Source organism: Ursus americanus, chromosome 29 (genome assembly GCF_024610735.1).
Source record: "Ursus americanus isolate L20-20 chromosome 29, mUrsAme1.1.p, whole genome shotgun sequence".
NCBI classification, from domain to species: domain Eukaryota; kingdom Metazoa; phylum Chordata; class Mammalia; order Carnivora; family Ursidae; genus Ursus; species Ursus americanus.
In genome coordinates this window covers 22345335-22489513 of record NC_142155.1, presented here as the reverse complement: position 1 = coordinate 22489513, position 144179 = coordinate 22345335, and the positions used below count along the sequence as shown (strand labels likewise).

The 144179-nt window shown below is 36.1% G+C and overlaps 1 protein-coding gene and 1 non-coding gene across 2 annotated transcripts; both read left to right on the top strand.

The window, feature by feature from the left end:
* Window positions 1–15488: 15488 nt before the first annotated feature.
* LOC123797616 (U6 spliceosomal RNA) lies at window positions 15489–15591 on the top strand. The gene has a single exon (XR_006780999.2). It is a non-coding gene; the product is annotated as a U6 spliceosomal RNA (small nuclear RNA).
* Window positions 15592–41267: 25676 nt separating this feature from the next.
* Window positions 41268–140798, top strand: HCRTR2 (hypocretin receptor 2). The gene is made up of 7 exons (XM_045805275.2): window positions 41268–41724; window positions 105929–106107; window positions 112202–112445; window positions 120065–120180; window positions 135284–135504; window positions 138206–138327; window positions 140464–140798. Exons 1-7 carry the CDS (start codon window positions 41502–41504, stop codon window positions 140691–140693), a joined length of 1335 nt encoding a protein of 444 aa, XP_045661231.2. The 5' UTR covers window positions 41268–41501; the 3' UTR covers window positions 140694–140798.
* The last annotated feature ends 3381 nt before the right edge of the window (window positions 140799–144179 follow it).

The following is a 144179-nucleotide window of genomic DNA, read 5'->3' as shown; positions in this document are numbered from 1 at the left end:
CTACAATTTTTTTTTTTTTTAACTATCAATTCAGGTTTGTCCCATGAGAATCACCTCCCTGAAGTTTGCATTTTAAGACTTGGCTTTGGGACCCTAGGGAAGACCAGGTAGAAAATCTACATCTCAGGACCAGAGAGAAAGGATTTAAGTTTCCCCGGAAGGACTCTCTTTCCCAAATCCAGGTCTTTTACAACATCTGCATACCTTTTGAGATGAATAGGGGAGGTCTGGGGATTGGCAGAAAGGAAAGGTGGGCTTTGAATTGTTTCTAGAGCCATGTTTCCGTTCTTGCAAAGACTATTTGTAAGACAAATACAGTTGTTTTATTTCCTCAAAGAATTCAGTTGCAACCCGAATAATAAGGAGACTGACCAAGCCATTCAACTACAGGATTCCTAGTTTGTTTCTTAGTATTAGGGATAGGAATTTAAGTTAAGATGGAAATCAAGAGATCCCTGTGTTCTGGATTTAGAGCTGTGTGTCTTTGACATATTTTAGTAAATTCTTCCACAATGGCTTCAGAATGTGTTTTCTTTCCATCTGGGTACACAGTTTTATTTTAGCTTAGAGGAGAAGACCTAAAAAAAAAAAAAAGTTTCTATCGGGCTCTGAATATCAGCCTCTAATTTAGCCAACTTCTAACCATAGAGCTGCTTAAGAAAAATCCTTTTACAGGTTTTACTAGGACAAATTTTTAGGTTGTACTAGGACAAATAGTAAATATCCCTTGCATCACTGAACAACCCCATGGGCATAAGGGGAGTCCTCAAAGAGGGTGCAAAAGATGCCACACTTCCAAGATCCAGAGCAACTCCCAAAGATAAGCAAAAGAAAGAAAGACCTAGACAATTCCCCGGAGAGCTGGACGCTAGCTCTAAATGGAGTGGAACCCACAATCCCATCTAGCTATATCTGGCCATAAATGGGAGGCAACCCACAGTTCTGTTGAAGGGACAGGACATTTTTTCCCATTCTTCCCTTCTACGTTTTTTGGCTGGTCTAATAGTTAAATTGATACAGATTAACAGAAGTTAAATTTTGTAGATAGGAGGCCCATAAAAATATGAGGACCCAAAGGGCAGCCGGGTAACATGGCTTATGTAATATCTAGAGCTAAGGAAAGGTGTAGAAGTCTAGGGATACAAAGGGAAGAAATGCCATTCACAGGAACGCAAGAGATGTTGAGAAAATCTTAAGCAGATAAAATTTTGCATACAAATCTATCCCTGGTAATAGCTCCCTTTCTGGTGAGGCCCCTTTCTGGCGTAAACTGCGGTCTTTGAAGGTGAGGGAAAGCGCTTCTCCTGAATCTGCTGGGTTTTGACTGTTTTTAGCTCAAAGTAATCCTTATGCTAACAAGACCTATTTTGGGGTGGCAAAGTCTGCTCCCCTTCGTTGTCTGGCCATATTTGAGGGCCCACAACCCTGACAGTTGCCAAGCCAAGTCCTCAAGGCACAAGTGAGACAAACAAAAAGGCATAGCTATTCCTAGGAGAGAAAAAAAGTCAATAACCAATGTTTTTTCTTGTCAGTCTGAATTTGGAAAGGGGCGTTGTAAAATTCTGCCTTTCTCTATCAACTAGGCACGGTATGTAGAGATCTGGGAGAGCTGACTTTGTTAAGAATTCTTACTCTTCCCTGGCTTTTCCCAGGGTACTGTCTGCAGGCTCCACAGTGAGTGGGGTGTCCCAGAGGGTCTCACCCTGGTCACTAGAAACTGTATAGGAGGAAAAATAATTGTCCCTTTACCCTTTGCTGTGAGTATCTGACTGAGAGGCTTTTTTCCCCAGCGCACTTTGTTAAGTGTATAAGCTTATCTAAGGTGGTTAAAAGTTCTCTACTGTGGCCACAGAAATTCAAGGTTATCCTTGCGAAGGCTAAGGGTAACCTACTTGTTTAGCCTTAAAATTGTATTTACCTGATGCCTCACACTAGCCCCAGTCCAGTTTCTATGTTGGACCCAGTCTGACACAGATATGGTTTGGTTTCTAGGTCAGACCCAGGACCTCCTGGACACTGGCTGGTTTCTGGATTCAGTCTGGGGAAAAAAATGTTCAAATGAAGTCTGAAAGTTCCTAACACAAAAGCTGGGGAGCGAGGATCCAGGATCCTACAGGGACTTAGCCACCACCTCCAGAGATGGCGGGGAAACAGCGAGCCTAAAGGGCCGGTGAGTGATGTCTGGCTGCTTTGTTGCTCTTGGGGGTTGCCAGGGGCAGGGGCAAGAGGTGGGAAGGTCTCCTTTGGTTCTCTCGTCCGGCAGGAGAACTTTGAAAAGATAAACTGAGGCATATTTAACATTTTCCAATTTTTTTGAGCAGAAATCAATTCCAGTTAGCGCCAAGCCCGAAGGGGCCAGCGATGCCCCCAAGGACTCCTTTATTAACAAATTATTGTCTTACATTATTTACCATCGGAGTAAAAGCGTGTCCTATCCATCAGGGGTTTACAGAGTTTCAGGGTTTATAGTGCTTAGAATAGGTAGTGAAATTTCCTGGGTTCCAATTCAGCTTTATCACCTACCATCTTAGGCAAGTCCCTTACACGATTGGGGATTAAATGCTATGTGCTACATGGGATTGCTTTTGCTTATGAAATTGGGAGGGAAAGAGCATTTACTACATAGTATGTGTTGCTCTGCAGTTTTAATGGAATGCCATACGCAGAATACCTAGCACCCTGCCTAGCACATTCTTGAACCCTCTTAGGAACAAGCAATAGTTCAGAGGCAGTCACTGAGCCTTCATCACATGTCATATGCTGCCTCTTGCAAATTCCTGGTACCTGTCTTGGTGACATAGTATTTTAAGTATTCCGATGCACGTGTATGGATTCAAATTATATTTTCCGCTGATCGATGAGTATATCATAGCAATCGCTGCGGAGAAGCACTCAGAATGGTACGTACCAAAGAATGGGGGAAAGCAATATTTTTAGTCAATTGTTGAAAATGTCATTAAAAATATGCTTCTGTTGAGAATAGAATTGCATGTATGTAGCAGTAAAGTGGTGTTGGAGCAGCCAGTTAGTCTTTTCTGTTGGCACAGAGAACTCTCAGTCCAAGCATTTTTCTCAGCTAAGTCACCTTACTAATTCTGCTATTTTTTAGTGTGTGAATTAACACAAATTCCTTATAGCACCACAAAGAGCACTCTAGATCTAAATCTAAAGTTTCATTTCATTAGTGTGATCTTGTTAAGTGTAGATTAAAAAGAAGAAAAGAGTAAAAAAAATGATTATAGTGCCTTGTAATGTTGACGGAAATTTAGTACTAAAAACAAATCTGCTGAGTTTGTCAACCCTGGGCCACTCTTCATTCTTAAAATGCACGGAGTTACTAACCCTATATAGCTCTCATCCCCTTTTCACTGATTATTTTCCTCCAGGGAGACAGATAATTCAACCTTGAGTTGAAAACTCTTACCATCACCTTCCCCCCGGGAAGACACAGCAAAGTGAGATTTCAAGGTTACTACTATTCACGTAATTACAAAAGAGGTCATTAAATATAACAAAAGTTACTGTCTAACCATTCCTTTTGACTTATGGGGGAAAAAAAAGTAGGGGAACACATTGAAGTATTCTTAGGAAATGGTACACTATGAACATTCAGGAAATAGATTTATTTTAATTCATTTACTGTAAGCTTGTTAAAAAGTCAATTCACCAAATAATTGTTGAACAACTGCTATGTTCTAGAAATTGTTCTGGGGGATGTTTGATTTCTGGAAGATAACTTATTCACTGTTTTTATTTCAAATTACTTGTAATTACTTAAATTGTTATTAGCTGCCACACGTTTTACAAGTTTTTTCTCCGCTATCATCACGGTAAATGGACCAAGCAAGGTCCAGTAAGACACTAGGCTCAAGTCAGCCAATCTACTGTGCACACGTGTCTTGCCCGTGGCCAGAGGCCCCTTCTGCTAACATCGTTCACTCAGGCCAGAAGAGTACCTGTGGGGGCGCCTGGGTGGCGCAGTCGTTGGGGCGTCTGCCTTCGGCTCGGGGCGTGGTCCCGGCGTTCCGGGATCGGGTCCCGCGTCGGGCTCCTCCGCTGGGAGCCTGCTTCTTCCTCTCCCACTCCCCCTGCTGTGTTCCCTCTCTCGCTGGCTGTCTCTCTGTCACATAAATAAATAGAATCTAAAAAAAAAAAAAAAAAAAGAAGAAGAGTACCTGTGTTCAGGCTGGCTGTTAAAAAGATAACTGATTTTTCCCCCCATCCAAAACAGATTTGACCCTTTCCCACAGCTCAGAGAGTCATAGAAGAAGCACCTTTTACAGTTCTCATTCTTCCTTCCAAGGTGATTCTGCAACTGACTGAAAAGGGCACTTAACATTATTGATTGCCGGCTGACTTCATTTGTCATTCTCTTGCTGTCAGTATAGATGCCTTGATTGTAGATACCAAAATATTTCAGGTGATTTTTCTTCAAGAGTTGGTGATTTTTTTGTTTATGTGCGTGGTTTTGTTTATTATCATTATTGAAATGGAAATTAGCATGTTTGCTAGAACATTTGAACAGTGTAGAAGGATATAAGTATGATGCAGGCTCTCCTTCCCACGTGACTCGCCTGACAGTTTTCTCTCGAAAGCAACTACTGTTACAGCTTCCTGATTTTTGTTTCAGAGGTGATCTATACATTTATGAACATATACATTTCTCTCTGTCTTGTTACTCTCTTTCCATACATAAGAGGGATAGACATAGATAGATACATATGTAGATACATACATATACAAGCTGCCTGAATGTATTTATTGCTTTTCTTTTTCAAGAGGTACCCTAGCATATGTAATATATGCTGTTTCCCTTTTCACTTTTTTCGCTAGAAATATATCTTAAAAGACCTAATTAAAAAAATAAATTTATATACTAGTATTGAAGAGGGATAGTAAAATTTTTGCTTTGTTTCAGGCTTCTCTTTTAAGATATTACATTTTATGTTCATTTGAAATTCACAGCAATGAAACCAGTATTTCAAATATTCATTTTGGTATGTCCTTGACTTGCTAAATTTACTGTTGATTTTTAACAACCACCTACTCATTGTGGTTAGAAGAATACTTCCATCTTTCTATTATGCACATGGTCGGCCTCTGGAAAAATACCATAGCTGTCGCAACACTCCATGGGTTTCTGACTATCCCTCATGAATTTTGTACATTTCCATTTATTTCAAGTCTATGCTTAAAATTTCCTATTTTAAACCACCTATCCATATTTTCAGTTGAAAATATAATTTTAAATAATTTTGCCTAAAACATAAATACTAAGGAACACTAAAATCAAAAATGAAAAAAAATAGATTGATGTTAGCATTTGTATTATTATCATCAAGAAATCCATGATGGTGAGAAGTGAAACTGAATTTTTAAATTTAGTTTTTTAAAACTAAGATTTGAACAAAATTGCTATATGAAATCAAACCGCTTTATAGCAGTCAGTAGTTTTATTCTGAGGGCAGCATTTTTTTTAATCACTTCACGAAATGATAAACTTATTTTTTTAAGTGTTTTTTTTTTTTTTTAGAGATTTATCTGAGAGAGAGAGTGAGTGAGCAAGCCCAAGTCAGAGAAGGGGCAGAGGGAGAGGACAGAGAGAATCCTCAAGCAGACTCCCCACGGAGTGTGGAGCCTGACACGGGACTCGATCCCAGGACACTGAGATCATGACCTGAGCTGAAATCAAGAGCCAGACACTTAACCAACTGAGCCATCTGGGCGCCCCTTTAAGTTTTTACATTTTAATTCCAGTATAGTCAACAAACAGCGTTATATTAGTTTCAGGCAAAGAATATAGCGATTCAACAAGTCTATACGTTGATCAGTGCTCGTCATGAGGAGTGCACACTTTAACCTCCATCGCCTATTTCTCCCATCTCTCCCACCCACCTCCCCTCTGGTAACCATCAGTTCTCTATAGTTGAAAGTCTGTTTTTTGGTTTCTCTCTCTCTCTCTCTCTCTCTCTCTCATTTTTCTTTGTTCATTAGTTTTGTTTCTTAAATTCCACAGATGAAGGAAATCATATGGTTTTTGTCTTTCTCTGACTTAATTCACTTAGCTTTGTACTCTAGCTCCTTCCATGTTGTCGTAAATGCTAAGATTTCATTCATTTTTATGGCTGAATAATATTCTATTGTATATGTACACCACAACTTTTTATCCATTCATCTACCCATGGACACTTGGGCCACTTCCATAATTTGACTATTGTAAAATAATGCTGTTATAAATATAGCAGTGCCTATATCCTTTTGAATTAGTGTTTTTGTATTTTGGGGTTAAATACCCAGTAGTGTGATTACTGGATCATAGGGTAGTTCTATTTTTAACTTTTTGAGGAACCTGCATGCTGTTTTCCACAGTAGCTGCTTCAGTCTGCATTCCCACCAACAGTGCAAGAGGGTTCCTGTTTCTCCACATCCTCGCCAACACTCGTTTCTTGTATTTTTAATTTGAGCCACTCTGACAGGTGTGAGGTGATGTCCCATTGTAGTTTTGATGTGCATTTCCCTGATGATGACTGATGTGGAGCATCTTTTCATGTGTCTCTCGGCCATCGGGATGTCTTCTTTGGAGAAATGTCTGTTCATGTGTTCTGCCCATTGTTTAATTATTTGTTTTTTGGATGTTGAATTGTATTAGTTCTTTGTTCGTATTTTGGCTACTAACCCTTCATCGGATGTCAACTGGAAATACCTTCTCCCATTCAGTAGGTTGCCTCTTAGTCTTGTTGACTGTTTCCTTCACTGTGCAGAAGCTTTTTATTTTGATGTAGAATAAACATTTCTTTAATGCAAATCATGCCAAGATAACCAACTATCTATGTGCACTGCAGGGAGTCGCTCACACACTTATAAATCCCTCTCCTCCCTCAGTGACCTCACGTTAGTTATGCTTTTAGGCACGTTAGCAGCACTCCCTCCTCAGTAGTGCTCCTGTTCACTGTGACTTGACTACTGCTCAGATGACAATGCTTCCACCAATCTCCAACTTATCCACACATTCAGAACCAACCTAACTTTTTTCTTTCCTTTATTTACAACATCCCATGCACAGACAAAAAGAATTGATATGGAAAAGGAAAATGCTACTGGTTTTATCGTGCATAAAATAAAATCTTTAAAATAGCTTATAATCTATTTTCCTACATCTGCAAATGATGATGGCAAAGTGGTGATGTTATGAGGAACACTCCACATTCCGACAAGGGAGAATTGCTCCCTTCACACTTTGACCCGTAGGAGAGTTTCATATGGGCTGGTGGTCCATATGAAACACAGGACCTGCTCTTCAGAGAGTGGGAGATACCTATCCCACTCAGAGTAGAGCGCGCGGGGATCAACTCCAAGCTGACTATCAATGAGTGAGTGGGTGGGGAGCACTAAGCCTTTCCCAACCAAAAGGTCCATCCTTTCCAATGACAGTGCTGTGTTTTCAGAGGCAGAAGCCTTACAAATCAGAAATGTGCACGTCACAGTCTTTGAGCTGTAGCCAAGTGGCGGAAGGCAGAGCTCTGGGTGAGAATTCTCCACTACTGTCTGCAGAAGTAAGGTTTACTCTATCAGTATACTGCCTTTTCCCTTCTAGCTCTACACCTTATCATGTAAATATCTCTCCATTGCATTTATCTATATATTCTTTATTGATTTTAGTGGCTTATGAATCTGTCACCTACCTGCTCAATTTGGACTGTGAAGGGCTTGAGCACAGGGTCTAGTTGTTCATCACTTCCGTATTCTCAGCTCCTAGTACCAAGTAGGGACTTTCTTTGGTTTAAAAGAATAATCAGGCCAGTGTTCGAATCCCACTACTGCTGCAGTAGTTATTTAAAATTGAGTAATACAATCAGTTTTCTAACGTTAGCTTAGTTACCTGTAGCAAAAAGATCATTGTGTTGATGAAATTGAGTGTGTGTGTGTGTGTGTGTGTGTGTGTGTGTGGAGGGTGGTGGGAATTGCTTGGCATCATGCCAGGCATACTCTAAAATGGTAGCTATCATTTCTGTTAGTGTTATTATTATTCAGTAATCTTTATTAAATTAGATGCAAAGTAATTGACATGTCAATCTAGTTTATATGTAAATTTTAGTAGATTTATAGATACTTCAGCTGTTGCTTAATCTGAAAAAGATAACAGCTGAACCAAGAGAGGATAAAACATATATAATAAATAGATATTGATTACAAATATTACTCTAGCTTTGAATAAATATTTATATTTTCATTTTCATTTTAGGCCAATATTGATTATTTCTATGCAGTGGGTGTGCGTGTGTGTGTGTGTGTGTGTGTGTGTGGTGTATTAAATTATCTATGTCTGTGTTTCCATAGACCTTCAAAATGTCTCAAGAATTTTTAACTGAAAATAATATTCTAATTTAAAGTGGCATGTATTTTTGTCTCAAGATGTATTTCCATTTTTTTTAACTTTTAGAAAATATTGACAACATGTTTGTGTTGTGATGATAGAAATATACCAATTTTGAAGAGAAATGGAGTACTGTGTGAAGCTTGAGACTTTTTCCTCTTCCAGCATCTATTGTTCAAATGGCAGAGGTTCTTCTATTTATGTGACATGGTCAGTGAAACAGATAGAATAGAATATGTGGTTCATTGGTACGAATGGGACTTGGATTATTTTGTTAATGCAAATCATTGTCCTTTGAAATCTGACTGATTTTAAGTCTGCATAATCTTGGAAGTGCTTTGATATGTTTTAATTTAATTACAGAGAATAAATATTTTTTAATGGTTTATGCTTTATTTAAAAAAGATAAAAGGGGCTAAAGAACCAAAAAATAAAAGGTAGGGGCTAATGTACCCTTAAAGGGAGAGAGAAAAGAAAAGAAAGAGTGGGGGTGGGGAAAGAGGAAAAAAGAAAGAGGAAGAAAAAGAGGAGAAGCCTGAGGAAGAGAAGAGAAAAAGACAAAGAGAAAGGAAACAGGAGAGGAGAGAAAGGGAAGGGAATATGTGGTTACAATTGAAATTATTTCTTTTTGAAATACACAGAATACAATTGATCCAAAAGGAATTCACAGGGCTGTATTCAGTCAGATCTGGACATCTGCTTCCAAATGATTATATCCAAAACAGTAATTATTCCAAATACCACTATAAAGAGAAAAAAAAATCAAGCTCTTCTTCCAGTGGCACTGGTTCAAAAACTCAAAGGTCACAATTACAGAAGGTACAGACGATCTAAATGATATGAGTTCCAAGTGATTAAGTTGGTTCACAAACCTCTCAGAACCACAATTATCTGGAAAAAAGAAAGTGTGAAGAAGTCACAGGCCATAAAGAGCAGATTCCCATCATTGCTAAATGGGTTTTCCTCGCTCATGAGATATGGAGCTTTAAATAAAACATCTGACAGACAAAGACTAGGACACTTCATCTACAATTGCCTATAAAGGATAGAAACAAGGAAAAAGACAGCATTTACAGTATGATGTCAGCTGATCAAATAACAATCGCATTAAATGTACTGAGATAAGCTAAGTCATAATAATTATTTGAACTTTAACTCTGGATGATGTCTGGAATATGGACCCATATTATAAAAATGCCAGAGACGCTAAACCAACAGAAATATAAATCTGCTCAATAACATATTTAAATATAAATTTATGATCTTTCAAAGCACTTTTGAGTACATTGCTATAATATTTACCACAGTTATGAGACATTAAACAGAAAAGTGTCATGTTACTCTTTTTTTTTTTTCACAGAATAACATAATTGCTTAAAGGAGTTGAATCAAACAGAACTAAATTAGTGAACCACAGATTAGAATTGGGTCTCCTGAATCCCAGATAAGTGCTCTTTTTGATGATGGAACAATTGAACCTTCATAATCGTTCTCTGCACAGTGTCATTTCCTGGTTCCTCTTGTAGAAACTGGAGTTTCTTTTGGGGTTTAGCCACCATATTGCTGTGCCACTCTGTGACTAGTGCCTGCCCAGTGGGATAAAGCCTGAAAAGAAAATGGAAAAGTCACTCCCTTGTCATTTGCTTCTCCAAATGTTGACTCCCTCTCACAATCTGCCTGTTTTTATTGTTAAAGTACCAAGGTAGTACGTGTTTTGATTTTTTTTTTTTAACAGGTTCTCTAGTTGTAATCTACAGGCGGGGTAGGATGTGGCGGGTTTACACCAGGATAGCGTACTAGAACTCCGTATCATTGATTTAACAGAATAACATCACCATAAAGACATTTGGAAACATCTAAAAAAGACAAGATATATGCAGGTGTCCCACACACATGCTTTCAAGTCCAATGCTTCTCTTCTGCATCTGACCTCACATTCCTGAAAACTTTTTTTTTTCATGGTTCTCAACAGCTCTGATTTTTGTTTCATTTTGTTTTTATTTTATCATCTCTTTGTCAGCCTAACCCTTAAAATCCCTGTTCCCTAATACATTAACTTTGATTTCATGCTTTGTTGATACTAGTTATGCAATTCTGGCTTCAACTTTCTTGCTTTTGAAAACTGCTCATATGCTAATGACTCATAAATATTTCTCTCCTGCCCACACCATGTCCTGGGTTTTCTCACTCAGGTATCACGGTGTTGGCTAATCATCACCCCTCAATTATCCCATACTCATCTCAAAATCACCACGTCCAAAATCGAAACACCTCCCCACATGGCCAAACTCTGTAAAGGGTGCTCTAATCTGCTTATTGTCAAAACTAAAGCCCGCAAGTCATGCCACAGTGTCTTCCTTTCACTCTCCATGCAGTATCATGTTTTATAAATGTTTTTTCAGTTTGTTTTCTCTCTATTCCAGTTGTCGCTTCTTTTAGTACTTTGTCTAGATGAATTCAGTAGACACTTCTCAGGTTTTCCTCGTACCACTCTCTTTTGCTCTTACATTCATCCTCTAGGTTCCAGTCAGTGTCATGCATCTTTCTCAGCCAATATTCTTCAGTTGTTCCGCTTCTCCTGCAAGATGGTGTTCAATCTCCCATGGAAGTTGTCTTTGTGGGCAAGTTCTCTTTGACTCATTAATCTACTTATCCACGTCTAGTTTTACTCCTCTTCCCTCACTTTGAATTTTCAGAACACCAATCCACATATATTTTCCTGGATCCATCATGGGGCTTCATGCCCAATGTCTTCATTTGATTGACTCTTACTAATTTTTCAGAACCATTTTAAATGTCAAGCAGAGTTAGACTCAAGTAGGGTTTAATTGTAGCCATCCGGATTTAACAAAGTCTAGGTCCTGAAGGAGGAATGGGAAAGGACTAGTGTTGTGTCAATTTTAAAATGCAAACTAAAATTCCAAGTGGTGAGTTTAAGCTGAGGATTCAGAAGGAGTGGGGTTACTCGAAGAAACTAGCACCATGCGTTAATCAAGAAGGTTTAAAGGATAGTTTCAAATATTTCTAATGGTATGTCAGCATTTTCTGCATTTAAAAATCTCCACTTTGATACGGTCATGAAATCAACACCTTTAAGGGTGGTCTGTAAGTTATTTTACATATATTATTATTATTATTACCATTATTATTATTATTGAAAATAAATACATAGTAATTCACCTTTTATAAGATTCTGACTTTTCAGATATTTTCTATTGGAATATATTTGAGTCACAAAGAGAAGAATGAATGTAATTTATTTTTTAAAAATATTTATTTAAAAAATTCAGATTCTAAATACTTCTCAGAAGGCCCAAAATGATTCAATTCATTTAAAATTAGTTTTTAATTCCTTCAAAGATACTTTCAAGTTCACATACTTGTGTGAGTATTAAAACCTTTATAGCCTCCTACGTCAATATAATTATATAGTTTTAAGGATTATAGCTATTAAATAATTTTCACAATTTAAACTGATTAGTAACATTAAATCAACTGATTAAAAGAACAAACACAGGTCCGTTTATGTAATATTTTAATGAGCAAAAAAAAAAGGGAATTTTCTTAAGGTGAAATATAAATTTGAAAATAGTCATTGCACAAAATTTCCCTGGGATTAGAAAGTTAAAATGCTTTGTAAATGCAAAGAATAGAATTAATCTCATGACTGCAGAGTAATATAATATATCCAAAACAGTAAAATAAATAAAACAGCTAAAAATATCTTTTTCATTCAATGAGTTATTTATTCTATAAACATTTGCCACACCAGTACTATGTGGAAATACTGTATAGTGTGCTAACTATACAGAGAGAAGTGAGGCTCTCCTTCTTCCAAGGAGCTCGTCAGTGAAACAGGAAAGGAAGCAATTACAAAACAATGTGGCAAGTGTTACAAGCAAGCTGAGTACAATGCGTTCGGGGAATATATATGTGTAGTTAATTTGATAAGGAATACTCATAAAAATAAACTTGAAATCCATCATTATTTCTCCTGAACTCTTATAATACATGTATTTTAAATGAGAATGAGTAACCTAGGAGTAGCAAGTAAGTTTTAGCCATGATTGATGAAGACTATCTGAAGTGCAATGGGGATAAGAATTCTAGAGATGCCTAGACTCAGTGGGAAAGAATGTGGTTATTTATTATATGTGCTGTGGGCACAGGAAAGGGGGAATAGTGATACACTGCGCATGCCATCCTTGGGGTGGGTTAACGACAGACATGTTAAATGGCTGGCATCAGGAACAAGGAAGAAGAGGGAGTGCAGCACATTCCAATTAAATGTTGCTGAGATTACATGTGAACAGTCATTCGAAGATGAGGTACTCCAGTAGGACACCTATTACAGGCTGGAGTCAGCTATCAGGTCTGAGGGAAGGAAGAAATGATTGAGGGACAGTAGGAGGGGGCAGTGGAGCTCTGCTGCAGATCAACTCCAGTTTTTTCTCGTTTGTGTTCGGCCTGCGAATCATGAGGGGAAACAAAAGTGTTTGGAATATATTGTTTGATGTTTGCTTGAGGTTAATTTTCAAGAGTCATCCTTTAGGAAGGAGAAAGTTTTTCACCTGGAAGCAACACATCTATTATGACTATAGTTTTGAAGGTACAGGAGCCTTTGGGCAACAACAAGGGACAAAATAGTGTGTTGTTCAATTACATTCATACAATTCTTTAAAAATTGTCCTGAATGACAATCAGGGATTAAGAGCCTTGAAATGCTGAGTTCCACTGAACAACAAAAGTCTTAGCTTGATAGAATAACAATCTAGAATTAATCGCTGATAGACACAACGTATTTGTGTTGAATATAAAATCAAATTAACACCAGTAGGTTAAATGGTAGGACTTATTTTTAGAGTAAATCTTTTTCCTTGGCATAACCTATCAAGCTTGACATTTCCTGTCTCTTTGCTCCTACGTTTTCAGTCCCTTCTCTCATGCATTTTTATGTATACAAAATTGAAGCTGACAAGCATATTCCTCCCACTTGTTTGCTTTCTGTAAATGTATGTGTGTGTGTACTATGGAGACCCTTACAAAATTTGGAAAAGGTATGCATCAAGTCAACTAACAAACGTCCAAAGTAAAAATATGATATCCATTTCAAAGTTTTCTTCAATATTGCATAGTAATCTGAAAGTTAGGAATTTCTTATTGGATCTGAACTCATGACTAACATCTATTTTCATGCTAGCATGCATATCTATTGGTGAAGAATTATTGCACCTTTTAAGAAGGAAGACATTATAAAATATATATATATACACACATATATGTAAACTTATATATATATAAAGCAATGCCACATTTTATATATATACACGTATATGTATGTATATATGTGTGTATACATGTGCACCTATTCAATCAATTTGTATGTATCATACATAAAATTGGTCATTGCTATTTTAAATTTATATGTGGCTTATCATATTAGGAAAAAAACTACCACTTGGTTACTTTAATGATTTCTTCCTTAAATAATTTAATAATTAGTGGAAGAAGTGAACCCAAGTGGCTATTTTCTCACATCTATATCCTTGGAAAGAAATACAAAAACCAGCTCTTCTATCCACTCTAGCAAGGGGGAGGTGGAGCCTACTGGTAGCAGAAAGTGCAGTGGAAAGCCCAGGGCAGCGAGGCAGGAAAAGATAAGGGTCTGGATTTGTGAAATGGCAATAGAAAAGGAGTGGGAAAGACTCTATGGTGACAATATTTTTTTTATAATATTTATTTTGTTATATTAGTCACCATACAGTACATCCCCAGTTTTTGATGCAATGTTCCATGATTCATTACTTGTGTATAACACCCAGTGCACCATGCAATATGTGCCCTCCTTAATACCCATCACCGGGCTAGCCCAATACCCCACCCTCTGAAGCCCTCTGTTTCCCAGAGTCCACAGTCTCTCATGGTTCATTCCCCCTTCTGTTTACCCCCCCCCCTTTATTCTTCCCTTCCTTCTCCTACTGATCTTCCTATTTCTTATGTTCCATAAATGAGTGAAACCATATGATAATTGTCTTTCTCTGCTAAACTTATTTCACTTAGCATAATCTCCTCCAGTCCCGTCCATGTTGCTGCAAATGTTGTGTAATCGTTCTTTCTGATGGTGACAATATTTGACCAGTTTTGGCTACTGTTTGGGTTTAGACGAGGGAGACACAGGTATAGGATCAAACGAACAAACGAACAAGAAAACAAACCAAAAAAACCAAAAAACCCCAAAATCACCTTGAGTTCTCATGTTTGAGGAACCAGAAGAAAAGTCTTTTATCAGAAATAAGAGATCATTCTGTGGCAGATTACACGTCAGTTTAGATATAAACCAAATTGGTTCACTTAAATGCAGTGTTCCATAGAAAGAAACACAAATTGGGGCCCCCCAAATTGAAGAGATCTATTGACCTCTAGTCAATCATGAGATCATAAAATGTTCATAACACCATGTTTACCACCTTCTGTTGCTTTAGTGTGTTCATTAAAGTTGCTAAAAAACTCAGTTTTCTCTCTTCCCACAAACTACCCCCATCTTTTAGAGCATCCAATTCCTTCAAGTTGTGTTGGAATAGCTTGGAATTTGTTATGAGGAGACAGTATTAAGTAAGCCATACAGTCAGTGTTCACTAGGTCATGGACCTTTTTCTAAACACTACATATATTAGCTCATTAACTTTTAAAACTACTGTGTAAATTATGTACTATTACTCTATCCCCTTTACGGGTTAAAACACTGAGGCATAAAGAAGTTGCATGTTCAAAGTAACTTAGTGAGCAGTGAAGCTGGAATTCGGTCTGGCTTCAGAGAGCCCACTTTTAGTCACCACCTAGAGAGTCTCTCTAATGACTGCACTGTTTTGCTTACTCAGTGGAGAGATTAGGTGATAACTTGAAGAGTCACACCATATCCCATCATTTTTTTATGTGGGGAGGACACGAAACATGGTCAAATTTCATAGCTCAAAATGTAGAAAGTTAATTGTATGTTGGTTTCTCTCCTCTTTTGTGCCCAATCAGTAAAAGAGATGTCCAATAAATGCCTACTGGCTTTGCTGGTCTTTTTGTTTTGTCGGACTGGGCAATCAGATTAAGAATCCAAGAAATAGTGTTCGCTTTGGAAGCATATATTCTAAAATTGGAATTAGAGAAGATTAGCACGGCCCCTTCACAAGGATGACACACAAATTCGTGAAATGTTCCATATTTTTTCTGCTCAATAAATATTTTAAAGCATAAAAAAATCCAAGAAATAATAGAAACTGGTTTGATGCTGTTTGAACACATAATTTACTTTGTACTCTGCATTGCGCTGAAAGAAATGAAAGAGGGTGTCTTAGTTTTCTGATTCTTGAAGCTAAAGGGGGTAAAGACATACACAAATTTGATACAGCTGGATGTCGTGGAAGGGAACTTGAATCTGAATTACCTGAATCTAAGAAATCTCGAATTTAATTACCAGAGCCACAGTATGCCTATAATGATAGATTAAAATAAAAAAAGAATGGCATCCTCTTCACTCCTGCACCCTAACTTTGGTCTTCCTGTCTACTTTTTCTAAGGAAATGGAATGTAGGAGATGAGGAGAAGAATTTCCCTTAATCAGAAAATCACAATATCAAAGAGTAAAAATTATGTCACCACGTTTATGAATATAAATTGTAGAGTGACTCAACCTGCACTATGCAATTTGATCTTCATAATCACTCTTTCAAATAGATAGAGAGGATTTTTATCATCTCTGTCTTAGGAAGAATTTGAAACTCAACAAATTTAAGTGACTTACCCAAGTTGACAAAGCTATTAAGTTGGATGTCATCCAGATCCTCTGAATCCAATTCCATTGCTCTTTTGACTCTTAGGATTTTTAATTAGGATGGGCACTAACAAAACAGCCCCAAATCTCAGGAGCTTACCCCAAAAAGTTTCTCGCTCTTGCTTACATGGCTCACACGGTTTGGCAGGGTGTCCTTCTCCACATGGGAACCCTGGTTGTAAAGTTTCCCTGTCTTGCAGCTACACCATTTGGAAGTTGATGTCTCCTTAGTTGCTGAGGCATGGGAAAGAGGACTGAAGGGTCTCAGACCAGAAATTAAATACTTCATCATTTCTTCTCACAAACCATTATCCAAAAATAGTCATATGATAGGAAGTCTCAGCCTTGCGTGAGCCCAGAAGGAGAAGAAAAATTTGATGTGACTAAGTACTAGAAGTCTTCTGATACGGTGACTTTGGATAAGTAATATTCACAGGTAGGAAAATGAGCATTAAAACAATCACGAGGGATATCTGGGTGGCTCAATCGGTTAAGCGTCTGCCTTCAGCTTAGGTCATGATGCCAGGGTCCTAAGATTGAGTCTGACAACGGTCTCCCTGCTCAGCAGAGAGCCTGGTTCTCCCTTTGCGTGCTTCCCCCTACTCGTGCTCTCTCTCTCTCTTAGAAATAAATAAATTTTAAAAAATTATGAAATAATTTCCCATACTGGGGTTTTCTTTAATTTTTGTTTCTATAAATGACAGAATCAAAAGATAATATCCTTTTTAAATTAAACCCAAAACACATCATATATGCTAGCCACATTTAAAGTGCCAACAGCCTGAAAGGCAGCCAGCTAAAACATTCCTTACGCTCTGTGAAAACATCAGCCTGTATTGTCCTGAGATGACTGTCAATCCTTGTTTAGGAACTGAGATTTTAGGTGGATCCAACTTAATGTCAAACAGAGAGAAGGAATAAATATAGCTGCAGATTTGCTTATTAATTTATTATTTTCCTGGTATCAAGACATTAAAACCTCCCAAGATCTACTGTATTACTTCAGAGATGGAGAGCTGTGATATTTTTTGTAGCTAGAAATCTCTGACAATTATGGGGAAGGATTATCATTCAATATTGCTCTGAACTCAGAAAGCTTGAGAGAATAGCTAGGTAAATGACCAGAGCAATTTTATATCGTAGAAATCAAAGAAAACAGCATGATTTAATGGAAGAATGAGCTGAAGAATCAAATGTCCTTGCTTTGGTTTTTGATTATACCATTCATTGAGCCTCAGGCTTATTGAATGTAAAAAAGGTATAAATATTAACATCTGCCTTACTGGGTAATTGTGAAGAACCAATGGGACAGTTTTTTGTGACAGCAGTCCCTAGACTGTAAAGCACTAAAATCAAACTTAGTTGCTCTTGAAAATTTGTTGGGTTGATATAGAGGAAACAAAAGACCGAATTCTGTGACACATAAGAACCAGGGTCGGACCATTAAAAATATGGTCAGAGGAACTTTTTGCTCTGAAGTTGTCTCCTTTCCTAGTTCTTATTGCTGATGATCTAAGCATGAAAGACTCTATTCTTCCTTCCTCTATGCAGGTACAAGACACTTAGAGCATTTTATGGTTAGAAACAATAATCATTATTAGAACTTTTTTTTTCTAAATCCATTTTACATGATCAGTGAAATAGCATGTGTGTAGGAAAGAAAGAAAAAGAAGCTTTAAGTTTTCATACATGCTGAAAAGATGAAATAATTTTTTCCTAAAGCATTTGCCTAGAAAGATATTCCATGTGTCCAATATAATGAGACATACTCCTCTTTAAGGAAGATTACGTATTTGTCTCCAGCAAGTAACATGTGTTCCTTTAAACAAAATGTATGTGGGCGAAATGCTGCAATTTAAACTTTAGAGGTGAACTTGATCAAATAAATGAATACTTGAAGAAACTGGTAATTAACATTGAATTTCTACTGGATAAAATATGTGGCCAGTGTTGCAAAGCAATATGTCTCTGCTACTGTGGTGCTAGTATTTTAGTTCAAGCTAGCAGGTTGAAGAACAGATGTTGAAAAACTGTGCTTTTTGGTTATAAACACTCCTTTGTATGAACTAATGTCTTCTGAAGTATAATCCTCATCTTTAAACTTTTTATAGAGCCAGAATTTTAATATGTGCCATTTTAAACTGCCTAAATAACCAGAGGATTAGAAATCTCCTGGAAAGAAAGTGCTTCCGAAGTGGGTAGTTACTCACACCTCCAGTACACTTATGAATATTTCCGTACGATTAGCCTACCATGGTCAAAAACCCAACCTTACCATATCTCTTCCCTCTCAACTGGATTCATCCACTTATTTGTTTTTCCTTTAACAGCTATTTGCTGAGATTTACTTTGATAGGCACTCTTCCAGGTGCTGGGAATATAGATGGTAAGGAAATAGGTGAGACTGTGGATATGGGGTGCTCTTTAGAGATATAGGGTCTCTCTGAGGAGTTGAGAGTAAGCAGAGACCTAAATCAACTATACAGAATTGGAGGGGCAAATTTGGAAGCACGGATTGTATTTGTGTCTGGAAGGAGAGTATTGTGTACAAAGCCCAAGATTAGAGTGCCATTGGTGTCTTTGGGAAAGAAGCAAACATGGCTGGCTGCCTTGGCATAAGGAATTAAAAGAAAGGTCCTTGAAGCTAGATCCTGGAGGGCTTCAAAGGTCAGAATGAGAATTGTAGATTCACTTTTAGATATCATGGCAGCAATTGGAGGTTCTGGGGTAGGAGAGAAGGACATGATTAAATTTGTGTTTTAAGGACTTCCCTGGCCACAGTGTACAGACTAGCCCGCAAAGGATTAGTGTGCAAGCAGGGAAGCCACTTGGGACATCTGCAGCAAGGCAGAAGCGCACCTTTACGTACCAAGCACATGTCATGATTCTCATTTAGGGAGCAAATTAATATACTAAGTTAAAGACTGGAAGCCCAAGTCTGATACGGCTGAATTTTGTGACTGTTTGGTTGCTGGTTTAATACTCCTTGACCAAGTTGACAATTCTGAAATCTTTAAAGTCTCAGTTCCACTTATCAGTAAAAAACAATGATACCTGACTTCCCTTCCACATGTAATGGGGGCAGGATCAAAGGAGATAATGTGTATTAAAAGCACTGTGAAAACCAGAAACTTCAAAGCATGGTACTTTACAAATGCTGGGTATTGTTATGCATAATTATCTGTCCTGATTTGATTTTAGCAAAGGACTGTTTTCTCGAAATTGGTCAAAGAGGAAGCAAGCATCATTCTGAATTGCAACTAAATCTAGTTGTACCCCCAGGTAAAGTAAGTGGAATCTAAAGATGATCATTTAAGACTTTTTTTTCTTTCTTTTTTTTCTTTTTTTTTTCTTTTTTTTAGGAAGAGAGCTTTTCTTTGAAATTCAGGTGGCATAAAATTGACCAACTTGAAATACTTAGAGCTGGTGGGGTCACTTTTCAAAAATATCTCTGTAGAATGTCATTGTTGTCACAAAACGGAGCCATCGTGGTTCACTGACTATATTGAACAGGATAGCTGTTTCTCAGGACACTTCGACATCTGTCAATGCCCAGGGAACCTGGCCTCTTGCTTAGACAAACGACAAAGCATAATGAAGTGGTGCTCCTGATTTTTGGAGAATTTAATCTAACTCTTTTTGAGTGGCAGGAGATGTTTCCCCCAAAGTCTCCATCCTTTCATCCATCTTACTTGTCTATTCTCCTTTTTCTTTCTCATTATGCTGAAAATATTGAGACCTATAAACAAGTTGACATGACTGGTTAAGGAGTTCAGACTTGTTTTTGAAGCGTTGTCATCTGTTAGTGTGCCCCCTTGCTCTGTGGTTGACTAATTGCTCCCTCATAATTCGATTCAGTCCTTTCTCCAAGCTCCTCACTCAGATCTTCTTGCCACGGTTTCCTGTGACATGACTTCACAGTCGAAAGCCTTTCTTTTCAGGAAGAGGCAGAGGATAGAGGTGAGGAAGGGAAAACAAAGCCGTTTTTTAAAATGTTGCCTTCCTTCCCATCAGGTCCTTTTTGGATAACATCACAATGCATTATTTGTGATCACGACTCATATTTATAGAGATCTAGATTTGACAAAATGCTTTTTATATATCATGTGTTAAAAAAAATGGACACACGCAGACGCACATACTGTGAGAGAGCTAGCATCGTTTTATGAAGCAGAAACTGAAGCACATATGCAAAAGCACGTTGGGGAACAAGACCTATGTCTTTCAAGTTTAACCTCACTTTTCTCCTCTGGACTCAGAGTTGCCTAGAAAAAGTATGTTAGTATAGTCTTGCAGATGTATACTCACAAGGAATGTGCTCTTTTATTTTTTTTTTAAGATTTTGTTTATTTATTTGCCAAAGAGAGAGAAAGAGCACAAGCAGAGGGAGCTGCAGGCAGAGGGAGAAGCAGACTCCCCCGCTGAGTAGAGAGCCCGATGTGGCGCTCGATCCCAGAATCCTGGGATCATGACCTGAGCTGAAGGCAGATGCTTAACCAAACGAGCTGCACAGGTGTCCTGGAATGTGCTATTTTATTTTATTTTATTTTTTTAGATTTTATTTATTTATTTATTTATTTATTTGAGAGAGAAACAGGCAGAGAGAGAGGGAACACAAGCAGGGGGAGTGGGAGAGGAAGAAGCAGGCTCCCAGTAGCGGAGCCTGATGTGAGGCTTGATCCCAGAACGCCGGGATCATGCCCTGAGCCGAAGGCAGACACTTAATGACTGAGCCACCCAGGTGTCCCAGGAATGCGCTATTTTAAATCACACACCAGTGTATCTGTCCTGACAGGGGTTAGAAGCATAGAGGGAAGGAGAGTATTAGGAGATGGACCCATGTAGGTTGCAATTCTGCCCATTCCATCACTGGCTGCTTAGTTAGTGCCCATTTATTCGGCAAGTGTTTATTGGTCACTTATCAAGTGATGGGCACTGTGAGATATGAGATGGCACAGAAATAGGAGAAAACTAGGAAAGAGAAGCAAATGACCTACATTTACAAAGTGAAAAGGCAGGAGAAGGAAATACTCCTGAATTTAATTCTCTACACATATGTCGTACTGTGCTCCAATTGCTAACACATATACTGATTTTGTTTAAAGAATACGACTTTTGCAAAAACTATTTCTGTAGAAGAGGTTATTCCTCTAAAAGGAGATAAAATGCAAATGGATAAAATAGTTTATGAGATATTTGGATCAAGCTGTTGGATGTTTAAAAATCTCTAACAGCTATTCCTAAGCAACTACTAGTAGACAGAAATTAGAGAAACAAGTCAGGAAATAAAAAAATTGTTCTAACAGATAACATACTAGTGATAAATATTAACTTATATATACCTCTTTACAACGTCGCAAATATGCGATGTGTACAAAGAAACTTGCCAAAAACAGGAGTAAAAGCTATCAAAAACCATATGAAAGACGTACAAGAATTCTTTTCATAACTTAAAGGGAACAAAATAATAAGAAAAGGGAAATATATTGTAAACGTATTGTAAATTATATCAGTGAAATATTTCATATTATAATCATCAAAGAAAGGACAGAAAAATCCAGTGTAGGTAATTAAAGAGTAAATAAATATAAAAATAATACATAAAGGAAAATTGTGAGATTTATTTTCATTAAATCTTAAGTAATTCAACAAAGAATTAAAGGATTTTTTAGAGAAAGTATGGCATGTATTACAGTACATTTCAGTTCACTATTTAATTTTTTTCAGTGACATTAATGGTATGTGTATTTTCTTAAACAAAACTGTGTGTCAAGGACTTTTAAAAACCTCAATACATAAATAGTTGACGGATGGTGAATGCGTCATTTTTCTTATTTTTTGCTTGTTTTATGTCCAGGTGTTTGATTTTGCATTTTTTAAATTAAAGAAGTAGCACTGAGCTAACAAGGAAACACCAAGATTTAATAATTATATTTTTCCCGTTGTGTGTATTACCAGACCTATAATTCTGAGTCATCCATATTGCTCCTGTTCAAGGAAACACCTATGATTTAAGACCATTAAAAGTGGTCAACAGAAAGAATATTTTGAGGTAAGGAGATGACATTTTGAAGTGCACATCTATTCCTATAACATCTCGGAACCTGGGCATAATTTATAAGTAAGTAGAGGCAGGTGACAGATAAATAGATAGGTAGCTAGGTAGATAGGTAGGTAGAGAGATGAATAAAGAGGTCCTTGCATTATATGTAAAACGTTATGTATAAAAACTACAATTTCTAACAATCAGGAGTTTTATTAGGTAAAATGTCCCTCTTTAAAATTACTTACGTCAGTAAAATAGCAGTTTCCAGTATTTATTACTTACCATCAAATTAAAGTATGTGCTAAACAGCTTAGAGGTTCACCTCTCAAATTCTCTTTTAAAGAAACAGCCTTACTGAGGTATCGATACACAAAACTGTGCGTACGTATGTGGTGCGTATCCCTTGATGCGTCTGGGTTTCTTGACTTCTTATAGTACGTTGTAGACATTTGGTTTTTTAGTTTAGATGCTCTGCCATTTTTATCTACCAAGTCTTCTTTGGCATTTTTCCTCAGAAGGCCGAACAAAATTATCTAGTTTCTGTGATTATTTCGGAAGAAACAGACCCACCATTTGGGCCCTGCTATTGACGCTGTCATCCCAAATGTTTCTGCCTCTCCCAATACAAGGTTAAAAACAATAATAATTAGTTCAAAAGGAGGGTTTGCCAGAAACTTATTGACTTGCTTAACAAAGGCTATTTCTTTTTTCTTTCTTTCTTTCTTTCTTTCTTTTTTTTTTTTTTTTTGGTCTTATTCGGAATTGTATGTTCGACTGCTATCACCTTGGGAGATCCTAGCCAAGCTAAAGAACATTTTGTTTATAATAATAGCTAACATTTATTCAATGCGTATACTTGGTGCCAGCTCTTTTTGAATGCTTGGCGTTTAGCATCTCATTTAGTCCACACAATAATGGTCTGGGGATGGGAAACAATGACATCCATTTAACGTGGGAGAAGGCAAGCACGGCGCGCACGGTCACTTCTGCATATTGGGTGGAGCCAGGCTATGAACCCAGGTAGCCTGGTGCCAGTCGTCCTGCCTAACAGCTTCGTGCTAACGATCCTGTGATATGGCTTAAAGCCAAGCTTCAGCAGGACGGAGTCAGACATTGACATTTTTTGTTACATCTAGGCCCTCGTATTGGTTTTATGTAATTATCAGTTCCTTCAGAAAGGAATAAAACTTTGTCATGTACCATGTTTGGGAAAACTAAACAGCAGCAGATCTTGACTGAGCACATTTCCTCTCAGTTCTTTCGTAAAAGTTCACTTGTGACATCGCTCTGTCCTGTCTCTCTCACTTTATCAGAGTTCTTTCTCCACGCGGTCTGCAGAGTCATTTTCTTCCACACATTCTCCAAATATCGACGGTCTACAGGATTCCCAACTCAGATCTCCTTTTTATCAGTTTCTGAGTGATATGAGCCATTCAGCATCAGTGACCACTTGTGTGTGTTAATGAATTCTGAATCCTCTCGGCTAGACCATGTTTTTCTGCAGGCTCTGAACTGGTGCATACTATTGTCTCCTTGAGATCTATGCCAAGATCCTCCAAAGGGATAAAATGCCAGAATTAAACTCATCAATGTCTTTCCTACCCAAATGCCTTTCCCTCCTATTTTTATCTATTGTTAGCCTCATCATTACCGTATAACTCAAGGAGAAGACACTAGTATACTTTGGTTCCTTTCTCACTTCCTCTTCTTTTCATATTTTCCCAATCACTGAGTCTTGTAGATTTTACTTCCCGAATACTGTTTAAATGTACCTCCTCCTTCCCATTCCTTTTATTGTTAATGTACTTTAAATTTTTATATTCATTTATGGTCTGATGTAATAAACCCTTACTTGGTCTTCACTGATTTTTTTTTTTCCATCCTGTTGTATTTTCCACTTTAAAACCCAGTGTTCTTCCCCCAAAACACACTTTCTTGAAGTTGCTTACATGTTACAACCTCTGAAAATTCCACACACTGGTGGAAAATGACCTCTTTAATGTCATATATAAGGTCTCATAACAATCTCGCCCATGTCCTTTCCTACCTCCTTTTCTTCCTCCTTTCACACTATGCTATAGCCACACCGAACGTCTTTTTGCCCCCAGAACATATCTTTTTCTCATTAAAAAATAAACAAACAAACAACTGGTAATCATTCTCTCTAAGCTCTCTCCCTTGTTTACAAAGACCAGAATAATCCTACACATTTCATTCATGATATAAATGGCAAGCCCTTCATAAAAGAACAGCCATTGGTAGGGAATCGATTCCCTCTTCTTTGTTTGATAACACTCTGCTCTTATATCTACTATTGCTGCTGGCATGCTGAATTTTATTTTTTTTAACTTACTGGTTTTCCAACCTAAGTTTTTCTTTTTTTTTCCCCCCCTATATTTATCAGAGATATTGGCCTGTAGTTTTCTTTTCTTATGGTGTTCTTGTCTGGTTTTGGTATCAGGGTAATGTTAACTTCATGAAATGAATTTGGACATGTTCCCTCTTCTTTGATTTTTTGGGGAAATTTGGGGAGAATTGGTATTATTTCTTCTTTAAGTGTTTGGTAGAACTCACCAGCGAAGCCGTCTAGTACTTGTCTTTTGTTTGTTGCGAGATGTTTGATAACTAATTCAATCTTCTTACTAATAATTGGTCTGTTATCAGTAGGTTGCCTGTTTCTAGGAATTGATCTATTTCTTCTTAGGTTGTCCAATTTCTTGGCCTAGAATTGTTCATAAGGTTGTATTTCTTATGATTCTTTGTATTTGTGTGCTGTCAGTTGGCACATCTCTTTTTTCAGTTCTGATTTTATTCGAGTTGTCTGCTTTTTTTAGTGAGTCTGTCTAAAGGTTCCCCTGTTCTGTTTCTTTTTTAAAAAAAATAAATCTTAGTTTCATTAATATATTCTCTTTTAGTCTCTATTTCATTTATTTTTATTCTGATCTTTATTTCTTTCCTTCTACTAACTTTGGGGTTACTTTATTCTTTTTCTAGTTCCTTGAGGGGTAAAGTTAATTTGTTCATTTGAGATCTTTCTTGTTTCTTAATGTAGGCATTTATCACTATGAACTTTCCTCTTAAAACTGCTTTTTCTGCATCCCATAAGTTTTAGTATATTGTATTTCCACTTTCATTTATCTCAAAATACTGTTAAATTTATTTTTTAATTACTTCTTTGACCCGTTAGTTCTTTGGTAGTTGTTCAGGAGTATTTAATCCCCATAATTTGTAAAATTTCAAGTTTTCTTCTTGTAATTGGTTTTTAGTTTCATACCATTGTGGTTGGAAAACATACTTGGTATGATTTCAGTCTTCTCAAATTTAGTAAGACTTGTTTGTGACATAACATATAATCTTACCTTGGAGATACTGTGTGCTTGAGAAGGCTGTGTATTTTGCTGTTTTGCATGGTATGTCTATAAATGCCTGCCAGGTCCATCTGGTCTAACGTGTCACTTAAGTCCAATGTTTCCTTACTGATTTTCTGTCTGGACCACGTATCCATTGATGAAAGTGGGGGGTACTAAAGTTCCCAACTATTATTGCATTGCTGTCTATTTCTGCTTTTTAGGTTTGTTCATATTTGCTTTATATAAACCTAATTTCAAGATGAGTAGCATATGGTATTAATTGTACAGACTTTATAAAAACTTCCCCAGTAAAATGTTTTGGTACACAGTAGACAAACAGCAAATATTGCCGAGCTAATAAATGACTGAAGGATAGAGAATAATTATTAAATTGGTTTGGAATTGACATATATTCACCACTTATCTCAGAAAGCAACAACATACAACATAAAATATCTAGTGTGAATGACATAAAACCTGAAAAAAGGATACTTGCATTAATGTAAAGCAATAATTTATTCATATAACAGCAAAAAGTACCACTTTATTATAAAATTCTTATTACTACACTGAAAAAGACTTGCAGACATTAATTTTCACAATACAGATCTATAACAAAACTGACATTTCAAGGTCAAAAATGCTAATTGAGTCTTAGGGAACTGTAAGATGCCTTATTGGAAAGAAGTTGGAATAATTAATCTTGTAGATAAAGCACCTGACATTTGATTAATAAAATCAGAATATCAGGTTAGTGGGGGAAAAAATGAAGACTTTTCTTTTCTCCTTAACATTACTTTACAATTTTTATACCAATATTTTTGCCCAAACTGTTTTCTGCATATATTATTCTGCTCAGGAATTTTGTTCAATTTATCTTCTAAATTTCAATCAGTATTTTTCTAACTTCAGCATGCGTATGAATGACCTATAGATATTGCTAATAATATAGACTCAGATTAAGTGGGTCTGGGGTAAGGCCCATGTTTCTGCATTTCTAGCAAGCTCCTAGGTGATTTCAGTGCTACTGGTCTGAGAACTACACTTTGAGTAGACAGTATTTAGGACAGTGTCTCAAAATTTTGTTGCTCATTTGTATTACCAGAGGACCACTGATCATCAGGGAAGTACAGATCAAAACTACAGTGAGATCACCTCACATCTGTCAGAATGGCTCAAATTACAACAGGTATTGGTGAGGATGTGGAGAATTTGGAACCCTTTTGCACTGTTGGTGGGAATGCAAACTGGTACAGCCACTCTGGAAAACAGTATGGAGGTTCCTCAAAAACGTAAAAATAGAACTACCCTTGATCCAGCAATTGCACTACTATTTACTGAAAGAATACAAAAACACTAATTCAAAGGGATACATGTACTCTGATGTTTATAGCAGCATTATCTACAATAGCCAAATTATGGAAACCACCCAAGTCTCCATTAACTGATAAGTGGATAAACAAGATGTGGTGCATTTACATAATGGAATATTATTTAGCCATAAAAAAGAATGAAATCTTGCCATCTGCAAGAACGGGGATGGAGCTAGCGAGTATTATGCTAAGCAAAATACATTAGAGGAAGACAAATGCAATGTGATTTCACTCATGTGGAATTTAAGAAACAAAACAAATGAGCAAAGGGAAAAAATAGAGAGGGAGGCAAACCGGAAAACAGACTCTCACTATAGAGAACAAAGTGATGGTTACCAGAGGGGAGGTGGATGGGGGGATGGGTTAAGTTGGGATAGGGATTAAGGTGTGCACTTGTAATGAACACTGAGTGATATTTGAAAGTGTTGAATCACAATATTGTACACATGAAACTAATATTACACTTAATCTAGAATTAAAATAAAAACTTAAAATACTGATGTCTAAACAACAAAAGCAAAGATCAGTAGGACTATATCAAACTCAAAAACTTTGGCACAGCATGAGAAACAATTAGTAAAATAATGGAATGCCTGGGTGGCTCAGTCAGTTAAGCATCTGCCTTCAGCTCAAGTCATGATTCCAGGGCCCTGGGATTGAGCCCCGCATCGGGCTCCCTGCTCAACAGGGAACTTGCTTCTCCCTCTCTCTCTGCTGCTTCCCCTCCTTGTGTTCTCTTGCTTGCTCTCCCTCTCTCGAATAAATAAATCCTTAAAAATAAATAAATAAATAAATAAATAAATAAATTGATAAGACAATCTATAGAATGGAAGAAAAATTTTGAAACAATGTGTCAGTAAGGGGGCTCATATCCAAAATAAATGAGGAACTCCTATAACTTAAAAACAACAACAAAACAATCTGATTAAAAAATGGTCAAAAGAACTAAATAACCAGTTTTTCCAAAGGGAACATCAAAATGACCACGAGGCTCATGAAGGGGGTGCCCAGTATCGCAAATCATAAGGGAAATGCAAATAATAACCTTAATGAGATATCACCTCGTCCCTATTAGAATGGTTATCACAGAGAGGACAAGAGACAATGGTAACTGGTGATGATATGGTGAAAAAGAAACCTTTATACGTAGTTGGTGGAGATGTAAATCAGTCCAAGCAGTACGGAAAATAATAGGAGTTTCCTTAGAAAGTTAAAAATAAATCCACCATACAAACCAGCAATTTCACTGCCAGGCACAGACATACGCTGTTTTATTGGGTTTCACTTTATTGCGCATTGCAGGCAGTGTTGTGTTTACAAATTGAAGGTTTGGGGTGACCCTGAATCTGGCACATCTATCATCACCATTTTTCCAAAAGCATTTGCTCACTTTGTATCTTTGTGTCACTTTTTGGTAATTTTTGCAGTATTTCAAACTTTCTCAGCATTATCATATGTTTTGGTGATCTGTGATCAGTGATCTTTGAAGTTACTATTGTAATCATTTTGGGGGTGCCACAAACCATACCCATATAAATGGTAAACTTAATCCATAAATGTTATGTGTGTTCTGACTGCTCCACCAAAGGCCATTCCCTCATGCCTTTCCATTTCCTCAGGCCTTCCTATTACCTAAGAGAGATAATTAGGCCAATTAATAATTCTACAGTGGACTCTAAGTGTTCAAGTGAAAGGAAAAGTTGTGTGTCTCTCACTTTAAGTGAAAAGCTAGAAATGATTAAGCTTTGTGAGGAAGGCATGTTGAAGCAGAAATAGGCCTGAAAACTAGGCCTCTTGTGCCAAATAGTTAGCCAAGTTGTGAATGATGCAAAGGAAAAGTTCTTGAAGGAAATTAAAAGTGTTACTCCAGTGAACACATGAATGATAAGAAAGTAAATAGTTTTATTGCTAAAATAAAGAAAGTTTTTGTGGTTGGGCCAGAAGATTAAACCAGCCACAACATTCTTTGAAACTAAAGCCTAATTCAGAGCAAGGTCCTAACTCTCTTCAATTCTATGAAGGCTGGGTGAGGAAGCTGCAATATGTTACCCAGAAGATCTAGCTAAGAAGACCTAGACTAAATAGCAAATTTTTAGCGTAGACAAAAACAGCCCTATATTAGAAGGAGATGCCATCTAGGGCTTTCATAGCTACAGAGGAAAAATCAATGCCTGGCCTCAACACTTGCAAGGATAGGCCGACTCTCTTGTTAGGAGCTAATGTAGCTGGTGAGTTTAAATTGAAGCCAATGTTCATTTACCATTTCAAGATTCCTAGGGCCCTTAAGAATTGTGCTAAATCAATTTTGCTTGTGCTCTATAAGTAAAACAACAAAGTCTGGATGACAGCACATCTGTTTACGAAAGGTTTACTGCATATTTTAAGCCCTCTGTTGAGACATACTGCTAAAAAAAAAAAAAATCCTTCAAGATATTACTCCTCATTGACAGTGTACCTGGTCCCCCAAGACCTCTGATGGAGATGGACAAGGTTAATGTTGTTCTCATATCTGCTAACCCAACATCCGTTCTGCAGCCCATGGATCAAGGAGTAATTTTGACTTTTGAGTCTTATTATGTAAGAAATACATTTCCTAAAGCTATGACTGCCATAAATAGTGATTCCTTTGATGGATCTGGATAAAGTAAGTTGAAAACCTTCTGGAAGTATTCACTATTCTAGGTACTATTCCGAATATCTATGATTCATGGGAAGAGGTCAAAATATCACCATTAACAGGAGTTGGAAAAAGTTGAATCCAACCCCCATGGATAATGTTGAGAGGTTCAAGACTTCATGGAGGAATGATGTGGTGGAAATTGTGAGAAAACAAGAGTTAGAAGTGGAGCCTGAAGATATGACTAAAATGCTGCAATCTCATGATCAAAATCAAATGAACAAGGAGTTGCTTCTTATGGATGAGCACAGAAAGTGGTTTCTTGAGATGTAATCTCCTGGTGAAGATGTTGGCAAGGTTGTTGAAATGATAAAAATTTTAGAATATTACATAGCTTAGTTGGGAAAGCAGTGACATGGTTTGAGAGCATTGACTCTATTTTTGAAAGAAGTTCTGTGGGTAAAGTGCTATCAAATAGCATCATATGCTACACATTTTTCATGAAAGATAGAATCAATTGCCATGGCAAACCTCAGTGTTGTCTCACTTATTCTATTCAACATTATACAGGAAATTCTAGCCAATTAGGCAAGGAAAAGAAAAGATATCTAGATTTGAAAGGAAGAAGCAAAACTATCGCTGTCAGATGAAATATTATATAGAGAAAAATGCAAAGATTCCACACATGCAAAACTACCGGAGATAATGAGTTCTGCAAAGTTTTAGAATATAAGTCAATATGGAAAAATCAGTTGTATTTCTATACACCAGCAATGAAGTATCAAAAAACATAATTAAAAATTCCATTTATAATAATATCAGAAAGAATAAAATGCTTAAGAATGAATTTAACCAAGTAATTGCAAGTTTCGTAGACTGGAAATAAAATATTGTTGAAAGTAATCAAATCTAAATAAACTGAAAGACATCCCATGTTTATGGATTAGAAGACAATATTAAAATAGCAATTCTCTGCAAATTGATCTACAAATTCAGTGAAGTCTCTATTAAAATTCCTAAGTTGACTTTTTTTTTCCAGACACAAGTTGATCCCAAAATTCACATGGAACTTAGAGAGATCTCAAGTAGCCAAAATAATCTGAAAAAAGAACAGAATTTATGAATTTACCCTTCTCAATTTCAAAACATATGTCAAAGCTACAGTAATCAAAAACACTTCTATACTGGTATAAGGCTAGATGTTTAGATCAATGCAAGAGAATTCAGAGTCCAAAAATGAACCCATGCATCTATGGCTAATTGATTTTCAAGGGTACCTAGACCGATCAATGGGGAGAAAAGAGAGTTTTTTCAACAAATGGTGCTGGGACAACTAGATATCCACATAAAAACAAATGACTTAGGACCTCCTGCTTACATTGCATATGAAAATTAACTAAAAATAGATTAAAGGCCTAAATGTAAAATGCTAAAACAATAAAAATCTTAAAAGGAAACATGGGTATAAATCTTTGTGACCTTGGATTAGACAACGGCTTCTTAAATATAATACCAAAGCATAAATAACAAAACATAGATAAACTGAACATTAAATTAAAAACTTTTTGCATCAAAGGACACTGTTAAACAAAAAGACTTGTGAATTGTGTCTGATAAAAGTCTAGTAACCAGAATATATTTTTTAAAATACTTACAAGTCAACAAAAATATACCCAAAAATAATAGGTATACAACTTGAATAGCTGTTTCTCTAAAGAGAATACACACCAGCCAAGAAGAATGTGAAAGGATGTTCAGCATCATTAGTCATTAGGGGGATGGAAATTAAACCCACAGTGAGATACCACTGAATATCCATGAGGATACCTACAGTAATAATTTTAAAAAACAGAAATAACAAATACTGGTAAAAATGTGGAGAAGTTGGAAAACTTATATGTTGCTAGTGGTAATGTACAAGAGTATAGCCACAGTGGAACGCAGTTTGGCAATCCCTTAAAAAATAGAGTTACCATATGAAACAGTTATTCTGCTAGGTATATAGTTAATAGAACTGAAAATGTAAGTTCACACCAAAACTTGTACATGGGTGTTTATAACAGCATTATTTACACCAGCCAAAAAGTGGAAACAACCCCAAAGTCCATCAACTTCTGAATGGATAAATAAGAAAATATTATGATAAAGAAAAGAAGCCAGAAACAAAAGCCCACATATTCTATGATTCAATTTATAGGAAATTTTCAGAAGAATTAAATCCTTATGGATTTAATTCTTCCTCCTGCGTATGGGAGGATAAATGAATGAGAAAATACTGTTTCTAAGGGTAATGGAAACATTCTGGAATTAGGTAGTGGTGATGGTTACACCTTATAAATATATTTAAAACCACTAACTTGTGTACCACAAAATTATTAAAATGGGGACCTTATGTGAATTTTATCTCAATTAGAAAATAAATAATAACAACAAAAGGAGATTCTCACTCAATGCAAGTTTTCACAGTGACACTATACCATTCAATGACTGCATTTTTACCTGAGTAAAAGCTTGAAGAGTTGCTTTTAACATTAGAATTCAATACATGAATATCTTTCACCATAATATAGAGTGCATACCATGTATATTTATTGAAATAGCATTTTCTGCAATCTCTTTCAGAGAATAAAAGCACAGAGAATACTTTCAAACTCATTTTATGAGGCTAGCATTACCCAAATGCAAAAGAATCAACAAAAACTCCTGGAATTGATAAACAATTACAGCACAGTTGCAGTGTATGAGTTTAATATACAAAAGTAATTTCTTTCCTTTTTCATGCCAGCAATGAACAAATGGTATTTGAAATTAAAAACATAATAACATTTACCTTAGCCCTCAAAAAATGAAATACTTAAATATTATATAAATCTAAGAAAATATATACAAGATTTATATAAGGAAAATTACAAAACTCTGATAAATGGAATAAAAAAAAACTAAATAGATATTCCATGTTCATGGATAGGAAAATCCAATATTGTCAAGATGTCAGTTCTGCCCGACTTGATCTATAGATTCCAATTAAATTCCTAGCAAATTCCAATTAAAATCCTAGCAAATTATTTTATAGATATCAAAATATTCTAAAGTTTAAATGGAGAGGCATAAGGGAAAGTATAGCCAACTCAATATTGAATAAAGAACAAAGTTGGAGGACTGACACTACCTGACTTCAAGAATCACTGTAAAGCTACAGTAATCAAGACTGTGATATTATTGAAATAATAAACAGGTAGAGGAATGGAACAAAATAGCCCAGAAACACCTTTTTAAATATAGTCAGCTGATCTTTGACAAAGAAGCAAAGGTGAAATAATGAAGCAAAGATAGTCTTTTCAACAAATGATGCTGGAACAACTGGCCATTCACACATTAAAAAAATGTATCTAGACACATGCCTTATACCCTTCACTAAAATTAACTCAGAAATCTATCACAGACTTAAATATAAAATTTAGAACCATAAAACTTCTGGAAGATAGCATAGCAGAAAACCTAGATGACCCTGAGCATGTCTATGATTTTTTAGATACAGTACCGAAGGCATGATCCATGAAAGAAATAATTGATAGGCTGGATTTTGTTAAAATCAATTACTTCTACTCTGTGAAAGACAGTACCAAAAGAATGAGAAGACAGGCCACAGACTGGAAAAAAAATTTGCAAAAGACACATCTGATAAAGGACTGTTATCCAAAATATACAAAGAATTCCTAAAACTGAACAAGATGTAATAACGTTGTATGATGACAGATGGTAACTACATTTATTGTGGTGAGCAGAGTAATGTATAGAATTGTCAAATTACTAAGTTTTACACCTAAAACTAATATAATATTATATGCCAACTATACTTCAATAATACAATTTTAAAAGTGAACACATCAACCTGGTGGGAGCTGGGGGTGTGGTTTGCAGGAAAGAAAAACGAAACTCAACAAAACAATATACAACCTGATTTAAAAATGGGCCAAACACATTAGCAGACACCACACCAAAGAAATATGCAGATGGCAAAAAAATCATATGAAAGGATGGTCCACATCATGTTATGAGTGAAATGTATATTAAAATAATGAAATACCACTATATACGCATTAGAATGGCCAAATTCTAGAACACTAATAACTCCTAATGCTGGTGAGGGTGTGGAACAACAGGAATTCTCATTCTTGCTGGTGGGAATACAAAATGGTACAGCCACTTTGGAAAACAGTTTAATGATTTCTTATAAAACTAAACATAGTCCTACTATATGATCCATCAATTTTGCTGCTTGGTTCTTACCCAAAGCAATTGAAAACTTATGTTCACAGAAACACCTGCACATCGATCTTTCTAGCAACTTTAATCAAAATTGTCCAAACTTGAAAGGCAACCAAGATGTCCTTCAGTAGGCAAATGTGTAAATAAACTGTGATATATTCAGATAATTAATATCATTCAGTGCTAAAAAGAGAAATAAGTTATCAAGACATTAAAAGATATGGAAGAACCTTAAATGCATATCCCTAAATGAAAAAAGCAAATTTGAAAAGGCTACATAGTATATGATTCCAACTATATGGAATTCTGGAAACCACAAAACTATGAAGAAAGAAATTATGAATTAAAGATCAGTGGTTTCCAGGAATCAGGGGAGAGGGAAGGATGAATAGGTAAAGCACAGAGGATTTTCAGGGCATTGAAAATACTCTATATGATAGTATAATGATTGATACATGTCCTTATACATTTGTCCAAACCCATAGAATTTTAGAGCAAACCCTAATGTAAACTATGGATTTTGAGTGATTATGATGTATCAATGTAGGTTTCTCTATTATAACTAATATACCATTCTGGTGGGGGATATTGATAATGGGACGGGCTGTGTGTGTGTGAGGGCAGGGAGTATATGGGAAAGTTCTGTACCTTCTTTTCAATTTTGCTATGAAGCTAAAACAACCCTCAAAAAAATGAAGTCTTTAAAAATATATAATCAAATTAATTTTTGTGACATAGTAAAATGGCTAATGTATTTTATATGGAAAATCAGGTCATGTGCCTTAACAGTCACATGCCAAATCCACTGCTTACCTAAGAGTAAATTTTTACCATCTCAGCCAAGTATTATTATTTTCAAGGCAAAGAAGCCCAGTCAAATAAGCTCAAGAAAAGAATAATATTCATTGAAAAAGTGTAGGGGTATCTCAATGAACTGAAGCCCAAGAGTATAGCAGGATTTCATGCACCCAGGGACCGACGTTTGGAAAGGCAGGTCTTGCTCTAGTACTGTCCTTCTTGGGAGGCCATCTTTCAGAGTGGCTGAGAGTAATAGGTAGTTCTCAATGAAGGGTACCTAGAATGGGTAATTATGCACCCCAAAAGTTATAGCCTGGTCTTTACTGTAGGATTGCATTGAAACTCATTATCTTTCTCTACTCCCTATTTTTATTCTTCCATTTTAACCATTTGGCATTGTAAAAAGGAGAAAGAACCTTTACGTTATGGAAAGAAGTGAATTAATAGAGTAGGACAGTGGACAAAAAGATCAAGTCCTTTCTAAGCTAAAGATTTAGTAGTAATAGGCAACAATATATTTACATATTCAAGAATTTCCATGGTTTCCCGTAAACCATCGTGACACGTGTATAATTTTTCATAAAAATCACTTTTTGTAAAGGAATCTCTTCTTCAGTTCAGTCCTGATCAACAAGTAGTGATTAACTATTAGCTACATTCAAAGCGCTGTGCTTGGTCTGGGTGCAAAAAGATGAATTAGACAACATTTATGCCCAAAAGTGTATAGTATGAACAAAAACATTTATACCTAAGAGCGCATAGAAGGATACTGATTTGCTCTGGGGACACAGCACCTTGAAGGGCATAACAATTTCTCCTGAAATTCTGCTCTTCAACATTACTTAAAATATAACCAGAAATTTTAAAATATATGAAATGTATATAATTTTACAAATGTGTTTTTTAAGAATCAAAATTTTATAGTGTTATTACTAATAAAGAAAACAGCTCACAATACTGAAAAGTTTTTGGTTCTTTACTGTGGGAACAGAATAGAGTAATGGCAAAAAAAAAAAAAAAAAAAAAAAAAAAAAAAACACCTTTCTGGAATTGGATCATGACCACTCTGGTCAAGGACTCTGCCATTTTCTAGCTGTGTGATCTTGAGAAAGTTACTTAACTTTTCCATGTCTCGCTTGCTTCATCTATGAAATTGGTGTGATTAACTAATAAGACCTACCTCATAGAGTTGTGAAGATCAATTGAGTTAATACGTGTAATGTGCTTGGCATAGGGCTTAGCCCATGTAAGCACTCACCGGAATGCTGACTGTTCATGTTGTCTCACAAATGAGTTACTTGCTTCCATTCTGTTACCAACTCTCTCCCAACCCTCCCACTGGAGGCCACCACTCTCCATTCTTCAGTTCTGAACTTAGATAACATCTCCTCCAATAGTCATCTTGGCCCCACTCTGACAGAGTAGATGTCTCTCCCTTCACTTTCAGAGCTCTTCAAATGTACACATAAGGGCATTTGGATTACTGAATTAAACTACTTGCTTCTGTTTGCTTTTCATGAAACAAAAATTGAATAAGAGCAGAACAGTGTTTGTGCTCAACATAGGATAGGAATAGAGCACGACTTTCATAGATTGTTGAATAAAAGAACCATGAAAAGAACACGTCAGATCTGATCATGCAGGGTAGGAAGCAAGAAGAAACAGAGAGAACCTAGTCTGAAATAAGACACAAGTACATAAGGGAGGGAATAAAAGAAGGATGGGAAGAAAAAGAGAGCAACGTTTTTGTAGTAATTTGCAACATGCAATTTTGATTATTAATGTCTCATTCTTCTGGGGAGTGAGGTTATTTTGTTCTCAGTAACTCAATCAAGAGTTTCTCCTAGGAGGAACAAGTTGTCAGAGATCCCTTTCCCCCCTTTTTCCTGAAAAACAGATTGCTAGGCCTTCCCATGAACGAGGGACTTTTCCAGAAAGATTTAACAAGGCTGTATTACAAGAAAATGTGGTGTTTGGAGCCTAGAGATGTCAGATAACTTCCTGCAAAACAAACGCACTTTTTTTGGGTATAATATGCAAGCTCAGTACAGTCATTATGGAGAGTGCTCAGCCTTGATTTTATTTTCATTCCAACAGAAAAGAAGGAAGGAAAACAACTTCTTTTCAAATACCTGAAAGTCAACCGGGGGACACCTCTCTATTCTTTCTTCAATTTATTCTTCAAAATACAGAGCAAAACAGAAATAAACTTCAAACATTACCATGTAGTGAGCCTTCTTCAAGAAAGTAAAACAAGATTGCTGTGTCCTCAATGATTTCTATTCAGTTCTTTAGAACACCCATCTCTTCTCAATCCCCAGAACCCCTGTCTCCCTTGTGACAGCAGGATCATTGTACTAGTCTCCTATCTAGTACCCTGTCTTCAGTCCTACTGTTCTGTAATCCATTTTCCACATCATCGCCAGAGATGCTGAGAAAGCCTCACTTTGTTCACTTCAAATTGCTTTTGTCTATACACTCCATGTTTTCTCCTGCTTCTAAGTCTTCTCGAAATGCTGCCCTTCCTACCTGAACACCTTCCATCCCTAACCAACTAGTAATATCTTTCTCCTCAAGGAGTCGGCTCAAGAGTGACTTTCCCTGTGGGGGAGCCATCCATTTTGGTTTTCTCCAGGCTGAATTAGGTGTTCTTTCATGTTCTCATGACACTCTGTGTGTCCTTCTACCCTAGAAACTCGCAGAGTGGTTCTGTAATCATAACACTTCTAATTCTCTGGTGCACTGTAAGATCATTGAGGCTAGACTATGTCTGATTGATCTTTATGCCTCCAGCTCTTAACTAAACTCCCGGGCACATAGGGAATACTCAGAAATATTTCATGAAATGGATTCATAAAGTTATTATAGGTTGCAAAAAGTATAGGTGTAGTCTGGCATCAGGAGTAAGAGTGAAAAATCTGGGACAGCCCCTGTAATCTGAGATCTCTGAGCAACCTAACTATAACCACTGAAGAAAAAAAAAAATCTGGTTTTGAGTGTTATTTTCTTTTTCTTTCTCATTTTTAATGTATTCAGGTTAGTCAGTTAAAAGCGACAGAAAATATGTAAGATAGGTAGTTAAACAAGATTACTCAGACTATTGTGAGCTAGCTACATTTCTTTTTTTTAAAAATATAAACACTTAGAGGAGTTGCTATGTGTAGCATATAATATTCACACCATTAGATCACATACTTTTTAATTTTATTCAACAAACATTTCAGATCCCTTCTATATACCAGACACTATTCTAAAAATATCAATTCATTTAATTCTGATAACAACCTTAAGAGGTCATCTCTAGACAAATTAGGAAGTTTTTTTATTGTCATGCAATATTGGGCAGACTCCTTTTCCATACATCCAACAAAAATATTTTGAATTGAAGAAAACAACACCTACAGAACTAAAAATGATTTTCAAATGCCCTAAAAGATATCAAGAGATCTAAAGAAGGATATCACGTCAAAATGGGTGCTGTAATATTTATCATCTCTAATGTGTTTACAAAACATAAAATAATAATTTGAAGATTTGAGTGAATTTTTGTGTGGTAATAAAGTATCATGTATTTAAAATAAAGCACCCAATAAATTATGGACAGAAAGAAATGGAATACTTTTCAGCCTAAATCCAGGCTTGTCACATCATAAAGCGGATATCAGAACAAAACCTTGAAACTATTCTTTCTCTTTATTTATGCTTTTAGTAAAGAGTGATGATGAACTGCAGGGACAAGACTTAAAAAGAACAGGTAAGTGCCACACACACGAAAACCCTAATGGCACTGAATACTTAGAAAACAGTATTCTGGATCCATATTTGTGGATTGTCAATGACAAGAAATTTGAAGATGTTAACGAATATAGATTGCAACTAAAGTAACCACAATCTTTCCCATTTTTAAAAGAATCGTACATGGAAGAGGAAAAAACAGACATTAATAAATCAGAGGGTCACATTATACCACAGGATAAAGTTAGCAGATTTGTATCAGTGAACTTGAACGAAGCCACAGAAGGCCTGCTTGTCAAATTTACTGATGACAAGAGGTCTGGTGAAATGGCTAATGCTTTGGATGATAGGAACAGCGTTTAAGATCTGGTTAAACCCTAAATTAACAAAATTAAATTAATATATGCATACATCATGTGGGTATCCTACTTCTCTGTCACCTCTTCACACAAGCCTTTTTGACCATCTGTTTCTTTTTTTTTTTTTTTTTAAGATTTTATTTTTATTTATTTATTCGACAGAGATAGAGACAGCCAGCGAGAGAGGGAACACAAGCAGGGGGAGTGGGAGAGGAAGAAGCAGGCTCATAGCAGAAGAGCCTGATGTGGGGCTCGATTCCATAACGCCGGGATCATGCCCTGAGCCGAAGGCAGTCGCTTAACGGCTGTGCCACCCAGGCGCCCCTGACCATCTGTTTCTAACATGGCCTTTGGGATTCTCCACTCACGATCACTTCACCCTATTTTGTTTTCATCATAACATTTATCCCTTCCTATTATTTTCTTATGTATTTATTAGTTGATTTGTTCCCTTTCTAACTTCCCTAGAAAGTACATGAAAGCGGTAACCTTGTTTAATTTGTATCACTGAGAGTGGAATAGAAATACTAAGTAAATATTTGTCGAAGAAATCAAATGCCTACTTATTTTCTTTTCTTAAAAAATGACTAACACTTGGGACACCTGGGTGGCTTAGTTGGTTAAGTGTCTGCATTCCCCTCAGGTCATGATCTCGGGGTCCTGGGATGGAGTCCCTGCTTAGTGGGGAGCCTGCTTCCCCCTCTCCCTGGCCCCCTCCCCCCCATTCATGCTCTCTTTCTCTCTTGCTCACTCTCTCAAATAAATAAATAAAATCTTTAAAAAAATGACTAATGCAGATGGGAAAAATACAACAGTAGTATTTCTTGTGAAATATGACATCAGTAGAATAATATATACCCCAAGCTGGGATCAGAAGAACTGGATGGTCTTGCCACAGATTAGTCACTTGACCTTTGGTAAATCATTTAATTTCTCCAGAACAGTTTCCTCCTCTGTAAAACAGGGCTAATCATGTCAACCCCTCAGTGGTTTTAAAATAATGTGTATGAAAAAATTTTCCAACTATAAAGTACAAAACAACCATAAAGAATTATGACTAGGGTAAGGCTAGGGGGATTGACTTAACACTCAGTATGAACCAACAGTGTCCTGTGACATTTGAAAAAAAGTGATTAGATACAGACATTGGTTGCAGCTACATGATAATACACATTTTGTACCAGCAAGACCCAAACCGAATTACTGTATCTCCTCCTAGTTTCGTATTATTCAAGATATTGAGAATTGTCTAAAGGAAGGCCGAATGAGTGGAGGCTTGGGAAAAGTGTCATGTGAAAAACAGTAGAATTAATTAGGGAAAAAGTGGAGGAAAGGGAAGGTGACTGTGATACTTATTTTAAATATGTGAAGGGTTGTCATGTGGAAGATTTATTTCATGTAGCACCATGAGGTAAACTAGGTATTGAGAGTAGAAGACTAAGAAAATTGTATGTTGGTTTAAGACCTTATTTTAATGTAAGAAACAGTTCTCTAACCTTCAGAGCAGCCCCATAATGGTGGAAGTCATAAATGGAGGTGGTCCATCCAAACTAGTTGGGGAACATCAGCAATGTTATTAGAAGGCTTCTAATATTAACCGAAGTTCAGGCTAGGTGATTTTGAAGGCCCTTCCATGTCCAGAATTATAACCAAATACAATATTCCTATCGTGGATATTGAGAATGAAAGGATCCTGAACTCACACTGTGATGAATCCCAAAATATTCTTCTTAGAGATGAAATCAATTTCATTAGAGAGTGGCAGGTGACATCAGTCCTGAGTCAATAAGACCACGGGGGTGTGGTATTCACCAGAGAGCCCTTCTGCTTACACCACTACATCCTCTTAAGAATCTGTTTAACATGTGAATGTCTCCTTTGCTTGATAACATTAACTATTAGCACATTTATGACCCTCGAGTCCTTCAAGCTTTTGCTGTTGTGTTTCTTATGACACTTGGTGTTACAAATACAAATTCCAGCTAAATATATCCTTCCATTCAAAAATGGTCTGGTTCCCCAGTTTGGAGAAGGGGGAGTGGAAGCGATATCTTCGAGATTTAGAGAGTGCTAAGTTGGCAAAGCCAAACAAATGTGACAATGTTTGCCTGAAATGACTTTTGCATAGTCCTGCTTGAGGAACACAGTGGCTCCTCTTCATTACTTTAATGTTGACATTAAAAAGACAAATGCATCAACAAATCCTATATTAACCATGGGTGGACAAGCCTGTCCTGTCTGTAGACCTGCACATGTCTGTGTATGGGTTATGGATATTGCACGTGAGAAATGGAGGAGAAAAGTAGAAAAGCGGGAGATTTAACCCACGGAGAAATAGGTTAAAATAATTTTAATGACTCCCCCTCCCCCACCCCCTTCAGCTTCAGCTCTCCCTCAGCGCGGGGCGGAGGCTGTGAGCTGCGGACTCAGTGCTGGAATGAGGAGTAATTGAGCCCCAGCAGAGCCCGAGGTAGCTTTCTCCTCCCGGTGTCATTGCTGCAGCTTCCAGCGCCAGGTCCCTAGTTCCTCAGCCGCCTCTCTTCGCGGTGCAAAACCGTCTGCAAAGACAGGGAAGCCGCCGCAGAAGTTGCCCGGCACAAGACTCCGGAGACATTGGCTCAGTAACTTTTCACGTCATTTTCTGCTCTGGAGCCCCTTCTCGCGTCTCCGCGCCGCCTTTCGCACCGCAAATCACAGTGCTCATGGGGCAGGCGAAGAGCGGCTTGCGGCACTGAGCGGAACCGGACTCGAGCCCGTGATGTCCGGTACCAAATTGGAGGACTCCCCCCCTTGTCGCAACTGGTCATCTGCTTCGGAGCTGAATGAAACTCAAGAGCCCTTTTTAAACCCCACCGACTATGACGACGAGGAATTCCTGCGGTACCTGTGGAGGGAATACCTACACCCGAAAGAATATGAGTGGGTCCTGATCGCTGGGTACATCATCGTGTTCGTGGTGGCTCTTATTGGGAACGTCCTGGGTGAGTCTGGTCCCGGGCAGCCCTCCAGAGGGCTGTCACGTCCCCTGCGCCCCGGGCTGCAAAGGCTCTGAAGACCCCTCCCTCCCCCTGGGATGCAAACAAAGAGGTCGCTGCTCTCGGGTGGGGTTTTCTATTTAAAAAAAAAAAAAAAGTTTTCTGATTTTCGGAACCAGGACCGAGCCCTGGAATGGTAATTCCTCTTTCTGCAGGGAGAAGCAGGGAAGCGCGTTTCTTTTGCGATCACCTCGGTTACAGGCGCCGAGAGGGGGCAACGACAGGGTCTCCAGGTGGATTTTGTTGAGTGGGGGAAATTAGTCATCCTTTTGTGTAACGTACCGGGTGTTTCGGGCGCTTTCCGGAGAGGTAAAGCTGGTAGAGGACAAAGCTGTGCTCCTAAGGAGCAAGCTCTCTGTGGCCATTGAAGTCACAAAGGATTTGTGAGCTAGGTAGAATGCCCTTTGGTGAGGAGGTTAGGCGCTGTCTAGAGGTGGTAATGAAATGGCAGGGAGTGGAGACAGAGGCGAAGCACGGAGGTGCACTCACGCACTGAAGCTGAATTAAACAGGAACCATGCCAGGAGCCAGCAAGAAGGAGGGGCATCTGAGAAAAGTACCAAAGAGATCTCAGTCATTCATCCGCCTATCCATTCATTCATTCATCCACTCAAAAAAAAAAAAAAATATATATATATATATATATATATATATATATATATATATATATATATATATATATATATATATATATAATTTTTATTTTTTTCCAGAGCATGCTTGTTGCCAGGCTTGGGGAAATTTTGTAATGGATTTTTTCCCCCCAAAGACAAGACCAAGCTAAAGGCTAGGCTCCCTATTTGTCCCTGAGTTCATACGCAAAGAGATTTCCCCAACTGTTTCCCAGTTCCGCACAATTTCTAAGTATCGGGGAGGGGATACAGTGCGGTATGGGGCTGTGGTGATGGAGTTTATTAGGGCAGCTGGGGAATCCACTTAAAGAAAAGGAGCTTTGGAAGGGAGGGACGACTTAACATGAATTGTGAATGGAAGGAGCGTGTACCTTGATGAATGGAGAGTGGGAGGCGTTTCAAATGCAGAGGGCAGTGTGGAGGCAATCTCTGTTGAAAATGACAGGAGGAGATGGGGGAGGCTAGGAGAAGATGCTCTTGATTTTCAGTTATAAGAAAGGGAAGATGAGTGAAATGAGATAGACTGAGTGGCTTTGAAGTCCGCAATGGAGGATGATAAGGAACTTATCCGGTTTCAGCACTAATCTGATTTTTACCTTCTTTCTGCAAGTGTGTCAGTCTGGGTAGGAAGCATTCAAAGTTGTCTCTCACCAAATCAGTAGGCAGAGTAGTTGGTAGTATGTGACTGAGAAGCATTCTGGAGAGAGTTGGTAGAATATTATTTTTTAAGAGAGATAAAACCCTTTGAAAACTTTTAAAAAAAATAATACTGTATTATTTTCAAGCTGCTTTTGTTGATGTTTTAAAGGTAAACATATAGGGAATCTTTGGGTGGTGCAAACAAGGTGGATGAAGGTGAAAATAGACATGCTTAGGGTCCTTTGCTCTAAGGATAAGTCTGTTCATAGTAATGTCTCTCGTTTCCCTCCCTGGCATCCGTTCTTAGAGTTACAACTATTAAAACACATGGCTGCAAACATAGAAACATATCACTCTATTATGCTAACACTTAATGATCAGTAAGCAATCTAAACTGAACATCCATTGAGTACCTACCATGTGCCAGACCCCTTGACATACACCCTCACTTAAACCTCAAAGTAACCCACATTTGACAGAAGAAGTAACCAGACTTAGAGAAATGAAATGGCTTATTAAAGAACATGATTCAGATTCAACTCCATTTCTTCTGACCTCAGATTCAGAATTCTCCATTGATATTCCACTCTAGAGCTAGAAAGCATAGAAGGAATTCTTTGCTCCTTGTTGTCTGCAAGCCTATTAAATGTACTTCCTAGTCTGTCTAGCATCTATGTCCACTGTTAATAAATTACCATGAAGGGTTAACGGCTCTGTCATTGTCTCCAACAAAATCCTATCCAAAGAGGATGTTATTGCATTGCAGTAAAAATGTGACCTGTTTTGCAGGAATAGCTGCAAATCATAACTATTTCCCTTCCCTAATTTTTCAGACTTAATCTCTGTGATAAAATTTGTTTCCCTTTGCTGTTCCTTTATTCTGGCCTTACACAGAATGTTGATGCATAATCTTCATACTCTAATTGCACAGTTTAGGGGTACGTGTTTGCAAGCCTGGGGAGTGTTTTAGTCTCAAGAAGGACACACCTCTACAGTAAGACTACGTATTTCATAATGTCAAGGAAAAGAGCACTGTCCACAGCTCCAAGTGCTGAAATGGCCAATTCCATTCAGTTTAAAAAGAAAAATTTACTCAAAGCACTGTGCTCTCAAGATACTGACGGCTATTTTCTTCAGGACTAAATGACACTGAAATCCTCTCTGGCTGAACTGAAACCCATTCTTTACTGACATATTCCCTGAAAGTTGATGAAGTTTACGTTTGACATTTAAACAAATGATCAGTGTGTCATTACTCAAAGACAACTTCCTGCTCTTTGATATCACTGTCAAATTTGCAAAGCGGATTAGATTGAGAATTGCTTTTTTGCCCCTTTGGTAAAAGTAATTTTATGCATAGAGTGGCAGGACAAGGAATCACATTATTCATGCAAGATAAAGAGGCAACCATTAGGTATGAAGGTGAAAGACCACAGTGTAGGCAGCAAATGTAATCCCTGACCCTTCAGGTCCGCTCACCATTTGCACTTTCATGTAGTTGACTACTTGGAAAATTTCAACCCTGTTGAACTTTTAGATATAATGCGATCAGTTAGAAGTCATTTCCCCCACAATGTCCTTTTGTGAAGTGATGTAACAGGATATGCCCTGAGCAGAATGACAAAGTCTTGATCATCTCCACCTCTTTTTATTCTCTCCAGGTTCCTCTCTCTCATTGTGTCCCTTCTCGCATCTGTATCATATGTTTCTTCCCATTGATAGAAAGCAGTTTTCTGGGAAAAAAAATGCAACACGTCATTCCAAATAAAACTAAAGTTTCTCTACATTAAATTTCATGAGTATATGCATTCTAATAAAAGACATATGCATGTCTACTTATAGAATTTTAGGTCATAGGAAAGAAGATAGGACAGAGTTCTTTTTGGACACTGTGTTTTTCCAGTATCTTCAAAATTACGCCACATATAACCTACTCCTAAGTATGTCTTGTACTATAGCCAAATAGATGCATTCAATTATTTGACCAGTACATTTTGAGCAATATTATGTTTTTAAAATTAATGTGTGTTGGGGGAGGGCTCTTGGGGACACTCAGAGGAATATATTTGATATTATTCCTATTTCTTTGTCCTTGAGTTGAAACTGGATGGAGTGATGGGTTCTAGTCAATTCAAACATAAACAGCTAGAGGAAATGAGTAAGTCTCTGCCTGTCTTATTTCTGGATTCAAAGATATCATGATTTTTTTTTAACCTGGAATGTTTCTATCTTTCCTGTTGTTGTCTCCATATGAAAAATGAGGAGAACATTCAAAAAGGACATCAGTCTAGCTGTGCTTCTTGCTTCTTGTGTGACTATTAGTAGGTTATTGAACTCTCCAAGTCTGTTTTTTCTATTTGAAAATTAAGGTTGATAATGCCGGCCTTATAGAAATCTTATATATAATATAATATATACAGGAGTACACGCACCCACCCACACACGTGTATTTTTCTTGACACGTAGTAGACACTAAATGCCAATTTCTATCCCTTCATTCCCACTTATTGAAATCTCTCCCTGATGTAATTTGTAGCCATCTTCTGCCTCCATGGCCAGTCTGCAGCTCTGTAGTTTTTTATGACCTCTGTTCTGCCTTTTTCTCAATTGAGAGGTTTCCTAAAAGCTATTAGTAAAATGGAGTTGGCACATGTTGCTCTCCTTTTCCATACCAGCTCCACCCACTCATCCCCTAACAGGTGTTTAGTGCCTTCATTCTAACTACTTAACATTGCTTCCCAGCTCTCAGTGAAAGTCATTAACTACCAGGATAATGTTCTCTTTCAGCTTAAATTTGCCTGCACAGGGTCCCATTCACTCAGAGAGTTATGGGTTGTTGTTGGGTTGTTGTTTGGTCTATCACTATTAATGTTTTAAACAGCATGTTTAACACACACATGCACAGGTAATACTCAGTTGAAGCACACTGCCTATTAAGGCATTTACCCACTAACATTTAAACTAACTTGGATAGATGAGATGGGAGGAATATCTGTAATGGGTTGCTTCTTACAGAGCTAATCATATGTCCCAAATATGGAACTTGCAGAGTTATAAGTTCCTACTACTTCTAAGCCTAAGAAACATTTATTTCTTGCTTCTCCTAATGACCAATTCATATCTGTGGGTGTTTCTAAACCCACCCTTTTCTACACAGGAGACAGAAAGAGGTTAGAGATAATACATTACTCATTTTTTTTTTTAAAGATTTTATTTATTTATTTGACAGAGATAGAGACAGCCAGCGAGAGAGGGACACAAGCAGGGGGAGTGGGAGAGGAAGAAGCAGGCTCATAACGGAGGAGCCTGATGTGGGACTAGATCCCAGAACGCCGGGATCACGCCCTGAGCCGAAGGCAGGTGCTTAACCGCTGTGCCACCCAGGCGCCCCACATTACTCATTTCTGCCAAGACCTGATAGAAGTCATGAATGATGACTTTAAAAGGTAGTATTAGCCATTGAGCTCTAAACTTGTGTTTTTTTAGTTACAGAATGTAAAATATGCTTACCTGAATAAGAAACTGATTCCACCACACTTTGACTAAAAGCATAACCACCTAGTTTTACTGGGTAAAATAAATCATGTTTTTGATTTTAACAGAATCTCAGTGATAACTTTTTAAATGGCTATCTCATAGATACCAGCAACATTTATCATTTACAGACAATAATGAAATAATAAGTGCTACAGATAATTTAAATGTAATGGATTCTTCCTATATTAGGAAAAAATGAGGACAATGAAATAATGAAAATAATACCAATTTTCAAAAAAGGCCAAATTCAACACTCAAATACAAATACAGCATTCCAGGCTTTAAAAGTTTTTATTGGTTTCATTAGGACATAAATATATATTTACATTGATTTTCATCATTTTATATTCTAGAATATATTTGCAAATCTTCACATATTACAGCTATGTTAGCATTCCAAAGCTCCTGAATTCTCACTCAGCTCCCCATATTTCAGGAGTATCCACTGCTTGTGTTATTTTACAAGTGAAAAAAGATTTTTCTATCTTTCTTCTTGTAGCATTATGACGTAGCCCAAAACTGTAGGGATGCAGGTTCTGTGAAGTACTGGCTCACTAATAGGAGTCAGTCAGTGACCTGTGTTGGGGGAAGCCGAGGACTCATCTCTAGTTCCCCTTCTCACTGCAAAGGAAAATGAAGAATATTTATTGAGTACCAAATGCTAAGTCCTGAATGCTAAACTCCACAATCATATATGTATTTTATTGATGCCTCATAACAAACTTATAAGGAGGAGATTAATAGCTTTGTTTTACAAATGAGGAAAATGAAATTCAAAAGCTATTTTAACTTGTTCCAAAGTTTAGTCAGACAGTAAGGAGCAGAACTAAGTTTCAAAAATGGATTGATCAAGTCCCATGGCCCAGCCTTGTTCCATTACTTCATCCTGTCTCCCTTGATTCTCATCTTGACTAAGAAACACAGAAGAAAAAAGAGTGGAAATGATGCTTAGATGTGCCCTCTAGACGATTTACAGAGTTGTTTCTGGCATGTTGCCATGCTGTATCTCTGATAGACTACAGTTCTTCAGCTATAAGGATGAGCTCATTTGATAAGCTAATCAAGGTCAGGCTAGGGTTACTTTACAAGAGAAAATTTCAAGGTAAAATAGGTGCTGCCAAAAATGCTTTTGCCTGTTCAGGATGGGGGTGGGGTGACTCATTGGATAAATGTTAGATAATTGTGGCCAAGGATTATTTTGTTATTGAATGTGCTATCTTTAGACACAACTTAAGACCGAGAACCTAAACATTTAATATATCAAATAATCCAAATATATATTTTTTCCTTTTTTTTTTTTTTTTTGGTTTTCAAACCTACTCATGTATGTTATTTTTTCTTTTTCTGGTATAATGACTGTTAACTTTTTAAAAAATCAGAAGTTTCCATTGATTTGATTGAATAGGTCAGTCTTTATATCACATAATGGTGTTCTTGGAGCATAATGGTGTCTTGTATGTCCAAAGAGCATTGCCCATCACACCAGACATGAAATGACCTTTAAATGCAGACAATGGAACACTCTGAGGTGCTATTGGATGAAATACATGACATATATGACCAGTCTTTTGAATTGCTGACTCTTTGGGCTGAACTTATTCATTTTACTTTTGTTCCCAATGAGGGATTATCTTTTAACCAAGTAAATGGATATAGGATATATATTTTAAATAGCATTAAATTTGTTTCCAACAGAATCATTTTCTTATAAACAAAAAACAAACTTTCAGGATAAATATGTACTTAATTCTCAAAAAATATTTTGGGATTATCATCACCGAGCCTTTTCCAGTAATTTTCTTTCAATATTAAATACATATGAAGAATGTTTAATAATTATGTAGTATTTTACTCTTCAGAAGACATTGTTACATATATATTATCTCACTTATTCTTCACAATATTATAAGGTAGGTCTCATTTAATGAATCAAGTACTTGAAGTGATTTAAAATTACTTTAAAAGTTTGAGTAACTGGAAATATCAAGGGGTTGTATGTCAGCTTGGGAAAAGCTTGCCAGTTTCTTGTATTCCTAGAGACCAGGGTTAGGGATGCAAACCACCTTTGGCCTTCAGCTATGATGTCTTTGATACCTGATTTTGTCAACGTTCTGAGTACATACAGATGCACATAAATCAAATTCACAAACCTGGCAAAAAAAGGAAAAGAAGGAAAGAATTCCAGTGTTTTGATTTAAAATAAGAAGTCACTTTTATGAATCTTAGAATAATACTTGAAGTCTCTTCAATCATAGTCTCCTCTGATAGTCATATCTACATGAAGAGCTTAATTGGTTTGAATAGCTAGGCTATGCCATAGTAGCAAATAAACCCTGAATTTTCATTGGTTTTATTTCACAGAAGTTTGTTTCTTGTCTGTTTAACATTTAATGTGGGTTGGCTAGTCTGTTTCATACAATGACTCTAGGTTTAGGAGTCCCTCATGTTTTATGTAGCACCTTAACATGTGGCCTCCATTGTAACCAGCCTCCAAACTGGTTCTCAATGTTCTCACATCAACTGACAGTCATACCCTGTGTAGTTCCTTTCACACTGTGTCAGAATTGGTCTGGGTGACCAATAACGTACAGCAGAAGTGATAGTATGTCACTTTCAAGATTACATTATAAAAGGTTACAGCTTCTGCCTTGAGTTCCCACTCTCTCTCTTGCTCTTGGATTTCTTGCTCTGGAGAACATAAGCTGCCTTGTGAGTAACCCACATGGTAAGGAATTGAAATATCCAGCCAACAACCATGTAGGAAATGTGGCCTGCTAACAACCACATGTATGATCTTGGAAACAAATATTTTGTCCAGTCTAATATAGCATCATCCTCCCCTTACCCCATAGCTTGACTGAAACTTAATGATACACTCTGAGACAGAACTATGTTATCATATTTTTCATAAACACTTTTGAAGCTGTGAGATAAAAATTTGTTTTAAATTTTTTAATTCAGGGATAAGATGTTAGGCAGCCTATAAAGTATCAAGCAGCGTCATGGTAGAAGAGTGAACTGAAAATAAATACTGGCTCTAAACTACCTTTGCCAAATGTCAACACATGTCAGTCATGCCCATAATCATTTGGTCAAAAACAGTCATATTTTATCAACTTAACTGCAGGCAGGACTGGAAAGTATAAGGGAACACTGTCTTTGTTAGAGGAAGTATAAGGGAACACTGTCTCTGTTTACGCAATAGTTAAAAGTATTTTTAACATGCATGGACTCAGAACAAGGGGAGTTAGAAGAATTAAGTACCTAACGGCATAAGCCTAAGAAAAGCTAATTAGATATATCCACTTCACATTTTGGATCTCTGCCAATGGAAATAACATAAATATTGGGAGACTTTGTGCCAGTTACTGTGCTAAGAATCTAGGGTACAAAAATAATAGAAACCAAGGAACCTACACTTCAGTTGAAGAGACAGACATATTAACAGATAATCTCAGTATAATGTAACAAGTGCTCTTGATAGATGGGTTACACGATGCAGTGGAAGCATGTAAGAAGGACACTTAGTTCCATTTGGGGGATTAGAGAAAGTTTCGGGAGGAGGTGACACCCACGCTGAGTATTAATGCACAAATTCAAGTTACACAGGTGAAAAAAATTGGGTAAGGATGTTCTAAGCCGAGGAAACAACATGAGCAAAATCGAAGAGGCGTGAAATAGCATGGGCTATGAAGAGAATGCTAAGCAATTGGGTAAATCCAGTGTAAGTAAGTGCAGATGAGGAGAGTGAAGGGATGAAGCTGGAGCAGTAGATGAGGATTGGGTTACATAAGGGCTTGTGTACCATACTGGAGATCTTGGCTAGCTTTGACACTGCAGTATAAAGGGGACCCTTTGAAGACTTAAGGAGAGTGCCATCATTAGTTTGGGTTTTTCATGAAAGCATTGTAGGGATAATGTAAAGAATAAATCTAAAGGGATAAGTATTTGTGAAGGTTTTCACACCGGGATTTGTGTCCTGTTTGGAGCTCATTTAATCAAGTTTCTTTTAATGAAAATGAAATTTGATAATAAAAGACATAATCAATATTTTCTAGGTAATTATCTCTAGGAGGCTAGAAATGTCACTTTCAAGATCACATTACAAAACATTACAGCTTCTGCCTTGAGTTCCCACTCCCCCTCTTACTCTTGGATTTCTTGCTATTATGTTGCATAAGGAAGGAAAAGAGAAAGGCAGAAAGTGAGAAATGGAGAGGAAACAAATAAAGGAAGAGAAGAGGAAGATGACTAAAATATAGGAAAAACTGTTGCTATGTCTGCTTTGTGGACTATTTCAATTTGAGAAGTAACTTCTCATTTTTAATGCTTTTTTTAAAGATTTATTTATTTTAGGAGGGGGGGTAGGGCCAGAGGGAGAGGGGGGATCTCAAGTAGACTCCACACTGAGCGTGGAGCCCAACGTGGGCCTCAACCTCACAACCCTGAATCATGGCCTGAGCCCAAACCAAGTCGGACACTCAACCAACTACACCACCCAGGTACGCCAAGAAGTAATTTCTCTTTAAAATAATTTTTCATATGTCTTTCCTGAAAGAGATACTTAGGACTCTTACATGCCATAGCTCTATTAACATTTTCCAGTATTCTATATAATTTTTTGCTAAAATAATTTTTGTAATGACTTATTTTTGAGGTTTTGATGGGTCACTATGCTCCTATCCATCTTTTTGGCTTTTAAATCATTTTTTTACCTCATACTGAGATGCAAAAGATAAAAATTTGAGACCTGATGAACATTTTTCATATTTTCCAACTAAAGCTCCAAATTTTTACTCCAAATTATTTGTAACTTTCTAAATATGTTCATTTGCAATTTTATCTTCAATGGGAATGTCATCACTCAAATAATCAATGATATTATATTGACCCCAGGACAGCCCTTAGGGAATTATAGGGAGCATTTCCCCACAAGTTGACATGGAACACTTCAAAATTTCTTAAACTGTGGTTAATTTAAAATCCTTTATTTGCTATTCCTTGCTCACAGTGGGAATACAGCAGTGATTAAAAATTGCAACATTCTTTTCTAGGTTTTCAGTGAGTTTTTATTCCTACTCAGTGACTATAAAATGAATTGATAAAACACATGGTTTACAACCATGTAGGGCTTTGATTTTATCACTACATTGCTAGAAATGGGGTCAGAAAGCCATTGTCTATAATAATTTATTTTATCAATTTAGAATGAATTTGATGAGTCATCCACTTTGGTAGAGAACCATATTCCTTATAAATACCATTTTGAAGCCAATTTGTCTTTCTTAAAATGTGCAGATTGTGCTGGTCTTTCAAAGACAGAATTAGAGAGGTATGGTTAAGTGCTTATCAAACAATTTTGCCATTGGGTAAAACTGAGTCACCTTTTGGTTATAAAAGAATGGCTAAAAACTTAAATCTCTCCGATGAAAATCCTTGCTATAAAAGTTCCCCAATCTTAGAAAGCTCAAAAAGAAATATATTAACAAATTTCCTGCTGGTTCAGGAAAAAGTCTTCATAATTATTGGGACATTTATGTGCTTGGACTTGTTTTATATTTTAGACACAGGAAAGCCTAGAAAGACCTTGTTCTTTGAAGTCATCAGAGATGATGAGGGTGACTCATAGATTCCTGAAAGTCAATAAGATTACCTCGTTTATAAATCTGTGTTTTCCCCCAGGCATGGTGAATTTTGCAACTGGTCAGATGGGAAGCACAACTGTCTCAGTAGAAAAGGGGAAAATAAGAATTTAAGAACTTAAAAACACATGTGTACACACACAGGTATTTGTGTTATATGACTAATATGATTTTAATGCACCCTAGTTGTTTTTATTTTTTCATGCAGGATTAAGAATCTACCTTACAAACTTGAAAAATTCTAAAAACTCTATATAACCCCTTGACTTTGACAAACTTAAGAGATATTTTCAACTATCCTCTGAGTAAATGAACTAGCCTTTAGGGATGCAAAAGAATATATACACCAGAGATGAGTAAGTCCCTGAATGAATGTCCACGTAAGAAGGAATATTCTTCGGGTGATCCATCATTGTAGCATCATTTCTTTTCCTTGAACTGACTCAATGTATTCTTGCTTTAGAGTCTTCATAATTTATAACCTCCTCTGACCCTCTCACAGCTGACTCCTGCTCAGCTCACCTGTCACATCTTCAGAAAAGGTCTCTAAGAAGGCCCACTCTGGATTACCCTGAATCCCTCTTCATGTATTATGATACCATCCCTTTTTATTTTTCTCATAAAACTTATTACTATTTGAAATTATACTGTTGGTTTGTGAATTTTTCTATTGTCTCCCTCAAGTAACATGTAAGTTCCATGAGAGCAGTTTCTTAATTTTTTTTTTCAGGTACATCCTTAATGTCTAGAAAAATGTCAGGCATACAACAATATTATTAGCTGCCAAATAAAATACTGGACTTCTACCAGGAGGAATTCCTTAGGAATAGTGTGTGTGTATGTGTGTGTGTGTGTATTTTAAACATTGCAGTCTTTAAATTACTTTTACATAAAAATTCAAAATAAAACCTTGATAATTTGAGTTTTCAAATATCATAAGGAATATGCACATTAAAATAAATATGTAATTATAAGAGCAATGATTAAGAGAGACCAGTTGTAAAATTTCTCCCAGCACTGAGATCCCCTTGATATTACCATGAAACTATTTTGCTCTTCCCATGAAAAGAAATGGGATTTATAAACTGTGGCAGCTTTCTTCATTTTTTCTCAAGGAAGTTACACCAAGATCCTTCCAAATAAAATGCCATATTTCTGCAATAACTGAGAAGAACATATAATATACAAAATCTTTACTTAAGCTGTGTTTGTTTCAAAGTAACTTTTAGATTCTGCACTTCCTGCAATTAAAAGGACCAAACATATCCCCTCTGAGCCCAGGATGTTTCAGAAATGTCCACAAAGTCTCAGGTTTAGGAATTCTTTGTCATTCTTCCCCATTGCCAGTGATTTATGCCAATTCTGATACACCAGACTGTTCAGATAATTGAAAAAAAAATCTACTTTCAGGTAGAGTGCAAGAGCGATGTTGGTAATAACTGGATACTTCTAGACATTTCATTTAATGAGGGATAAGGGGACAATAATCCCTTTTGACTAACATCAGTCTTCAGTTTCCTGAAATATCTATCAAATTATAAATTTTAAAAAATTGAAGTACAGTCTTGGGGCACCTGGGTGGCTCAGTCTGTGAAGTGTCTGACTCTGGATTTGGCTCAGCTCATGATCTTGGGGTCCTGAGATGAAGCCCCACATCTGGCTCAATGCTCAGTGGGGAGTCTGATTGAGAGCCTCTTTCTCCCTTTCCTTCTGCCCCTCCCCCCACTCATATACATCCTCTCTCTCAAATAAATCTTTAGGAAAAAATTGATATGCAGTCTTGCACAGGGATGAGAGGTATTGCTAATTCTAGCCGATCTTTGACCTGTTGAACCGATTGTATTAATATTTCTTATATTATGAATCACGTGAATTACAGAAATATTAGGTTTTTTGGAATTGCCCTAATTACATAAGTCTTCAACAAAAATATTTGCCACCCATTGTCTTAGTTAATCCTACAACAACCTGTGTGATAGAGCTATTAATTTTCTCCTTTTTCCCGGGTAGCGACATTTAGTATTAGAGAGCTGCTATCATGTTAGTTGTTTGAATAGCTTGACATATTATCACTTAGCTTCCCCATTTCTGACCAGTAGGTAAATACAGATCTCTGTTCTCCATTTCCATCCCTCCTTTGATAGCACAGCTATGCTAGTACACAGAGCAAGTTGAAAAAAGTGATGTGCATACTATAAGGAAAATACAAATTCTTATGCACACATTTTTGTAAACTCAACTGAAGTTTCATTGTCTAATCACCACTGCCTTAGTAATCTATAAGTCATCGTCAGTACCCGGCCCCAGAGACTAGAGGGGAAGAAGAGTAGTAACAAGTCAAGCCTAACATAGATTTCATTAAGCCTTTTAGTTCTGAGTCACCATCAGCAACAATGGCAGTATCTACAGATTATTAGTTTGAAATCATGCAAATATATCTTTATGATCCTAATGGAGGTAAAAGCAACATAGAGAATCAGTGGTCTCAGTCCAACTGTAGCAGCAAAAGGCACATACACCAAAAAATAAAGCAGCCTGCACCAACACACTGATTTTCTAGGGCTTATCTAATTTGAAGCTATTTCCTTTTCTTATTTCATTCAGCAAATATTTATTGAACACCCACAACGTGTAATCTGTTCTATTACATTCTGTGGAGGAAATACAGAAGTGAATGAGGCATGGTCCTTACCTACAAGGAATTTCTAATCTTGTAGGAGAGACTAACATGTAAGCAATAGACTATAGTATGAAGGTTATTGAAGAGGCATATGTTAAATGTAAGAACACAGAAACATAAAAGTTGGGTATGACTTGGGGTAGGAGGTACTCCTTCCCTGAGGAGGTACCATTTGAGATATTTTTTACATGAGAGCATGAGACTTTTGAAAAGTTCCAAAAGTTGGAAAGAACTGACACCTATATTGATGAAGTAGTAAGAATAAATTTATGATTGCTTACAGATATATAAACAGCTATGCTGAAATATCATCCAAGGAATTCTGTTAAAACACAGGATTTCATGAACTTTTCTGGATGGTTTCAAAAAATAGAGACTAAGTCATCTCCCTTAATGTTTTGCTTTACTTCCATGGTCTTCTTTATTTGATGAGTATCTGCCCCAGTCTTACCTGTAATATCATATCATACATATGTTGGATTGGTTTTTAAAAGTTTGACATCTCTGTAGTTATTTGGAAATGATAATATATATTATAATCTAATGTATCAGAGCTTCTCAGAGGAAAATTAATCTGGGGCAATGGTAAGAATGGGTTGAAGTGGGGCGCCTGGGTAGCGCAGTCGTTAAAGCGTCTGCCTTCGGCTCAGGGCGTGATCCCGGCATACGGGGATCGAGTCCCACATCAGGCTCCTCCGCTGTGAGCCTGCTTCTTCCTCTCCCACTCCCCCTGCTGTGTTCCCTCTCTCTCTGGCTGTCTCTCTGTCACAGAAATAAATAAAATCTTTAAAAAAAAAAAAAGAATGGGTTGAAGTTATGAGAGACCAGATACTGAGAAGATAGTTATAAGTCTGTTGAGACTCTTCAGGAAAGTGATTATGAGGGTAAAACCGAGACAGTAGAATTCAATATGGGAAAAAAGGGAAACAAGTATGAAAGACATTCTGGAATAGAAATTAGCAACTCATCAGATGTAGGGATTGATATCAACAGAAAAGAATCTTCTGATTAACAGAGGTTTTTAGTAAAAGTACAGTGATTATCTTATTTGTCTTTTTCTTAATGTAGAACACATAGAAAGAAAATCAAGTGTCATTAGTAGAGTGGTCATGATGAATTTGGCCAAGGAAGGTCTGAGTTTGAATTGCTAGAGGAATATACATGTACAGCTGTTCAATAGGAAGGAGGGCTTGCCCCCCACATGCCACTCACAATTAGTTTGTTACTCTGAGTGATGTTTTCCTTTGTGGCTATGCAAGCAATGTATACAGTCTATGTGAGAATTACTTAGACAATGTCTTCTGGAATAATTGAAAGCATACACAGAATATAAATTTCTTGATGGGTATATCAAGTGGCAAGACATTTTTTGCAGCACTAATTGAATTCAGTGGTTCAAAAAACATTTATTGTGTGCCTATAGCAGCAAACAAAATAGACAAAGCTTCTTCTCTTTGGAAACTTATATTCTAGTGGTGATATTTAGGGTATAGACTGACAATAGAACCAACAGGATTTGCTGAGGAATTGCATATGGGTGTGAGAGAAAGAGAGGAGTCAACTTGCATATCAGGATCAGTGGTGCTACTATTTATTGAGATATGAGACCCTGGAGAAAGGGGCAGATTGGAAACAGGGAAGGAGAATCAAAAGTTTGGTGCCACATTCTAAATTTGAGATAGTAAAGCTAAGTGGATGATGAGCATTTGAATGTGGAGTCAGGAGGGTAAGTAAAAAGTCAAGCCAGGGCATGAAGGCGCTTGATGTAATGAGCTCTGGGTGGTATATGCAACTGATGAATCACTAAATTCTACCCCTGAAACTAATAATACATGATATGTTAACTAAATTGAACTTAAATAAAAATTTAATAAATAGGGTTGTAGTACAGTGAATATGAAAATCTTCGCCATAGGAAAAAATGAAAGTAAACCTCCTATTATTTGAGACCCCCTATTTTTGGAAGCCAACTTGAAAGTCAGGTGGTTGTACATTTGACACAATTTCAACTGTGTCAATAAAGAGATATCAGAGGAGAGAAGATGAAAAGATCTGATTTGAAATGGGATTAGGCAGAAAAAAACAAGAAAATGTAACATGATGGCCAGTAGGAGAAGTTAGAGGAGAAAAAGGAAGAGCTAAATGTGCCAGAGCTCTCAATTCTTTCAGTGATTACTTTGAAGTTGTAGGGGTGGAAAAATTTCCCTTATTTCTTTCTAAGTTCTTCAGGTGGTCTAATAATTAAATTCACATAAAACAGATTAATAAGAGAAAAACAAATTTAATTTCATAGGCATGAGATCCCGAAAGATATGTGACCCAAGGTCAAGTTGGTCAATTGATGCTTATATGCTATCCTGAACTAAGGAATGGGATAGGAGCTGGGATCTTCAAAGGGGAAGAGGATGACTCACAGGACAATAAGAAGAGAAGATGTTTGGTAATTAGATGCTTGTGCTGCCGTATAGATAAGCCTTTCAAATAAAAATTTATTTCTAGTGATAGATCTTTCTGGTCCAGGCCCCCTCCAAATTCCTTTAAGTAGTTTAGGAAAAGATAAAAGTTTTTTTTCTTGGGGCACCTGGGTGGCTCAGTTGGTTAAGTGACTGCCTTTGGCTCAGGTCATGGATCATGATCCCAGGGTCATGATCCCAGGGTCCTGGGATCGAGCCCCACATCAGGCTCCCTGCTCCATGGGGAGCCTGCTTCTCCCTCTCTCTCTCTGCCTGCTCCTTCCTCTGTCTACTTCTCCCTCCCCCACTGCCTGCCACTCCCCCTGTTTGTGCTCTCTCTCTCTCTCCCTGTCAAATAAATGAAATCTTTTAAAAAAAGAAAAAGTTTTTTCTTAAGTCTTCTGCAGGTTGATTGTCTTTCGCTCAAAATAATCTGCATGCTAAGTGGTATATTTTGGGGTCATATATTTTGCTGCCCTTCAAAGTAATATTTAGTTATGTAACATTTTAAGCAGATATCAGTGTTCACATTGGCTCAGTTTTTTATTATAGTAGTCAGTACACAATTTTTGTTACATGGCTTTTCCAAAAAAGACATTTCAGAAGTCCAGCATAATAAGCAGAATTCATTGCATGTAGAATTCATAATGCAAAGTTTTAGAAAAAATCTAGAGAAAAATAAAATTAGTAATCCAAAGATTTTTTCCGTACTTTCCAATTTATGATTTTCTTTGTGAAGTCATTGCTTCAGGATTAAAATGAAATTTATTTTCTTTTGCTGTGTGCGTCCTTGAACCATTAAAATCTATACAAGTACTGCTAACTATAATAAATGTTGTTAATTAATTATGTCATGGAAAGGACTGGAGTGTTGTTATGAGAATCAAAGGTGTTTGACCACAAAAAGGCATGTGAAGAACTCTCTCTGATTTAGATCTAGTGGTGCTAATTTATTAAACAATAAATATCAGGAACTGCTGGTCACAGAAGAGATAGTAGGATTATGTGAAATTCTCAAAACATCAAGACTTTTTAGCAATAATATTGAAGGTATAGGAATACTGGGTAGATATGGATTAAGACAGGGAATAAAACTCACCTCCAAGGACTTGTCCACACTGTGATTTTAGAAATGCAATTTTTCACTGAGATATCCTTAATCCTCTGTATGGAGACAAGGAGGAAACATAAGACTCTAGCAAGCTCTATGTAATCCACTGCAGACAGATGGTTACCTACCTTTTTCTTCAATATATTGGAGTTTACAAATATTCCACCTCCAAAGAGTAGGTGTTACAAGATTATTGTAAAAAATTTATAAGGCTTGCGATATATTTGGCTATAGTAGGTTAGAGAAGGGACGTTTTTATTTTGGACTATATTAACTGAGATTTGGATTATGTAAGTCTAAATTTTTTCATGTACATAGTATATCTATCTATCTATCTATCTATCTATCTATCTTTATATATGTATATGTTGTATATATACATAAGAACTTATGTATACTAATATGTACTTTAAAGAGTTATTAGTGTCATTAGTTACAGATAATTTGATTTTCCTTTATATTAAGCTCAAGTGACACAAATTTAAAGCTTCTGTTTTCTAGAAAAATATTTAAGATCTTTTTTTTTTTTTAACTATCTTGGCTTTTATTAAGAATGGCATTTAAAAAAAGAAGAAAAGAAAGGAACAGAAAGGAAATAAAGCCATTATCTTCAACTTCCCTGCAACTGGATTCCAAATTGTCATTCTGTGTTTACTTAGAGTATTGATAAGTAAGATAAGTATAGATTGATAAAACAGTTTAAATTCATTCTTTACAAAATCTAGATGTCCTCTTCTGCGGGCAATGTCTAAGTATTATATATTAATCTATATACCCTGACTATAACACAGGAACAGGATATATGTTGTAGTTTTTATGCTCATTTTTCTATTCAACATTATAATTAAATGCTTAAATTTCTATTTTTAGCATTGTGTGAGTATAAGAAAACATGATCTGTGCTCATATTTAAGAAGCGAAGAAATTCACTGAAGGTCTCTGGATAATAATTGCAAGTTCATAGGGACTGATTCCTTTGGAAGGTCATGGAATACCATTTTCTCAAGAGAAAATGTTAGTATCCTGCAGCCTGGATATTGATGTTCTCCAGAAATCTAGTCTGAGTAGTATGCTATTGTTGAATGGGTATAATTAAAGATGAATAATGAGAGAACATGCATTCATTCATTCATGAAATAATTACTGAACATCTTTTTATTGCCAGTCATTCTTCTTGACACTAGAACAAACAAAGATCAAAGAGATATCATTATTTTCCTCAAAGAGTTAATGATCTCCTAGAAAGGACAGAAATGCAATATATTACATAAAAACACAATGTGCTATCTACCATTTAAAAGATATGAACAGTATACTGAAGTATAGGAGCGTATGTACAAAATTAGCTTAATGGATGGGAAGGAAAACAGTAACACAAAAGATGGGGCATCAGGAAGTGAATGACAGGAGGGACAAAAGATGAAGCAAAAGATTTTTAGAGACACAGCACAAGCAAGGTAAATTTTCACAACCTCCAGCTTTTCATATCCTCAAAAACGTCTTTGTCTTTGCGAATTTTTTTCTCCCTTCCACTCTAAGTGGTACATCTTGGGTTTTAATCACCTCTCTGGCAAACCACAGTTTATGGAGGAATTCCCACTGCTCCTATCCTCTCTTCCTGTTTACCTGTGAGACTTGATTGAAATATTATTATCTCCAAATGTCTCATCAAATGTAATAGTTTGGTTATCTTATTATTACCTTTTTTAAAAAATCGATTTTTAAAAAGAAGTCATTCAGAGCTAACATCACTCATTTCATCGTTGTAGGACTACAATACTACAAAGTTAATTCCTTTAATGGATACGTTAATACCATTTGCTTTCTGACCTTTGCATGTCCTTTCCTTCTCTGTTGCTGTCTTAATACTGGCTCTCAGCTTGTTATCACCTCAGCAACGGAACAGAAATGAATAAATCTCAAATTCGTTGTCTGCCCCTGTAATGCTGGGTAAAGTTTTACTTTTTTTCATAACAATTTAAAATAGTGTCTTAAATAAGGTTTTATTCATTTGTCTAAATTCCCTTTATTTTTCATGGTCCTAGAGAGTTGAGATAAAAGGACAGTATCTTCTACATTTGTATTAGTGACTTAACATTAGGAAAGGGAAGTAAAATCTCACATATCTTAAAATGGGAGTCTCTACAGCTAGTTTAAATGCTTGGTTTTCCTTACTTGCAGTAATTTTAGGAATTGTATAATATTGTTGGAGATATTGGTCATTTACAAATTCATTTAATTAAAGTTCTAATAGGAGAAGATGATTTATGTTGCTGTTTTAAGTGATTATATGACTTTTCTTTATAAGAAAACAATGCTTTATTTTTGAACAACAGTAATAAAAGAAGTAGAATTTATTTTAAACATTATACTTTTATATTCTAACCCATTCTGTTCAAAAAATAATGAGTATGTCATATGGAGACCCTACTCATGTGGTGGAATTTTGAAAATAATTCAGTATATAATTAAATATAGATATTCATATTCATGTTTCAAATTAGAAAATATATCTGAGATGCTCACTCTAATTATGTGTTATTCCTGCTTTACTATCAACACTATGAATCTTAAAATATTAATATTACAACCTAATTTTATAATAAGCATGATAAACAAAGTCATAGAAATAAACTTGAGATTTACTTTGGGAGATTCTATTTTGTTCAACTCCCTAATATTCAGTTTCTGCAAGTTTGGTATTTAATTATGTGTCTTTGTCACTGAGTGGGCTGGAAATATGACTATTGGGACACCAAAACAATGAGATATTAATGACAATTATTTATCATTGAATCTGGGGCTTTTTTAATGAAAGAGGTGTTGGCCTCTTGAATTTCTATAAAACTAAAAATTTTATTGCTTTTAATGAAAATATCATTTGGGAAGACAAAATTAGATTAAAAACAAGCATGAAGTGATTCATATAAGATATTTAAAAATTTAATAATGTAGACAGAGACGCATTGTTCCTTCCAGTTTTGTTTTCCAGTAAAATTATCACCAAAAGCACTGTTAAAATAATTTTGAAGTCACTAACTTTCAGAATAAAAGACAGGAAGAGAAAAGAATGAATGAAGAAGATACCCAGTAACAGTATAGAACAGAAAGGGTAAATGAAGAGAAAACAAAAAAATCAATAGGAGATTGACTTTTTTTTTTTTAAAGACAGAAACATGACAATAAAAAACACCTCAGGGAGGGAAATACACACACACACGTGCACACACACACACACACACACAATAATAAAATGAATGGGAAAATGTACCAAAATGACTTAAAGCCTAGCTTAAAACTTTTAAAATGTATTTAGGTAAAGGTATCTTGAGGAAAATGTTGTATCAAGTCATTCTAGGTACCCACTGAAGATGAAACCAGAGGAAATGGCTTAAATTAAAATCCGAATGAGAATAGTGGAAACAGGCATAGAAAGAGTACAGAAGTTAAAAAGGAAAGCAATCCATATATGTCAACAATTCCTAAAATGGCAACAATTTTAAACGTCACCATAGCATAGGGATCTGTAGTAGATGCCTGCTTTTTGTCTTTCCAATAACCACATTTGCCCTTTTTTGGCATATCAGTATTACCACTTCCTTTCAGAAACTGTCATTTCAGGTAAATGTGGTGGGAGAGAGAGGAAACTGTCAATAAAAGTACAACCCTACCCTCAAAATCAGAGACAGAAAGGGCTAATCATTTCCCATCCCCCAACCACAGTGTTTGGCAAAGGGATGATAATTTGGTCCAAATGGAAATATCAGAGTTTGTCTGCTGGATTTTACATATGACTTACGGGAGATAAATTAACTTTTTGTTGTTGTTGTTACCTAAGATTTTGTTACTTAGCATGATTAGACCTAGAGAGGCTAAGATCTTTCCTCTTGCCACATAGAAGAAAATCATCTACAGTGGGAAAGTTAGGCCCGCTTCCAGAGATACAGACCAAGAGATGGAGGGAACCTTAATGATGTTGGAATTCCTAGATCTAGTGAGACTATTCCTTCCCAGGTATGTGAACTTTATTTTATTTATATTCATTAGGTTTGGATAATCAGTACTGAAAAGTACTGATTAAAATAGGAATCAAGGGGCGCCTGGGTGGCTCAGCTGGTTGGGCGTCTGCCTTCCGCTGCGGTCACGTCCCAGGACCCTGGGATCTAGCCCTATGTTGGGCTCCCTGCAGGGAGGGGTCTGCTCCTCCCTCTGCCCCTCCCCCTCCACTAGTGCTCTCTCTCTTTCTCTCTCTCTCAAGTAAATAAAATCTTTAAAAAAAAATAAAACAGGAACCAACCTGCATTATACAGGTGAGAAGAAAAAAACAAAGGAAAAAAATGAAAAAGGAAAATGAGAAGCTGTGATAACCTTTATTCTCTGACATAGTTTATGGTCCTCAGAGATTGTCCTTCTCTAAGTTTCTGTAGAAGGACGAAGATGATACTTGTGCTTTCAGCCTGGGTGGTCCTCCAAGGATCCCTGATAGAATGTGTCAAGGAGTATGTTGTTTCCTCAGGAAACTCAAATCTACCTTTAAGCCTAACCATACTGTGACACTAACAACCTGATCCTTCCTATATACCTACCTATACCCTAACGTTAACAATCCTGCCTCTAAAGCACAACCTAACACTAACCCCAAAACTAACTCTGGTTTTTGCCTGTAGCCATAACCCCATCCTGTGACCCAAAAACCACCTGTTAAAACTGAACCCAACCCTACCTCAAAACCTAAACCTAACAATTCTCTCTGTACCCAAACATAAAACTCATCCTAACCATATCTCTCACCCAAACCCTAAAATTAACCCCATATCTATCTCTAATCCTACCGCTAACTGTAACCCTAATATTAACCCCAAACCTACCTAACACAAGCTCTAACCCGAACCACAATCCTAACCTCAAATGTATATGTAATTCTAATTATAACCCAAACACTAACCTTACTTATTGGCTCAAACAACTGTAAAATCCAGGACTGCATTTTACAGACAGCTGGATTCAGAGGTCCCGATACTGCCATCGGGATCCGGTCTGTCTCCAACTCCAGACTCTTCTCACTTCTCTTTTGGCTTAGTTTTCAAGTTCCGAATGACAAGATGGTTGCCAACAACTCCAGGCCTATAACGTACTAGGTTCAACTACAGTGGAAAAAAAGTCTTCCTCTTCTGGTTGCTCAAGCCTAAATTCCAGGATTGGTTTAGATTCAATCAGTTGACTTTGCTTGGGTCAAGGTACCATCCTCAACTAATGAAGGTTAAATTGAAACGATGCTCTGATTGGCCAGCTCTAAATCATATGTCCACTCCCTGAGAGAGGAACAGAGAAGAGCAAGGTCACTGGAGGCGCTTATATAAAGAGTGAGAAGCTTGAGGGCTTCCCCCAAAAGAAAAATCAGGTCACTGCTCCCAGGAGAAAGGGAAATGGATGCTGGATGGCAGAAAGCATAAATATCCACTACAAATTTTGAGAAATAATTTCCCTTCATTATCATGCAGCCTAACTTCCTAATTTTGGGAATGAGGATATTGTGTTTTTTTACCATTTTTTAATGCCATATGTCACAAAGTTAGGAATGGGCCAGCATCCTGAAAATGTAAAGACTATTAACTAAAGATGTTTAGAAAGGGAGACACTGAATACTTTCAGGAATGTGAACAGTGACCTTCTTTCTTGGGCAGTGTAGGTACTTGCTATGAAAAACTGAGTCATGACTGTTTTCTTTCTAACTCTTCGATACTAGTCATTTTTAAAAAAAATTCTGTAAAGTTACCTCCTTTCTCCTCCTAATATATCTACCTCAGGTACGCATATCCAAATTAATGTATTAGATTGATTTTTCTAGCAATATATCCGTAAAAAAAAAAAAGCCAACAGGAAGAATACTACAAAATATAGTTAAGCATTTAAGGATAATAGTGTTAAATATCTCTTATGTGCACTTTAAAATAATTACATTTGTTTTATTTTGAAAAAAATTAGCAAGAACATGTAATTTGGGTATAATTTAAAGCTAGGGAAAAAAATTCACTATAATTGATGATGTGAGAGAAATATTATATTAAAATTCCAGGTTTCTCCCGTTTGTGTAAATGAAATGAAAAATTCATAAGGGAAGGATTTAATCAGTCAGTCAAAATCTAAAACCATCAAAACATTATTTACTGCATACTCTCAATGTGCTCAGTACTTGAATGAATACATTTAAAAAATCTACATCCTGTGTCATGAATGTAAATGAGTACAGCATAGTGGTTAAGGTTGGTCTTTGGTGCCTGACAAACCTGGGCTCTTCCACTTACTGCTCCAGGTGAATATTTCCATCCATCTGATTTTTCCACCTGGAAGATCCACTTTGATTGCAGCAATCAAGATGAAAATGCATATAATTTAAGATACTTTTGTAAAGAATTTTATCTTAATCTAGGTGTTTTTTTAAAGCAGTTTTTAAAGATTTATTTGCGAGAGAGAGAGAAAGAGAGAAGAGCTGGCGGGGTGGGGGTGCAGAGGGAGAGGAAGAGAATCTCAAGCAGACTCCCTGCTGAGTGAAGAGCCCTGGGCCCATCTCACAATCCTGAGATCATGACCTGAGACAAACCCAAGAGTCAGATGCTTAACCAACTGAGCCACCCAGGCACTCCTAGGTGTTTTTTACTATATATTTTCTCTATACTTAAAAATGTCCCCCCCCCATTTTACTATATATATTTTCATGCTTATTCATTTTGTTATTTGTTTTTTTAAAAAAAATTTAGTGATTTTGTAAGTGGGTCTCACTAGCTTGATTCTATATGGTTGTTTTTAAGTCTATCAGTTGTTTCATTAGTAAAGACATTACCTGCTTTTCCTCCCTCGTCCCTGCTTTTACTTTTTCATGATACCATGGACTTTTTTACAATTTCCTTGATCCTATTCTCAAAATTAAAACCTAGAGAATAAGTTCTGATTTTTTCCATTCATGAAAAGACATTACATACAATTTTAACACTTCTTGTCTGCAATATATTGACCCTTCCTGTCTGCTCACCATATTTTATATATTATTATATATTCCATAAATCTTATTTTGTACAGTAGCTTTCAGTTTCCTTTGAATTCTGTATACATTTTCAAATTATTTGTTATTCTATGATATTATTGGTTTCAGTATTCAGCTATAGTTATTCATACTTTGTTTTTTCAGTGTTGATATCTTGATTTTGATACATGTATCAGTTTTGTGAATACAAATTCTCCTTTCCCTGCAAAGAGTATAATTTCACTAGCTTTGCAAATGAACTTAAGATTGACCAGACATAAAATTCTTCAGTAATGAAATTTTAAAATCTAGTTGTACATACATTTTTTCAAAGGTCTTTGCATGTTAGTGCTGTGAAGAAATAATTTTAGTCAAACCTAATCATTTTGCATTTTGAGATGTAATTTTTTCCTCTCTCCCTGGTAATCACTTATACTTAATATGGTATGAACATATTTCATCTCTTTGAATTTTATATATAGAAAACATTTGTATTATTTCATATATTCTATATGCTTTTCCTGAATTTTCTTCAATAGCTCATATAATTCTTAAACTGTATGTATATCTGTTCTGTTCGTTATCTACTCTTACATAGCCTTTCTTTTTCCTCTGAATTCTGGGATGTTTCTCTGCACAGTATTGGTTCTAGTTTCCAGTACCTCTAGATTTTAAATTCTTCCATTGAATTTCAAGTCTCATTGTACTGTTTTATTTTTAATTCATCTACTTTTTGTTCACTCTGCTTTATTCATGAGTCCTTACTCTTCTTCCAAAGATAGAATAATTTTTAACTATACCCTGTTTTGAGTCTTCAGTCCAAATTCTTTCTTTCTTTATTCATATATTTTTCACCCCCCGCACCATTATCATTCGTTTTTAAATTCAAGGAGTGAAATCCAATTCCCCCAGTTTTGAGCTCCAGAGGAGTGCCACCTCCCCTTCCTGCCCACTTGAGTGTTGGCAGATTTTCTTTCTCAGGTTCAATCTACAATGTCAAGTTTATGAGCACAGTACCTGTCTAAATTTATGAAATAGGTAAGACAGACTTTGGGGGCTAGTATGGAAGTCTTTTCTCTACAATCTTTGACATAGTGGAACTCAACTAGAATGAGCTACAGTTTTTAATTCTTGAGATAAAGTTGAGCCTTACAAGAGACTAAATTACCAAGTAAATATTGATTCTACCTCACTCTTCTTTGCTCCATACCTATTTGCAATTTTTTTGCTTGCATAAATAAGACTCTTATCTTCCTTCTGCTTGCTTCCGTGTTTCATGCTTGCATGGGTATAGAAAGAGTGAGCTGATGAGAGTAGCAATTAAGATAGATATTTGGTAAGTTTTCCCAAATTTTAGAGGATAGCCATCTTCTTTTCCTTCTTCGTCATTGAAGCTCCTTGTATCTTGGAATTAGGTGCTGGCAGAGCAGATGTATCAGACTTTCTCTGTCTTCCTAGGTGCCATTTGTCCTATTCTGCTTTAGGGAGAGAAGTACAAGCCCAAGAATTTCCATCCAACTGCATCAATGATGCAATTAGTAAAATTCTGTTCAGACTTAGACCTTTACTGTTCATTTTTCTTTGTTTCTGTTTAGGTTATGCTAATTATTCTGGAACTCCTGAACAGAAAGCTTAGAGAAACTGCACTAATATACACATATGTTCATTTCCAAAACACGTGTGTGAAATTCTAAAAGTAAAGTGGTACAATTCTAATTTACAAAGGAAAAAATGAGATGGTTTTTGTGCATTTATGAATATATTATTAAATAATAGACATAATGCATGAATTATTCTTTTTCTTTTTCAGCTACACCAATTTATTAGTAGCTTAAAAAAGCCATGCAAAATGAATTTTTCAAGACAATGAATGAACACGTATATAACACATACAGTGCTTAGGAGGAATTTACATATATCTAAGAGGTACATTCTACCTTCTACCTAACTAGAGGTTAATTGAATATTCTATACTTCAGGAAAATTTGGGGCAGACGTAGTTTTTTCCAGACTATTTAGGTCCACATGCCACATGCAAATTTTATAATAAGTATTAGAAAATTAAGTCAGAAATGTCTACTAACGTTTACTTATATTTGTTCAAATTTATATGATTACTGTTTTATTGGTTTCAAAATGTTTCTTGAGCATAATCTAAATAATAAATTTATTCAAGAAGCAATTTTAAAAATCTAATATTAGAAAAGAACTTGAGATAAACCAACATTAAAAAATTAAAGAAATGTCCCTCTACTCGCAGTAGGGGTAAGTTCAAGGTTATATGAAAGTCCATAGGCTCTCAAATTTGTGAAGAAGAGTAGAGAAAACTTTCCAAATCAAATAATATATTAATTAAATTTTAAAGGAAACTTTGATAATCAGGATAATTTCTTTTTCATTTCTATCTTTGCTTTTCAGGCAAGAAATGATATCTACTAGATACATAGATCTGTTCATTTTCTTTCTACCATGTATTCTTGTTCATTTCTTTTTTCCCATTCACAAAATTTAATATCACTGGAAATATGTATTGAATATTCATAAGCAAGGTACCTCCTTTCTGTGGAGGTGATAGACCTCATTAAAGGAACAAACTGAATCCTAGACTTGGTGATCTTTGCCTTATAAATGCCTAACTTCAGGAGCTGATCTCTCTTCATAGAATGACTTTTTTCTGAATATGGCCCTGTCAAAAGCATGGCAGGGACAAATAGTATGGGGGAGCGGCAACACCCTTATACACACACACATATATATACCATTTGAGCTTAGCAGTTCTCATTTTATCTATGTAGTATTTGGTTCAACATCAAAGTTGTAAAATATATTTGAATTGCTTTAAAATGTGAAAACAACTGCTTTAGAAGGAATAGTTAGCTTTTATTATTCAGAGTTCTCCAGGTTTTATTGATATGTCAAAATCAGAACTGAGAATAACAGCATAATTAAATCCCCTTCTAAAATTGCCACTATAAAGAGATACACTATGTGCCCTAAGCTTTATAAAGAGAATATCTATATATGATAAAATAAAATTTTTCTCGAGTGGATTTTTTTTCATTTGTCCCATATATAAAAACTCATTTGACAAATAATCTGCAAAGCTCAAGCTTGAGAAATATTTTATTTTTCTTGATTATTGGCTATCTCTCTTATTAAACGATGATATTCAGTGGCATTCAATATTGTAGTCATTGTTTAGTTTGTTCTTGTTTTTGTTTATTTCCTAGTGGACTTATGTGCTCAATTGTGTTAAAAATACGGGGAGTAGAGAAATGAACTAGACAGAAATAGTCACTGACTTTTTGGAGCTTATTTCTACTGAGAGTTGAGACAATCAACAAAAGTGATAAGTAAAATATGTACATTAAAATTTAAGATGAAGTTAGGTGCTATGGAAAAAAACAAAATGGAAGAGGGGTTAGGGAATGCCTAGGGAGTTATGGGCTTCCCTTAATATTGGATGGCCATAGAAGTTCTCCCCAAAAAGTAACCTTTGAGCAAAGATTTTTTTGGAAGGGAGTGAGAACCCATGAAGATATCCTAGGAAAGAACATTCCCAACAAAGGAAATAGCAGGTGTAAAAGCCCTGATGTAGAATCATATATGCGTTCTATGAGGAAGAGTAAGGAATCAATGGCAGGGAAAAGAGATGTAGTTGAGGAACAGATGGAATATCTGATAAGAACTTGGAAGTCTTGTAAAGACCTAAGATTTTTTTTCCCTCTCTGGGTGAAATGGGAATCCACTAGGAGGATTTGAGCAGAAAAGTGGACGTAAACACATTTCACAGAATCATTCTGTGGCTGGGTTGAAAATATGCTGTGAGGACATATCAGATGCTTTATCGAGTCTACTTTTATCTGCTGAATGCTTAACTCCGCAACCTGACTTTCACTTCCTGTGACATTTCGCATAAAGACTTTCTCTATGATCTCTTATAAGTGCTGTTAGGAGCCTAATCTGCCCATATACCCAGCTGATTGAAAGTGTCGTGGAGCACAGACCAGAAGAGCTTCAACCTATGAGTCTGGGTAGTTAGTAGATGAATACCACTGGTCTCTCTCACTCCTTGGATGGGATAACTCTAAGTTGTGTGTTCTACAGTATTACCATGAGGGCCTCTCTCTTAAGTAAGCTCAGGTTACTGGTGTCTTGCTACATGACATAATTTTTATTAGTCTTCCTCCTTCTGATCCCACTTCTCTATTTCTCAACAGTGTTTCTGGGGAACACTTTCCAAAAAAACTACACTTGCTTGAATTCTTTTCTTAGAATCTTCTTCTAGGGGAACCTGAGCTATTACTGGGGCCAAGAGTGGAAGCCGAGAGTTACCCCATAGGCTCTTGCAATGATTTAGAAAAGAACATGCTAGCTTAGATGAAGGTGGGAGCAATGGAGGTGGGGATAGTAAGAACTATCATACTTTGAACATATTTTGAAAGTAGAGCCAACAATATTTATTGACAAATGAATTGTGGAAAGTGATTTAAAAAGAAAGAGAAAAAACTTAAGGATGTTACCAAAGTTGTTGTCCTAAAGAAGTGGAAGCTTGGATTTGGAAGATTTCAAATAAAAAATACCAAAATTTTATTTTCAGGTATTTGAGTTGGAGACGTCTATTAGCTTCCAAGTGGAGAAGCCAAGTGGGCATTTAAATATATGGGAATGGGGTTTGGTAGAGAAGCACAAGTTGAAGATATTTTTAGGGAAATATCAGCAGGTACTTGGTGGTATTTAAAGTGGTGAGACCGGAAGAGATCATTAAGTAGGTGAATATATAGAAAAGAAAACACCTAAGGATTGAGATGTGATGTACTCCAAAAAACGTTGGGAAAACAATGCAACATGAGAGGAGACTGAGAAAAATGGTCAGTGAAGAAGAAATCTAAAGGAGCCAAGATATTTGTTTTAAGGAGAGAGTAATCAGCTGTGTCAAGTGCTACTGATAAATCAAGCGAGTTGGGAGAGGAGACTGGGCCGTGAGATTTAGGACTGTGAGCATCATTGATGACCTCAGGGAGAATGTTTCTGGTGCATTACGGGGTAGGAAGAGGACAAGTAGAGTGGATTCAAGAGAGAATAGAAGAGAAATTAGAGACATTGATATAGAAAATTCCTTCAATGAGTTTTACAATTAAAGAAAATAAAATAAGAAATAGGAAGTGCTTGGAGGGCAGAATACCCTCAAGAGTGATTTCTTGAGTTTTTTTGTTTGTTGGTTAGCTCATATGTTTGATTTTTAGGTAAGAGAAATATCATTGTTTGTATTATTTTTTTAAAAGATTTTATTTATTTATTTGACACAGAGAGAGAGAGAGAGCACAAGCAGGGGAAGCAGCAGGCAGAGGGAGAAGCAGGATCCCCAGTGAGCTGGGAGCCTGATGTGGGGTTCTAGCCCAGGACCCTGAGATAGTGACCTGAGCCCAAGGCAAACACTTAACTGACTGAGCCACACAGGTACCCTCATCATTTGTATTCTTATCCATGTTTTTAATCCTTACTCTTGCTACCTGGTATAACACATCTCTATCATTTATTATAGTTTACTTAGCCTGAATTTTCTCATACACTTATTATATTTGCATTTGCATTTTTTAAAAAAAATTATGACTTTTTTTTACATTGTTAAATAATGTTTACAAACTTTTTCTTATTGAAAGCATTTTCTCATTTTTTTGAGATTGGGGCCTAAATATTTATTAAAACTTTGAAAACCATTTAATAAGACTAACAGAAGGCCAGGTATTGGTTGAAGAAAATTTCAGATATTTGGTAGTAGAAAGGAAGGACTAAGTTATGGCTCAAATGGTTTTAATATAAGTGTGGGTGTAGTTATACATATGAACAATTTTTATAAAAATTAAAAATTTTGTTTGAATTCAAATATTTGAAACAATTAAAAATTAGAGAATCACTATGATTATAAAAATATGAAGTTGCAAGATAATTATACACAAGAAATGATCTCATGACTGAGGTTATACCTGGAAATTTTATTCATCTTCTTTGAAAGAAAAATATTTAATCTACTATTTATATTTATTTTATGAAACTAGCCATGTGTTCAAAGATGAGCTAAGGTAAAGTGCAAGAAAACATACAGATATTCTTTCTCTTTTGTTCTTTCGAAAAGATAGATTTTCCAATAGAAACTGGAGGTAGTGGAAACTGTGTGAGGCTTCTAAGAATTTAATAAGCATTTGGTTTATTTTAAAGGAGAAATGAGTGCAAGGAATATGGTGAAAAAATAACATCTACCTATCAGGATTTGCAAAAGCCACAGATGCTTTAAAAAATAGCAACAAAATGAGAATTAAGTTTTTGTCCTTGGCTCATCCTAATTATATCAAAATAATGGCTGCAAAAATAAGATATGTAACATTTATTGAAAATATGAAAGGTTTTATATGCGTTATTATACATCAGAAAGATTTTATCTTTTAATTAATTTCAGAAACTTTTAACATGACCTGTTCCTCTTAAAAAGATCACATCAGAAAAGGCAAAAATAATTGATGATTATTATAGAATAAATTTTGTATGTGTAAGAATTATCATTGACTTAAAGTAATTTTTCAAGTTCAAGATTTATCATGCAGTAAGAAAAAAAAATTGTTGAAAAGGCAGGGGACTTCATTATATTCCTATGTCTACACCTGATGGGTGTGTGATCATATGAAATATGCTTAACCTTCTTGGCCTTGTTTTGCTTTTCTATAAAATGGGAGAAGTGAAGCTATATTCCAAAATATCTCATAAGTCAAATAACCCTTGCATTTAAATACAGAAATTTGTAGACTTGAGATCATGTCCTCTTACCATACTTTATAGCAGGGTTGAAAATTAGTTTTGAATTCTCACCGATTTATATTCATCAGTAAATATAGTGAAATGCACTAATAAGGTAAGGACAGCTTATTTTACAGGTGTGTGTTCCTTGCTTGTAAAATAAAAACAATTATCAAAGCATTTGTTGGCCTTCTAAATGAGTATATAATATATAAAACAAAACATTTTCTTTTCCTTGGACTCATTTAAATGTAGAAATTAATAAGTTAAAAATTTGAATGTTCCATGAATTTAATGAGTGTCAAGTCTGAAAAATATTCATGTGATTTCTTTTAAACTTGCCATTTGAAATAAACCTAAAAGTCCTATTAGATTATGAGATATAGGAAACAAGGACCAAATTCGTACATTTGTGGAGTTGTATTAGGAAAAAAGGGTAGAAACAACAGGGAGAAAACTGTAGCTTACAATAGAGAAGAACGCATAAGAATTAAGTGATAGAATAGGCTAAAATGATGACATCAGCTCCTAAACACTTTAAATGTTTAAACAATTCACTGTAATAGGGCTATTGTACCAAAGATTTTTGCCTTGAGTGGGAGGTCAGACCAGATAACCTGTAAAGTTTCTTCTAACAGTAAACTAGAATAACTCTCTTTGTTTTTCTATCCTTTAAAAGTGTCTAGTATCAAGAGAAGGCATGCAATAAACTCTTGCTGAATGTCTGTATTCATTTAAAAAAATATGCTACAACTCCAGGTATTAAAAGAAATGGTTTGTAGTCTGTGTGATCCTAGAACAAATTTACCTTTTAAAATCATGCCAACCTTTCTCGTTTTAATATATCTTCCTTGGGTCGAGCTGAGATTTAACGGCATCATCATAGGATATGGCTTGAGATTTATATATGGAAAGCCTGTGAACAACTATGGATTGCTACCTTAGTGAGGTGACATTTAATCTTTTTAACAAGGGCTATGTTTTATTTAACAAAAGAAGCAGAATTCTGAATTTTACCTGGAAACCCCCATTTAAGAATGTATTACTCATAAATTTGCCTCATTGCTGATTAGATCTAATCCTGCAGAGACGTATATTCTTATGGGAACAGGAAGGTAATTCCAGGGGGTTAGCCATGCCATCTACTGATTTCTACTCTGATTCATATGGATGAAGTTGCACCTCACATTTTAAGCTGGTCTCCTTCTTGCCATTTTCTGCTGTGAAGTGCAGTTCAGAACCTCCAGATTAAATCCGTAATGGAATTCAGTCATAATAAATATGTATAGGTATATTTAGATGGACTCAATGATGAGCTATGTTTTAATCAACATCAGGCTTAGATGAACTATGTAAATGAAAGAATCATGCATTAAATTGTCATTTGTGCAAGAGCATTTCTTACTAGTGTTCTCAGTGAGCTAAGCAGAGTACCTAGAACACAAGGACTAGGTAGAATCGCGTTGTCATTTTCATCATGTCTTTTGGGCCTTAACTCAAGGCCCAAATATGGATACTGCTGCTGAAGCATCTCTCAGAAAGAAAATGTGAAGTACTGAAAAATGTTTGAAATAATTGAAAAATTATTTTTATTTTACTTGCCGTGATTATTTTATTATAGACGTTTTTTCAAAGCTAACTCTTTGCATATTAAGTTTTGTGCTATGTTAACAGAATAGTGATGGATATCAGACTGTTTTCTAAACCCATTAAAGTAGAACTCCCTAAGGGAGTTCTGAACAATTATATTCTTCCATATGTTATTGGCATGCTTCTTGAGATAATGATTTAGTCTCTAGGCTACCTGAATCCATGTACTAATGAGTCAGATAAGAAAGGAGTCTTAATCATGCTATTTAAGTGTTAGTGAAAAAGGTTCATTAATCAAGAAAGATGGCTTGGAGAAAGATGATAGAATACCTCATTGAATGGAACAGTTCTCCCACAAATGTCCTTTGGTTTATCTTTCAGCGTGACACCATTCAAAACTACCTAACTCAGCATAGCTTCTTTTCTTTTTTTTTTTTCTTTTTTAAGATTTTATTTATTTATTTGAGAGAGCGAGAGAGAGACAGCACATGAGCACGGGGAAGGGGCAGAGGGAGAGGAAGAAGCAGACTCCCAGCTGAGCAGGGAGCACAATGTGGGGCTCTACCCCAAGACCCCAGGATCATGACCTGATCCAAAAGCAGCTGCTTCATCGACTGAGCCACCCAGGTGCCCCAGCATAGCTTCTCTTATTTTAACAACAACAACAAAAAATACATAGATACAGAGGATTAATTAGAAATGTGTTATTTCTTAGGCTTATATAATCATAGAGATAGTATGCCTACATAATTTGAATGATTAATATCATTAATAACACAATTATTAGAATAGGAGAAGTACTTAGTTTGTTAGTGCTGTAATAGAATTCTGGGTTTTGTCCTAGCTCAAAAGGACATATTTTGGGGGGAACCTGTTCTCCAAAACTGTACGACTGGATGGCTAGCAGATACCAACTCTGTAGCCCTGTAGTTCTGATCTTCACTGAATAGACAAAGCGTGGACATCTGCCCCCGGGGTCACTCAGATGTTTTCTTCTTAAAATTTATGTATGAACTGAGACACTGTAGTTCATCTCTGACATCACTTATATTAGAGTGAGACAGGTACTCCTATTCCACTGTTGCAGGGGGGATCTGAGAAACCCAGTCCACAGAGAGAACAAAGAGAAGACTGAAATAGTTAAGCAAGGACAAGACAGAGAACAAGACAAAGATATGGCCCTTATGGTTTTCCATTTCCTGATCATAGTCCCTTTCAATGGCCAGATATGAACATCTCTGGGCTCTGTAAGACATGCTTGCATCCTTACAACACATTTCTACTTCTTTCCATATGCTAGAGTTGTTTTCTTTAGCTTGCAACAGAAAGACCTTGACCAATACAACCTGAATTTGCCATGTTCTTCTGGATTTAAGAGCCCTTTTGGACATCAATTGACATTGTCTTTACTTCTTAAGAGTATTAGCAAGTCTATTTTATTTTATAGAATTTGATTGCTTCTCTGCCTTTTGCCCAAGATCAAGTGTATTTTATAGAATTTGATCATGAAGTCGTAAAAATAAAAATTATAAAGGTACAGTAAATTTCAAACTATGAATGTCCTGGACTTTCAACCTTACAAGTATCTTACAAATGATTAAAATTCATCTCGCTAGGGGTGCCTGGGTGGCTCAGTTGGTCAAGCATCTACCTTCAGCTCAGGTCATGATCCCAGGGTCCTGGGTTTGAGCCCCATGTCATTGGGTTCCTTGCTCAGTGGGGAGCCTGCTTCTCCCTCTCCCTCTGCCTGCCACTCCCACTGCTTGTGCTCTCATGCTGTCTCTCTGCCAAATAAATAAATAAAATCTTTTAAAAAAAATTATTCATCTTGCTGCCAAAATGTCTGCAAGTAATACTCTGGTTCTGGAAAAGACATATTGCCTAAATATTGGTAGGAAAAGATGGTATTTTTTTTTCCTATTCCTACAATCTCCATTTTGCTCAGTATTTCATTTAATTCAGGCTCTAAGTGTTGCTTTTAATAATTCCCAAGGTACTGGGATATGTGGTCTCACAGCATGCTGGACTGTTCACAACACCTATCTTATTTTATTGTTATTATTTGTTTAATAATACCTGATCAGCTGGCCCATGAGTACTGTTAGAGTAGAAATCATGGCTATCTTACCCCGTTTGGCACAAGCTCTTTCTATAAGTATTTAACAGCAACTGATGTTAAATTAATCCCCCACACAGAGAAATACCTGGCTTTACAGATATCTGTATGCTGAATGTCCAGCACTTGTTCATAAATTCCTATGCTAGTCGTGAGGATGCAAGATGAATATGACATGTCCTAAGAAGTCCTCCACGGCTGCAGTTCTATTCTGAGTATGAGGTGTGCTTCTAGCATGAGTGGAGGAATTTTGATCCATCAAGGCTATAAATCTTTGGAAATGACACTAAAAAGGACATGGGTGTCATTCCCCATTTTTCCCTACCATAGGCATCCCAACTTTGTTCAGGTAGCAATATGCTTAGCTTCAGTGATGAATCATGATTCTTCTAAAGCAACCATATCAATCCTGTTTCCCCTCCCAATGATTGGTGTGGAAGAGGACATGGCCAATAACTTTTAACAAATTGGATTTAAATTTTGGAGATTCTAATAAAGGTTTTGCTATCTAAAAGAAAACAAAAGGAGTACCAGGAGAAGAGCCTTAAGAAAGGATGCAGTTATGAGAAAGTACGATACCAAGATTTGAGGTAGATGTTTTATAATTATCTGATGACTAAGTTTAGGATAAAAATCATATGCTGAAATGGCAGATTGGAAGAATAGAAAGAGATTGGGTCCTCTCTATTTCACAAAGAATTTGTCTGGATTTTTGTTAAGTAATAAGTGTCTTTGTAGTTTAAGTTGTTCTCTACTAACAAACACATCATAACTGATACAATATTTCCTTGGTCTAATCAAAATTACCTGACAAGAGGTTGCCTAGTCTAAAAGTCCAACTATTTAGGCATCCTAAATAAGGTCTGTGCCTCAAAGAGATACTATAAAAGTGCTCATTTGTTCAATGGGGATAACTTGCTATGCTGTTTCATTGGCATTATAACTGTGAATCTTGGTTTTCATCCAGTGTGGATCAGATTATGGCTTGGTGACTCTCTGGGAAGAGAAGAAAATTAAAGTACATGAAATGAAAGAGAGGTAAAAGGAGAGAGAGCAGACCAAAAAAAAAAAAAAAGAATAGCAGACCAAGGTCAAAACCTTGGTGGGAACAAGAAGGTGCCAGTACAGAGCATAAAGGCCTGAGGTATTGAAGAACTTGGGAAGGTACAATAGAATAAAAAAGAAAGAGCATGAAATAGCAACATGTCCAGCCTTGGTGGGTACAGAGGGTTTTGGCTGTCTATTAAAGGTCAAGTTTCAATAAGGTGACAATCTTATGACATCTTAAGATTTTTAACATATAAAGCAAACAACAGTTATTTAAATTATTTGCTATGGATTTTGCCACTTATTAAAAATGTGGGAAGAATTTAAAATGAATGAATAACTTCATGGTGACATCAGCAAGATGTAAAATAGAAAGCCCCAGGCTCCCTTCTTCACCCAACAGACATACGAACTCAACAACACATGGACCAATTTCCTTTGTGACAAATTCAGAAACCTGTTAAGAGGCTTCTACATCTGAGGCAAACATGAAATGAGTCACATCAAAACTGGTAGGAAAATTTGTGGCACTCACTCACCGTAGCCCATCTTCACAGCATGCCACAAAGCAATTAGAAAGATATTTCTCCCTGGAGAAAAAAGAAGACTAAAATATATGTCTAATATTCAGACTTCAAGGGCCTGCCAAAGGGACTTGTTTCTGTCTTGCCTAAATCTGAGCATTGACAGGGAATAGCATCAGGTTGGGGGCCACCGAGAAAAGAGGCAATGTTTGAGCTAGCATGCATTTACTCACCAGAGTCCCTCCCCTGGTTTAGTGGAGAATGAGCAGGAGAAAATTCTAAACACCCAGTTTCTCCCTGCAGAAGGAAGGAGTTGGAACATAGATCTAAAGTTCCAGCTTCTTTGGTGACTGCTAGAGGCACTAGTTCTTGCCTCACCTGTTCCAGAGCACTGATGGAACCCCACATATTCCAGATGCCTGGGGACCGCTGAGAACAAAAGAGAGCTGGGCAGCTTGCTACTGCACCAAAGACCCACAATACATTAGACAGGCACCAGAAGGAATAAGAGATTACAACCGCCTGGAAAAAAAAGGGGGGGGGGAATGTCTCTAATTAGGAATTTACACACACACATCCAGAAGCCTCATCCATAGACAAGGTTTGAAAGGTCCCCAGAATCTCTAAATGGGCTGGTTGGTGAAGGCCATTTCCTGTACAGAGCCAGTCCAAAAAGATTGAATGAGATTGTTTTTTGTTCGTTTTTGTATGTTGTTTTGTTTTAACATGTGGATGTCAAAACAATGTTACAAGACACAAGGAGAAACAGGGAAACTTGGCCCAAACAATGTTACAAGACACAAGAAGAAACAGGGAAACTTGGCCCAATATTAATTAAACCCAGAAACTGAACCTAAAGAAACAGAGGTATATGATTTATCAGAGAAAGAATTCAAAATAAACATCACAAAAAATGTCCAATGAGCTCAGGAAAACCATGCAAGAAAAAAATGAGAATATAAAAAAAAAAATTTTTTTTTAAAACCAGACAGAAATTCTGGAAATGAAGAATACAATAATTTAATTTAAAAAATTGTTAGAGATGTTCAATAATGAACTTGATCAAGCCAAAGAAGAAGTCAGTAAACTTGAAGACAGGTCATTTGAAGTTATCTAATCAGAAGAGCAAAAAGAATGAATAATGAAAAAGAGTAAAGAAAGCCTAAGGGTTTTATAGGGCACCATCAAACAGACCAGTACATGAAAATGGAGTTTCAGAGGGAGGAGAGAGAGAGAAAGGGGCAGAAAGCTAATTTAAAGAAATGATGGCCCCAAATTTCCCAAATCTGGAGAGGAAAATGAACATCCATATTCATGATGCCTTAAAAATTCTAAGTAGGAGAACCCAAAGAAGACAACACTGAGAAACATGAAATTGTCAAAAGACAAAGAATTTCAAAAGGATCAAGAGGAAAGTAACCCATCATGTGCAGGAAACCCCCATAAGACCTTCAATGGATTTCTCAGGACCAGAAGAGTCGGCAAAGTATAGGAAGAAGGAAACTACCAAGAAAGAATACTATACTTGGCAAAACTGTCCTTCAAAAATGAAGTTTATATAAAGATTTTCCCATAAAAACAAAGACTGAGGGAGATCATCACCACTACACCTGCCTTGCAAGAAATGCTGAGAGAAGTTCTTCAAGTTGAGATGAAAGAACACCGAACAACACAAAAGCATGTGAAAACATAAAACTCACTAGTAAAGTTAAATAGACAAAAAATGAATAATACTATACTATAATGGTAGTTTATAAATCATTTTAATCTTTTTACAAGTTAAAAGAAAAAAGTATTAAGAATAAGTAAAACTACAAAATATGTTCATGGATACATAATGTAAAACGATAGAAATTGTGACATCAACAACATAAAGTTTGTATCGAAGGGCGGAAGTAAAAGTGTAGAGTTTTTGCACGCAATTGAAGTTGTGATGAGCTTCAGATGGACTTATATAACCATAAGCGGTTTTATGTAAGCCTCAGGGTAATTACAAAGAAAATACCTAAAGAGGATACAGAAAGGAAAAACAGAAAGGAATCAAAGTGTATCACTACAAAAAGAAAAATCAACAAATCAAAAGAGTGAGCAAGAGAGAAAACAAGGACAAAAACAAACCCTATAAGACAGAAAAATAATCATATTACAAAATAACACTAGCAAGTCCTTCCTTATAGCAATTACTTTAAATATAAGTGGATTAAACTCCCAATAAAAAGACTAGCTAATTGGATTAAGAAAAAAAACAAAACAAGCCCCATCTAGATGATACGTACAAAAGACTCGCTTTAGATTCACAGACACACATAGGCTGAAAGTGAAAGGATGGGAAAAGTTATTACATACAAATATTAGCCAAGAGAGCCTTGTGTGGCCATACTTGTATCAGACAAAAGACTTTAAGTCAAAAACTATCACAAAAACTATCACAAAAACTATCACAAAAAGGACATTATATAATGATAAAAAGGTTAACTCACCAGGAATATATAACAATTGTAAATATACACACACCCAATACCAGAAACAAAAATATATGAAGCAAACATTGACAGAAATACAAGGAGAAATAGATAGCAATGTGACAGTAGGATATTATAGTACCTTGCTTTTTTTTTTTTTAAAGATTATTTATTAGAGAGAGAGAGAGCTCACATAAGAAGGAGAGAGAGAATCTCAAGCAGAATCCTCGCTGAGTGAAGAGTTTCTTGTAGGGCTCAGTTCCACAACCTTGAGATCATGACCTGAGCTGAAACCAAGAGTTGGATTCTTAATTAAGTAAGCCACCCAGGCACCCTAGTACCTCACTTTCAATGGGTGAATAGAACACCCATACAGAACATCAAATAATAAAACAGAAGACTTGAACAATATTATAGACCAACTACATCTAACAAACATATACAGAACATTTCACTCAACATAGCAGAACACGTGTTCCTCTGAAGCACAATTTGGAACATTCTCCAGGAGAGAGCACATGTTAGACCACAAAACACATCGTAATAAATTTGAGCTTGAAATCATACTAAGTATCTTTTCTGACCATGATGGAATAAAACACAAGCTCTAGAAGAGATATTTGCACTCCCATGTTTATTGCAGGAAAATTCTCAATATTCTCAACATTATTCTCAATAGCCAAGAGGTGGAAAACCACCTAAGTCTCTATTGATGGATGTATGGATAAGGAAAATGTAAATTATACATACATTCATTCATTCAACAATGTTCAAGGCACCTGGTAATGCCAACACAGTATGTTATAATTCCATGTGCATATACTTATATTTTTCAGATGAATGAAGAATGATGCTCTAATTAATAAACTGTAAGTGCATTTAAATGTTTTACTATAATTAAATTGAAATCATAATTATTTTCTTAACAGAAAGGAAAATATAATTTCTATTAATAAAATAACTTCTTTTTAATATAACTACTATTAAATGCTTTTGGCATTCTTTGCCTTATGTAAGAGTCTTTGTACTTAAAATGCTTGGTAAACCCTACTTCATATGCTTATCATTAACAAAACATTCCATCCCTACGACACTGAGAGACAGGCCAGACTGTTTTGTCCTTACTTCACTGGGCATCAGTGTGTAATGAGAGGGATAAACAAGATGATTTTAAGTTCAGGGACATTGGGTTATGGAATCCTTGGGATATTTATAAAAGCAGTATTTATCAAATTTCACCATGCATATGTCTTTAGAGAGTGTGCTCACCCTTCTGCCTCTTCCATTCTATTCAATTTTCTCCTTTCTTATTCTCCTCCTTTTTCTTTTTTCCTCTGTGGCTTCATAAGCTTCATTAAACCCATATTACAATATAAGGTGAATTTTTTTTTAATATAAGATGAATTAAAGTGCTCTAAAGTGTTTTCTGTTTGTTCAGGATGGAGTCAGAAAGAAAAAAAAATCGATGTGCATAAGGGAAGTTTAAGGACACCTAAATTCATTGTACTTATGTTCACTCTTTGAGCTCTACAAGCTTGTGGAGTGCTGTCAAATCCTGGAAGATTGTTTACGGTATCAACGGTCTGATGAAAACAGGACATAGATATTACTGAAGCATTTTTTTCATTAAAAGATTTCTGTTCTTCTTTCAGATTTAATGCATCTGCTTTATGAAAGTGACAGAATTTAAAATTTAAATATGGGTGAAGTAAAACAAAGAAAAATTATCATAATCTAATATTAATCATAATTGATGTTTATTGAGTATTTCTTTTACATGCCAGGCATTGTTCTCTTACTTGAATTTCTTCACTTAGCCCTTACAGTATTCTATGAGGTCAGTACTGTTTTTATCCCAGGGTTACCTTTAGCGCTTAAGAGATCTAAGTGACTTAGCTAAGGTTATCCACTAGCAGTAAGTGGTGGACACCTACTCAGTTGGCAAATACTTATTGGCTGTTTACTGGGAGTCAGGCATAGAGATGTCAGTGTGTGTTATTTCCGTTAATTTTTACATTAATTCCATGTGGTTGGGATTAATGTCCCCATTAGTTTTATATCACTGAAATATGTTGACCAAAGTCACAGAGCTATTATATATTGGAACCGGAATTGGATATCAGTTCTGTCTGATTCCAGTTTCTCTCCCCCATTTCTTGAATGTGTGTGTGCGTGCGTACATATAAAACCCATCCTAATCTTCTGTAACATAAAAAGCATTAATGTTCTAAGATGTGTGTTTGGATGGGAAATTTGGTACAGCATGAAAAGCTATTATTATACAATATATTTAGCCAGTCACACAAAATTGAATATTTGCATATCGGTTGTCTTTGGCTGTCCCTCTAGTTGTTTTCTATTCCTATGGAAACTGGATTATTCTGAGGACAGGCACTGCATCATATGCATCTCTAGTTTCCCCAAGCTGCATAGGTACCTGATTCAAAGTAGAGGCTCTTAGTTATACTTGGTGACAAAAATTGGAGGAATTAAAAATGGAGAGTCAATTTTTATTGTGAACAAGGAAAGGAGAAAAAGGAAAGATAAACAGAATTAAACTTAAAATGAAATTGAGATTTAGGAGTGTAGATAAATCTAATGAAGATATCAACGTCCTGGTACAGAGAGTTCAGAGAAGATATATAAAGGTGGGCATAGCAATTATTATTTATCCAAATAAGTAATAATTTGACAGCTGGAAAACAAGACATTATTTAGGCACAGGTTAGAGTCTGAAAGATGTTTCGGTAGGTTAGTTTGTTTGGGCCCGAGGCACTGTGGTGCAAACAGACAGTGAGGGAGGAGTCAGTTAAGATTCAGGACAAATGCAGGAGTCATGGTTGAAGTAGTGAGAGGATTACCAGGACAGTGATAAATAGCAGAATCATAGCAGAAAGAGCATGTGGACATATAGCATAACATGAATAACGATAGGGCAGGGGAAGATCAGACAAGCAGAATGGGGGCAAAGACATGGGCTGAAATTTGTGTATAAGAGTTCAAAGAAGTTAAAACCTGGCGAACAAGAGTTTTTTGCTTCCAATTTGGAAAGAAAATAGAAAGTTTAATTACAAGAATCAAAATGTGGAAGTTCGATATGTGATATTGCAGGGTTTGCCACTCTTAGCTTGTGAATTCAGTTTGTGATGGCGTTTAAAGCATCACTAGCTTGAAATGTAGACTGAAATGTAGGGCTTCTCACATGGTATGGTCTGTGACTATTGAGAAGTCACGCCATAATATTGATTATATCCATTATTTTTCATTGAACCCACAAAGATTTCTTCAGTAAACTACTAGTTATAATGTCGATAGACATTGTAAGTAAACCAAAAAATTTTCCAATAACATGTCACAATATTTTGCAGCAAACAAATAACCCCCGAGATCTCATCTACATTCCACTTACCTGTTGAGGTCTCATTCGACTTGCTGTATCAAATGAAAACTTCTTACACACGAAGTTCACTTGTATTCTTAAACGTTTTTAGACAATTGGATTTCTTAATCTTTATCCTAAAATGACACCTTTAACAACAAAATAGCTGAGACTTTTTCATGATCTCTCCATCCCATTTTAAATTCTGTAGTATTAGTCTAGAGATGACATTGGCTCAGATTTGACCAATGACCATAAACCTCATAAACACTTTGTTTTTTGTGGGTGGTATTTGCACTAGTATCTCTAATAATAATAATAACAACAGCAGCAACAAAAAGGGAAGGTTTGAGATGACAGGACCTTTAGAGCTTCATTACTCAAAGTTTAGTTCATAGACCAGAAGCAGTCATGACTTAATTCAGAAATTTCAAGAATTTTTTCAAAATGTATAAAATGGATTAAAGAAGAGTTTATGCATGAATTTAACAAACTAAAATGAATTTAACACGTACAATATGGTTTATAGAGATGAGTTAGGGAAATTATATTATTTCTCCTGAATTGATCTATCCCAACATGTGCAGGGGGAAGTATTGAAGGAATGACATCAGAACATTTTTCACCATCACCCAGCATAATGACTGGCATATATTAGTTACTATATTAATTTCCACTTAATATGAATGAATACACAAATACTTGAAAATAGATTAAAATCATTCAAGCCACAGTACATGGTTTTGTATTTTACACAAAATGAACGATCATATGGCAAAACAGATGTTAAGTTATTTTTGCAAACTGAAATATTACATTTAATAAATATGTGTTGAAAGAACAAATTAATGAATACGAATTCATGCAAAAACTCAAGTGTGGCTCAATCTTCTGAATACTACTATCCAGGGAAATAGTTCAAAGGCTTCCTTTCTAGTTCATTTCTAGCCAACACGACCAAGGCCCATATCACATATTGACCTCTGTATATTTCCCTGATTCCAAACCAGTCACCCTCCCTCAGACCCCAGCCTCTGTCTGGAATGGCAGAGCATTTGTTGCAGTTCTATACAAATCCTGTACTGGGGGCTGTGAGTCAGTGAGAAAGATCAGATAATTTAATATTTTCATGATTAGCCCAGGTAATTGCTACTTCCCATCACTACTAAGCCCCTGGACTCTTTCCCATGCCGCTTCCAGACTATAGTGTCATTCAGAGATGTGGTATGGGTAAGCACTGAGAAAAAGACACAATTTTGTTGAAAAACAGTCCCATCAATGTTCTACTTACACTAGCATCGATACACATTTCAGTAACTAAGCAAAAGTCTATGAAAATTGTAAATAACACTCACTTATAATAATGGGTGTAGACTTACATGTTCTATTAAGAGTACTTTTTAATCTTTGACCATCAAAAGTCTCATTTTTTTCCTTCTTCAAAGTTACTAACAAAATTAAACATGTGGAGAGAATAATGCTCTCTTTTAAGAAGAGAAGCAAAAAAAAAAGTATCCATATGAAATTAAACAGTGGATCATTCTCTCTGTTTTAATGCAGAATGGAATTAAAAGAAACACCCACTTTAACAACCAGAAGTGTTGAGGTTGTTGATTTATCTTTCAAACCAAGGCACGTACATTTTTTTAAGTAAAGGAAGCAAGAATTTGTACCAACGAATGTCTGCTTCATGTCTTTTCAAATTAGAAATGTGTGAACCTAATATAACAGGTTCACTTATCATAAAGTATTATTTGAGAAAAAAAAAAGAAAGAAAATAGAAAAGAAAAGAAAAGAAGAAAATTCAATAAACTCAGCCATTAAAGGAAAGAGATTGCCAAGACCTGCAAAATTCTGAGATAAGACATTGCGGGCTTATTTTGACAAGGTTTCCCTTTAATAAATGCTGTATCATCCTAGATGACTCTATCCTCAATCATACATTTTTTGTTTGTTTGTTGTTGCTCTAAATTTAACTACACCACAGCACATTTCTTGATGAATATTCCTTAAGCACATCAAGTTTAACATTTTCAAAATGAAACTCATAGCTTCTCACCTCCACCCTGCTTCTCGTCCTGTGATTACTTTCTCCATATCTGTTAATTGTCCACCATCTTCCACAGAACAGATGTGTCCTAATCCATTTTCCTAAACATATTTTTTGTGTATCAAATTATTTCCTTTTTTTTAATTTCAAAGATCTATTCTGACAGAAACATTTAGTTTCAGCATATAATTAAAAACTTAACAATACTAATAGTTGTTCCAAAGAGCATCCTTTCTTTGTCAGTGTGCAAGTATTTACATTAATTTGCATGTAATTCACTTTCATATCCATTCACTGGGGTATGAATATTACTTAGTCAAGTGGACAATTAATTAATACAATCTTTACATATTCACTTATTAAAATGCACCACACCATTCCTATTTTCTTGGGAGTTCTCACTGAATCTGTGGGATGTGAGTTTTGAACAGCTGCGGTCTTTTATGCCATTGCTCTTGTCTAGAGAAGCCAGGTGGACATTCTTTTTTTTTTTTTTTCCTCTAGTATTCAGTTAAAATAAAAAATCACTTTCTCTGACATGCTGTCTAAAAGGATGTCATCTTACCGAGTGCAAGCTCTAAAATTAGGAAATGTTTATTGATCACTGATTACAGGTCAGGTTTATCTATCCCATAACGATTAGAATTTCCAATAGAATTTTCATTTATTTTTTTAAAGATCTTATTTATTTATTTGAGAGAGAGAGAGCACAAGCAGGACATGGGGGGAGAGGTAGGAAGAGGCAGAAGGAGAAACAGACTGCCCGCTGAATAGGGGCTCAATGGGGTTCAATCCCAGGACCCCAACATCATTAGCTGAGCCCAAGACAGATGCTTCACTGGCACCACCCCAGTGAAATTTAAAAAATATCAGCGCTAGAAGTCTGTTTTTGGATGGCAGAGATAACTGGGGGAGAATTTTATTAAGCTTCACTCTGTTGAAAACCATGTAATTTTATGGGACGTCTATTGTGCGTTTATGTTGTAAGCTCTGTGCCAAGAACTTTTATGTTCATTAAAATAATCCTATGAGATAGAGACAAGTATCTCAATCTTACACATGTCAAAACTGAAGCAGAGAGATGTTAAGTAACTTGCCGAAGGTTAAAAGACATTGAAACTGGGCTTTGAATTGGGTTTTTTTAATACCAGAATGTGTGACCTTTACCTCCCTAGCGTCTATTTTTGTTTAAAGAGAAAAATTTCAATACAAGTAGATGGATGTATTTGAAAACTAGGCTACATTCTTTCAGAAAACAATATTTTTATATTGTGCCAGACTCTTAGCAGTGATTTGGAGAATTAATCGTCTTACGATCCAAGAAAAGTGAGATACATTTTACATAGCCAAGTGGGAAACAAAGATACATTTTTGAATATTAATAAATCTGTTTTTTTAAAGGGTTATTATACAATATTATCAAACTTCTTGTGAATGTCAGAATCCAGAACAAACCTAAAATCAGTAATACTTGGGAAAGACGCAAATAGTCCCTCTTTCCACTTCTTTACTCAGTTATTGCAAATATATTCAGTGGTAGCAAATGAAATATGGTTTTAAATTATTTAATAAAGTTAACATATAGTAATAATTAGCAGATCTACTTATGGTCATTAAATAAAAATTACTGTAATTTACAAACCAGTATGTTTTGTAGCAGAGAGTGGACTTTTTATACTTATAATGTACCTGTGCCCCAACAGAAGGGTTTTCCTTCAGTCTCTAGCTCAGGTAAAAACACATTTAAAGTTGTCCATCCTATTATCCAAAAGGCCATTCTATTGTTTTCAGTCTGTATCGAAGATACTTTCAGACACAAACTCTTCCAGGGATTTATGTGAGCGAAATGATGTAAATAGTGCCAAAGTATAAGTAGGTACTATGATTTCGAATTCTTTTTCTTAATTTTCTCTTCCATTTTCAAATAACCAATATACATATAAAAATGCATTAAATTTGACCCAGTGGAATACCTAACATGAGAAAAGACTGACATTACCAAGTGTTAGCAAAGATATAAAGGAACTGAGACACCCACACCTGCTGGTGGGAGTAAAAACAGGTACTGCGACAAGTATTTTGGGAAACTGATAGTTATGTAGTAATGGTGCTCATATGCATACTCTATGATTGCAATTTAACTCTTAGATATGTGAATGACAGAAACCATACAGTTGTCTGTCAAAAGGCATATACAACAATGTTAATAGAAACCTTGTGTATAATAGTCCTGAATTAGAACCAACCAAAACGTTCATCGATAGTAGAGTAGATAAATAATAATCGAATTATGCATTGGAATGCTATACAATAATGAAAATTATGTAATTACAGCTACCCACATTATATGAATGAACTTGCAAACATAACAGTGAATAGAAGTCAGACAAAACAGCACATACATCTTCATTCCATTTAAATAAAGTAAAAAACAGGTAAAGTTAGTTGTGGTGTTAGAAACAAGGATGCAACTGTATGGTGACTAACATAATATAATAAAAAATCATTATAAAAAAAAAAAAGAAACAAGGATGCAGATTCTTTTGTTTGCAGGGGCATATTGGTGTAGAGGAAATGTGCATAGACCTGGGATTTTTGCCATATTTTTCTTGGTCTGGGTAGTAGTTACAGGAGCATGTACACTTTGTCTAGTGATATATTTATGGTTTTGTTCATTTGTACATATTTATATATGTGTGATACCTCAATAAAACATATATTAAAAGCATATATTAAACATAAATAAACATTAAAAACAATGACAAAAATAGAAGCAAAAACGAAACCTATTAACCTCAAGAGACAATTATGCAAATTGACCTTTTACAAATAATGGAGGTATCCATATTATTTACAAATAATTGGAAGTATCTGCTCTCACTTTGTAGCATGCATTTTTATGCACTTTCGATGCACCTTAACTTTGGGGTTGGATAGCTGATCAAACTTTTCCTTTATGTGTAATATTTTTAAAGGAATCTTCAAGAAATGCTTAAAGGGAATTTTTTCAAGAAATGCTTATCTATCTCAAGGTCATAATGGTGGGAGATTTGTTAATCTTCACTGAAAAAAAATGCTGAGATTTTAATTAGGATTATATTGATCTCTATAGGTTTAGAGAAAATTGATAATCTTATAGTACTTATTCTTCTATGAATATGGCTGTATCCCTCCATTTATTTATTTTTCAGTCATTCTCATGATATTTTATATTTTCTTTTTTTTTTTTTAAGATTTTTATTTATTTATTTGTCAGAGAGAGAGGCAGGCAGAGGGAGATGCAAGCTCCCTGCTGAGCAGAGAACCCGATGTGGGGCTTGATCTCAGGACCCTGGGAAGCTGAAGGCAGACACTTAACTGACTGAGCCACCCAGGCATCCCTATTTTATAATTTTCTGTGTGGAAATTGTATGCATTTCTCACTAAATCTTTCCTACGTGGTCAGTATTTTTATGTTATTATGAATGTCGTCTTTTTTAATTGCATTTTCTAGTTGTGGGTGGTTTATAGAAACAAAATTCATTTCTATATACATTATACCTTTTACATATTGGTTTAGTGTATTTTATGTATTACTTCATATCCAAGTGTGATAAATTCATTTAGTAGGATTAATGTTTATCTGCTGATTCTTCTATACTTCTACTTGCAAAATTATGCCCTCTGTGGATAATAGTAGGTTGCATTGCATCCTTTCTAAGCTTTATGCCTTTTATTTCTTTTTATTACTTTGTTGTACTAGCTCCAGCACAATGCTGAATTGATATGGCCATTGGGAGGAATCACTTACTTATTTCTGATCTTTGGGGGAAAGATGATGAGAATTACCAAGTTTTGTCATTGTTGTTGACAGTATTTTTCAGATTGAGGAAAACCCTTTCTACTCTTACAGTGCTAAGAATTTATTAGTGGATGCTGAATTATAACAAATTGTTTTCCTGCACTTATTGAAAGATCATATAAATCTTGTACATTTTTTCAGTTAATATAGTGAATTACATTGAGTGACTTTCTCACATTAAGCCAAATTTATATTCCTGAAGAAATCCCCTAATTGGTAGTAATGGATTATTCTTATTACACATATTACTAGATTTGTTTTGCTGATATTTTCTTCACAATTTAAAAATTTATTTTCAAAAGACTTCATGAGCTCATGACTTTCTTTCTTTGAAATACCTCTTCCAGGTCTTTAATATCAAGATTTTTGTTGGCCTCATAAAAGATTGGGAAGTGTGCTCTTTGCTTCAATTTTGAAAAAATTAATTTATACCTTTAATGTTTAGAAGAATTCATCAGTAAAGTCATAGGGATTTGGAGTTTTCCTTATGGAAAGGTTCTTTTTTTCCAATTATAGATTCAATATGTCACCTCAGATTTCCTGTTTCTTCTTGTGTCAATTGTGATGAACCATATTTTTAGGGAAATTGTCTAATTCATCTAAATTTTTAAATTTAATGACATATTTTTCCTATATTCTCTATAATGCATGTAAGATTTATAGTAAAGTTACATTTTTTAAAATTCTGATTTCAATATTTTTGACTTCTTTGTTTTTTATTCACCTTGTTATGAAGTTAATCATTTTACTAGTTTCCATTCCATGGATTTTGATAGTTTGTACTTTATTATTCAGTTCAAAATATTTTAATTTTTATTGTTTTAGCTTATGTATCATGACATATAGAAGTTCATTATCTAAAATTCAAACGTCTATGGGGTTTTTTTCAACTTTTTTATTGTTGAATGTTAGCTTAATTTTACTAAATTCAAATAAGATATTTATTATGATTTTCATCCTTTGCATTGTGTTGAGACTTACTTTACAGTCCCAAATATGGCAAATTTTGGTTCAAATACAATTCATAGTCTAAAATAATGTATATTCTTCAGTTTTGAGATACAGTGCTCCAGATTGAGATTGAGATTGAAATTTATAGATATAGTTGGTCAAATTTGTTATTTAAGTGCATCTGAAATGGATTTTGTTGTGTTTATTCTACCAGTCACTTAGAAAGATATTTTATAATGTCCCTCTGTGAGTCCCACTTTGGCTGTATTATCTTTAGCTTTGTACATGTCTTTGAGGCTGTGATATCGGACTTGTTATATCTTCCCGGAAGATTGATACTTTCATTATTATAAAACTTCCCTCTTTATATTGAGCAATTCTTCTTGCCTTAAAATCTAGTTTGCTCAAAATTAATTTAGCTACATCATCATTCTTAAAATTAGTATTTGCAAGGTAAATCTCCCCACCATTGCATTTTTATTTTCATTGTTTCCCTTTATTAAAAGTGTGCTCCTTATGAGCAGCATATGGTTGAGTTTTCTTTTTATCCTGTCTGATAATCCTTTTAATTAGAGTTTCAGATACCTTTATATTTAGTGTAATTACCGGTATATTTGGGTTTAAATCTGTCATCCTACTCTTTGTTTTCTCTTTGTCCCATGTGTTCAATTTTTCTTAACTTTTACCTTTAAAAAAGTATTTTTCTCCTCTTTATCTTGTTAGTTATATATTCACTTGTTATTCTTTTACTTGTTTGTTTGTTTGTTTATTTATTTATTTATGGAGGGAGAGAGAGTTCGGGGAGGGGCAAAGGGAGAGGAAGAGAGAGACTTTTAAGAGGGCTCCATGCCAACACAGGGCTTGATCTCACAATCCTGAGATCATGATCTGAGCCAAAATAGTCAAATTCTTAACCAACTGAGCCACTCAGGCACCCCTTGTTTTTCTTTTAGAGATTTCCCTGAAGATGACAACTCTGTCATGATAATACGTTTTAACATAAATTAGTATGTTTAACACTTATTAAACACTGCAATAAACTTGGAACACTCACCTAGCTTCACTTACCCCTGTTTCCTTTTTTCCTATTGTTATTAAAACCTCACAAAACATGATGATGATGATGATGATATGATGTTTATCATTATTTTATATAGTCAATAATAATTGATGTTTATTCACATACTTATTGTTTCCGTTATTTTTAATTACTTTCTCTGTTTTGTACCTACACCTCAGAAGATTTTCTTTCCGTCTAACTCCCTTTAGTTTTTTCTTTGGTTTGGGAATGTAGTTGACAAATTCTTTCAGTTTTTGTTCATCTGAAAACAGCTTTTTTTCACCTTCATTTATCAAGTATATTTTCACTGAATATACAATTTTAGATTTTGCTACTTTCAAAATGCTGATGACAACATTTTATTGTCCTTTAGCTTCTTATTTATTTTATTCTGAGAATTTAGCTGTCAGTGTCATTATAATGCATTGATAATGATGCATTTTCCCCTTGAATTAAGATTTTTCCCTTTGTAACTGGTTTTCAGCAGTTTTTCTATAATACAACTTTCTGTAGTTTCATATTTCCCCTGGTTGAGCTTTATAGCACTTCTAATATCTGTGGGTAGATATCTTTAGTCTTTTTTTTTTTTTCTGGTAAAATATAATGTACCTAAAATGGGTTTTTGAACTTAACTGCAGGACTACATTTATTTCCATGATAGCTCATATTAAGTTTCCCCCATTGCTCCATCCTGACAAGAATTTTTGAGTCATGTGGAATCCAAAATATTGTCTCTCCCAGCTTTGTGCCATCTTCAAGTTTAACAAATATGCCCTTTTATTACATCTTTTAAGTAATTGCTAAAAAGCTTGAAGAATAAGATAATATATTCATTGATTACTAATTTTAATCTGGAATGAGATTTCCAGTGATGTGTCCCAGGACTCTATCTTTGGTTTTAGTTTTTCTTTCTTTCTTTTTCTTTAAAGATTTATCTATTTTAGAGAGAAGAGAGAGAGAGGCAGAGGGAGAGAGAGAATCCTAAGTAGACTCCCTGCCAAATGGGGAGCCCGATGTGGAGCTTAGTCTCATGACCCTGAGATCATGACCTGAGATGAAATCAAGAGTCGGACACTTAACCAACTGAGCCACCCAGGAACCCCAGCTTTTAATTATTTTTAAAGTTTTTTAAAAAAAATATTGGATGATGTCTTTTCCTGGCTACTAACTTTTTAAATACTTCATTTTATGTTTCTTCTCACATATAGAACCCACTTACATGTATTTTAGAATTTGCACCATGAATTACTCATATTCTTTCCTGTATTTTCATTTTTCTCTATTTTTTAGTTTAGATATTTTTCTATTAGATTTAGCTTGGTTAGTCCTATTAGATAGCTCTGTCTATCTAATCTTCTGTTAAGCCATTATCATGTTTCCAGTTAACACATTTTTAAGTTCTGCAGTTTCCCTTTGAATATCTTCCCGATGCTTTATTAACATTCTACACAATATCATGTAATTTCTTGAATTTATTATTTAAATTCTTTTAAAATTTCTGAACACTTTATTTTTTATTATTTTTCTATAGACTTCGGTCACATGATATTTTCTTATATGCTTGATGATTATTTTATTGAATAACATTTCATATGAAAACTGTAAAAATTATTTGATGTTATAGATGATGTTATCTTCTATAGAGAATTTGCTTTTGTTTTGGCAGGCTGTTAGTGTTGGAACAGAAAACTTCCATCCATTCAGTAAATGAAGACATTAGAAGCTGGGCTTCATTCTTTAGGAGAGCTTGTCTCCTTCAGGTTCATCATTACTAGAGTTTGCTCTTTGGGGTTGTGGCTGAAAGCCAGAGCTGTTTACCTAGTTAGTAGACTTTGAGCTCCAATGTTGCCCTCTGTTCAGTAAGACTACTCAAGTTCCTGCTCAGATTCTCACATTATTGGCTACTGCTTTTTCTTCTGTACTTAGCTGGTGCTTGCAATTGCCAAAAGCATTGAGAAGAAAAGAAGTGCTAAATGTCAGGTGAACATCTGTCCTCTTTTCTTTTCTCCGGGATATTGTCCCTTCCACTAATTGCAAAAGTAGTGTTCCAAGGTCTTAAAGAGATGGTGGTTGTTTTAGACATGAGGTTTGGTCTGCAGCAAGATTATCTGCCACTACCAGAAATGGAAACTATTTTGTAATAGTAAAACCAATGTTTCCTTCAGTATTATAGTTAGTACTTCAGGGGAAAATTGACAGTTCTTGGATATTTTCCATCCAAGAGCATGTGACTAAAATTGCACAGTTCTCTAGGTATGACTCAGGTCCTTCCCTTCTTACTCTAGTTCTATCCTTAGTTGATTTGGCTTACTCAGTTGGCTTTCACTGCTACCTCTACCCTGATTAATCCCAAATATTTACCTAGAACTGAAATACATCTCCTGAAATGTAGGCCCATACATCCAAATGCAAAATGGATATTAACAGTGGGATAGCTCACAAATGTTTCCAGCTCACATATGAAAAAGGGAATTCCTCGTCTTTTACCTCCACTTCCACATGAATCCACCTTATTTTCCCTTACTCCATAGCTCAGTGAGCAACATGATTTTCTCCCCGCCTACCAAGCAAAATACCTGCTTATCATCCTCAGTTTTTCTCACTCCCTTGTCCTCATATCTAATCCCTCACCAAGGCCTTATATTTCAACCTCATTATTAGTTCTTGAATTCATTAAGTTTTCTCCTATTTTTTCATTGCCAACTTATTTCCTCAGAATTCTGAATCAGTCTCAAATTGGTCCCCCTGCTTCCAATTTAAAGACATGTATAATCTCTACATTCTCTCTAAGTCATCATTGAGAAAGATGGGATTTGGTCACCCTCTTGCTTAAAATCCTTCAGTGATTCTCCGTAATCTGCAGGACAGTGCCCAGATGCTTTAACACAACTTATATACATTTCATGATCCGTGAGTTGAGTGTGAAGTAAAGATGAAAAAACTAAAAGATAAAAACATTCTAGTTAGAAATTCTAATATGAAAAGTAAAAGAGAGCCAAGAATTAGAGTTATAACTTTGGGAATTGGTCTCCTAGAGATGAGAATTAAACTTGTGAGAGTAAATAATAACAAAGTGGAAAGAATATGGGAGAAAAAGACAAGAGAGTTGAAGATAGAAATGATGGACAAGAAGGAAAATATTCCTACAAAGAAGATCCAAGAGGTAAGTTCACTGTAGGCATTGAGATAAACTTAAGTCAAACACCCTGGGAAGGATAGGTCGCTTGTGTGTTAAGTAGTGCAAAGGGACTGAAGACAAGGTCTGACTCTATGTCTCTGAACAGCTCCAAGGAGGTAGAGATCCAGATGCAATTCTGAGAGCCTGCACCGGGGACAGGAACTTCTAGTGATTTACCTGTAAAGAGTAATATTAGACATGGATAATCATGAAGTTGATATATCCCCCCCCAAAGAAATTCCACTGAAGTCAAGTTACAGCTACCAAATACAGTCATTAATAAAACTGCAGCTGCTAAGACCATGTTGTCTTCCACCCTCCTAACCTTCCCATAGGTCCGCCATAAAAGCTTAGCAATACCTATTAACAGCAGCACTGTTTTGGTCTCTGGAAGCTCCCATACAAAGGCTTGGTGTCAATTTGTGGTTGAGACTCTTCCTGAAAGAAATCATGCCATTCACAGACATCCGAAAAGTCAAACCTAGTTTCTCACTTTCTCACTGTATTTTTACCTCTCTGAAGAATTTCTTTTGGACTTGATTCCTGTAAATTATCATCTCCCTTGTCTTTCTGTTTATAACGTTCTTCGATGTACAGTTCCTCCCTGCACATTTGTTTGTGACGATACCGTCTTTCTAAATCTCATCCCAGACAATTATTAACGTTGGTTTCTTAATTGTTCCCCACACTGCTTCCCTGGAATCAACACCACAGTGACATCATTCGTCTCCATGAGAACTCCCCTGTCTGCATTAACACAATGAGCAGGTGCCAGTGAGAACACAGTTGTCGAATTATAGACATATTTTCTTGAGGAAACGAAAACTGAAGTATATTTTAAACATGTTATATATGCATATATAGTAATTTTTTAAAATTTGCTCTCTATTAATATTAGATAACCTTTTGGGGGACACTGCCTCTAGGCTGTGTCCCCTCTGTCAGACTTGTAGAAAGAGAAGTGGCACATTTGCTTCCTGTTCTTCTGAGCGCAGACAGATTTATAGACAATGTTGCCAAGTGTAGAGGTGAAGAATGGGAGATTGAGCCCGGTATATTGACATATTGGCCCAGGAAGAGAAGGCAAAACTAACAGTAGGAAGATGGGCCAATACCAGAGTTGTGAAGCGCACTGTAGGTGAGAAAAAGGAAAATACCTCAGGATTTCATGCATTTTGTTTTACCCTTTTAGGACTAGACCAGTAATGAACTTCCCTGCTTCTTAAATTGATACTCTTTAATGATTTTAGATGACCCTATTTCATGACCTGCTTTCATGATAGATTTCTTACAGAGGTTAAGTATAGGCTATCTTCCATGCTATTCCATTCCTTATATTGTTGTTTTCATTTAGAAAAATGGTTTCATTTCAGCCAACTCATTTATTTGTATGTAGTTTAAAAGATGTTGGCCATTTTATCCTTTCTTAGAAATTGTTTTTGGTCTAGAAAATCCTAATTGAAACAAATATGTTTATATCTACATTATAATGAATTTTGCAGATCAGGGGCAGAGCATTTGAGTGCATAAAGAATTTTGCAGATAATTTAATGTTTAGAACAACCCTGAAGGAACAGGGTAAGCAGTTTCAAAGGCTTTCACTGACACTTTGTGGCAAAGGGTGGAACTACACTATTTTTTTTTCAAGGTTTCTAACATGTTTACCGTCTTATACATAAGTGATATAATCAAGGAATTATCATCTTACATACCCATAAATAATAACCCACAGATAAATAACCAATAAATTAACAATATTTCATTAAGATATTATCTAAATTATATCACAACATACTAATAAATAATACTTTAGTTTTACAAGTAATGAAAATTATATATAAAATCATGTGATTGTTGTCTTAAAACTGCCATTAATACATTAGAGGTACGATATTTGTGAATAATTGTGTTTTGCTATTTATTCATTTAGAAACTCATGAAATGGGTAATTAAAATTGTCCCCTGGCATTTTCAATCTGTGTTTAAGATCTTTGAGGCACTGTGTTTAAGATCTTAAGGGTCTGACTCTTGATATCAGCTCTGGTCTTGATCTCAGGATCTCAGGGTCATGAGTTCAAGACCCATGTTTAAAAAAAAAAGATTTTTGAGGGACATCATTATGGTTCAAAAATTTATTTTCCATTTTATGGCCCTTTTTATCATGGAAATTTTTTAAATTATGGTAAAATATGCATAACTTAAAATTTACCATTTTAATGATTTTTAAGTATGTATTTCCGTGGCATTACGTATATTCACATTAGTCTGCAACCATCTTCTCCAGAACTTTTCCATCCTGCGAGACTGAAACTCTGTTCTCCTTAAAAATAACACCTTATTTTCCCCTCTACCCAGCTTCTGGCAATCACCATTCTACTCGCCGTCTCAATGAATTTGACTACTCCAAATACTTCACATGAAGTGGAATCATACCATTACTGGCCTTTTGTGTCTGACTTATTTCAGTTAGCATAATGTCTATACCTTATTTTAATGTTACAAAAATTAAATAAATTTGAAATGTTTAAAATGAAGTTGCTATATGTAGTACAGACCTTTTAAGGTGCTCAGTAACACACTAATTGTTCATCATACGGTCACCTCTTAATATCAAATACCGACTGTTAGCTGATATTTCAAGGCCCAAATGTTTGTTCAGTAAGAGATATGATCTCACTTACGTGGCTTACATATTCTTAATCAGGTCATACCACCAACAGATGAACAGTTTATCACCTCAGTTTAAATTTTTCAAGTGTAGGTACTGATTTGAGGGAGAAAGTAACTTTGTCCACATATGGGCCTGATAGATAGTGAAAGCCAGTTTATTACAAGTGCAGATTGAAATGGCAAAGTTCTTATTTTAACTAATATTTTATTTTCCCATTTGAAAGTAAGTTTAATCTTTGGCCCATATGATAATTGGCAAAAAGCTAAGGTTATTTCTAAAGACTATGTCTATATATTATTTTTAAAAATCCGTCTTGCATCACAAGTTACAGATGTTCTCATATCGCTTGAGCCACTTTCCATCTGTCAGCCCTGCAGAGAATAAATGAGAGCTATACATCATTAGTTTCGTACAGAGATGGAGTTTCCCTGAACCTGAGTTCTTGCCTTCTGTTATCCTTTTTTATCCCCTCGGTGCTCAACTCTTTCTCATTGTTCCTGGTTAATGGAAACAAACTTGTAAGTGCAGACTAGCTATAGTGGACTTTAATATTGGTGTATCATGATCATTCAAGGAACTGAATTCAAAAATAGTACCAAGTTCGTGTCTAGGGACTTACTAAAGTCAGATGTAATGTATCAAGAATTGAGAGCCAAGAGAATAAATGATAAGCAGGTAAGTTCTCTGTAAGCTCTTAGGCTTAACTCCAAAGAAATGAAGAAAATAAATCCTCCATTCAGCTATTGGTTATTTTTCTTTTCCCTCCTTTTAAGGAGCACATGGTGAAATGTTCCATACCAATGACAGCAACATACTGTAAGTTTATGAACAAATCAATTCTATGAATATTTATTTGTTGTAAGTATTACATGTATAAGGGGACCCTACTCAAATATGACTGGTGTCCTTATAAGAAGACAGCCATGTGAAGACAGAGACACCAGAGAACACCGTGTGATAATGAAGACGGAAACTGGAGTTCTACCCCTGCAACCACAGAGCGTGAAAGGTGACCAGCACGTACCAGAAGCTAGGCAACAGGCAAGGAAGGATTACTCTACAGGTTTCAGAGGGAGCGTGCTCCTGCTGATACCTTGATTTTGGACTTTCAGTATCCAGATCCGTGGAACAGCCCATTTATGTTGGGTTAAGACACCCAATTTGTAGTACTTTGTTACAGGAGTCCTAGGAAGTAAATTACAGGTACGATGTAGAAAAAATAGATAAGGTTTACTCCTTGAGTTCCAGGAAAGAATTAAGAACCCATGAAAATTAAACTAAAGCAGGTATCAACTCAGCATGAACAAGAACTCCCTATAGCTGAAACCACCGCAAAAAGAACTCAAGGGCTAAAACAAATCATGAATTCCCCACTATTAAAAATGTTCAAATGGAATGGATTAGGAATGTTACAGAGATGATTTATACATCAGATGTCAAGTTAGACTGAATGATCTCCAACTCCAAAGTTCTATGGACCTACGTTAAAGGCCTGTCGACTGTGACATGACAGCTTTCTTTTCAACTTCTGTTTCAAAGATTCATTAAGATGATTGCTTCCATATCTTGGCTCTTGTGAATAATGCTACAATGAACATAGAGGTGTGTGTATGTTTTTGAGTTAGTGTTTTCATTTAATGTGGGTAAATATCCAGTAGTGGAATTTTATTGAATCATGTGGTATTTCTATTTTTAGCTTCTTGAGGAACGTCCATACTTTTTAAAATTGTGGCTGTATCAAACTACATTTCACCCACAGTTCATGACAGTTCCTTTTTCTCTGCATCCTTGTTTTTTTCCTTTTTTAAAATTTTAATTCCAGTTAACATATACTGTTACATTAGTTTCAAGTGTGCATATAGCAATTTAACAATTCCATACATATCTGGATGCTCATCAGAATAAGTGCACTCCTTAATCCCCATGACCTATTTCATCTATGTCCCTTCACCTCCCCTCTGTTCTCTATAATTAGGAGTCTGTTTCTTGATTTGTCTCTTTTTTCCCCCCCATGCTCATTTGTTTTATTTCTTAAATTCCACAGATGAGTGAAATCATATGGTATTTGTCTTTCTCTTAGTGACTTATTTCACTTAGCATTATACACTCTAGTTCCATCCATGTCATTTCATTCTTTTTATGGCTGAATAATATTCCTGTGTGTGTGTGTGTGTGTGTGTGTGTGTGTGTGTGTGTTTCAGTTTTGGTTGTTTATATGTTTCTAGGAATTTACCCATTTCTTTTCCTTGTCCAATTTGTTGCCATATAGTTTTTCATAATATTCTCTTATAATTGTTTCTCCGCGGTGTTATTTCTCTTCTCTCATTTGTGATTTTCTTTATTTGGGTCCTTTTCTTTTTTTTTCTCGACTGGCTAGAGGTTTATCAATCTTATTTATTTTTTCAAAGAACCAGCTCCTGATTTCATTAATCTGTCCAATTTTTTTTTTTTAGTTTCTGTATCATTTATTTGTACTCTAATCTTTATTATTTTTTTCCTTCTGAAGGTTTTAGGTTTTTTTATTGTTTTTTTTCTAGCTCCTGTAGATGTAAGGTTATGTTGTTTAGGTGAGATTTTTCTTGCTTCTTGAGGTAGGACTGTACTGCTGTACACTTCCCTCTTAGAACCAATTTTGCTGCATCCCAAAGGTTTTGGACCGTTGTGTTTTCATTTTCATTTGTTTTCATGTACTTTTTTATTTCTTCTTTTATTTCCTGGTTGACTCATTCATTGTTTAGTAGCATGTTATTTAACCTCCATCTATTTGTGGTCTTTTCAGATTTTTTTCTTGTGATAGATTTCTGGTTTAATAGCATTGTGGTCAGAAAAGATGCATGGTATGACTTCAATCTTTTTGAATTTGTTGAGGTCTGTTTTGTGGACTAATATGTGATCTTTTCTGGAGAATGTTACATGTGCACTTGAAAAGAAAGTGTATTCTGCTGTTTTAGGATGGAGTGTCCTGAATATATCTGTTATATCCATCTATTCTAGTCATTTAAAGCCATTGTTTCCTTGTTGATGTTCTGTTTAGATGACCTGTCCATTGATGTAAGTGGGGTGTTGAAATCCCCTACCATTATTGTATTATTACTGATCAGTTATTTCATGTTTGTTATTAACTTTTTAATGTGTTTGGGTGCTCTTATGTTTGGTACATAAATATTTATGATTGTTATATCTTCCTATTGTATTGCCCCCTTTATTATTATAAAGTGTCCTTTGTCTCTCATTACAATGTTTTAAAGTCTATTTGGTCTGGTATAAGTGTCGCTACTCTGACTTTCTTTTGACAACCATTTTCATGATAGATGTTTCTCCATCCTCTCACTTTCTTTTTTTTTTTTTCTTTTAAGATGTTATTTATTTATTTGAGAGGGACAGAGATAGCAAGAGAAGGCACAAGTGGGGAGGAGAGGGAGAAGCAGGTTCCCCACTGAGCAGGGAGCCCAACACTGGATTTGATCCCAGGATCCTGTGATCATGACCTGAGCTGAACGCAGATGCTTAACCATCTGAGCCACCCAGGTGCCCCCATCCATCCTCTCACTTTCAAACTGCAGGTGTCTTTAGTTCTAAAATGTGTCTCTTGTATGCAGGGTATAGATGGGTCTTGGTTTTGTTTTTTTTTTTTTAATCCATTTTATCACCCCCATGCCTTTTGATTGAAGCTTTTAGTCCCTTTACAGTCAAAGTAATTATTGATAGATGTGTCTTTACTGTCATTTTATTACTTGTTTTGTGGTTGTATCTGAATCTATATTGTTGTTGGTCTTTTAAATTTGAACACATTTTTACTCCTGTCTGCTCCACATTTTAGGTATATATTATGTTTTGCATTCTTTTATTTTGTGAGTTCTTTGATTTTTTACAGAAATATTCATTTTTACTGTTTTTGTGTTTCCTACCTTTATACTATCACCCTTGGTCTCTCCTTTCCCTTCAAAGAGTACCTTTTAATATTTCCTATAGGGCTGCTTTAGTGGTCATAAACTCCTTTAGTTTTTGTTTGTCTGGAAAACTCTTTATCTCTCCTTCTATTCTGGATGATAACCTTGCTGGATAGACTATTCTTGGCTGCACATTTTCCCCATTCAGTACTTTGAATACATCATGCCACTTCCCTCTGGCTTGGAAAGTTTCTGCTGAAAAATCCTCTGCTAGCCATATGGGTTTTCTATTGTAAGTTACTGTCTTTTGTCTTGCTGCTTTTAATTTTTTTTCCTTATCACTATATTTTGCCAATTTAATTGTAATATGTCTTGGTGTGGATCTGCTTTTGTTGATTTTGATGGGATTTCTCCGTGCCCCCTGGATCTGGATATCTGTTCCTTCCCCATATTAGGGAAGTTTTCAGCTATTATTTTTTTCAAATAAATTATCTGCCCCCTTTTCTCTCTTCTTCTTCTTCTGGGACACCTGTAAACTGAATGTTATTACATTTGATGGAGCCACTGAGTTCCCTAAGTCTATTCTCATTTTTGCATAAGTCTCTCTCCCTCCCTCCCCCCGTCTCTCTCTCTCTCTCTCTCTCTCTCTCTCTCTCTCTCATTCAGCTTGATTACTTTCCATTACTCTGTCTTCTAGGTCATTAATTCATTCTTCTATGTCTTCCAGCCTAGTGTTCATTCCATCAAGCATGTTTCTCATTTTGTTTACTGAGCCCTTTCTCTCTGCTATGTTATTTATCTCTCTGTTAAGGATCTCATTCATGTCTTCTACTCTTCTCAGGTCCATTGAGTATCCTTGTGATCATTACTTTAAATTCTCTATCAAACATGTTCCTTACATCTGTTTTGCTTAGATCTCCAGATGTGGCCTTGTCATTTTATTTCATTTGGGATAAATTTTTCTGTCTTTCCCATTTTGTCTAAGTCTCTGTGCCTTTTCTCTGTGTTAAGAAAGTCAGCTACATCTATTCTTGAAGGTAGTGGCCTTATGAAAAAGAGATCACGCAGTGCCTTTTGTGTAGTGTCCCGTGTTCTCCAGGGCCTGGTGCTCCCAGTAGTGTCTCCATGTGTGCTGTGTGTGCTCTGTTGTTGTGTCCTGGCTGCTTTGTCCTCAGGCCAGTCATCTACAGAGGCTCTCATTGCCCATTGTGAGCAGTGTTTAGTCCCTGGCCAGAATGTAGCATATTTTAACTAGGTGTGCTCTGGTCTGTTTGTGAAATGAGTTCTGTCACTGTGGCCTCCAGAACTGAGGCTCTGCAAAACTCCTGCATTGGGAAGTGCAGTGTGAGCAAGAGTTTGGGCCAGTTTTTCTGGGGGTGGGCACCATGCTGGGACTGAGATGAGCATGACTGGGAGGGGCAGTTCCACTGGAGTGTGATGTGGGTCTTGCTGTAAGCAAGTTAGGTAGCCAGTGTGGACACTGTGCTGCTTCTCACAGGTAGCTGTGTGCTTATGCTAAGGGATGGGGAGGGAAATGGCATCGTCCAGTTCCTTTGCTCCTGGAAGAGTCTCTCCATCAATGCTGTCTCCCTGGAACATGCTCTGAGATGAGTGAATAACCTCCCCACTGTGTGCCCCAGGTGCATTTCAGATTGCTATTTCCATGCTGTATGTCTTCAGGTTATTTGCCCTTCCTTTTCTCTAAGAGCAGTCCCAGTGTCCTCCAGGCTCTATCCCAGCCAGCCCCCTGACCTTTAAAACTCTAGGCTTTAAGCCCTGCTGTTTGCAAGAATTCAAAAAATTCAGCCCCTCTTCCTTTCCAAGCTAATTGCTATGGGGATTTGTTTTCCCTGTGCATTTCCATGTGTGCTAGTCTGTCTCTAGCCCTTCTTTGCAACTGTGGCTCCCTCCCCCCACATTGACCTTGATTTGTTTCTCTCACAAACTGCATCTCTGCATTACCTACCCTCTTTGATGTGGCCTCTTCTCTACCTTTAATTGTGGAATTTGTTCTCCAGTCTTCAGGTTGATTCCTGGGGTATTTAGGATGATTTGATAGTTACCTAGTTGCATTCGTGAGAGGAGGTAAGTCTAGGGTCCTCCTACTCCACCACCATCTTCCAGTCTCTCTCTCTTGTATTTTTTTATTTTAGCCATTCTAACAGGTATGAGGTGATATCTCATCATGGTTTTGATTTGTATTTCTTTGACAATTAGTGATGTGAAGCATCTTTCCATGTGTCTGTTGGCCATCTGTATGTCCTCTTTGGAAAAATGACTATTCAGGTCCTCCGCCTATTTTTAAATCAGATTGTTTGTTGTTTTGGTGTTGAGTTGTATAAGTTCTGTATATATTTTGGATATTAACCCCTTATCAGCTATAACAGGCCTCCAGTCATGGAATGAGTAAATCATGGGAATAAAAGGCAGAGCCTAAGGAATAGCATCAATGATATTATAATAATGATGTAGCAAGACAGATACTATAGCCACATTTGTGATGAACATAGCATAATGTATAAATTTGACAAATTACTAGTATACCAGAAACTAATGTAACATTGTCTGTCAATTATACTCAGAGAGAGAGAGAGAGAGAGATTAAGATGGCATAGCATGGCGGGTAAGATTTAAATTTAAGCTCTAGCACTTACAAACTATTTGTCCTTAGGTGGTTTCCTTAACCTCTCTAGCCTCAGTTTCACAACTGTTAAGCAGGGATAGTGATAGTAATCATTTGATTAGTGTTATCATGAAAATTAAACTAGTTAATAATTTACATTGCTTAGAACAGGGCATGACACATAGTAAGTAGTATAGAAATGTTTCCTGAAAATATACTTTTCTCATATTGGCTGGTCATAATGCATCAACACTGTCTTTCCATCATTACCACACTTCCAAAATATGGAGAATTGGGAGTCAATCTAGAACTGCTTATATTTTTTAAGTCTTATTTTCTTTCCTAGATCCAAAATTGTACTGTTTGGACCATTTGTTGACTAAATATCAGTGGTGTGACAGTTATATCAATTTTCTCATAATAAGCCATGGTAATGTGTTAGTCAACTGCTAGTTTGCCTGTGTGTGTGTGTGTGTGTGTGTGTGTGTGTGTGTGTGTGTGTCTTCAAGTGTTCTGGGAAGTAAATCATTCAGCAGTATCACTTTCAAATAATAGAGACTACAGTTTACCATAATAAAGTTCATCTGAGTTTTTGGGTATTAATGTTCTGGAATTAGAGAAAGATGTGAAGTTTTCAAAATTAAATCCTCAGGAATTCAGAGCTTTTATTAAGTTAACATCTGTTGGTAACTGGAATAATTTCAGTTTCTTAAGCATATGAAATTCTTAATAAGTGGTACATAATTGTCAAAAAGAAATCTTAGTGACTTAAATTTAACAAAATGTGTTTTATTTCTCCACTCTATAAGGTTACTAATCACTGCATCATTTGGGTGCATAGGCGACAGCTCTGACAGGTTGATGACACCCAAGGCAAATTCAGTTACCGTTTGTGAAGCAACCCATCAATAGATGTGGGTAGCAGTGCTTACACCTATACAATTCTTGAGCCAGTGATTACATAACCTTTGGATACACCACACAGAGGAAGACAGAGAAGTGAGGAACTGGATGTTCTTTCCATAAGGAGCAACTGAGTAAGATAGAACAGCTTTTTAAAATTAAGATAAACTGAAAGGCAACGAGGAAGGCTCAACTCTGAAAGTATTGAAAAATGTGTTTGATTTGAGGTGATATTTAGAGGCCATCAAGAGTAATAGAGAGGAAAGAGGATCGAGTCTCCAGAGTTTATATGTGCTGTGTTATAACTGGTTCACCTCCCCCCCAACAAGAAAGCAACACCTCACTTGGTGTTGAATCCCCAGTGTAGTTGTAGTTGTGTGTCTCAATTACTGCATGTATAACATGATGGTAACAATGTCTTCGTTGGCATTGTCAAGATTAAACGACTTAAGTATATGAACCATATAGCGCAGGGTTTGCCAATAATAGGGGCTGAAAAATTGTTGGCTTTTGTCTTTTAAACCTCTTCATCAATTAAAAGTTCCAAATGCAGAGTTTGGGAGCAGATAGGGTAAATGTCATGGTTGAAGCAAACACTACAGTTCACTGAAAATAGCTAGCTCCTAATTCATCTCACTTCAGTAAATATTTCTTGAGTCTCTACTACGTGCTGAGCATTGAGGGAATAGAAAGAAGAATCAAAGATTGTTTTTTAACTTCTGGGAATCACAATTCAAAATCGAGTAGAAATGAATGCAGGCTTATGATCCATTGAGAAACTCTTCTAAGGTAAATGAACTGATGTTAAGCATGGATTCAGCATTCACACAACTGACTGATTCAATGAAAACAGTACAGCTTTAAATCATCTTCCTTTTTCAATATTTATTTATGGTCTTTACAGGAGCATTAATTAGCTTGGCAGTGTTTCCTAATTAGTACCTATTTTCTTTGTGTAGTTGCTGTCTTAGTCTATTTGGGCTGCTATAACAGAATACCATAAACGAGGTGGCTTATAAACCACATAAATTTATTTCTCACAGTTCTGGAATCTGAGAAGTCCAAGACCAAAGCTGTGGCAGATTCAATGTCTGGTGAGGGCCAATTTCCTTGTTCATAGCCAGCAGTTTTTTCACTTTGTCCTTAGATGGGGGGAGAGTCAAAAGATTTCTCTGGAGTCCCTTTTATAAGGGCACTAATCCCATTCTTGAGGGCTCTAACACCATGATCTATTCACTTTCTAAAGCCCCACCTCTTAATATCATCACACTGGGTGTTAGGATTTCAACATATGAATTTTGTGAGGGCACAAATATTTAGTCCTTAATAGTAACTATTCTTTTTTTTCCCCAAAATTAGTTTGTGTGGCAGTGTGGAAGAACCACCACATGAGGACAGTAACCAACTACTTCATAGTCAACCTTTCTCTGGCTGATGTGCTCGTGACCATTACCTGCCTTCCAGCCACATTGGTGGTAGACATCACTGAGACCTGGTTCTTTGGGCAGTCCCTCTGTAAAGTTATTCCATATTTACAGGTAATTGTTTTTCACACTTCTTTTTATCCAAACACAGAAGCTACTGAAAAGGTATTTTCAGTTAAGTATTAAAAAGTATTTTCAGTTATAATCATCTGATAAATTAACTGGTGAGCTAAGAGAGAAATACTCTTGCTTATGGAATTAGCAAACTTAAGAAGACTAATACTTGATACTCTTTGGGTAAATAAGTTAAGGTCTGGGTAAAAAATAAAGCAACAGAATCCTCAAGTCATCATTAGATGCTGAACAAATCTTTTATTTCTCTGATTTCTAATTTTCCTATTGTAAAATAAGGAAATTGAACAAATTAATGATTGAGCCTCTTCTTGTTCTTCTTGTTCAATAAGCAAGGTCTATTTTTATAAGTGGTTTTGTTTCACACTGAGAAATTAAAGCCATGTGGTCAAAGCAATACAGTGAACAGATTTTAGTGTTGGTTCTGAATCATACTACCAGGTTTGGAATCACTGTTCTGCTATTTATTGAAACTATGCTATTGAGCCAAATACACAAGTTCTTTGTGATTCACTTATTAGAGAAGTATAATAATTTTAATTATAGCTAACTCCTATGGTTATGACATTTTACTTAGCTAATTTATATAAATTACTTGGCATAGTGATTACTCTCTGGAAGATTATGATCTTATAAAAATATAGTATATTCTCAGTAAACATCAGTCATCATCATCATTAGATGTTTTATTGCTCTGTGTGGAAGTAGCTTTTCTACAATGAATTGTCCTATAAGAAATTGAGAACAAACGCTTTCAGAGAATAATTTTGTGATGGATATTCTGATAGTTCTAAAATCTTTGAAAGTAAATGTTTTCAAGCTAGTGGCCACAGCCACAGCCCTCAAAGAGATGGATTCCCTTGAGCAATTAAACAGTGAATGAGATTGTACCATTCTCTGCTTGTCTTCCTGTAACCACCCTCCACCCCTCATTCCCTACTCCATCCAGTCTCCCAGATGGTGATCATAGTATTGGAAGGGATAAAAATATGCTCTCAATAAGGAAAAATTGGTGCAGGTAGAACAGTTGGACATGCAAATATATATATATATATATATCTCTAGACACAGATCTTACACCCTTCACAAAAATTAACTCAGAATGGATTGTAGACCTGAGTATAAAATGTAAAACTATAAAACTCTTACAAGATAAAAAGAAGAAAACCTGGATGACCTAGATTATATTGATGACTTTTTAGATAAATACCAAAGGCATGTTCCTGGAAAGAAATAATTGATAAGCCAACTTCACTAAAATTAAAAATTCCTACTCTGTGAAAGACAAGAGAATGGGAAATTCTCTCAGGAAATACAAAGAACTGGGAGAAAATATGTTCAAAAGATACATATAATAAAGGACTGACATCCAAAATATACAAAGAACTCTTAAAAGTCAACAATAAAGGGGCACCTGGGTGGCTCAATCGTTAAGCGTCTGCCTTCTGCTCAGGGCGTGATCCCAGGGTCCTGGGATCGAGCCTCACATCAGGCTCCTTGCTCCGCTGGGAGTCTGCTTCTTCCTCTCCCACTCCCCTTGCTTGTGTTCCCTCTCTCACTGGCTGGCTCTCTCTCTGTCAAATAAATAAATAAAATCTTAAAAAAAAAAAAGTCAACAATAAGGAAACAAATAACCCAATTAAAAATGGGCCAAAGACCTTAACAGGACTTCACCAGATAAGATATCTGCTGTTGTCCAGACTCTTCTATAGGCTGAGCAAGATTATTTTATGTTCTGTCTACAAACCAGAAGATTCCCCAATGAACAGTGGGTGATGAGGGAGGAGTGCATCATCCTGTAGTAGGTACAGTCCTGCTGTAATGCACAGTGATAACTTCTTATAGACCACGTATTCCAGACTCTCCTGTGAGTGCTCAAGGAAAGACTGGAGACAGTGTGTATCCAGTAAGTGATGCAGGACAGGGGTCTCAGAGTTACTGACAATACTCTTTCATTTAGCACAACTTATTAGCAAGTCCTACAGTGATGAAACATCTTCATTTCCTGAGAGATTTTGTTTGCTTCTCTATAAATAGTGACCTGTCTAGTCAAGACTCAATTGATTCTCTCCTCCACAGGCCAAGGAAAACTAGTGAGTAACCACAAAATCCGAGTCAGATGAAAAAGACTAGATCTATTCATTACCTTATTCAGCATTACTTCTTGATGAAAAGTTATAAATGTAGAAAAATCTTGGTGCACTGGTAAAACTAGTACCTCCAAATCCTCTCAACATTTACTGTCCATTTTCCGTAGAATTTCCCCAAATGGAATGGACAGTATCAATGAACAATAAGCCATTCACTCAAATTTGAATCATTGTTTTCCCTTAGTTGTGATATTCTGAAACTGACAGCTTTTGTCCCTGATATGAAACTTATGTCCCACTGAATGTTTAAAAACATATTACAGAAATATTTATCCAGCCAGATTTTAAGGTTATTCAGTTATATTTAAGATTCTTTGGACCATGTATTAATTTTCTATGACTTATATGTCCTTTTTCTTCTAAATACAATATAATACAACCTTTAGGTTTATGACTGATCTACAATAACACTTCACAAAATGCTCAAAAATCTCACAAATGTAATAAAGCTTAGCTGAATAATTCAAATGACCCTTTTGTATCCTTAATAATTCTATAAACCCAAGACCATTAACATTTACTGGGCCATTTACAGAATAATTAACATGAATTTCTTCAAAAATTATAACATTTCATTTTTCTTCTCACACTTATAGGAGCAGTTGCCTACTTTTTCAGATTGGCTCCCCCCCCCCCCCCACTGCAGAAGAAGCTCTGCATAGGAAGTGTCAGGAAAAGAAGGACAAAAAGCTGCCTGAGATGGAAGTGGTGGGCGGTGGGTGGTGGAATAGGCTCCTTCACTCTCAGTCACACTTTCACACCTTCCAGTTCATTAGAGCCTGTATCCAAATCTGTGATTTGGCAAAATTTGTTTCTTTTTTTTTCTTTTTTAAAAAATTTAAAAAAATTTTAAGTAATCTCTATACCCAATATGGGGCTCAAACTCACAACCCCAAACTCAAGAGTCTCATACTGTACCAACTGAGTCAGCTAGGTGCCCCCAAACTTCCATTTCTACTTGCCATAGATTTCTGAGGTCTTTTTTGTCACAGCTACACGCTGGCATAGAACGCACTCATCATCTACCAAAGCAAGTTTCCAGCACTGCCCCGACCACAGGGTGCCTGTAATGGGAGAAATGTCAAGAACCTAACAGCAGAAGTTCACATTGTCGTATCCCACTTTGTTTATAACAGTCATAATTTCACTGGACTCATTCTCAAACAATTTGCTACCAGGTTGATTCAAGCTAATATCAAACCCTAAAGGAAAAAGACACACAGAAGCATGCTCCTAGAAGTGAAAGCAGCAAGAAACTGTCATTAGTAATCACTTGGGATAAGATGTAATTTTATACACCCCCCAAGAAAATGTTGTTAATTGGATGCTAGTGTGTATTATACACCAGCAAATACAGTAGTCAAACAGTGAATATTAAATCACTGATTGCCAAGGGTCCATTCAATGGATTCTACTGTTAGATTCACCATGTCAGCATATTCTCTCATGTAGCCACATAACGGAGAAGCCACTGCTCCTTGGCTCACTGTTGGCACTGGATGGCAGTCTTTCAAGTGAACTGTTTTTTAATTGATTATTACTATTTAATAGTAAAGGAAAATACTAGAAATGACTCTAATTTGAGCCATGCTACTTCTATCCCATTCACCCATGTTGATTAGAATTCATGAATGATTGATCACTAAGCCTTATGAGCATTTTACACTTCTGATAGCTAGATTGGATAAGTATAGCCCTGGCCCAGCAACTAGGAAAGGTCAGCTGTGCAGACCTAGACTACCACAGTTCTATTCCCAAGTTACCAATAGTATTGAGGGGCCCTGGGCGCTTCACATATTTGCAGGGAAAAAATGGGGGTTGGAAGGCAAAAGGGTTGGTTCAAGAAGGACATTTGGATTAGCTCTAAGATGGACCAAGTAATTCTCAGGAGTCATCAACCAATCTGAACTTTCTCTGACAGCGTTCAGCCTTTAAGGTTACATTTAAAATGCAATTAAGCCTCCAAGAATTTAGAATAGTTTAGGCTTTTACTTGTAATTTCTGTGATTTTTTTTCCTCACTAAAAAGCAGTCTGTTCCAATTAAAAGCTAGATTGCCAAGCTTGAGAATGGAAGAAAAAACTAATAGTATAATCACCATTATCATTGCCATAATCATAATAAGTAATAACAACCACTTATACAGCATTTATGTGGCAGGCCAGGGCTAGGCATTTCGCGTCTCAACTGACTCTCCTTCTAATTCCGTGGTTGGGTACTATTATCATCAAGTTTTACAGATGAGAACACCGAGGTATAGAGAGGTTAAGGAACTTACCCAAGATCATACATTTATCAGGTGAGATGGGATTCATGCCCAGGAAACCTGGTTGCACAATTGATTTTAACTATACTGCCTTTTCCAGAGAGAATGAAAAGAATCAGGGTAACAAGAATTGTGTCCTGTAGGTTTCACTTGTATAACAGAAAAAAATAACAACATGTATGCATTTGGCTTAAAACTGTAAAATGGGTGGGGCACCTGGTTAGCTCAGTGAGCTAAGTGCCCCACTTGTGATTCCTTCTCAGGTCATAATCTCATGGGTCATGAGATTGAGCCCCGTGTCAGGCTCCAGGCTTAGCAGGGAGTCTCCTTGAGATTCTCTCTCTCTGCCTCCTGCCCATCACATGCATATATGCTCGTTCTCTCTCTCTCTAAAATAAATAAATAAATCTTAAAAAAAAAAAAAAACCCTAAAACTGTAAAATGGGTGAGCCAACACTGCACAACTAGGTGGTGGAAGAGCGAAAACAGATTGGTCATCCTGACGCTTAGCCCAGAGACCTTTCTCCTGTACAGCCCTGGCTCTTAGATCCTTTTCAGTCATGTGCACTCCAAGTCAATGCATCCACAAAGAAGGTCCTGAGGCTGGAAACAGAGCTGGCTGCCCTTCCACATAGGGTGGGACCAATACCAGGACAGAAAAATGAGAGAGAGGACTGGACCACATTCATTACCTTAGATTGAGGCTTATCACTATTCCTTAACTCAAAAAAATACATATTATTAAGCACATCAAACACTGTGCCAGGTACTAGGGACACGGTTGTGAAAATTAAGGAACAAATAAAAACAATAGCAGTGCCTCCTGCCACAGAACATTCTTCCAATAGAGGAGACAGACAATAAATTAATTAAACAAAAATAATTGTACTATCTCACATAATACTTATTGTAAGTACTGAGAAGAAAATAAATAGAAATTTGTAGTAAAAAATAACAGAAAAGGAAGTGAGGTTTCTTTTTAAAGATGGGATTTTGAGAGCGATACCAGACTCAATGATTCATCCAGTATAGGAGTATACGTTACATATAATTACGTAAACTGATAGTGCGGGTATAGGCATGCTTCACATGTGTTTCTATTTCCTTAAAGTTCCAAGTTAAAGTTCACTTGTGGTGGCATTAATTATGGAAATCTAGACGGGGGGAACCTATTTGAGTTTTAGAGGCGAGTTGCTTACACCAGCAATAAGCAAACCCTGATGAGGAGATCCACACAGAATTTGCTTCTAACATAACTCTTGCCTTTGGGCGCAACATGCTGGAAACGAACCAATGTACAAATAGCCTTTATTATTTGAAATTATGGACTGAGGTTTCCATAATTTTTAAAAAATGCTAGGTAAATGCATTGCAATCAAATTTCTATATATTTTAAAAGCAAGACATGTCATATAACACATTTGGCATAAAATGATCGCAACGTTTTCATAGCACCTTCATCAGGTTTAATAGGAAATACGTTTTCCCTAATATATTTTTACTATTATTGTATTCTTTAGTAAAACACCTTACATGAAATATGTTCTCACAACTTTGAATCTGATTACCCGTGTGACCCTTTCTCTACTACGGTGAGTATATTAAGAATGATCCATTTAACACCAAGTGCTTCTCTTGTCCTGTGTTCTGTTTCTCTCTAGACTGTGTCCGTGTCAGTGTCTGTCCTCACACTGAGCTGCATTGCCTTGGATCGATGGTATGCAATCTGTCACCCTCTGATGTTTAAAAGCACGGCCAAGAGGGCCAGGAACAGCATCATCGTCATCTGGATCGTCTCCTGCATTATAATGATTCCTCAGGCCATCGTCATGGAGTGCAGCACCATGCTCCCCGGCTTAGCCAATAAAACCACTCTCTTCACAGTGTGTGATGAGCGCTGGGGAGGTGAGTACCTTATGGCCCATAAGCTGACATTGATATTACAGCTGCAAACCAAAAATTTGATTTGCATAGCCACTATAACGCTGGCCTTGTGCATTTTATTGACACTTGTTAGTATCATTTTGCAAAAGCATGAAAATCTGGTTGAACCCCAAAACAGTTTCATGGAATAGCTCTGCCCACTCGGTCCTTGGGAAATACGAGGCACAGTTAGCTGGTTTTCATATTTTTCAGATAGGGAATGAAAGGAAAGGCTTTTCCTACAGTTCAGATTTGATTATATCAGCTTTTCTTGAATTCTCTAAAACAAAAAAGGCTCATTTATACGATCCAAATACGTATTCTGGAATGATTAACATTTTACAAGATAGTATGAGGTTATATCGCCTCAAGTGTCAAGTTCCTTAATGGGCTTCAGACACAACTGGAGATTTTCATCTTAAACCCAGGTCCTGCCTAGAAACCTGACTGGAGTTGAGCATATGGACCTATGCTCTTCTCTGAGTCAAATTATTTCCATATGCTATGTTTATTCATAACATATTAAGCTGATAAGCTATCACTGGCATAATTATTTTCTGATTTAAGAATTATATTCATTATGAATCCTTTTTGGTTTCCAATCTGATATGTGTGGCAATTAAACTTAAATAAGCAGAAGTTTGGTTCCTTGGTTCAAATTCTCAGTGACAGCCTTTGAGGTTTTTCTGTAATGGTGGAAACACTTCTGTCAATGCCTGACCATGGCACAAACCTGGACACAGCAAATTTTAGTGTGTCATGTACTAGTTACAAAATGAGTACATTAAATTTGAGGGAAATGATCTATCCTCATCTAGGTAAGTATATAACAATGGCTCAGTTGTGGAATTTAAACATTAGGAAAGCATTTGTTTATTTGACGGATGTACGTTTATGCTTATTAGAAAATGTATTAACAAAAGCAGTATGCCCCAGGGATTGCTTATAGATTTGGTATTTTCGAATATTTGAATCTTTGAATTTATATGAACTCCTACCTTGATACTGTGATATGGAACACTGAAAGGCAAAAAGTCAGGAATCGAAAAGTTAGGCATTTGCTTTCACTACAATGAGATAAAATTTAAAAGGCCCTGGGATTATCTTTCATATATTATCCAAAGGCATATATTAACTAAAATTTCACAATTTACTGTGTCTCTTATCCCAAAAACTCACTAGCCCTTTTTGAAATTGAGATTTGCCCTTCCTTTCTTTTTCTTTCTTTCTTTTTTTTTTTAAAGATTTTATTTATTTATTTGACAGAGAGACAGCCAGCGAGAGAGGGAACACAGCAGGGGAGTGGGAGAGGGAAGAAGCAGGCTCCTACCGGAGGAGCCTGATGTGGGGCTTGATCCCAGAACGCCAGGATCACGCCCTGAGCCGAAGGCAGCCGCTTAACGACTGTGCTACCCAGGCGCCCCTGCCCTTCCTTTCTAACACTGCATTTCACTCGCTCTATTTTCTCTGGATCATATTCATCTTTTCCCAATTTTCTCCGTTAATGGTGTAGACAAAAACAAATGAATGGAAAATTCCAAAATGGTAGGAATATTTCTTTAGAGTCTTAAGTCCCATTTATTTAATGTTCGAACAATATCTTGAGTACTTAGGATATGCAGGAATTACGCCAACCTGGAGAGAAACAGATTCTGCCTAGGGGAACACATTCCATGTAGTGAGACTGAAAGGCAAAAAAAACAAATGTTTATAGTGTGATTAGTATTTTAATATACTGGTATACAAAGTGCTAGGAACACAATTGAGAAAACAAACTCAGTCCTGGCCATTCGAACAAAAGTTTACAAAGGAGCTGCTAACATTTCAGCAAAGAACTAAAGCTGAGGGGAAATTCTCCAGTCATGGAAGAGGAGAAAGGGTGTCCAGGAAGCAAGAAAACCCATACAATGAGTACTATCCCTTGAAGGAAAAAAGAAGAGGGTCCAAACCTGTAGTTTGTCATGCAGGGATACGCAGTCTAAAGAAGGTGGTTTGGGGACCAATTGTGACATGTCTCTTACGCAATTCTTACACAATGAGTTCTAGCTGGAAAATAACCTAAAGATCTCTTGATCAGAGTGTGTTAGTTAATTAATGATGAAATTGAGCCATAAATTATTTGCAGATTATGAAGTAAAGAAGTATATTTAACTCTAAGCTTCCAACTCAAAAGTCGGATCCTTTAAGTTTATGAAAATGATAGATTAAAATACCCACCTATTATTTAACATGTGTCAGCTTTCTTTTTTTTTTTTAATGTTGCCCTGAATAGTCAAGTAGCATTCACTTTCATTAGCAAAAAAGATTGCAGAGCTAAGGAATCCTGTCAGTTATTCTGATTAAATAAATAGCCACATCATTTTCTAATTACTTTGAGCAAAAAATATAAATATCTAGGGGCGCCTGGGTGGCACAGCGGTTAAGCGTCTGCCTTCGGCTCAGGGCGTGATCCCGGCGTTCTGCGATCAAGCCCCACATCAGGCTCCTCCGCTAGGAGCCTGCTTCTTCCTCTCCCACTCCCCTGCTTGTGTTCCCTCTCTCGCTGGCTGTCTCTCTCTGTCAAATAAATAAATAAAATCTTTAAAATATATATATATATATATATATATATATATATATATATATATATATATATATATATATAATACTCATTTCAACCTTTAGCATTTTGTTATCTAGCTGTAGCAGGGACATTTTCTTTAGAAAGCCAGCAACTACTATTGAATATTTATTTATTTATTTATTTATTTATTTATTTATTTATTTATTTATCTATCTATCTATCTATCTATCTATTTAAGATTTTATTGATTTTATTTATTTTGATGAAAGAAAGGGAGAGAAAACACAAGCAGAGACAGGGGCAGAGGGAGAAGGAGAGAGACTCTCAAGCTGGCTCTGCACTGAGCACAGAGCCGGATATGGGGCTTAAAACTAGTTGGTTCCAGGGCGCCTGGGTGGCTCAGTCGTAAACGTCTGCCTTCGTCTCAGGGCCTGATCCCAGGGTCCTGGGATTGAGCCCCATATCAGGCTCCCTGTTCCGCTGGGAGCCTGCTTCTTTCTCTCCCACTCCCCGTTCTCTGTCAAATAAATAAATAAAATCTTTAAAATTGGTTGGTTGCTTAACTGACTGAGCCACCCAGGAGCCCCTATTGTTGAAAACTAAAAAATCGAAACTCAGCCTTCAGAAGTAATTTAGGAAACCTATTTGAAAATGATTTTATATTAGCCCACAATTACTTAACATAATTGTAAAGACTTAAGCAATACAAAATTGAGTTTATCATCCACAAAAACAATAAAATTTATGAAATTAACTTTTTGAATATTAAATTGTTAATCACTTAATGTTTTCAAGAAGAATAGGAATGAATAATACAGGTTCTTATCATTTTGATCATTAGACTGTTTATTGTAATGATTTTTACATAGTGTAAGCTTTGTTTATGCTAGACTATTTAGAAGTCCATGTTCAGCTTAAAATGTTAAAATTCGGACGTGTGTGATAGTCATAACCTAAAAAGTACATAGGAAATTATATTTTACAGTGTTGGCTCTCTAAAGTTCAAACATCTTTCAAGTCGAAAAACATTTAGCCCAATTTTAAAAAATTTCTTGTGAAGTATCTTCTATTTGAGATTAATTCATGAATTGTGTTTCTTATGTTTATCCTAAGTTAAATCAATACCATAGTTACAAAATCTGACAGTGATATCATAATTGTCCTACAACCAATATATTTCAGCATGGATGGAGTCAGTGAGCAATGTGGTCATTTGATCCTTATCTATCAAAATACTTTTAGGAAAGTCTTACAAATGCTATCTCACTCCTGGTACAAAGTTACTAAAAACTCTGTCTTAGTCTTACTGAAAATATTATCAGAAATATTTAATATTTTGTGGATAATTCTGCAACTCATATTTATTATTGCCTATGACTTGTTAAAAAAAAGATTACAAACTATAGCTTCTGGCAGACACACTTGATAGTCAAAAACAAATGAAATGTGTTAATATTTATTTTAATGATCTTTAAAGTATGTCTTTGTATATCTTACATTAATTCATACTTCAATAATTTAAAAAATTTTTCAGAATTACATCCGTAGTTCCCTGATTGTTTGATTTGTAAATGCATAGTTTCACAGAATAGTTCCTGTTGGAAGGAAAGTAACTTCTTTTTGTCATTCAAAGGTATAATTGTTTCATCAGTCATCCAGTGTTTAATGAGCATATACTGTTAGTCAAACATTTTTCTAGATACTGGAGATTCATAATCTCTTTTATTGGAGCTTACTGCTGAATTGTTCTTTGGTGGTCTGAAAGAAATAACAATGGAGCCCTTCTTTACAGTCAAACTAATTATAGCATCTGGCCTATTAGAGAATGGATAGATAGATAGATAGATAGATAGATAGATAGATAGATAGATAGATGGAAAACATTTATTAGAGAGAATATAGTAAAATATATTAAAGATTTAGGTAAACTTTAATGGATCTATAAATTTTGAAAAGGCAGTCTATATTGAATACTTGGGAAATTATATCTAATTCATTTGCCCATTAAATCCCTGATAGGTGTAACATGAAAGATAAAATGTTTGTAGATTTTGAGACAATGAGATTTAACATGTTGGCTCAGTAATGGACTTTAACAAATCTGGGATTAAGTCTTGTCTTATTAATATGTAATATTATTCTTTAGTCTCTGATTTCAGAGACTAAAGATCCACGTTTTCTCCTTATTTATTTGATGTATACGCAAGAATTTATTCAGATTGTGTCTATTCCTCAGTCGAGTAGAGACACCAATTTTGAATGATTGTCAATCTTTAAGATGCAGTTTTATAGTTTGAATGCCTAAGTGGAACAAATTTCCTGTCACTACGTTCTAGGTTATATATAAATGCCTTAAATATATTGAAGACATTGTTCACCAAGTGCAGGGAGACTGCAAAGATGGTTTCAACACATATAACTTAAAATTTCAATGGCATTTCTGGGTTTCCGATTAGCTTAGATTGTGAGCATGAAATGAAGAATGTTAAGACTATCTTGTTTCCCCAATTATCTATAATAATCTCTTTATTAAAACATTCAATACCAGACTGCAAGTGCAATTTCACTTGATCAACTTTTCTGTGTGGGTGTTCATTATCATAATTTGCATTTACCAGCCAATTACATATTTTACCAACTATTTATAAATATACGGACTGCAGAATGAGCTTTCTCTCCCAGCTGTTTAAAACCCAAAGTGTTATCACAGTGATGGTATCCACAGCTGCAATTAAATAGGAAGAATATTACCTCTCAACTCTACCCTCCTCCACTCACTCAGTTTAGTCTGAGGTAGGGACATCAGGGCTTCACAGGTATGTCAGCTTCAAAGGTCTATTTTTATGTGGGAAGGTCATGTGACACCTTCAAAACAAAAGTTCACAGCCACTCAGGTGCCTGGGAAGTGCTGAGGTCAACCCCCAGCTCCTCAGAAACGGGGCTTAGGGAAGGCTGCTCTGGGAAACAAACTGAGGGCCTCAGAGGGGAGGGGGTGGGGGAATGGGATAGGCCGGTGATGGGTATTAAGGAGGGCACGTATTGCATGGTGCACTGGGTGTTATACGCAACTAATGAATCGTGGAACTTTACATCAAAAAACAGGGATGTACTGTATGGTGACTAACATAATATAATAAAGAAATATTATAAAAGATAAAAAGAAAAAAAAGAAAGGAAAAAGCTGTCATTCCTCCAGTCAGGCTGCTTGGATTCTATCACTTTTTCCTGTAACTGGCATGGTTTTATAGGATAAGCTTGAAAGGAAGTTAGAAACTGATGAGCTAGGTGTGAGCCACGTGGGCCACAGAAGAGCTAAAATGGATGCCCCAGGTCCGCGCATCTCTTAGACCTCCCAGCCAGCACAGTCACCCTGCTGGCCCCTCTGGAGATGACAGTGAAGACAAACATCTACCTAAGAAAGAGGACAGGGTTTTAGAAGGAAGACTAAGGAGAATAGTAAATTTAACCAACACTAGAAGATAAGGCTATGAATTCAAGGTTGTGGAGGATATTCAACTCATAAATATACTTCAAGTCCATTCAGTAATAATTAAATGAATGGTTATTCGATAAAGGTTATCAATTATTATGGTCCTCTTAATCATTATTGTTGGTTCATGCTGACTATAAAGTGCCCTTACCACATTTGATCCCCTGAGTCTTCATGCTTCTATATGCCCTTTCTGAAGCAATGAAAAAAATAAAATGCAGGCAGGCAATAGCGTTATCCCTCAAGAACAGTGTGGAACTAACCTCATTGCCAATATAAAAGTCAAATTCAGTTGCTTAATTTTTGGAAGTGGAAAAAAAGGGAAAAAATCCACTTTGTTTTGTTAGCATTCAATTAGAATTATATCTAATTATTGCATTTATTATCCATGAAATCCATGTAGGATATATAGTTTCCTGTCTTGCATTTAAGTAAAAGTAGCTGGATCACTGTGATATACTCAAATACTAGTATAAGAAAAATATCCTTGAAAGCATTTAAAAAGTCAGTAGGGGTCCTGGCGGGCTCAGTCGGTGGAGCATGTGACTCTTGATCTCAGGGTTGTGAATTTGAGCTCCACACTGGGTGTAGAGGTTACTTAAAATAAAATCTTTAAAAAAATTAATAAAAACAATTAAAAGTCAGTAATAAATATATTTAGAAAAACCAAAAAAATTATATTAAGCCACGATGTTATTTATTAATTGAATAATTGAATCTTTAATAAATACCTAATCTGTGATATGTATCATCTGTGTACATAGACTTAATGATAAGAAATCACTACAATCCTAGAGGTGCTTGTGACTAAATAATGAGATGAATATAAAAAAACACCATATTTGTTTAAAAATTAACTTTAAAAAGCCCAAAAAATATTTTTATTAGAAGTACATGCATACATACATATAGATACACATGACATACTGAAAGAGAAATTTTTTTATTGTTCTAGTAATTAACAAAAAGAATCATTAAATGTTGACTGTGTTTATTTTTCCAAAATTTTTACACATTTATATATGGAGGTACAACTGGGGAATAGCTTCCCGTTTCTCAGGAAACTTACATTCTAATGAGGAAATCAACTCAGTTTACATTCTTTCCCCCAAAGCATTAGCAATTAGGTTTGATTGTCTTGTTTGTTATTGCAAATTCAAGTATAGCACAATCCAAATTAATTTTTATTAATTAACTGGAGGTAATCAGACAAAAAAGTTCTTTTCAATAAATGAAGGCTTGACTTTAGATAGCGTATGTTAGTACAAATTAATAAATGGCTAATTGTTATTCCTCTCTGAGTACGTTAAATAAAATTAAGACTTCACATTTAGTGTGTGTGTGCATACTGAGTAAGTGTAAGCAGTTAATACTATATTACAGTATCTGTGTGTGTGTGTGTGTGTGTGTTGTATGTGTGTATAACATGCCAGTGAAATCATACAGAAGTTAACTGTGTACTTTAAAGGCGGAACATTGACAGGCATACCTTTAAAAAAAATCTGTGAATTATAAAACAATATTTTATTATTTTGGCTTTCATTCCAGGTGAAATTTACCCCAAGATGTATCACATTTGTTTCTTTCTGGTGACATACATGGCACCACTGTGTCTTATGGTGTTGGCCTATCTGCAAATATTTCGTAAGCTCTGGTGTCGCCAGGTATGTAATTTCAAATAATTTCCTTGTGTTTTCTTTAGGATGCACTTAAAAATAAAACTTAAGAAGGGTGCCTGGGTGGCTCATTTGGTTGGGTGGCTGGCTCTTAATTTTGGCTCAGGTCATGATCACAGGGTCCTGGATGTCATCTGCTCCATGCTCAGTGGGGAGTCTGCTCCGTCTCCTCCTCCCCAACATGCTCTCTCTCTCTAAAATAAATACATCTTTTAAAAAATGAATAAAATTTAAGAGTGGATTGAACCAACATAATATGCTTACCAAAGGATTGTGTGTTCTTCTAAAATGATGAAGCCTTAGCCATGGAAATCTGTCTAGGCATTTTTTTAGAGTGGTATTTAGGGATTGTGTTTTATGAACTGCCTTAATGACTTTAAATTGTAAAGCTCTGTGATTAATTGACTTGATTTTTGTCTAGGACTAATATTATAAATTTTACTTTGTATGAGAAGTAACAAAAATTTCTTTAACATTTCCTGAGACTGTATGTAAAGAATGTTGTCTTTTATATGAGATTTATGTAGTACATTTTTATTAGATGTTAAGCCTCCAACATCAAAGATCTTATTTTTTGTAGTAGAGTAGAGAATCAGGCAGAATTTAGACTTCTAAACACTGTTTATCATGCTGACTTGGGAGAATTGTAGTTTGTCAGATCATTTTGCTACTTCAGTGAGTGTACTCATTCTGTGTTATTCATTCATCAGATGTTTATCATATTTCTTTTGCATGTATGTCTGAGAAAAAGCTAAGCGTTCCTGTCAGATTCATTGATGGATTCATAGACTAGAGGAGGGAAAGACTCAGTTACAGAGTGAAAATCATCTTAATAAATATAAGCCAGGGGATCAGAGGAAGGCGTGGTAGAGGGGTATCTAATTCAGAGCAGGAAACACTTAAGCTGAACATTGATGATTCCAAGTAAATCACCAATGAACACATGTAATGGTTTATAAAAGTTTAGACAAAGAATATAGCTCATCCTCTTGTCCTTATAAATATTATCTTAAAATGCCGCATTTCTTGGAGACGTAGCTCTCTCTCCAAACTTATTGCCAGTACTTAGAGCTTATCAGGCTCATGGAAAGCCATGCCCTTAGTCTGTTTGTTCTGACATATTTTAGCCAACTGAAGGAATTTACTGACCACCTTAATTCATTAAAAAGAATTCGCAGACTTACCTGGGCTTTGTTTGAGGATGAGTCTTAATTTGGGTCTCCTTCAACCTTTGTTAGTCAAAGCAACTTTCAAGATATCTTTTGCTTGTTGAATACGGGCAATAGTTGCATTTTGCAACCTTGTATATCTTATAATTCCAATGTTTTTCTATTCTTCCATTTTTGCAAAGGAACAATTTCTTTTATAACCTTAAAAATGCAGCCAATACCAACACTTATTAGCATTCTAACCCCCAGTCTTTTCAACTAAGGTAACAAATGTGTGCCACTGTAGAACGTGAGTTGTTTCCCAGTCCCAGTGATAGTTCCCTCAACACCATCCCCGGAGCCGCGGTATCACATATTTTAGGGTGTTTGTTACTATCACACCTACTTCTTAGTAAGTATTATTATACTAGTCAGTTTTTGCTAGGTTATTCTGCTGAAAAAACAAAAACAAAAACAGGGGCACCTGGGTGGCTCAGTCGTTAAGCGTCTGCCTTCAGCCCAGGGTGTGATCCCAGGGTCCTGGGATCGAGCCCCGCATTGGGCTCCCTGCTCTGCTGGGATCCTGCTTCTTCCTCTCCCACTCCCCCTGCTTGTGTTCCCTCTGTCGCTGGCTGTCTCTATCTCTGTCAAATAAATAAATAAATAAATAAATAAATAAATAAATAAATAAATAAATAAATAAAATCTTTAAAAGAAACAAACAAAAAAACCCAACCCCAATGTGTGTGGCTTGCAACAGCCGTGTGTCTCACTCATGTTCCATGTCAGTAGTGAGGATGGGCTGTAGCTGTTCTCTACTTACTGTCTTATTTCAGAACTCAGTCTAAAGGAACAGCACTTCCTGGGACATGCTCATTCTATGACTGAGGGAAAGGGCAAGGAAGTGGGGAGAAATACGTAATGCCTTTTGGATCTTTGCTTTGAACTGGCATATGTTAAGTCTCTTCATACTTCTTTGGCCAAAACAAGTTGTGTGATTAAGCTTGACCATGGAGAAGGAAAGAATCCTTCTCTCAGAGAAAGACACTGCAAGTCATAGGACAATAGGAATCTTCTTACGGGCTGAGGAGTGAATAATTAGAAATGACATAGTACAGAGAGCTCAAAAACACAGACTCAAGGTCCAGATTGCATGAGTTTAAATCCTGACTCTGAAACTTAATAGATGCATGAATTTTGTCAATTTCTTAAATTTCTCTGCCTCTCTTTCATTATTTTAAAGTGGGATTATGTAGCATCTACCTTACAGAATTATTACACTTATTTGATGAATTAGTGCCTAGAGCAGAGAAAGTGCTCATCTATTAGAATACTTTAATATATGCTATTATTTCTCCTTTCAACTAATTCTGCTTATAGATCTAAAATAACAAGTAGGTGTTGAATCCATGTACGTGACTACTTTCTTAAATAGGTCTCTTTCATAGTACTTTTTTGTTAAAGATTCTATGTATTTATTGAGAGAGAGTGTGTGCAAAAGGGGGGAAAAGCAGAGGGAAACGTAGAGAGAGAATCTCAAGCAGACTCCATGCCAAGCGTGGAGCCTGACATGGGGCTCAATCTCATAACCCTGAGATCATGACCTGAGATGAAATCAAGAGTTGGACACTTACCCAACTGAGCCACTCAGGTGCCCTATTTTCATAGTACTTTTCTTTTTTTTTTTTCTTAAAAATTTTATTAATTTATTTGAGAGAGAGAACGTGAGTGAGAGAGCAGAACCAGGGGGAGCAGCAAAGGCAGAGGGAGAAGCAGACTCCCTGCTGAGCAGGGAGCCTGACGTGGGGCTTGATCCCAGCACCCTGAGATCATGACCTGAACCGAAAGCAGCCACTCAACGACTGAGCCACCCAGGTGCCCCCATAGTACTTTTCAATAATATTATAATGACCTTTTGTATTCGTCTATCTGCTCTACTCTAAAGCTGAAGACAGTACACTCTAGCCTTCATCTTGTATCCCTCCAATTTGTGTATGCTTAGAACATTTCAGTTGCTCAATAAATACTTTATAAGAAAAAAGTGAGTAGAAGAATAAGAGAAAGTTTTGGGAACGTTTCAATAGAAGAGACCATTGGGGAATCCATTTCCCAGTTACTCAAAGAGCTATTCATAGAAAAATTGGAATTTGAAAAATTTCTTGAAAGAGAAAAAGCACTTAATGAGCCTGTAGGAGTAAAGATATGTTAGACTGAGATTGAGATTTTGACCAGGAATATTCAGTGTTATGAGCATTCCCTACTTCCATATATTTTACTAGTAAATGTGTACTACATATAATAGATGCTTTTATTTGTTTATTCATTTATGTACAGATTGACATAACTTTAAAACTCTTTGGGGGTACCTAAATCTGTCTTGTTCATCACTGAATCCCCAACACTTAACATGGTATCTTGCACTAAGAAAGTATTCCAAAAAATGTTGAATAGATAACTACTGAACTCCAGCCAGTTTATTTCTCCATTATTTAAGCTTACAGTTCTTCATGTCTCAAACGCTAAAGTAAGTTCAAAATTGTATTGCAGGTTTAGAAATAACCCACATTCTTTTGATGAATTGTTCTGGTTAGCACAAACCATATGATCCAGAAGATTTGCAGTAAAATGCTTAGGCTGTGAAACTAAAAACATTTACAAAACAGATTGGAATGGAAAATGACAAGTTCAGCTGAGCTCACTTTAGCAGCCACAATAAAGTAAATTAACCCCAAATGGGTGATTATGTAGAATTCTGCTTGAGCAACTCTCAATTTCCAACTGTTAATGTCTATAAACAGAGTTCCAAAGCCTTATGTGTGCCATTGGCTACATCAAGTGAGCCATCAAACGGAGGGCCTATCCTATTTGCTTAAAATTACAGATGCATGGAATCTGTTACATACTTTGGAATTTGTAAGTGTGAAATTATTAGTGAGCAAAGTGTGTGACCTTGTCTGACTTTCTCAAGAACTTTCAACTTTGTTAAAAGAATGAACCAGTGCTTTGCTATCATCAATGACTTAAATTCTTTTTTGACAATGGGACTGAGGGAATTCAGTCAGTCTGGAAATTCTACAGACTCTTCTCTAAAAGTCCTCTTTTTAAGAGCCACTTAATTTTAGTTTATGTGACTCTATCAATGTTCTTTCTAGTTCTAGACCTCAGATAATTCAACATTTAAATTTCACTCATCATGTGAACTCATGTTAACTCATTCCAAAAATATTCGGTAAGCACCCACTATGTATCTGGTGCTGTTGGAGGAACTAGGGATGAACCATAATTGATACTTGAGTCTGAAATAAATTTCAACTTACCAGGGAGTATAACTTTGAAAACCTTTTCCTATCCCAATTTTTCTCACAGTCTTTTCTACTGTTCTTTATTCTTCAGCATTCTTCCAAGAAAACTTAAAATAATTAATGTTAGGTGATGATATGTCAGTCTAGTGTGAGAGAATAGCAAACTGTAATTGCAGAGACAGAACCAAGAGGTGATAACTCAAGTTCACACAGAGAAATAAAGAGCACTAATAAAAGTAACTACATGAGTAAACATGAAAGAGAGTATAAATGTATTTTTGTTTGTAATACTTTTTTTCTCCTATTTGACTTAAGAGATAACAGCATAAAGCAATAATTATAAAACTGTAAAGATTCAACTTGTAATGTAAAGATGTAATACAAAGGAGGGAGACAGGAATGAAGCTAGTTTGGAGCAAAATTTTTATACACTATTGAAATTAAATTGTCATTAGTCCAAATATTATTTAGGTTGTTAATTGTAACTCTCAGGGCAACCACTAAGAAAATGACTCAAAAAACTATAGTGAAAGAAAAAAAAAGAATATTAAAATGATATACTAGAAAATACTTATTTAACACCAAATAAAGCAGCAACAGAGGAAAACAGACATAGTATATATAAAAACAAAGCAAAGTGACAGATGTAAATTATTCCTTTTTAATAATTAAATTAATAGTTAAATCAATAATTAAATGCAAATGAATGAAACAGTCCAGAGTTTGAAAGAATACATCAAACAAACAAACATAAAAGGATCCAACTCTATGATATCTACAAAAGACACATCTCATATTCAAAGACACAAATAGGTTAAATGTAAAATAGTGCGGAAAAAATGTACTATGCAAACAGTAACAAAAGAATGCTGAGGTCGCTGTAGTAATATTAAAGGAAACTTTACCAAAACTGTGACTGTCAGGGCACCTGGCTGGCTTAGTCACTGGAGCACACAACTCTTGATCTTGGGGTTGTGAGTTTGAGCCCCATATTGGGTGTCGGGATTACTTAAAAATAAAATTTTGGCAGGGTGCCTGAGTAGCTCAGGTGGTTAAGGGACTAACTCTTAGTTTTGGCTCAGGTCATGGTCTCAGGTTTGTGGGATTGAGACCCAATTCAGGCTCCAAGCTCCGTGGCGGGGGGAGGGGGTGTCTGCTTCGCTCCCTCTCTCTCTGCACCCCCCCAATATACTCTCTTTTGAAAAATCAATAGATTAAAGTCAATGAAACTGAAAATTGGTTCTTTGAAAAGATAAGAGATAATTACAAGAAAAAAGAAAAGATTCAGATCACTAAAATCAGGAGTAAAAGAGGGACATCACCACAGATGTTACAGAAATAGAAAGAGTAAGGGAATACTATGAATAATTGTATGCCAACAAAGTAGATAGCATAGATAAAATGGACAAATTTATAGAAAGACACAAAATACTGAAACTGTCTAAAGGAGAATTAGGGAATCTGAATAGACCTATTACAAGTAAAGAGGTTAAATTAGTAATAAAGAAATTTCCCACAGAAAAAGCCCAGGTGGCTTCACTGTTGAATTCTACCAAATGTTTAAAGGATAATTAACACCAAACCTTCACAAATTCTGAAAAAATAGAAGAGGAGGGAACACTCCGTACCTCATTCCATAAGGCCAGAATTACACAACTATTAAAACTAGACAAAGATATCACCAGAAAACTATAGACTAATATACTTATGAAAATAGAGTAGTATACTCAACAAAATACTAGCAAACCAAACCCAATATGTAAAAAAAGGTTATACACGATGACCAAGTGTGATTTAGCTCAGCAATGCATTGTGGGTTTAACATATGAAAATCAAGCAGAGTAATGCAACATTAACAGATAAAAGACAAAACCCACATGACGTGATGATCTCAATAAATGCAGCAAAAACATTTGACAAAATACAGCACCCTTTCAAGATAAAAGCACTTAACCAAATAGGAATAAAAAAGACTTCTTCAATTTGATAATAAGGTCTAAAAATCCCACAGCTGACATCATATTTAATAATGAAAGACTGAATATTCCCCTGCTAGGATCAGGAACAAGATAGGGATGTTTGATCTTATCAGTTCTATTTAATATTGAATGGAACTAGATTCTATCCAGGTCAATTATTCAAGAAATAAGAATAATAACAAAATGCACCAAGATTGAAAAGTAAGAAGTAAACAAACTCTATTTGTAGATTATATGATATTGTATATAGAAAATCCTAAAGAATCCACATGCAAAAAAATTACAAGTTCAGCCAGTTTTAAAAATAATAGATCAATAGACAAAAATTAATTTCATTTCTATAAACTAGCAAAGAACAATCCAAAAAATAGAATTAACAAAACAATTCCATTTAAAATAGCACTAAAAAGAGTAAAACATTTAGTAATAAGTCTAACAGAAGAAATATATAGCATATACAATTACATAGTATCATTTAAAAATTAAAGAAGGACTACATAAATGAAATGACATTTCATGTTCATGGATTGGAAGACTTAATACTGTTAAGATAGAAAAATTCCTCAAATTGATCTATGGATTCATCACAATCCCCATCAAAAACACAGCTGTCTTGTTTATTTGTTTGTTTGTTTTTGCACAAATTGGCAAATAGTACTAAAATCAATATAGAAATGCAAGGGACCAGGAATAGCCAAAATAATCTTCAAAAAGATGAACAAAGTTGGAAAGCTCACTTCTCAATGTCAAAACTTATTATAAAGCTAGATTAATCAAGATAGTATAGTATTTGTAAACAGTCATATAGATCAATGTAATAGAATTCAAAGTTTGAAAATAAACCCTTATATTTATGGTTAATTGATTTTTGAGAAGACTGTCATCACAATTCAATGGGGGAAAAATCATAGTCTTTTCATCAAATGGGGCTGGGATAGCACTATATACTCAAAAGAATGGAATTGGATGTCACCTTACACCAAATATATAATTTAACTCAGAATAGATCTTAGACTTAAATATAAGAACTAATACAGATCTTCTTCAACTTACAGTGACATTACACCCCAATAAACCCATCATAAATTGAAAATAAAGTAAGTCTAAAATGCATTTAATACACCTAACCTGTATAGAACAACATAGCTTACCCTAAACTACTTTAATGTGCTCAGAACAATTAGCCTACGTGTGGGCAAAATGATCTAACATAAAACCTACCTTATAATAAAGTATTGAATACCTTATGCAATCTATTAAGTACTGTACTGAAAGTAAAAAAAAAGAATGGTTATAAATGTATCAATTGCTTACCTTCATGAGTTCATGGCTGATGGGGAGTCGCAGCTCACTGCCAGTGCCCAGAATCATGAGAGAGTATCATACCACAATAACAAGCCCAGGAAGAGATCAAAATTCAAAGTAAAATTTCTACTGAAGGTATATTACTTTTTGTACCATCATAAATTCAAAAAATCATAGGTCAAACCATTGTAAATCAGAGGCCATCCGTGATATGAAACTCTTAGAAGAAAACACGTTCACTATATATCTGTGGTCAGGTATCATTATGACCTTGGTTTAGGCTAATGGTTTAAATGACACCAAGACCACAAGCAAAAAAATTCACAAATAGATAAACTGGATGCTATTGAAATAAAAAATTTGCACTTCAAAGTATACCATGAGGAAAGTGAGAAGGCAACTCACAGAATGAGAGAAAGTATTTACAAATCACATATAAGATAAAAGGCTTATATCCAAGATATATAAGGAACTCTTATGATTCAACAATAAAAAAATAACCCATTAAAAGTAAGCAAAGATTTGAATAAACATTTCTCCAAAGAAGATATACAGATGGCCAACACACACATACAAAGATGTAATTATTAGGAAATGGAAATCAAACCTCAGTGAGATACTTTTCATACTCCATAGGATGGCTAAACTAACTTTTTTTAAAAACATAATTATTAGTGAGAATGTGGAGAAATTAGTACTCTCATTATATGGCTGGAAAATTGGAAAATGTGAAAGTAGAAAATAATGCAGGTACTTTGGGAAATGATTGGGCCATTCCTCAAAATCTTAAAGGATTAACATGTGACCTACCAGCTTAATCCTTAGGTATATACCCAGGAGAACTAAAAATGTGTCCACATAAAAACTTACACATTATTGTTCATAGCAGCATTACACATAGTAGTCAAAAAGTGGAAATAAACCAAATGTCCATTGATGGATGAATGGGTGTGGTATATGCATACAATAGAATATTATTTAGCTATAAAAAGTAATGAAATATTGACACATACTACAACATGGATGAATCTTGAAATTATTAAGTGAAAACAGCCAGACACAAAAGACCACATATTTTATGATTGTGTTCACATGAAATGTAGAGAATAGGCAAATTTATAGGGCCAGAAAGATTTGTAGTTACAGGAGGTAGTAGGATGGGGTGATGGGAACTGATTGACAAAAGGTTTGGAGTTTCATTTCAGGTGATGAAAATATTCTGGAATTAGTGATGGAGTGATAATTGCACAACTTTGTGAATGTACTAAATCCTACTTAACTGTATCTCTTAAAAGGTGAATTTATGGCATATAAATTCATCTCAATAAATCAGTTTTTTAAAAAGGAGAACAAAAATGGTGGGTTTTTTAAAATAAGAAAAAAATTAAAGATGGAGACAATTCTTTTAGGAAATTCTTCTGCTCAAACTTGGGGGAAGGAAAAAAGTTGAAACATAATTTGACATGTTGATGCAATGACAATATCTAATGGGAACTATCCGAAGGTTGTTTGTGACTAAAGATTTTAAGGTCCATAGAAATACAGAAGCAGGCGAGGACTTACTCAGTAAAAACCATTTGTTGAATTCCAAGAAAGAAAGGGGAAACCAGTTTCTACAAAGAAGAGCTAATTGTGTGACAGAGTAATGTTGAGAGACAGCACATCTGGGGATGGACAAAGGACAAGAGCGTGGAGTTTGGGAGTTGGGTGAAAGGATCATGGACAGCCGTTGTAGTCCATAGGGTTGTCTATAGACCCTGAAAGTAGAGCTTTCTATTGTGAGAATGAAGTCAAGAGATGAGACAGTTAAAACAGTTACGATCCTCATCATGTGGACTTGGCATGCTCATCTAAATTCTAAAAGGTCTTGCCAGGGTTTGAAAAAAAAAAAAAAAGTCAAGAAGTCATAGAGTTAAATGGGAAAAAAAAAAAAGTCACTGGGTCTTGGAGCCCAATCATTCCCAAATGGTAGTATAAGGAGTAAGAAAAAGTCCCATTGTTCCTGCCAGACAGAGAGAGAAAGGTAGAGATTATTGTTTCATATGAGATAGCACCTACCAAGTACCAATTGTACTCTATTATGATAAAATGGGTAATGAGCTAAAGAATAGAAGGAAGATAAAGAAGATCTGTCCTCCTGGAGCAGGCATTTTTAACTACTAAGAAAAAACATCATCCTAACTCTCAGACTCTTCCAATTACTAACTTAACTCTGCTCTTTCTCCTCCTCTTAGCTAAAATTCATGGCATTTCCATTTGTTGGCTCCTTTTCTCACCACCTCCCACCCTCACTGATTTCTCAGCCCACTTTATCTTATTCAAATCCTATCTCTACACTGAAACAGCTCCCACTTGAAGTCATCAATGATTTCCAAAAAATGTTCCCGTAAGGATTTCTTGCTTGATCATTTGCCAGCACTGAATAATGTTGTTCATGGTTTTACTGTTTACATACTATCTTTCCATAGCCCTCCTATCTGTCTTTCTGCTTCTCTTTGCTTTGAATATTTATACTCCCTTCCCTGGCTACTAAGTGACTTTTTACCAAGTTCCTTCATAACTGCACAGAATTTTTTTAGGTGATGTATTTTCCAAGCATTTTTTTTCAATGAGGTGATTTCCCAAATTATACTTATCAGACTTGTCCTCTTCTTTTTTCCAAGATACACACAGTCCCATATACATACATATACATTATATCTATGACTTTACTGTGAATCTCAAAATCTGATGATATGAGTTTATTAAAGGATATGTTAAAGGTTATGATTCAATAGCCAGATAAAGAGATACACCAGGCAGGGAGCTTCCGTGTCCTTTCCAGGTATGCCATATACCACACATCTCCGTGTGTTCACCAACTTGGAGGCTCTCTGAAACCCATTGTCCTTTAGGGTTTTTATAGAGGCTTCATTAGGTCATCATGATTGACTAAGTCATTGGTCTTTGGCTGATTCAACTCCAGCCCCTCTCTCCTTCGCAGAGGTCAGGGGGTGGGACTGAAAGTGACCATCCTTTAATGGTTGTTCCTCCTGGCAACTAGTTCCTGACCTTAAGTTACCTTCATTAACAAGACACCCATTTCACTTTTTACAGCTCTGAAGCATTTTCAGGAACTGTAGATGAAGACCAGATATATCTGGGAAATATATTTTGGTCATCTGAATCATGAAATATACGCTGTAAATCATTTTATACAATGGATTGTTTATTGACTTGGGGTCCTGCATATTGCTAAATTCTGGTATTAGCTCTAGTAGAGTTTTGGAAATCCTTAGGATTTACTTTGTAAGCAATAATGTCTCCTCAATAAAATCAATCTATATATCTTCTATTTTTCTTTTCTTCTTGTACTGGCTAGGACCTCCAGTATAATGTTGAGTAGAGGCACTGAGAAAAGACTTCATTGTTTTGTTCTCAGTCTTAAAGGAAAGTGTTCATCTTTTCCTGTTAGGTAGGATGATAGCTGAAGACTTTTTTATAGATGTCCTTTACCAGGTAGATAAAGTTTCCTCGTATTACTAGTTTACTAGTTTACTGAAATTTTTTTCATGAAAAGGTGTTGAATTTTTCCAATGCTTTTCCTTTATTGAGATGGTCATATTTTTGTCTCTTATTCTGTTAGTATGATAAATTGCATTGATTAATTTTTGAATGTTAAATCAACATTGCATTGATTGAATAAATCTAATTGATTTGTTGAGTGAATTTTATTATCCTTCTTGTATATTGCTAAATATGATTTGATAATATATTTTAAGGAATTTTTCATCTCTATTCATGAGAGATATTCAGTCAACTGTTTTGTTGTCCTGTCGTTGTTAGGATATCTATAGGGTTATAAAGTTAGTCGAAAAGTATTGTTTCTTTGAATTTCAGAAAGAGTCTGCATAAGATCAATAGTATTTATTTTTTACCATTTGATTGAGTTCATCAGTGAACCTATCTGGACCTGGAGTTTCTGTATTGCAAGATTTGGAATCATAGTGCCAATTTTGGTAATCTTTAGTGTCAGTTTTGGTAATCTTTGTTTTTCAAGGTATTTATCCATCTCACTTAAGCTTGCAAATTTATTCATTATTCATAATATCTTCTTTTCTTCTTTTAATGTATGCAGCATGTTTCCCTTTTCTTATAAGTTAATCCTAGTCACAAATAGAGCTTAAGAAAGGGCAGGTTTCAAGGTCCATCATTTACATGATATTTCCAATTCATAAATTGTGGCAATACCTCTTCCAAGATGTATTTTCCTATCATAGATGATTTTAAAGTTTATTTACAATAGTGGAATAAAAGTGGAGTGTGTGTGTGTGCGCGCGCGCGTGCACACGCTTTACACAGTTGGATTGTGGAGTCTTCCTGAGATGGCAGGGGAAGACCTTCCTACATGGACAGCCTCTCAGGCTGGATTTCTCAATGCCCTTTTGTATGATTATTAGTTCATGTAACTAGGCACGTATTTAAAAATTTACCGTCTTCCATAACACATTTTGTTGAAGTTTATAAATGGAAACCTTATATCAGAATGGGAAAAGATGAGTTTTGCAGTCAGACAGACCTTAGTGCCAGTTCTGACTTGTTGGAAGTAGACATGGATATCTTATTTAACCTTTCTCAACGTCTGCTCGATCATCTATAAATAGGATTTATAATAATCTCCTTTTAGGAACGCATTAATAATTACTCAAGATTATGCAGAATTCCTGGTGCTCAGTTACTCAGTGATTTCTATTATCATGACGCTGACCTTCTCTAGACATGTACAACTTATTGATGGGGACATTTGTAGGTCTCCTCAAGATGAATTCAGATTAAACATCTCCCATCCTTATTTAGATCATCATCTGAAAGAGGACATTATCACTGGTTATGTTTCTTTGTTTTTAATTCTGATTGCATGCTCCCTGTGGCGGTTTCTCTTTAGAGAACTCTGTTTCTGAGGGTTGAAGAAGTTATCAGAGGCAGGATATTGTTTCTTTCCTTCAGGGGAGCGCTCAATAATAGAATTGCTAAAGTTTAAATGATCTCTCAAAGATCATTTAGAAAACAGTTCAAGATCATTTAGCAGGCATTTATAGGGCCACTCAGGCTACAGTTTTTCTGGAACTTTCCAACACCCATTGCGGCTTCTCAATTATTTTAAAAATGACTATTTAAAAAGAGACTCACAGAGGAGGGATTCTCAGTGCCCTCCCCGCCCCCAACCAGTAATATAGATAAGAAAATTTATAGGACCACCACTATGTGAAAAGGTCAGTCTACATAACAGAACATATAGAGCCAGAAGAGAGATAATTTATCAAATGTTTTTCTATGTAAGGGCAGGTTTTCATTAACTCATTTGTTTCTTTTTGAGAGAGAGTAATTATGGTTAAAAGAAGCTCCATATTAATTTGTCTGTGCAGAAATCAAAGTAAAATTCTACTTGTAAAGATTATCTAACACACCTGGATCTTGTGATGTATAAAGCAACAGAGGCTATCCAATGTGCATTCTGAGAGAGCACAGGAAACTATGGTGCTGTCCTGGCGAGCAGCACAGAGATAAGAGCAACAATTGAATAATCTTAACAGAACAAAGAAGACCATGGAGGCTTAGAACCAACACAGGGCTATGGTGTGCTTGTTGGCACATTTTCCTCTTAAAAAATTATGTGTGCTGAATTTTATTGTTTTGCTCACTAAACTCTATCAATCTTCATGAGCTTATAATTAAGAAAATATTACACTTGGAAGAACTCCCTGCTATTATCAAATAACTTTGAAAAGAAATGGAAAAGTACAAGTTGTAGAACTGTTGTTACAAATTCCAGCTATTTGAAATGTTAATGTAAGACCACAAGGGATTTTCACTGTGTTCATATGGTTTTTTTAAATTTGTTTTAAAGATTTTATTTATTTGAGAGAGAGAGAAAGAGTGAGAGAGTGTGAGCATGAGTGGGGGGAGGGGCAGAGGGAGAAGCAGACTCACCACTGAGTAGGGAACCTAAGGGTGTAGGGGGGCCTCGATCCCAAGACTCAGAGATCAGGACCTGAGCTGAATGCTGAGGCTTAATGGTCAGATCCACACCAGGGGCCCCTGTTTGTATGCGTTTTAAAGGGCCAGACTGGAACACAAAATGGGTTTCAAGCAATTTCATAACAATAAATAGTAAGCAGCAGAGAATATTTTATTTATTTTTGTATTCTCTTCACTCAAAGTTTCCATTGACCAAAGCTGAGAAACAACATCTAATAAAAAGCACTAGGTAGTCAAGTCCTATCTGTCCATCTGGCAGCAGATGGCAGTATTGATGCATGAAAAAAATCCTTCCAGGTTACTTCGGCGATTACCTGTTCATTTCCCCCTCTTTAAACTGAGGTATCTGAGCTGAACCAGAATTCCTAATCAGAGAATATGGTTGTTGTCCTTTTACCGCTCTTCTTTGCCAGTTTTTCTTTCTCTCTCCTCTTAATTAAGAGCTGGCTTTTGTGGTTAGTTTGCTTGTTTTGTTTTTAAGAGCAGTTTTAAGTTCACGGCAAAGTTGAGTGGAAGTTACAGAGAGGTTTCCCAAATGCCCCCTACCGCCACTAATGAAGTGCCTCCCTGGTATCTGTATCCCTCACCAAAGTGATACATTTGTTACGTCTGATGAATTTACACTGACATAGAATCATCCAAAGTCCATAGTTTACCTAAGCGTTCACTCTTAATGTTGTACATTCTATGGGTTTGAATAATGTATCCAAATACATCATATAATGTATAATGACATGTAGCCATCATGGTATCATACAGAGTACTTTACTGCCCCAAGAATCCTCTGTGCTCTGCCCATTAGCCCCCCAATACACCCCTCACCACCCCACGGTAACCTTTTGGCTGTTTTGGCAAATTAGATTTGGCAGCCTAATCTTTTTACTGTCTCTCTGATTTTACCTTTTCTAAAATGTCGTATAGTTGTAGCCTTTATGGTATGTACCCTTTTCAGGTTGGCTTCTTTTACTTAGTAATAGGCATTCAAGTTTCCTCCCATTTTTCATGGCTTTGTATCTCATTTCTTTTCGGCACTGAATAATATTCCATTGTCTGGATGTACAACTTCTCTGTCTATAAAGAAATAACTTTTCCATTTGTAGCTCTCTTTAGACCTTGACAAAAATGGGATGTTTCAACTTCTCTTCCACCCAAACTCCTATTCAGTACTCAACTGTATTACTTACGAACATAACTCAGCAAACATTCTGGGGAAACAAGCTCTCAAGCCTCCCCAGACCACAGGCGTCCAGAACACTCTCTTTCTTGTACCTTCTAGCTACTTCTCCAAAGTGGAACTTCCCTGAGTCAGGTGGCAATAAAGAGTCTCTGCTCCTTTTAGATCCCTGGAACATCATCTGTAGTTCAGAGAAAATGGAAGCCCCTGCAGCCTGCTTCACAGCCTCGAGGGCCAGGACAGCAGACCAAGTCCAGGATTAGTGCTGTGGCCGCTGAAATAAAGCAGATCCGAGCCAGACGGAAAACAGCCCGGATGCTAATGGTTGTGCTTTTGGTGTTTGCAATTTGCTATCTACCAATTAGCATCCTCAACGTGCTTAAGAGGTAAAGTTCATCTATTATTTGAAAATAAAGTGACTGTCATTTCCTAGTTCTTAGTGAAGAACTTTTTTTTTTTTTTTCCTTCTTAAGCCAGAGAAAAATCTAAGCCCTTTGCCTAGTTTGTCAGGCCAGTGTGTTGTTCCTAACAGGTAAGTCGGATAGCCTTTTAGAGTGCTCAGACTACATGCTCTTGTCCATGGAAATTCTCTGTTGAATGGCAGGCATAAAGCAGATGTTCCCCTGGCCTCTTCAAGCTAATTGCTGAGCCTTAGATGCCGGAAAAAGTTCTAATGCAAAAAAACCCCCCAAACAAACCAAAACAAATACAAAAACAAACAGAAAAACCTCATTTACAGTTTGGAGGGGTTTTTTTGATGGGAACAAATGGGTTTTCCGAAACTTTGTTCTCATAGGGAATTATGACAGAATTCTATCTCAAAGATAAGAAGAGATAGGGATGTTTCCTTAACATTCTAATTATACTTAAAACTCATTTCTGAGCACACACACACAAAATGGAATCAGGGCTCATACTCTGTTTTGAATGGTTAGAAAGAGAAAAAAAAAAAGCCATTTCCTCAAGTCACTGAATCAAGAGCTCAGGGTGACTATTAATAAAAACTAGCACAAAACTTTTCAGTGAGAGAAAGTGTGTTATTTGTTAGGGTGCAGATACACTGTGACGTTAAAACAATGGACCAACAGGAACAGCCAAGGCAGGGGCTGCGTTCACATGAACTTCACAGCCGGCCAGCTTTATTGGGAATTATCATAACTGTTGCAAACAGACTGGCCCCAAGGTAATAGTAATTTTGTTTGTAATAGGCTTCGAACTTCAACTACGATTGCTCCTCTCACTTTCCCCTGATTCAGAGTCAGTATCATATTCCTCCCAGCTGGAGACTCTGGAGAGCGGCAGCTTTGGCTGGGGTCACACACTGAAGGTGGTAGAACCAGCTGCAAAGATTTCTCATTCTTCTTGGCCCTTGGTTTTGATTGCTTAATAACTCTTTCAGTGGAAAATGAACTTTTGTTTAGTAATATTATTCAATACAGACACAGCCTTAAAGGCCTAAGATTTTCAGCAGCGTGGGGCCTTGAGATACATCCTGGCTCACAAGACACTGAAAGCTATTTTGCCCTCCAAAGCTCTTCCTAATTTTGGTCTTCTTTTTCTTGACTGCAGAAATCCCATACAAGTTTACTCTGATCTTTGGCTAGATGCTGTTTTCTACTCTTAAGAACCTTATAAAAACATGCTATGATACTGAATGATGTTTCTCCTATTTTTTTCTAACTTTTTGTACTTTTATGGTACTCTGTCTAAATCCAACAAAAGTCAGATTTACTGATCTCTGGACTGCTCGTTGGGATTCCTTGCACCTCGGCACTTGGACCTGCCCTTCAGCTAGCTCCAAATATCTACTTGTCCATAATAATGTTCTTCTTTTTCTAACTTAAAGACCTCCCTTTCCAAGGAAAATAAACGGCTAAGAAGAAAGCCTATGTTGAAATATTTTCAATTTTTGAGCAGTCTGCTCTCTTCCACAAAACTTGAGAAAAACTTTAAATGGCCTTGGAAGTTGTCTTTTTTTTCACCACACTCATCTGCTTCAAATGCTTATCTCTTTGTTTGCCCTTGTAGGTTCTGCGTCTCTTTTCTTTCTTTTACCAGTACATTCCTGAACTCTTTTCCTTAAAACAGTCTTTTGCCCGACTAGTCAAAACCAGCTTCTTTAAAGCAGTTCTGGTTTGTCTAGGATCTCAAAGATGTATTATGCTAGAGGGTCATAACATACCTTTAATTCCATTTGTTCATGTTATTTCACTCCATATTGTATTTTTGCAAAACTCCAGGGCTCCACGGAGCGTCACTTTACTCCAGAAATGCATTTCTATGATGGGTACCATTGTGTGTAATCAAATTACGACCCTCTGGCAGGAAATGGATTAAATCTTCAGCCTGTACAATTTATTGGGTAGTTACAAGCTACCTGTTATTGGTCAGCAGATAGAATATGATAGAGGGGATATTTCTGAGTATGGAGCAAATCTTAAAAATGATGTGTAAGGATAAAATAATGAAATATTTTTCAGAGTTTAAAATAATAAATAAATATACTAAAACTCATGAATTTTAAGAAGTTACCAGAATTTTGCCTCCTGAAAAGGAGTTTCTCTCTGACTGTAATGAAGTCCCAGAAGGCAAATTTCAACAAGGCTGGGAAGATTGTGGTTGAAAAAATGTGATACTTTGATCAACGCACAAAGGCAGGTAGGAGGAAGGACTCAAAGACTGAAACTTAGGAGTGCTTTTTAAATGACACACAAAATGAAATAGTAACAAACATGGTTCAAGTGTATTGAGAAACAAAACGAAAGAAGGGGCCTGGATATATATTCGACTTCTGTGCTCTTCCTCACCAGAAGTAGTATTGCATTTGTTGTTTACAGGAGAGAAGGATCCTTCTCTGGCTTGACTTGGCCTTTGATTAGCTAATTGTGCTAGGAGATTTTTGTTTAGGTACTGACGTTTTTCTAAACCCAATACCGTGCCGTAAACCAGCGCCCACTGCTGGGGAGGACAGCGCAGCTTCCATCAGGGGCTGTGTCCACCCATGAATTTCATTATTTGAAAGGTACTTGTCAAAATCACACTGGATTTCCCGTGATTGTTGTTTGTTTTGTTTTGTTTTTCCTACAGAGTATTTGGGATGTTTACCCACACAGAAGACAGGGAGACTGTATATGCCTGGTTTACATTTTCACACTGGCTTGTATATGCCAATAGTGCTGCGAACCCAATTATTTATAATTTTCTCAGTGGTGAGTTTTCAACTGTTCCTTGCATGGAAGCCACAATCCTAACTAAGGGCGAGGGGGTCAATGACCAGAAGGCTTTGAACACTCTTGAAATGTGTGAAGAGCTTAATTGCTATACAATGAGGTGTTTTTCCCCCGGATCTAATTTGTCTTGAGGTTTTTACCTTATGAGGGGGAGCGTGTTACCTAACTCATCAGAGAAAATCATGTAAGTCATTTTCCCATAAAATTTAAACAAAATGTTGAGTAGGAGGAAAGTGAAAATTGTGAGAACTGAAGAACACAGAATCCTGCTGGTCATACATTAAACTTATGCTTTACCAACATGTAAAATAATTTTATCTGAAAATAAAACAGACTTGCTATATCGTTTCCTTTGCCAACACTGAGATTGCCTCATTGAGACTGAATTGGAACCCTTCCACTTTTGGGTATTTTTCTGTATTTACATTTCCCTTGGGAGTAACATCTCTTGGGGTTATCTCAAGATTTCTCACTGACCACAAAAAAAATGATACTACTTCTAAACAACACACAAGCTAAATGACACACGCAGACACACATCTGTAAGTGATTTTATCCGTCTCGGTTTATGGAACCAATGTAATTGTAAAAGTCATTTAACTAGTTGTTTTATTCACCAACATTTTGCCTGACCGAGCTGTAGGATTGTGTTTTAATTAGCTACATCTTTACACTGTCTTCTAGTCTAACCAGTTGGCTATTTTTGTTTCATTGCTCTCTCCAAATATATGATAATTCTATATGGAAGAATAAGCAATTCCTTTTTTATACTTGATGAAGTATGTATATTTTCTGACTTCATCTCTGGCCTTGTAGGTGGTATGGGTTATTAAAAAAAAAAAGACAATTGACCAATTACATTTTTTTAAAACAACTTTCATTGTTTCTTTTCCTCAATCATGGCACATGATAGATAGATAGATAGATAGATAGATAGATAGATAGATAGATAGATAATAGATTGATTTCTGCTTTATTTCACCTTTCAGAGACTCAGGTGGTTGTTATATGTGGAGTTTGCTTTGTATTGAGTTGCCCCTTTTCTTGCCTTCCCCTGACACATCTAACCCGTCTCCAGAATAAAGATGGTATTAGATCTGAGCTAACCAGATACCACTCACTGTTCATGTGCTGTGTTTGAGGGGTCAAAGGACCGTGTGGAGATGTGGCTTGGAAAGCAATGAAGAAGCTATTGCCTTGGGGTTAGAGGTGACTAAAGCTCTGAGCCTCGCACTAAGTAGAACAAGACTACTGGATGGTTATAGGGGAAAGTGTTGGAAGTCAAGCCCGCAGAACCAAGTCAAAGTGCTGTTTTGGGGTGGAGTGAGGCAGGGAAGGTGGCTGATAACCCGTGGGGACTTGGGATGTGCCTGCGATTGTCCGAGTCCCTTGAACATTTGCTTCTCATGTGATGACTCAATCACCCGGTTTGGCAATGGAGGCTCAGAGGAGAGAAATGATGATTCCCAATACTGTTCATTTATCCTTAAAAAGGTGACTGTTTCATTTTCATACTTCTCCAATTTCATGTCAGTGACTTAAAGACAAGAAATAACTTCTAAAGTGGGTAATTTTTCCTTCCATTTTTTGTTCTGCCTCATGCAGATTATGAAACTTTAGAAATTTTCTCTCTATATTAAAGGTGTTTTTTTCTAGATTCTTTGTTGAACTGAGTGTGCCCGTAGACCAGTTTCTTCAGAGTCCAGTGCAGGGGTAATTTCTGGTCACATATACATAGTCATGGCTATATACCACACAGGTTTCATCATTTTTGAAATTATTAAACATCTCTGGACATCCTGATGACCACTTTCATTACAGCTATCTATAATAACCCGCAATCACAAATAAAGGTTAGACTCTGAAGGAATGAAACAAACTCCAAACATCACACATGAAAAGCAGTTATGTTATTTTGTAGAAATACCTATTGTTTCAAGAGTCTACCAAGCTTCCAGTAACCCAATTTCCTCCTCCTATTTCCCCCTTTTTGCAAAATGTTGCACCTCTCTGTTAGTTCGGCTCAAGGGAGCAACTGGGTTATACCCTATTCATGATTTGTTGAGCCATATTTATGTGTAATTCTTTTTCCTTCCACTCTCCCTGGTTTGCCAGGAAAGTTTCGAGAGGAATTTAAAGCTGCATTTTCTTGCTGTTGCCTTGGAGCTCACCATCGCCAGGAGGACCGGCTGAGCCGGGGCCGAACGAGCACAGAGAGCCGGAAGTCCCTGACCACCCAAATCAGCAACTTCGACAACATCTCAAAACTCTCAGAGCAAGTCGTGCTCACCAGCATAAGCACACTCCCGGCAGCCAATGGAGCAGGGCCACTTCAAAGCTGGTAGAATATTCGTTCATATGACAGGGATATCTGAGTCAAACTATTCTTTTTTTAAGAATCTCTGTACACACAAACTCTATTATCCTAATGATCTGAAGCTAAAATTACTTTGTGGACCTTTTTTCTTTTTCCTCCTTCCTTTCTTTCTTTCTGTCTGTCTCTATTGCTCTTTAGAAATTAAAAAAAAATTCAGTTTAAAATAATTTCTCAACTTTCGATTTAAACATGTTAGAAGTTTGACTTTCAACTGAATTTATTTTAGGCTATTTCACTTTTAGCTTCATGTATTATGATTTGTGTCAATTAAATGTTCGAAGATTTTTATTTCTAATTGTTATTTTACTCTCTTACCTTCAGATTGGTTGCAAAAAATTACCAAGAGTTATAAGAAAAAATGATTTTCTTTTGTCTACTAAAAGAAGTAGCAATTACGAACTTTGAATTAGCAACAGACATGTTAGCTGACTTCATAGTTTTAAAAATCACAGACTGTCATTATGATGTGACATCTGAGAGAATATTTACATACAAAATAGCATATTAGATAACTCAAAAGCTATCTTTCAAAACTATTTAAAACTATATACTATTAAACTTTATTTTCCATTCATTTTATCACCCATTTACACAATTTTTTCTCAGGTTTGTAACCTTACCATTGCTCACATTTCTTATCTCAACATATGGCCAGTAAGACTGTATTAAAATAACAATTTTGGAGTAACTACAAATACATAACTATTTCTATCTCTAAGAAAAGACTTCAACATTTGAGAATAAGATAGGATTCATCTAACCAATAAAAATGATGTAGCTGGTGTTGCTAGATTAAATTAAGAATGTGATTCACAAAGAAACGGAGTCCTGGACTACTAGGTCACAGCTGGGTCCCCTATGGGACAGTTACTACTGCCGTGGAGATGTGATGGTAAATACTGGCATTTATTTAAATTTCATAAACATTTATCAAATACGAGCACCCACTGCGTTCGGTGCTGAAGAACGAGGTAGGGGCGAGTGTACACGTGCCTTCAAAAGAGCCCTAGGTGATCTAGGGAAACCTGTCGATAGGGATTACAGGACAGCAAACCGCTCTGGGGGACAGATTCAAACGCGGGTGGAGCAGTGAAGCAACTAACATGGGACACGAACAGTAAAGTTGTACTGTTTTGCTTCTGATTCATTACAGTGACATGGTTCATGTCAGCAAATTCCACGTAAGCCTGCAGGTGGTTAGGAGGGAAGCGAAGGCTCCTAACTCATACACGAAGGAGTAGCCACGTGGTGTACTTTGTACAAATGTGAGATCTGTGATGATCCAAAGCACTGAATCTTTCAAACTTGTCCCTCTGCAAAATGCTTCTCATTCAAATATTCACTTGAAAATTGAATTAAAGTAAAAGAGATGTTCGTGGAAGTTGCTCTTCTTCTCATATTACAGAAGCAGATATTCTTATTTTTATTGAAACAAAAGACGCAGAGAATAATATTTAAGAAAGATTTTTATAGACGATAAAATTATCTTATTCATTTCTTGCTATTTTCCAACTCATCGCTTTCCAAAAGAAAACACAAGCAAATTGTCCACAAGTTGTTTCCTATTTTAAAATGGGGGGCTACCTTGTGCTTTTTCCTGCTCAAAGCAAAAACTACCCTCAGAGACAAGGTTTATTGAAATGATATTGCTAATTATCAGAAAGGTAACAACAAAAGCCAAGTGTTATAACTCTCTCCTCCCTTCCCTTTGTACATTTGAGAACGTTCTTGTTTATGCTGCATGAAAGGAGTGTTGTAATATTCAGATTGTGATGGGAGCTAGCATTTTAAATAGCTTGAGGATCCTTCAAGTAATATTGATAATATGCCTTAATGCCTAAGTAGTATTTCAGAATAAGAACTAAATTATACAGACTGTAATGTATCTAGTTCTTTATCATTTAAGAAGGAGAGAGATTGAGAGAGGGAGAGAGAAAGAGATTCAGAGAGGCAGCCATTGTATGATTGCCTGTTAAGGACAGACTCAGAAGTCAAGATGCCTTTCTCTAAATCAGTGATTCTCAAAATGTGGTTTCTGAACCGTCAACATCAGCCTCACCTAAGAACTTATTAGACATGCAAATTTCCACACTTTCTCAGATCTGGTGAATCAGAAACTTTGGGGGTGGCACCCAGGACTCTGTGTGTTAACAAACCCTCCAGGTTATCCTGAAGCGCCTGAAAATTTGAGAACCCCTGCTCCAAATAATACCATCTGACACCTGCTAATTAGCCCATGCAAAATTAAGAATTCTGCACGGGTATCTAGAACAGGGACCATCGCCATCACTCCCGTGAACCTGATTGGAGGTCTGAAAGAAGAGGCTGAGTACCAATGTTGAATGTCACTCAGCGTCATCTCATTCAAAGAGATGGTGGTTTATGAACCAATTGCCCTGCATGACCAGCGCAGTGTGAGAGAAGACTGGTTTTAAAGCACTTGTGTACTTTACGGATACCTGGATGACTTGAGCTTCTAACTAAAACTTTTAAATCTCCAATTTTACTTAAACTCACTGAAGGCTAAGTCTTGTGGAATTAGACAGTTTCTGAGAATGATCATTGCCGGGAAGGAAAACAAACACCAGTACCTACAAGAAACCGTGGCAATGGACTAGCAGACTGTATGCATTGCTTTCAACAGGTTGATTCTGGAACCCTTCTAAGAGGTCTGGATGGACTGTGGTTACCTTCCTAGGGCAAGTGGTAAAGAAAGAGTTGTTTCCAAAAACCTGCCTGTCTTACGGAACAAAGGGTCAACTACTCACCTTATTATGTGCTAGTAACACAAACGAGAGACTTCTTATGAAAAGAATGTGTTGCAGCTGTTTTATGCTCCACATAGAATATGCAACTGTTTTGCTATATGTCAAAGATTTAATGTAAAATGTCACTAGTAGTCCTGAAGTTTTGTTATCAATAAGGATGAGATCATTTTATCGAATAGAGAATCCATTTGAACTTCATTATTTCTGAATTTCTCCAAACCTGTGAACACTTTGATACTCGAATTCATTCATTCCTGGCAAAAGATGACTCCCAATTTTGGAGGAAAATGACTTCAATGTTCCAAGGCTTGGAGTGTTTCCTGCATATCAAGTAACTGTTACAAATCATTGATGAGTTAATTGCAAAGTGTTAGGCATAGTGACACCGAATTTCACTCCCAGTGTGCATTGTTTTACTAAAGATAGAGGTAAATATGCTTGTCAAATGTGGTCTGAGTATACATAAACCTGAAATATCAGGATGACAAACACCCAAATATGCTTATGGACACAAAGTATGAGGAGGGCTATTATTGTTTTAATACCAGTATAATGATAATAGAATCTCTCGTGCTTGATATAAATCATAATAGTAATCAACTGCATTTTAAAACTAATCAACTGCATTGGTTAGTCATTACAACTTAGAAAATTTTTCAACTCCAGTTAATTTTACAACAGACAAC

Bases quoted from the DNA above. Each gene is read 5' to 3' on its own strand.
- HCRTR2 (XM_045805275.2), top strand. From the start codon at position 41,502: ATGTCCGGTACCAAATTGGAGGACTCCCCCCCTTGTCGCAACTGGTCA. The intron at 41,725-105,928 runs GTGAGTCTGGTC...CCCCAAAATTAG, and splicing joins TCTTATTGGGAACGTCCTGG to TTTGTGTGGCAGTGTGGAAG. The intron at 112,446-120,064 runs GTGAGTACCTTA...CTTTCATTCCAG, and splicing joins GTGTGATGAGCGCTGGGGAG to GTGAAATTTACCCCAAGATG.